Source organism: Cololabis saira, chromosome 14, assembly GCF_033807715.1.
Source record: "Cololabis saira isolate AMF1-May2022 chromosome 14, fColSai1.1, whole genome shotgun sequence".
Lineage (NCBI taxonomy): Eukaryota > Metazoa > Chordata > Actinopteri > Beloniformes > Belonidae > Cololabis > Cololabis saira.
This window is the reverse complement of record NC_084600.1, coordinates 2,624,338-2,768,516: the sequence shown is the minus strand read 5'-3', so window position 1 is coordinate 2,768,516 and position 144,179 is coordinate 2,624,338. Positions and strand designations below refer to the sequence as shown.

The 144,179-nt window shown below is 42.3% G+C and overlaps 2 protein-coding genes across 6 annotated transcripts; one reads left to right on the top strand and one right to left on the bottom strand.

The window, feature by feature from the left end:
• The first annotated feature begins 23,996 nt into the window (after positions 1-23,996).
• On the top strand, positions 23,997-51,149 carry LOC133459460 (sodium- and chloride-dependent GABA transporter 2-like). Its single transcript, XM_061739406.1, has 14 exons — positions 23,997-24,341; positions 24,441-24,575; positions 29,448-29,588; positions 32,488-32,566; positions 32,817-32,949; positions 37,911-38,045; positions 38,148-38,251; positions 38,974-39,098; positions 39,929-40,041; positions 40,594-40,731; positions 42,604-42,706; positions 45,551-45,651; positions 46,423-46,593; positions 49,270-51,149. The coding sequence occupies exons 1-14, from the start codon at positions 24,152-24,154 to the stop codon at positions 49,438-49,440; spliced, it is 1,839 nt and encodes a 612-aa protein (XP_061595390.1). The 5' UTR covers positions 23,997-24,151; the 3' UTR covers positions 49,441-51,149.
• LOC133459461 (prolyl 4-hydroxylase subunit alpha-2-like) lies at positions 50,421-102,500 on the bottom strand. Of its 5 annotated transcripts, none has more exons than XM_061739408.1 (16): positions 102,361-102,500; positions 92,694-92,792; positions 85,736-85,832; positions 84,373-84,524; positions 80,073-80,210; positions 76,596-76,835; positions 67,026-67,222; positions 65,848-66,024; positions 62,909-62,979; positions 62,404-62,503; positions 60,799-60,852; positions 59,612-59,635; positions 59,452-59,517; positions 56,656-56,724; positions 56,310-56,406; positions 50,421-51,502 (listed from the first exon to the last, which is right to left on the bottom strand). In XM_061739408.1, the coding sequence occupies exons 2-16, from the start codon at positions 92,770-92,772 to the stop codon at positions 51,432-51,434; spliced, it is 1,632 nt and encodes a 543-aa protein (XP_061595392.1). In that variant the 5' UTR covers positions 92,773-92,792; positions 102,361-102,500; the 3' UTR covers positions 50,421-51,431. The 5 variants fall into 5 exon arrangements, 4 of the variants coding, with proteins under 4 accessions (XP_061595392.1, XP_061595391.1, XP_061595394.1 ...); XM_061739407.1 differs by having other exon boundaries at positions 92,694-92,789; positions 102,361-102,494; XM_061739410.1 differs by lacking the exon at positions 59,452-59,517 and having other exon boundaries at positions 59,576-59,635; positions 92,694-92,789; positions 102,361-102,494.
• Between the last annotated feature and the right edge of the window lie 41,679 nt (positions 102,501-144,179).

Below are 144,179 nucleotides of genomic sequence, written 5' to 3'. Positions count from 1 at the left end.
ACACTAAGGTACGAGGACGACAGCTTGATCTGTTCCTCACACATGCAGACTAGCAGCGCTGAGCCTATTAAGTCACTCATTTATAAACTCGTTCCAAAGGTCAATAAGACCAAGATTATAAAATAGTACATAATAGTAATAATTCCAGTTCAAACGTTGTTACCCTGTGAATTAAATCTTCCAGAAATATTCAGATAAGTGTAAGAGAAGAAAAGAATTTCAGGTTGAAAAAAAGTGATATTACACAAAAAAGGGGAGTATTTTGTAAATATTATTTATACATTTTTTTTATACATATATTATTTATTTATACGTAATAATTCATTGACTGGTTTGGTTTTCATACCTTAGAGTGAGTAAGGTGATGGCTGCTCAAACACCGAGCTGTCTGGTCAGGGGGCTCATGGTTTCACTGCCTTCAGCTGCCATGCAGGTTCAGAATGACAGAGCCATAACTGGTGAGGTCAGAGTCACACAATGTGGGAACATCAAGTGATGAATTTCACACATAGTTTTCCGCTTTGTAGCTGTGAGAACATGTCTCGGCGAGCATGGTCACAGGTCACATCATTTATGTTGCTCTAAAGTCTGCGTATATTTCTCCCTTGTGTAAGCTGTCCTACACAATAAGATGCTGCATTCATGATCGCGAAGAGAATTTCAGAATTAGATTTTGTTTGACCACAGCAACATTTTCCTTTTTGCTTCAGTGCAATTTACATTTGCTTTGGTACTGAAAAATGTCTGTCCATGATAGATATTTTATCAAAATTTGTGTTATTGGACAGAGATAGCGATTCTGCTGGTGCTCACAGGTGTTTCTGAGCTCAAATACATAATCATGCGATGATGCGATGCTGCCCGAGAGCCCAAAAATCATGAGCATCTGCCTGTTCCTTTGTGCAAACAGATGTCTTTTAATAAAATTATGTAGTATAGATGATGAGATATTCAAGGGCTTCACTATCTTTAGGAACATTAATATGAGACTGTTTCACAACTTGTAGCCAGTTTTTTGCAGTTTGGTGGCCCTCTGCTCATCTTAAGATCCTTTTTTATACCCACTTATGTCACTGAACTGTCGAAGTTGACATAATTAGTTGCAAAATGTTACAGTGTTTGTTTTTAGTACTACTAAAATTTCTTCTTTTGTTCATGTCTAAACTTTTTTGAGTCGTGTTGCTGCCATCCAAATGACTTAATATGATATGACATTGTAATACGTCTCATATCGTATGTTTTATTTTCAATAAAATATGGGTTCTATGTTTTGTAAGTCATTTCCATCTTTTTCTATTTTCAGTACACACAATAGACAGTGATGATGAGCATGAAATGTGTTATGTATTGGTGTCCATCTAAGGTTGTATTTACCAAAATATAAGTAAAAATAGTAAAATATCAGTTTTTATTTGTTTTTGTCTTCTTTTCTGTGCGTGAAACCTTAGAACTGAAAGAATGTGCACCCTCTGTTTCACTTACACAGATAAATATAATATACTGGAAACAGTCAGGAAAGAAAAGAAGAAAACTGCAGCAAAGACATTGAACTGGGGTGAGGCATGTGCAGCTTGAAATGCATTGATAACAACGTGAGATTTTTCTATTTTTATGGGGGAGGGAGAGGTCCATCAGTGTTCTCGGTCTCACTTGGTTCTTTTTGCTTTAGGATGCAGCTCATGCAGCTGCATCCTTATTATTGTCCTGATTTGTGATCTATATTATAAATATAACTAAACTCCCTGTTGCTGGGGTCTTCTACCAGAGAACTTCTCTATGGCTGATGCTGGACACGCTGATTGGTCGTCCTCGAGACGCCAGGGTAAAGACGTGGATCCAAAACGCACCGGGAGGAAAAGAGAGACAGAGGTTCGGGGTTCCACCGCTTTTATCCACCGGGGATGCGCTGACGCCATCAGCGCCCGCGGACAGTCCACTGTAAAATCCCTGATCACAGATCAGATCTCGGTGAAGCGCCACCTCAGGCACCGCCTTTCCTTGACACCTCCCGGACTACAAACCCGCTGGGCTTTGTAGTCTTCTGGAAACTTCATCCGCCAACCTGTCATCCGTTCGAGTGGTGTCATCGCAACCAAGCGATGCGGCATGGACCTGACGACCATCTGATCTAGCATATGGACAATAGTTCAAAGGGGGCTGTCATGACATTTAAGACCAAATGTGTGATCCTGTCCGAACCAACCGACCGGGCTTACTGGCGCCAGGGCTTACTTCCCTGGTCTTGCTGTCCGTTTGGGGGGCGAGTCTGGTGATGAGGTTGATAACCTCGTCGCCTTCGAGCTCTAAGTGGCTGTTCTTACCTCGTTGGATCCCCAGCACCCAAGGGCTGCTCTCAGGTACCTTCGCGGGACGCGCTCTAGCTTCCCAGGCGAGTTGGGCATACCTTCTGATCTCCTGCATCGGTAAGTTCCTAGTTTTACAATACAAGGTTACAAAATACCTTATGCTTTCGTGAAGGTTGAGGAGGAACAGGGACTTACAGTAAATGCATGCTCCTCCACTAACCCTGGCATGCTGAACCCCTGGAATTAGGCAGCTCGGATTCGCCAGTAGTATTCCCTTAGCGGTTCGGACTTCTTTTGTGTGATTGCAAAAGCACCTAAGGTGGCGGAAGCCTGATCAGAGTACTTCTCCCGCAGCGCCCAACAGAGAGCTGAATAACGATCGCTTGTTCCGGGGGGAAGGGTCTCAAGGAATACATGAACGCTCCTGGAAGTAGTCTTCCAGATTAGTTTCATTTTCTCCCGGGAAGTTGCTCCCGGAAGGTCAAGCAGGCACCATTCAACCTCCCGCAAATAGTCATCAATGTTAGATTCTTTACTATGGGGGTTCTATGTCTCTCGCCAGAGACTCTATTTGACGCGTGCAGAGACTGTGCCTGTAAATCGGAGCTTCTCAATCGTTCTCATCATCTGAGCTTTCCCAGTGATGGCGTTCCCCGTAATGTGGGAAGGGGCGTTCTCTCCGGTAGGGCGGAGAAGGGGTCCTCGGCCGTGGGCCAAGGTTAACAGGCCTTTCAAGCTCTCAACCTCTCTCTGCAAATCACAGTTTGCCAGCCTCTCTTCCTCATATTTTTGTCGCCACTCGTTAAGTCTATCCCCGTGTTCCGCAGCCTGCAGTTCTGCCTTAGGAGGGCCAAATGGCCCAAAACGTCGTCCTTCTCATTAACCTTTGGTCACCTCCGCTGGCTCTGCGTCCAATGCGATGAGTCTTCTGACCTTAATACACCACACAACAGTTCACAATCCAGACACCAGTGTTTCACTTGAAAATCTGCCAAGAGATTAACACTCAGTAACGAAGTAAGCTCACGCTATCACCCAGAAACTAGGCCGACAACAAACCATGAGACCGGGCAAACTCTAATATATGACTGAGAGACGTTGGGGTATTGGTTACCAAAAAAGAAATTGAGATAACCTAAGTAGAAGCAAAAATAAAATAAAAAAAATGAATAAAGTTAATTAAAAAAGGGAAGTCTTTAAAGGAGCATGAGGCTCCTTTTTGAGAAATGAGACTCATTAGCGCCACCCTTCGCCACAACGGCCGTCGGGGGTACTGCAGCCAACAGCGAAGCCGGCACGGGAGAACGGGGAGAACGCGCATGCAGCGTCATTTGACGTCACATCCGCAGGACAGCGCGGGAAACTCCGGTCACAATTGCAGCACATTTTGCAGCACACAGCCTATTCAAGGCAACGGACAGATACGCTAGAGGGCTCATTCTTTTTGGTTTGGAACGCTTCATCTGACATTATTACTAGAAAACTTAAAACGTATATGAATTTTTTTCATAAATCCTGCCTCAATCCTGCCTCATGTTTAAATAAACAAATTAAATTAAAGATTCAACTTAATAAAACACAGTAGAAATTAATAAAAAAAAAGATTAATAAATAAAATAGAGTAATAAAAATAAAAGTTCAAATTAATAGAATTAAAGAACTTAATAAAGCAAACCAACCATTAACTTTAGCGAAGCAAGGTTGCAACTAAAACATCCATCCATCCATTTTCCGCCGCTTATCCGGAACCGGGTCGCGGGGGCAGCAGTCTCAGCAGAGATGCCCAGACTTCCTTCACCCCAGACACGTCCTCCAGCTCTTCCGGGGGGGAGTCCGAGACGTTCCCAGGCCAGCAGAGAGACATAGTGGGACTGATTGGGTAACATATTGCGTCACGCATCGCGTCACTTCCTGGTGTTGCGTTCTGTTGCCGTTTCAACTCTCGTACATTTTTCTCTTCCGCAACTTTCATTGTCACCAATCACCGATACATTTTCTATCTGTTAGCCTCTGTTAGCCTCTTAGCATGACCTCCCCTTCTCCCACCGTTTCACCTCTTTGCTGCTCAGTGTGTGAAATGTTTAGCTATTCCTCTGCCTCCTTTAGCGAAGACGGTAAGTGCTTGGAGTGTAGTTTAGGTCCGGTTCCGCCAACTAAACCATAGTCCGATAAACTCGTCAGCTAGCCAGGCTAAGTTATCGACGAACCGGCCTGTAGCAGCTGCTGGTAGCCGCTCCCATGCAGCTCCCGAGCAGCTGGCCAGTCAGGGCGGCTGGGTGACTGTTCGGAGGAAGCGTAGTCCTAAAAGGCGCACGGAACACCACCACTCACTTCATGTGTCTAACCAATTTTCCCCACTCAGCGACACACCCGTTGAGAAGTCGACCCTGCTGATTGGCAACTCCATAGTCAGGCATGTGAGGCCGACTTCAGCGACCATAGTTAGGTGCATCCCGAGGGCCAGAGCAGGCGACATTGAAGCAAATTTGAAGCTGCTGGCAAAGAGTAATCGTAAATTTGGTAAAGTTATCATCAATGTCGGAGCTAACGACTCCCGTCTTCGCCAGTCGGAAGTCACTAAGATGAATATTGTCTCGGTGTGTAACTACGCCAAAAGTATGTTGGACTCCGTAGGTTTCTCTGATCCCCTCCCCAATCTGACCAGTGATGACAGGTTTGAATGCTCTCGCTCCGTCGCTGGCTGTCGCAGCGGTGTTCAGAAAACGATGTGGCCTTCATTGACAATTGGGAGACGTTCTGGGGAAAGCTCGGTCTGATTAGAAGACACGGCATTCATCCCACCCGGGTTGGTGCTGCTCTTGTCTCTAGTAATTTGGCCAGTTTTATTAGACACTCCCCCTGACAATGCAGGGTCCAGGCCAGGATGCAGAGCTGCAGTTTTACACACTTCTCTGCTGCTTCTCGAGGACCAATGCCTGCCAATAAAACTGTAGGATTGCACTATGTAATTGGCGACTCTAAAACTGTAGGATTACATGATGTAATTGGTGACTCTAACCAGGTGCCTAGCAAAATAGAAGTGGTTGCAGTTCCCCGCCCTCCAAAAGTTCACCAGGTGCGGCATTATAGAGGCATTAACCAAAATAACCTTGTAAAAATTAAAACCAATGCACATTTGGTACCAATAAGAGACCGAAAAATTAGATGCGGACTACTAAATATACGATCGTTAAGCTCCAAGTCTCTGTTAGTAAACGATATAATTACAGAGAGCACAAGTGATATTTTCTGTTTAACAGAAACATGGCTACTGGAGGAAGAGTATGTTAATTTGAATGAATCAACTTCGCCCGGCTACTTTAATCATCACATTCCTAGAAGCACGGGCCGAGGCGGAGGAGTCGCAGCAATTTATAATTCCAGTCTTCAAACAAAAACTGAACCTAAGTGCAATTATAATACATTTGAAAGCCTCACGCTTAGTCTGAAATTTCCAAGCTGGAAATCAGAGAAGCCAGTTTTGTTAGTGCTAGTGTACCAGCCCCCTGCTGGTGCTTATCTAGAGTTTCTGTCTGAATTTTCAGATTTCCTATCTGGATTATTGATCAGTACAGATAAATTCATCATAGTGGGTGACTTTAATATTCATATGGATGTTGAAAGCGATAATTGATTAAATTAGCTTTCAATTCTCTTCTAGAATCAATGGGTATCTCACAAAAAGTGGACAAACTGACGCACTGTTTTAATCATACTCTGGATCTCGTTCTCACCTACGGTGTTGAAACTGATAATCTGTTGATGTCACCTGTAAACTCCCTTTTATCCGACCATTATTTAATAACGTTTGAATTTAATATTGTCGATGTTGAAGTGAAAAACAGGAGGTATTACTTTAGCAGATGTTTGTCTGATGAAGCTATTGCTAAATTTAGGGTGGCCATTGTTCTTCTTACGACCGTGGAAAATAGTGAAGTAGTCAAAGCCAGTGACCTGGGTTCTGCCTCTGCAGATGTTGATTTCCTTGTTAGTAACAGGGCTGATTTGTTGCATTCAGCTTTAGATGAAGTTGCTCCTTTGAAAAGGAGGGTTTTTAGCCACAGGAGCTTAACTCCCTGGTATAATTCAGATATCCACATGTTGAAACAAAACATGCGTAAAATGGAAAGGAAGTGGTACTCTTGTAAGTCTGTAGACTCTTATCGTGAATGGAAAGATATTCTAATAGTATATAAAAAAGCCATTTGCAAAGCCAGAACAGCTTATTATTCAACGTTGATAGAGGATAACAAAAGTAACCCACGTTTTCTGTGTAGCCAGGCTGACAAAGACTCACAACTCTGTGGAGCCGTGCATTCCTGCAGCTCTCAGTAGTGAAAACTTTATGAGCTTCTTTAACAGTAAAATCACGAGAATTAGAGAAGAAATCAACCAGCCGGTTGTGGGCGTTTCTTCAGCTTTAGCGACTTCCCTAAGCTCTGACTTGACTCTAGACTGTTTTGATCCTATAGACCTCCCTGAGCTGACCTCACTCGTCAATAGAGCTAAGTCAACCACATGTATGTTAGACCCCATCCCGACTCGACTATTCAAAAATTTTTTTTTTTTCTCTTGTTGGTGTGACAATACTGGACCAAATTAACCTATCCCTAAACTTAGGATATGTACCACAGGTTTTCAAAGTTGCAGTAATTAAACCTTTATTTAAAAAACCTTCTCTTGACCCAGACACCTTAGCTAATTATAGACCAATTTCCAACCTTCCATTTGTATCTAAAATTCTGGAAAAGGCAGTTTCAAGCCAGTTATGTGACTATTTGTATAGAAATGATCTGTTTGAAGTCTTTCAGTCAGGGTTCAGAATGCATCATAGCACAGAGACAGCACTGGTTCGAGTCACGAATGACCTTCTTATGGCCTCAGATAAGGGATTAGTGTCCATACTGGTTCTACTGGACCTCAGATAAGGGATTAGTGTCCATACTGGTTCTGCTGGACCTCAGTGCTGCTTTTGAAACTGTAGATCATGGCATTTTACTGCACAGGTTAGAGCATGTTGATGGGATTAAAGGGGCAGCTCTACGTTGGTTTAAAGGAGCCGTCTGTAAGAAATGGCCAAAACTGGTACTGCAGTCACTTTCAAAATATTGTTGAGCGGCGTGTACCCTCCCCCTCCTCCCCCCGACCAGAGGTTGCCAGGTAGGCTGCAGAATGCATTAGGAACGTAGGCTGCCATGGCTGCGATAATTAGAGCCGAGCTGGCAACCCGGATGCCGAAACAATACTGACTTCGTGATTGGGAGATAGGTGGAGGGTGGAGCTTCAGGCCAAAACAAAAAATGACAACATGAACATCAGTTGAGGGCTGCAACTCCTCTTTTTAAACTGGAATATCCTGGCTTGAGTGCTGTTGTCAGTGACATAAGTATTTGAAATTAACATGATTTTTAAATGTCTGTTGACATATCGGGGTCATTTTATGATTAGTTTTATTATTGCTCTTACATACAGCTCCTTTAAATCATATCTATCTGACAGGCTCCAGTTTGTTCATGTACATGAAGTTTCTTCAGAACAGTCGAGGGTCTGTTATGGTGTTCCGCAGGGTTCAGTGCTAGGGCCAATCTTGTTCAGTTTATACATGCAGCCATTGGGAAGTATAATGTATGCATGATATGCAACTCTATTTGTCTATGAAGTCGGATGAAACAGAACCGTTAGTTAAACTTCAGGCATATCTTAGGGATCTTTCTTGCTTCTAAATTCAGATAAAACAGAGGTTATCATTCTTGGTCCAGAGCATTTTAGGAAGGGATTAGATGGTGTTGCGATGGCTTCCAGTGCAACTGTGAGAAACCTTGGTGTTGTTTTTGATCAGCATTTGTCTTTTAAACCATATGTTAATCAGGTTTGTAAAATAGCATTTTTCCATCTCCGTAATATTGCAATGATTAGGAAAATCTTCTCGCAGAGTGATGCAGAAAAATAAGTTCATGCGTTTGTATCTTCTAGACTAGATTACTGTAATGTGTTATTAGCAGGATTCCAAGTAATTTGCTGAATAGGCTCCAGCTGATCCAAAATGCAGCAGTGCGAGTGCTGACAGGAATCGCCAGGAGAGACCACGTTTCTCCAGTATTAGCGTCCATTGGTTACCCGTAAAATTCAGAATCCAATTTAAAATTGTATTATTTGCGTATAAAGCCCAAAACGGCTCAGCTCCGCATTATTTGCACGACCTGTTAGTGCCTTATGTTCCTAGCAGAGCTCTGCGTTCTCGGAGTGCAGGTTTACTCGTAGTTCCTAGAGTATCCAAATGTAGATTTGGAGGGCGGGCGTTCTGCTATCAGGCACCATTACTATGGAACCAACTTCCAATCTGGGTTAAGGAGGCTGATACCACCTCCACCTTTAAAACTAAAGTTAAAACCTTTCTGTTTAGTAAGGCCTATAGTTAGTGTTTAGTAAACCTCTAGCTGGTGTTGGTAAATCTCTAGGTAGTGTAAACTCTAGTGTGTTAGAGTCAGTAGTCATAGTTGCAGCTATAGAACAAGACTATAAAAGTTAGTCTCAAATATAGCTCTGCAGTACATATGCTACTATAGGCCTAGGCTGCAGGGGGGCACCTACATGATCCACTGGGTGGTGCCTCTCACCTTTCTTCTCCTCTCCTCTTCCCTTCCTCTCTTCTCCATCTCCATTTTTATTTATTATAAGTATCTCATAGCCATCATTTTTGTCCATCGCTCCTGTAGTTTCTTGTGCTGGCCCCCCTTTTTTCTCTTTTTTCTCTTTTGTACATGGGGCAGCATCCTCTGCTGGTGGCGAAGAGCATCTCTGAATGCACTACACCAGAACCTGCAGCATAGGAGTGAGAGAGGCAGGGTAACGGCCCGGTCAGGCGGGGGAGAGATTTGTCCGTCAAGACACCTCTCCCTGACCCTACCCCTTCTCAACCTTTCCCCGACCCTGCACCTAACCTGGGGCTTGCTGATTGGGCCGGAGCTTCGGGAGCTGCGTGCTGGCCTGTGTCCCCACCCCCGGTCATCCCGTTGCTGCTTCCACCTGCCTGCCGTGTGCTGCTGACGTCCCCGAACCCCCAAGTCTTGCCCTCGGTAGGAGGGTCCCTGGGAGCCTGGTCCTGCTCAAGGTTTCTTCCCTCCTAAAGGGGAGTTTTTCCTTGCCACTGTTTGGCTTAAGGCTTTTCTCCCACTATGGGAGTTTTTACCTGCCATTGTTTATGTAATAATTGCTCGGGGGTCATGTTCTGGGTCTCTGGAAAGCAAATGGAGAACTTTTGTTGTATTAGACACTATATAAATAAAACTGAATTGAATTGTCTCTCCAGCTTGCCCTGGGTCTTCCCTGGGGTCTCCTCCCGGTGGGACATGCCTGGAACACCTCCCTAGGGAGGCGTCCAGGAGGATCCGATACAGATGCCCAAGCCACCTCAGCTGACTCCTCTCAATGTGAAGGCGCAGCGGCTCGACTCCGAGCTCCTCCCGGGTGACCGAACTCCTCACCCAATCTCTAAGGGAGCGTCCAGCCACCCTGCGGAGGAAACTCATCTCGGCCGCTTGTATCCGCGATCTTGTCCTTTCGGTCACTACCCAAAGTTCATGACCATAGGTGAGGGTAGGTGCGTAGATTGACCGGTAAATCGAGAGCTTCGCCTTTCGACTCAGCTCCTTTACCATGACGGTCCGGTACATCGACCGCATAACTGCGGACGCTGCACCGATCGGTCTGTCAATTTCCCGCTCCATCGTTCCCTCACTCGTGAACAAGACCCCGAGATACTTGAACTCTTCCACCTGAGGAAGGACTTCTCCACCCACCCGGAGAAGGCACGCCACCCTTTCCCGGTGGAGAACCATGGCCTCGGTCTTGGAGGTGCTGATTCTCATCCCTGCCGCGTCGCACTCTGCCTCAAACCGCCCCAGCACATGCTGAAGGTCCCGGTCCGATGAAGCCAACAGGACAACATCATCCGCAAAAAGCAGAGATGAAATCCTGTGGTTCCCAAACCGGATCCCCTCTGGCCCCTGGCTACGCCTAGAAATCCTGTCCATAAAAATTATGAACAGGACCGGTGACAAAGGGCAGCCCTGCCGGAGGCCAACATGCACTGGGAACAAGTCTGACCTACTGCCGGCTATGTGAACCAAACTCCTGCTCAGATCATACAGAGACCGGACAGCCCTTAGCAGAGAGCCCCGGACCCCATACTCACTGACCCCCCACAGAATGGCACGAGGGACACGGTCAAATGCCTTCTCCAGATCCACAAAACACATGTAGACTGGTTGGGCAAATTCCCATGAACCCTCAAGCACCCTGCGGAGGGTGTAGAGCTGGTCCAGTGTTCCGCAACGGGGACGAATACCGCATTGCAACTAAAACAGAAAATGTTAAAATAACTATAGAAAACCAAGATATTACTGAGACAGGTGAAGAAAAAATAATTTTTTACTTTTTCGATGTTCGATATTCTACACAGATTTGACACAAAGCTGGTAAATATTCAGGGCCTCACACGGACCGGTGGGAGAGGTCGTAGGCGCGCCACAGTAATATACGAACAAAATAACAGTAAACACAAATCAACGTTAACCGCTTTAAACTAATTAACTGCCAAGACACAAGCCTCACGTCTCCCTGGTTCTGATTCTGGCGGTGTCGGCGGCGTCCTGAGGGTTTTGGGAGCTTCTCGGTTCAGTTCGGGTCCACCGGATGCTGATTACGCTTCTGCCGGTGGTTCAGTCTGAGCGGCCTCCCGGTTCCTCTCTCCTTCTAACTCTGAAACGAAAAGGACATGGGTGCAGCGTGAAGCAGCCGGGCGATCCCCCGTGGTCAACGGAACCGATCACGCCGCTTCACGCTTCACACCGGTTCACTTCGTCGGAACGTGCGGGCTCTCGTCTTATCGCTGGTGGGCGCGTGTGCCTCACGGACTCAGGTGGCTGATGCTCTGCGTCTGATGCTGGACACGCTGATTGGTCGTCCTCGAGACGCCACGGTTCCTTGTGCAAAGAGAAAGTTCGAAGCGGGAGAAGGAGTTAGAGAGGCAGAGAATCGGGAGCGCGCAGCGCTCCGTGGCAACAGCTGATCTTACGCTCCGCAGGTAAACCTGATCCAGAGCGCCCCCCCCCCCAGCTTTGAAGAAAATGGAAAGACGTGGATCCAAAACGCATGCAGAAGAAAAGAGAAACAGAGGTCCGGGGTCCCACCGCTTTTAACCACCGGGGATGCGCTGATGTCATCAGCGCCTGCGGACTGTCCACTGTAAAATCCCTGATCACAGATCAGATCTCGGTGAAGCGCCACCTCAGGCACCGCCTTTCCTTGACACCTCCCGGACTACAAACCCGCTGGGCTTTGAAGTCTTCTCTTTCATTTCCCATGCCAAGCGGCCGGTGAATGAAACTCGATGCTGGTCTCAGACTGAGGCTTTAAAGTCGAATTTCACATAGGCTAATCAGTAATAAGTTCATAAAAGTTCATAATCACAGGACGGTGGCCCAACATTTCATACAAATGTATTTTGTAGAGATGAAATTCATTAGATGAAGAAAAATCTGTACTTACAATGAGGTTTTTCAGTTAGTTCTTTGGAGGTAGGATTGTTTAAAATGAGTAAGTCCTTTTTAATTTTGGAATTTTGTCATTTTAAACTAATAAAAAAAGTAATTGTTTGGCTGATGCATTCAGTAAGGTTAGACCAGCCCTATAATGGAAGAATAAACTGGTACTATGATAACAGACAAGGTTATGTTGTATATGTAACCTTGTGACAAGATCACCAACAGTAAGAAGCAGTCAGTCAGCTGAGGTAAATATAAAAATAATTATTTTATTACAAAATCAAAGTAATGACAGAGAAAGGATCATACCAAAAAAACAACATTTTGCAACACAACAAAAGAAAGGAGACAAACTAGATATTTAGATACCGATAATGACCAGATCTCTAAAGTGCAATAGTGCTTTGAGGTTCCCAGACTCACTAGGTTCAGTAAACATCACAGTGATTATCACAAGGTGCACAAGCTTGGTCTGAATAGACTACAGTGGACTGGAGCAGCCGACTGGCTCCACGACTCCTGCGGACACAAAGACCCACTTATACCGTTTGCCAGGGATGCATATGCATAAATACACCACTGGCCTGGTGCACACTCACCTCAATACGGTGTACTAGTTTACACACACGATTCACACTGGGAAACAGGACCTCGGTCTGGCTTCCTACTGTTTGACCAAAAGATATCAAAGCATCAACTCTGAATCGGTGTCATAAATAACACACTGAAACAAGGAAAACAGCTTAACAATAAAACAAAACAGAAACCTTCACATTAATGAGTAGTACCTGCTCAACACCGGCTCATGCGTACCAACAACTACCCCGTCAGTAAGACTGCACGACTGACAACAGTGACACAACGCTGCTGCACCCAACGCCACAAGGTGAAAATGTTTGTTTCCTCGACCCCGCCCGGTGTCACAGGTATTTATGCCCTGCCTCAAACACCTGGCCAATGGAAATGTTCCACCTGCCCACACATACCCCCCCCCAAAGAAAAATCAGTGTCCACACTGGTCACAGCTAACCCTACCCTTCCCCCCTGCGGATAGACGATCTAGGCCAATTAAAAGGGTTTGAATGCATGCCTGCAGTGCTGCGCTTTGCCCGTCTCATGGCCAAGGGAGGGGAATCTCTTCTTTCCATCTCGGCTGCCTGTTCCCAGTGATCCTCGTGCCGCTCCACCTGTACTGCACTTAACTCACCCTCTTCATCCAGGGCTTCAATTATGATACTCCCTGGACTAGAATCTTTATCACAGCTGTCTCCATCTTGCTCTTGCATCGGCCTAACTTCCATCTCAATTATTCCTGGGGCACAAAGTCAAAGCTCCCCTCTGTTGACATTCTTGGGGGCCCGCGACCCATCCACTGGAACGACTGTGTAGACTGATCCATTAGGACTCAACTGACTCACAATTTGGTGGGGAGTGGGAAGCCAGTGATCCTGGATCTTATTCCTACCAGCTACCTGTCGGTTCTGAACATAAACCAGCTGTCCTGGGCGCAACTGCGCATCCTTGGTGGGTGGTCCTTGATACCGCCGCCTCGTCTCAGCGGCTCTCCTCATGCGCTTCCCAGCCTGATCATACGCCACTTGAAGACCCTCTTGGTGACCCAGCACCCACTCCCCAACTCCCCCAGCACACAGCTCTTCCCTTCTTCCCAGAGAAAGATCTAAAGGTGTGCAGGGTGCCCTCCCAAACAGGAGAAAGTAAGGGGAGTATCCAGTGCTCTGATGCTCTGTGGTGTTTTACGCATATACCACCTCTGGGAGATACTCTGCCGACCTCCTTTTCTTTGTTGGAGGTAGAGCACGTAACAGATCATGGAGAGTTCGATTGAATCTCTCGCATTGTCCGTTCCCCTGGGGGTGGTAGGGAGTTGTTCTACTCTTCCGCATTCCATACAATTTACAGAGTGACTGCACCACCTCCACCTCAAAGCATCTGCCTTGGTCTGAGTGCAACCGGGCGGACACGCCATAAGGTTGAATCCACCCCTTAACCAGGCACTTTGCCACTGTGGTGGCCCACTGATCCCGAATTGGCATAGCTATTGTAAACTTGGAAAACGCGTGTGTTAAAATTAAGACATTATCTCTCCCATCCGAGGAGGGTTCCAACACTGTGAAGTCCATGGCCACCAATTCCAAAGGTTGAGATGCCAACAAGCTGCCCATAGATGTCACAACCTTGGGTTGGGGCACCTTAGAAACAATGCATCTCTCGCATGTCTCACAAAACGTATCAACGTCTTTGTACATTCCTGGCCAATAATGGCGTCTCCTCGCCAACTTGAAGGTTCGCTCATCCCTTGGTGGCCATGCCCCCCCATGCATCTGGCTCAGCGCCTCCCCCTGTAATGCTCGAGGCAAGATCAGCTGTCTCTGGGGGCCCTCCCCTGGATTCTCTCGTCGGCGATACAGCAGCCCCTCATCCTCCACTATCCTCTCCCATTGCCGCAACAGCTCTAATGTCCCTGGTGACTCTTTCAGCCGCTCCTCATGACTGGGTTTCTCCGCTCTGCCCCAGTACCTGAGAAATGCAGTAATCTCAGGGTCAGCCTGTTGTAATCTGGCCAGAGACTGTGCACTATAGAGTGGAAAACTGGTCGTAGATTCACCCTGGGCAGTGGGCTCCGTGGTTTGTTAATCACACACCATATGCTGGGGGCCGAGTCAGGCTGAGCGTTCATTCAAGGGAGGTTCCTCCTCCTCCTCGGAGACAGGCTCCAAGTACTGTCTTGAAAGTGCATCCGCTGCTGTATTCTGTCGGCCAGGGCAGTACACTATGTCATAGTCAAACCGAGCCAACTCTGAGACCCACCGTTGCTCCACCGCTCCCAGTTTCGCAGTTTGCAGATGGCTAAGAGGATTGTTATCAGTCAGGATCGTGAACTTCTTGCCAATACAATACTCTCAAAATTTGTCCGTAACTGCCCACTTGAGGCCTAGCAATTCCAACTTCATGGCACTGTAATTCTCCATGTTCCTCTCTGCCCCCTGGAGTCCCCTGCTTGCAAATGCTACAGGCCTCATTTGCCCATCAACCTCCTGAGACAAGATGGCTCCCAGCCCTTGATGGCTGGCATCTATCTCCAGGGTGAAGGGCTTGGAAAAGTCTGCATATGCCAAAAGCGGGGCAGATACCAGCCTCTGTTTGAGGGTTTGAAAGGCTGTTTCACACATAGGGCTCCAGTGTTTGAGGAACAAGTGTGCCGGCAGGGGCTGTCGCTGCTGGCCTTTCTTGAATGAGTTCAAGGCAGAGAGGGCATAGAGGGGGGCAACAATGCTTGCGAAGTTCCTCACAAACCTTCGATAGAAGCTTGCAAATCGAAGGAATGACCTCAGCTCAGCCTCACAACGAGCGCTTCTCCACTCGGCCACTGCTCTAACTTTCTCTGGGTCAGTTTCCACACCCTGCCCTGAAATTATGTGACCCAGATAGGCCACTTTGGATTGGAAGAAGGAACATTTACTGAGCTTCACCCTCAGGTTGTACTGCTCGAACCGTGAGAGGACCAGATCTAGCCATTGCAGGTGTTGTTCAAATGTTGATGAAAAAACAACAACATCGTCCAGGTAGAGCAGCAAGGCTTGGAACCATTGGTCCCCCAAGATGCGCTCCATAAGCCGCTGAAAAGTCCCTGGAGCATTACACAACCCGAACGGCATTCTATTGAATTCAAACAGCCCGAATGGTGTACAGAATGCTGTCTTCTGTCTATCTTTTTCTGCCACCTCCACCTGGTTATATCCACTGGCCAAATGTAGCGTAGAGAACCACCTTGCACCACTGAGGGAGTCCAGGGATTCTTCGATGCGCGGAAGTGGATATGCTCCCTTCTGAGTCTTTGCATTCAATTGTCGATAATCAACACACAGACGAATTGACCCATCTTTCTTTCGAACAATCACCAGGGAAAAAGAGTATGGGCTACTGCTGTCCCTTATCACCCCCTGCTCCAACAGCCTCTTAATATGATTTTTCACCTCCTCATACTGGCTAGGGGGGATTCTACGATATTTCTCACACACAGGTACCTCATCCCTCACGGGGATTTCGTGTTGAATAAGGTTGTGCACCCCAATTCACTTTCAGAACAAGCAAACACATGTGAGTGTTTATGCAAAAGCTGTCTAGCTTGTTCTGCCTGACCATCCGAAAGCCCTGGAAAGCACAATGCAGCTATCTCTGGGGGCACCTGTCAAACCCCTGAAGCTACCTGTTGCTCCCTAATCATGACTCGTTCTTGCTGGGGTCCCACCCGCTCAAAACATACTGAAATGCCTTCCACAGCTATGACCTCCGCAGGCTGCAGTGAAGCCAAATGCGAATAAGCTTTCAACATAATGTCAGTGCTTCCTGCATTGATAACTGGGACAGCTAGATGGCCATGACTAACCTCAACACAGGCACTGGAAACCACTAAGCCCCCCTCCTCGAAACCCAACGGCTCGACCAACATGGAAGTCCCACGGGTGAACTTGTTACTGGGTGTGGACGCTGGGACAAAGCACATTGAACCTGCAGGAACTAGGGTGGGGGAGGAAACAGAAATATAACTCCTACCCTCACTTTCAAAATACTTAGAGAAATAACAGGCAGAAAACAGGTGAATCATTCAGTTGCGGCTACAAGCACCAAGATTGGCACACATACTCCTTAGGGTTTGCTTATTTGATAAAACCATTGTGCCAAAAAAAAAAAAAAGATGGCAGTCTTTTTTCAAGATGGCCGCCATCGACTATACAGTAATATTGCATTTTGCAACCAAATCCCATAGACATTTCCTATTTGAATGATCTTGGTGTCAAATCATAACCTTTCCACTATGTAGAATCTAAATTTGGACCCATGGACTTACACTTTGGCTTCCTTGTACCATATATCAGTCCCAGAATCCTAATATTCTACAAAATTTGAGTTTTTTTTGCTGTCAATGGAACTGGTGATCCTCTTGTTGATCCCATCTTTCAGAGAAGCCAACCTCTTCCTGTACTGTAAGTCACTGGAAGAGCTGATACCGTACTTCTTTGCAAACAACAATGTTCACTTTGCACGGTGGCTTCCGATCCATTACAGAGATATGGTGACCCTAGGACAGAAGCATCCTCAGCTGGCTCAGGAGTTCCAGAATGGAAACTTTGTTGTACATAAATCGAGCTGAAGGTTCTCAGCAATGGCTATTGATCAAGCTCACGAGCAGGCCAATGCTGTCATCAAGGCAGACGGGGGTGCAATTGGCGTGACTGAAGATCCATCAGCACTGAGAAGATGGATGATAGCTGGTCCTGAAGTCAGCCACTTGGTTTCACAGTATGAGGCAGCATGTGGGGACAAAGAGGGTACTAAACACACCAGCCATCATGAGGAGACAGAACGAGAACAAAGAAGGTTCCTTAAGAATGTAGAAAAGCTCACACAAACCATGACAAATATGGGAAATCCTTTCCAGGAGGAGAAGCAGGATCTGCTTTCGCTTGATACAAAGGATATTGCTCACCCCACTGCCGCCAGGCTGATTGGCACACACCTTGAGAAAGGCAAGGTCCATTTCCAGAAGTTTATGAAGGGACTGGAGTGGAAGGAAAATCCACCTTCTATGAAACAATCAAGGAGAATAGGCTTTACTTCTTTCGACAGGTACCAGACACTGTTGATGCTTCAAAGCAAAAAGTGCTGAAGGCAGACTGTCAACTGTTCTCCAAGCTGTTTATATCATGCCAGAGCAGAGCGTGTGACTTGAATGAGTTCTTCAGTCATGAGAACCAGTTACATCCTGCTGCCCTCAGTGATGTTGGAAAACTCCACACTTGTCAGAAATCCCACCTCACTACCATTCTTGAGAGCCAAGTTACAATCCCAGAGGCAGAACCATACGCCAACACCATCATCATGGATGGTGCAGCGTTGGTGAACAGTCTGCCCCCTAGGAGTTCAAAGACATGCGAAGAGTATGCAATGCTCGATGTTCTTCCTACAAGGAAGCCATACTCTACCAAGTACAAGAGAACAGACATTGTGTTTGATGTTTACCGGCCATGTAGTCTGAAAGCTGAAACTAGATCAAAGCGAGGACATGGGGTGAGACGCAGGGTGACAGGTTTGGGCAAAATTCCCTCAAAATGGCAAAACTTTCTGAGAGAAAATGACAACAAAGCCAAGCTATTCAACTTTCTAGCTGATAAGATAGCATGTGTGGCCACACCAAATGTGATAATTGTTACCAAGGAAGAAGATGCTATCAGTAACAGCACTATCAATCTGGTTGGGGTTGCACCATGCAGTCACGAAGAAGCCGACACACGGATCTTTGTGCATGCCAGCATGCCACAGAAGCAGGCAGCAAGGACATCATGATCAAAGCCAACGACACAGATGTTGTCGTCATCCCAGTCAGTGTTCTGCAGGCACTTCAGGAGCTCGGTCTTCAGCAGTTGTGGGTTGCCTTTGGCCAAAGACAAGATCTGAAATGGATTCCTGTTCATGACCTGTGTTGCACTCTTGCAGAAAAGAGCAAAGGGATGCTATTCTTCCATGCCTTCACTGGCTGCGATGTTGTTTCAGCATTCCATGGCAAAGGGAAGAAGTCTGCTTGGCAAATTTGGAATGTTTGTGATGAGGCTTCCAGTGTCTTCAGTAAACTCAGCCATTACCCACTTGTAGTGGACGATGAAGATCTAAATACCTTGGAGAAGTTCTTGGTCATGATGTATGACAGATCCAGCACAGCTGAAGGCGTCAATGATGCAAGGTTGGACATGTTTGCTCGGAAGCAGAGGCCGTACGAATCAGCACTGGAGCAACATGTGAAGCGTGCTTCCTACCAAGCGGCCTGCATCTGGAGTCAGTCAACATTATGTCAACCAGACACACAGACTCCTGAAAACTGGGGTTGGACCAAGAAAGGAGATCTGTGGCAGATTGTTTGGACAGAGCATCTACCCATCGCAGAGAGTTGCCAGCAGCTGACCAAATGTGGATGCAAGTCGGAATGCTGCAGTCGATGCAAATGCTACCACTTTGGTCTGACCTGTACAGCATTGTGTAGCTGAAGGTGCGAGGTTTGGAAGAGGTTATCCTACTGCCTAAATGTATAAAAGACAAAAAAAAAAAAATCCTGCCTCGAAGTGATCATCACCTTATCGTGGTGGGGCAGTTTGAGTGTCTCCATGACCCCTAGAGCTATGTTGGCACGAGTCTTGTACTCCTGGCAGGGTTACCTAAGTCGAACAGGTCAAAGGGTAGAGACTAGACAAAGAGTGATCCCACGGCGCCATGAATCATGCATTTTAGTATGATACTTACACACTGAGTCATACGTACCGAGTCATACATAATATGAACAATGAATGAATCCCTCCCCCACACACACACACACACGACCTCTAACAATACTAAGCTATACACTACCATCAATTTTACCGGGATCAAACATAACAAAAAACCTATATTTTGGCAGAATATTAGGATTCTGGGACTGATATATGGTACAAGGAAGCCAATGAGTAAGTCCATGGGGCCAAATTTAGATTCTACATAGTGAAAATGTTATGATTTGACACCAAGATCATTCCAATAGGACAACTCTATTGGGTTTTTATTGTGAAATGCAATATTACTGTATATTTGATGGCGGCCATCTTGAAAAAAGGCTGCCTTCTTGGTTTTTTTTTGGCACAATGGTTTTATCAAAAGAGCAACCCCTAAGGACTATGTGTGCCAATTCTGGTGCTTGTAGCAGCAACTGAACGATTATTCCTGTTATTTCTCTAACTAAAAGATACTGCCTGCTCGTTAAGGCACGCTGCAAAGGCATATTCCCAGCCCGTACCAAACACAGAGGGCGGCAGTGGGCCAGACTTTTTACCACATAGCACAAGTTCAAAACACATCTTAATCACATTCATACCAATTAAGCCAGGCACTCTTTGCTTGCGCTCTTGTGCTATGTCCCCAACTGGATCTTTTACCACCACTATACCTCGGCTTGGTATAGTCCTGCCCAGCGCCACAGCCTCAATGTCGGTCTCAACATACCCAATGTATGGAATGTCCAACCCCTGAGCCGCACTCAAATGCAACCAGCCACAGTCATCTAGCCCCCTTCCCAATATTGGTTTCAAATGTTGGTAAAAAAAACTTGCAGTGACAGAGGAGATATTTGACCCCGTATCCAACAAACATTGAAACTTCACACCCCCAACGGAGATCTCCACAATGGGGCTTTTTCCCACTAAACATTCATAAACCCGAGGATCAACATTAGCTAATGAGCCCAATTGTGCCCCACCTGTGGTTTGGCTCTCCACCGCAGGGGGCACTAGTTTCCCGCCTGCTCAGATATCAGGACAGCCCCATCACTCACCTGGGGGGTTGTCAGAGCAACCTGACAGCACTGACTACCACTGTCTCGTGCATTACCACAATACCGGGCGATATGACCAACCTTCTGGCAGTTGAAACAGATAGGCTGGCCAGCGAAATCAAATCTAGGCTCCCTTCTCCGACTAGGTGCCGGCCGCGATCCTGACATCTGAAAATTAGCTACTTTCTGCGACAGATCATTTATCAAAGTTTGTTGTTGCTGCAACATACTTAGAACCTTGGTCAGAGTTGGATCGGTTTTCACCTCCACTGCAGCTACCACAGCACCTGAACGCCCTACTACAGCTCCGGCCTCGCACAAATCCATGGTTGCCCTCTGTCGTCCTGCCCCGAATCTGGCTTCCTCCTCCCACTGAAAAGCTTCCTTGCGAAGATCAAAGAAAGATATAGTAGGCTGTTATCTAATTACTTTTTTAAGCTCCATGCTGAGACTAATATCGCACACATTCTCAGCAAATTGATCACGCAGAGCAAACCCCCCCGCCCATGCCTCACTATCATCACAATGGCTAATTTCCTCCATAATAGCCATCAACGCATGAGAATATTTGCGCACCGACTCACCCTGCTTTTGCCTTCTCTCAAAGAATTGTTTTTGTAATATAATAAGTGATGAGGGCTGCCCATACATCTCCCTCAGGATCTCCAACACCAGGTCAGGATCCGAGCTTACTGCTTGAAGTCGGTACTTCAGCTCCCGCCTGGCTTCCCCACCCAGTTGTTCATAAATAAAGGCTGCCTTTTCAACACAAGTAAAGCGGCGATAACTCAGAGTGGCATTCAACTCATCTAACCAGTCGTAAAATGCAGAACTTGTACCACCGGTGAAAATGGTACATTTCTTTTCTTTGGGCAGATATACAATACGCTCTGTGCGACTCAAAGATACAACCTCTCTCCCCTGCTGCCTGCCCCCTAAGAGCATCCTCCTTAGCCGTTAACTCTTCTCTTAGGGTGTCATTAGCATCCTTTAGCTTAGCAATGGTGTCCTTATCCAGCTGTGCTCTGGATTTAAGGGCATTTACCGTCTGTTGTAACTCATCGGCCATGGTTACTCAAGCAGACAGACAGTTATTACAACTTTTACATTTTAAAAAGCTGGAGACTTCTGTGGTGGCTGGCCTTGCTTCTCCTGCTGTGATCGCTCCAACTCTAGCACTGCTCCAGTCCACTTGCACCTCAACTACACCCTCACCCCAAGCACTACGCAATACCAAGCTTGTCTCCTTAACACTGACTGCTGTACTGTGTTAGATAAATCCTGCCAACAACGCCAAATTGTAACCTTGTGACAAGATCACCAACAGTAAGAAGCAGTCAGTCAGCTAGGGTAAATATAAAAATAATGATTTTATTACAAAATCAAAGTAATGACAGAGTAAGGATCATACCAAAAAAAAAAAAAATTTTGCAACACAACAAAAGAAAGGAGACAAACTAGATATTTAGATACCGATAATGACCAGATCTCTAAAGTGCAATAGTGCTTTGAGGTTCCCAGACTCACTAGGTTCAGTAAACATCACAGTGATTATCACAAGGTGCACAAGCTTGGTCTGAATAGACTACAGTGGACTGGAGCAGCCGACTGGCTCCACGACTCCTGCAGACACAAAGACCCGCTTAAATATATACCGTTTGCCAGGGATGCATATACATAAATACACCACTGGCCTGGTGAACACTCACCTCAATACGGTGTACTAGTTTACACACACGATTCACACTGGGAAACAGGACCTCGGTCTGGCTTCCTACTGTTTGACCAAAACATATCAAAGCATCAACTCTGAATCGGTGTCATAAATAACACACTGAAACAAGGAAAACAGCTTAACAATAAAACAAAACAGAAACCTTCACATTAAAAAGTAGTACCTGCTCAACACCGGCTCATGCGTACCAGCAACTACCCCGTCAGTGAAACTGCACGGCTGACAACAGTGACACAACGCTGCTGCACCCAACGCCACAAGGTGAAAATGTTTGTTTCCTCGACCCCGCCCGGTGTCACAGGTATTTATGCCCTGCCTCAAACACCTGGCCAATGGAAATGTTCCACCTGCCCACATATAGAAACATTACATGTTTACGGGTTCTTGTACTTCTGCTTTCATACTCAAGATGATGTTTAATATGCCAATCTTGGGGCTTCAGTATGCAAATCCATTTACATACAGGTATTGACATGTTATATGCATTATGTCTGCATATATGTCAGTGACACCCGCCGTGATACATGCGTCCCACAGACTAATCCAACCCCTAACCTGCAGGCCTTCCTCAGGCTAAAACTCACACCTGAGTAATTGATGACCTGGTGCTGCCAGACATTATGCCTTTGTGGATTGATCATCAGCTCTGTAAAAGCAAACATTTTGGCCGGAAGCTGGCCTAGAGGGGATACAGAAAATGTGTACGTAAAGAAGCTTTGAAGACAGAAAAACATATATCACCATTCACAAGTGCAAAATGGGAAACAAAGCCATCAGGAAACACCAACCAAAACTGGTATAAGCAGGTCGGACGTTTGAGGAAATGGGGAATTGGAATTGGCAAATAAAATTTCAGTTATTTCTAAACCATGAAATGCTCAGACAAATACAAAAGAACCCCATGAGCAACATTTTAGACACTACAGGCATTACTGAGCATGGTAAATGTCAAAGTTCATGACAGCACAATTGGAAGAAGATGGAACAAGTATTTCTCTTGACAGGGAACAACATTATTATATGATAGAAATAATTGAGGTTTGCAAAACTGCATCTGAACAGACTATAAGACTTCTAATTTTTTTTCCTCTGGAATGATGAAACCATTGTGGAGAAATTTGCCTTAATGTCCAGTTGTTTGGTCCACAGTAAAGACAACATTTGAGCAGAAAAACTTACATGCTTTGTGCAGGCTTAATTTCTGGGCATCTTGATAGTCATTGAATCGACCACCAACTCCTCTAAAGTACTATAGATGCAAATAAAATGCCACCTGTCTGTCATTTAAAGCTTGGATGAGTTTTTAGAGCAGGGCAATGATCAGAAGCCTGCCAATGAATCAACATCACAATGACTGGAAAGTAAGAGTCAATGATATTGGATGGCTAAATGGCCCAAGAGAAATGCTGTGACTGGACTTTAAGAGAGCTGTGCAAAAGAAAATGCCCAACATGTTCATATAACTGATGCAATATTGTACAGAAGAACTAATGAAGTGATAGAGGAAACAACCACTTCAATGGTTGTTGTTAAAGGTGGACAAGTTACTGAGTCATGCAAACTGAATCTGGGTTAGTACTGCCCACATCTTTTCTTCCTTCTTTTTCTTTTGGCTTAATTTAATTTAATTTTTTTAAAGATAAAATGGCTTGAGAAACAAATGTATGTGTTGCTTGCCTAATTTTGCCTAGTACTAACACAACAAAATAGTATTTTTTATTTTGTTTTTAACACAAATAAAATAAAAGACATAGGAAGGGATAGCCCACTGGGTTTTTCACATGACAGTACTTAGCTACAGCATGACCAAAAGGAATATGTTCATCCTTAGGATTAATGTCAATTCAATATAGTTCAAGATATTCCCACTGGGTGTTAAAAAAAACCCAGCATGTTCTTCTGCAGGTTGAAGAAATAGGCGTAGCTGCTACTGTACTCCACCAGACACTTTTGCACCCTCCCCTAACTCCATCAATGAGCACATGTGTAACTCCAAGACCCGAGTTAAAGTTTCAAAACTACACAGTCCACATTAATCCGAGCTGGCAGAGCTGCAGTCGTTTCTCTGCAGTCTCCGCGCGTAATCCTCCAGTTCCACACTCCGCTTTGCGCTGCGCTCGGTGCGCGTCGGATGTTCTACCCAAGCGCGCATCTGTTCTCCTAGATAAAATAAGATTAAGAGCCAGAAGAGATGCCCTCCACAGAAAAGAATGGCAGCACAACAATTACTGTGCCCAACGGGTTCCCACATACGGCCAAAGAGGCGGAGGGACGGGGACACTGGGCGAGCAAGACGGAGTTCATCCTCACGGTGATGGGAGCGGTGATCGGCCCCGGGAACGTGTGGAGGTTTCCGTACCTGTGCTACCGGAACGGCGGGGGTGAGTGACGGCTGCTCTCACCTTCTTTACAAGTCCTCTACTGTTCCACCCATTCATGCATTTATCTTCTTTTTTGCATTCATTTTCTTCTGCTCCCAGGTGTGTTTTTCATCCCATACATCTTGTTCATATTCACCTGCGGACTCCCGCTGTTCTTCCTGGAGACTGCGATGGGCCAGTACACCAGCCAGGGAGGGATTACGTGCTGGAGAAAGATCTGTCCGCTCTTTCAAGGTAATACTTTTCTCTATCTTTTTTCAACACAGGTGAAGGGCGTTTTAATGCATTGCTGCTAAGTGTCATATCTGGTCCGCTTGTTTTTTTATTTCCAGATAACAATTGCATGAAGCTCTGCACAAGGATACTGTTCTAAAAAAACTTTTCTGATATTTTTTGGTCTAAAAAGCATTTTTGCCTACTTTTAGGCAAGGCAAGGCAAATTTATTTATATAGCACAATTCAACACAAGGTAATTCAAAGTGCTTTACATTGACATTAAAAGCGGCAAGACATAATAACAAATAGGTAAGAATAAGAAAAGAAGTAAAATAATAAAAAGCACAAGCTGTTAAAAAAAAATAAAAAAAAATAAGGGCGGTAGAGTACAGCAGGTTTAGAGTGAAATGCAATACATAATTGTATATAGTTATTTATTATTTTCATTTACTAAGAGAATAAGTATCACTTTAAAAAATTGTTACTTAAAATCTTATAAAAATCAAGTTTTAAACATCCCGGCAAAAAATTCTTTGTGAAAATAAACCAGGATTTCAAAAGATAAAAAAAGGAATCAATAACAATGAAATAAGTGTAAGGTTCAACTTACACTTATTTAAGTTATGTAAAAACACTGCTCAGAAGTTTTTATTATGATAACTACCTGTACATCAAATGCAAAATAAGTGGCTGAGGTGGCAAATAATTAATTCAGAACAATGAATGAGTGAATGAGTCAGTGAATAACAGTGATGTGGACAATGACTGATCAAAAGAGTACCTGAAGGAAAAATAATAACCAAGTTCCTATAGTCCGTGTTGTTGTTGTTGTAATTGTTGGAGTATTATTTCCTATGGGGAAATAAAACCTGGTCCTATTCAGATTCATATTTCTGAGGTCTTGGTTAAGATGTGAGAAAATCGTTCGAGTGAAGCCTAAACTGGTTAAATCTGAGTGAAGTTGAGGGTTAGGATAAAGTCGCCCTCAGTAGAAAAAAAAAAAAGGAATGCAGGTTTCTGTGTCCAAATGAATGTACCTTTTTGCCTTGACAAGTGCATTCCTGATATAAGCCCTGACCCTGTTGGGACCGGTCCTCATCTAGGCCAAACCAGGGATGGACTGGGAAACTGTTTCAGGCCAGGAGTCAGTCATGTAACCAGGACACCTTGGCCTTGCCCACACGTGCACACACGCACACAGTTTTTGGCTGATTTAAAACAAAATGCACTCCAATATAAGAATAATAGCCACTAAAACACTCACCCTAATGTCACATGGACATTTTCAGGCCAGGACTCAACTGTGGAGGTGTTGACCCACCAAATATTTTGAAGCAAAATATGAAATAGACTGTCATTACAATGTAAAAAAAAAAACCAGGTTGGGATATACAGTAACTTTACTGCTGTATTTGTGATGGTACTACTTTAATAGAAGAGAATAAAGGTTTTATATAATAAGTAGTGTCAAGGTTAGAGCTATACATAAATAGCCATGTCAACTGCCTCAGTGGCACATCGTCATACTAATGAACCCCAACCTGCAGTAAATCCAAGGTTTCATGTTTGTGCTGGGATACATAACAGCAAGTCAGAAACAGACAGAACAATTCAACAACACAATTGCTTAATAGAATAATGCTGTAGCGCAGAAAACTATTATTACAAATGAGAGCCATTTATGCCAAAACGCCGTGTCTGCTGGTGTTCATATGTCTGCAACTTTTGCATGTTGTTGCTCTACTGTAGAAATGCTGCTGTAGCTTCTGCCAATTGCTCTGCAATTTCTCCTGAAGGAGCAGCAGGACTGGTGTCATCACCATCACCAGCAGCAGGACTGGTGTCATCACCATCACCACCTTTGAATAGCAAACATGTGCTTACAGTGATTTTTCATGCAAAGTTCATACAGGAAGATAGTGTAGCCTATGTCTCACTTGATTTGGCCTTGTATTCATGCACATAATAATGGAATGATTATATTTGTTGCACAAATAAATTATTTCAAAATCAGTAAATAGTAATTATAATAAAGTGTCTTGTAAATCAGTAATTTTAAAATATCAATCCTTATTTTAATTTCAAGGCCAGGACTTATAGGCTACATATTTACACTGTGTAGCCTGAAAGTGTACTGCAACTTACTTGCAGACGCATCTTTGCTGGGGGGGGGGGCCTGATGGAATAAATCAATCAATTGTTGGCATTTGGCCGTGTCATCCTCCAGCGCCTTTTTTTTCTTCTCTCTCTCCCTCTCGGCGCCACCTTTTCTCTTTATTTACCCGGCTGGGTGTCACACACACGCACGCACGCACGCACGCACGCACGCACGCACGCACGCACGCACGCACGCACGCACGCACGCACGCACGCACGCACAGACACACACACACACACACACACACACACACACACACACACACACACACACACACACACACACTTTCCTCCACACGCTGTCTGTTTGGCTGATTGGACTGTTGGGGCGGGTGTTAATCAAAACAAACCAACCATCTTGCCCTCTCCACATGCTACTGGCCTGAGTGGCCTCTGATTGGCCTGGCCTGGCTCTAGTTTAGAAAAAAAGTCAGATAGAGACAGAGAGAGAGAGCAGGCCAATCCTAGACCGGCAGATGGGGAATCCTCCCGGTTCTCCCTATGGCCAGTTCAGGCCTGGTTCTATCTATGGCCAGTCCAGGCCTGGTTCTATCTATGGCCAGTCCAGGCCTGGTTCTATCTATGGCCATAGATAGAACCAGGCCTGGACTGGCCATAGGGAGAACCGGGCCTGGACTGGCCATAGATAGAACCAGGCCTGGACTAGCCATAGGGAGAACCAGGACCGGACTGGCCATAGGGAGAACCAGGCCCGGACTGGCCATAGATAGAACCAGGCCCGGACTGGCCATAGATAGAACCAGGCCTGGACTGGCCATAGATAGAACCAGGCCTGGACTGGCCATAGATAGAACCAGGCCTGGACTGGCCATAGGGAGAACCGGGCCTGGACTGGCCATAGATAGAACCAGGCCTGGACTAGCCATAGGGAGAACCAGGACCGGACTGGCCATAGGGAGAACCGGGCCCAGACTGGCCATAGGGAGAACCAGGCCCGGACTGGCCATAGGGAGAACCAGGCCTGGACTGGCCATAGATACATAGCCAGTCCAGGCCTGGTTCTATCTATGGCCATTCCAGGCCTGGTTCTATCTATGGCTAGTCCAGGCCTGGTTCTATCTATGGCCAGTCCAGGCCTAGTTCTCCCTATGGCCAGTCCAGGCCTGGTTCTCCCTATGGCCAGTCCAGGCCTGGTTCTATCTATGGCCAGTCCAGGCCTGGTTCTATCTATAGCCAGTCCAGGCCTGGTTCTATCTATGGCCAGTCCAGGCCTAGTTTTCCCTATGGCCAGTCCGGGCCTGGTTCTCCCTATGGCCAGTCCAGGCCTGGTTCTATCTATGGCCAGTCCAGGCCTGGTTCTATCTATGGCTAGTCCAGGCCTGGTTCTATCTATGGCCAGTCCAGGCCTAGTTCTCCCTATGGCCAGTCCGGGCCTGGTTCTCCCTATGGCCAGTCCAGGCCTGGTTCTATCTATGGCCAGTCCAGGCCTGGTTCTATCTATGGCCAGTCCAGGCCTGGTTCTATCTATGGCCAGTATGGGCCTGGTTCTATCTATGGCCAGTCCGGGCCTGGTTCTCCCTATGGCCAGTCCGGGCCTGGTTCTCCCTATGGCCAGTCCGGGCCTGGTTCTCCCTATGGCCAGTCCGGACCCGGTTCTCCCTATGGCCAGTCCGGGCCCGGTTCTCCCTATGGCCAGTCCGGGCCCGGTTCTCCCTATGGCCAGTCCGGGCCTGGTTCTCCCTATGGCCAGTCCGGGCCTGGTTCTCCCTATGGCCAGTATGGGCCTGGTTCTCCCTATGGCCAGTCCGGGCCTGGTTCTCCCTATGGCCAGTCCGGGCCTGGGCCAAAGCCTGGTCTGGTTGGCTTGAAATTAAAGGTAAACTCAATTGGTCGCAGGTGAGAGTTTGTCTGTCCACATTGGCTCAAAAGTCCGTTATGACCTAGAAGCTGGAGCATGTTTAAGTGGTGTTGTCCAAAAAAACAAAGAATAACTTAAAAGTGGCCTCTAGCACATTCCACAAACCTTTGTTACAGGGTAACTAAGAGCAAGTAGGACATCAAAGAATGGTTTTCTTCAAACATGTGATGTGGACATCTGACGGTGTCAGAAACGAGCAGATGATCTCCATATTATCAAATGTTTAAAAATGTTTTACAAAGAAAGAACGGGAAAAAAATAAATAAAAAGAATAAAATATCTTGGCTTCAAATTTTTGCAAATAAATAAATAAATAAAGATTTTAAGGAAATCTAAGAATCACTGGCTCATTAAAATGAATTAATTACCATAGAATACATATAATGCAGCTAAGAAAAGTAAAACACATATTGAGAGAATCACTTCTCACTTATCATTGTTGAGCTGATATTTTTAAATATCAGCTCCAATTTTGTTTAAAGACTCATTTAGTTCTTGCTGTCACTCATTCCTGGTGTTGTTGTTATTGTTGTTGTTGTTGTTGTTGTTGCCCCAACATTGCAATGGAAAACATTTTGACTAATCAACACTATAACATACTTTTACATCAGAATGATTAGTTTCAGTTATGGAAGCACATTAATTGTACATTAATTTTGCAACAAGCACATTTAAATTTTAGAAACGTACCATTTTACCCATGAGGTTGCACGGTTGGTTTTAATCAGAAATGCTGTTGGTGCCGTGATTTTAGTTATCATCATCTAAGTGCCCTGGGTGAATAATATTGCTATGAAATAAGGAGATACTTCAATGCACTGCTGTCATTCTTTGAATATTTTTCTTGTTTTCAGGCATGGGCTACGCCAGCCACTTGATCATCTTGGTCAGCGGAACCTCTTACGTCATGATCCTCGCGTGGTCGTTCTTCTACATGTTCTCATCCTTCAGTTCAGAACTGCCTTGGGCCTCTTGCGGGAACTACTGGAACACAGGTACTTTCTTGTGAGCCAGTGTGTGCAGTATCATAATGTCTATGGACAATGGTCAATGAGCTGAAGTGCCAACTATCATGCTTTAAACGTTGCTATATGGAGCTAGAACAGTCTCATAATTCGCAAATGCACACACCGTTTCACAAATGCACACACCGTTTCACAAATGCACACACCGATTCACAAATGCACACACCGTTTCACAAATGCCTTGGCAGGACTTGGAGCTCTCCAGTCTCCCGACGGCTCTGGTTGAACGGCCCGACAAACCATCTCCGATTGCGCTGTTTTCTTTACAGAGATCACAAGAAAAGCAGAGCAGTGATCTCCTCTCGATCCCGTGTTGCTGTCTTGTTTATTTATCTTTATTCCACCAATTCGAAATATTGAATCACTTTTCTAAGCGAACGAGGCAAACGCAGTTCAAACAGCAGGTGTATCCGCCCCTTTAATCTGATCCCCCACGTGGGGTGCGCTCTTATGATTGGCTGAAACAATGGAAGACATCCGATTGGTTGCAGATCCTTCTGTGTTAAAAAAAACGTATTTGTGGATCAAGTCACGTCAGGGGAGTCTCAAAAGTCTGTTGTGCAACTCATAGGTAGCTTGGCTGTCCAGTTATCAAGGCTAATGATAATTCTATTAAAGAATTATTAATAATTAATAAAGTTGACTATTTATCAAATTGTATTATCAAAAATGATAATTCTCGTAGGGGCACCACCGCCGGGGCCTTACTCCGGTGGAATTCGATAACTAAAACAGCAGAAAATCAGTCTCATATGATTTTTGAATTATCCTGCAGAACAGCAAATCTTACAGAATAACAGTGAAGGCGTGATGTCCGAACACTAGGCTCTGCTTAAACAAATCAATCTGTGACCAAATCTTGCATGAAATAACACAACCACTCATAAAGAAATCAATCAGAGTTTATTTACATACGGGTATCAAAAGAGATGTAAATAAGTACCCGAATAAATCTGATGGCACACGACATTATTATAAAACCATTAACTAACAAGAAAAACAACAATCAATAAAATGAAACATAAACGTTAAATGCATGGAATGAAAACAAAAAAAGAAATCAAGCAATAATAACGAAGATACAGAACATCTACAGTTCAAACGGGGCTCTTGTGGTCTTTTAAAGATGGACGCGCCCTCTGGGCCACGTGCAATCGGACCGGATGGCGAACGCAGCATTTAAAACGTGCCTACGGCAGAAAACAACGACTACCAAATAATCAAACATGATAATGATAACAATGATGATGTAATCTCAGCTCTGAACACAGATTTAGCTCCGTAACACTCTTAAGTTACTGATAACCCAGGTCTCACAATCTCACACACAGTTCTGAACACTCTTAAATCCTACTGATCACTGCTACGCGGGCTCACGTCTCCTCTGGGATCCGGAATCGGGTGCCTGCGGGTTTGTCGACTGGGTCCGCGGTCCTGCTGGGGTTTCGCAGTCAGGCTATCGCGTCCCGTCCCTTCCCCTGAAACGGATTAGACAGCGGCGGGGCCGCCTCGTGCCGGGCCGTGGTTCCGGACCAAAACGGAGGCTCACACGCATTCCTAGGCGCGGCGGGGGGACCGGTCTCTCCTTGCCGTGCTTCCCTCTCTGCGCCGGTCGCCGACGCGCGGCCGTCCGGGCCCCGGGAGAGCTCACGCCGGGCGAGACGCCGGCCGTCCGTCCCCGATCCCTGCGCCAGTTCGCAGACAGGGGCTCGGAGCGGGGAGGGGGGGTTCAGTCAGAGAACTCAATCGCAGCTGTGTCCCGATCTGGTTGCCGGGAGCGCGTGGGCGTCGGAAGCTTGGATCTGTGAACTTAAAGAGGAACAGAGTTTAGTGAGAAATCGGAGCCTCCCGGGGGACCGCGGCTTCAACGGCCGGACCCCGCAGGGCCCGGTCCGGTGCGGGCCTCCTGCCTCCCCCCAGCCCGGGGGGAGAGAGAGGAGATGTGATGCTTTGGCCTGCGCCGATGAGATGAAGTTGAGAAGAGAGCTGATGGGGGCGGCTCCGTGCGCCGCGGCTTCAACGGGCTGCAGGTCCAACGGAGCGGCCCGATGGGGCCTTACACCTCCCCCCAGCCGGGGGGAGAAAGGGAGATGGGATCTTGGCCCAGAGCCAAACGATCCAGCTCGGATGAGAGGGTGATCGGAAGAGAGAGAAAAAGAAGCAGCGGCAGGGGTTTTGATCCTACGCGCGCTGCAGTGACGTCATCGGTGCCTCATTGCGATTGGATGCGCGCGCTTGTAGGCGCCACCCCCCCCCCGCAAGGCATGCTGGGGGTTGTAGTTCAGGCAACGGCGCCATTTTATGAGGCACATTAAAGCGGAAAAGGGGGGTTCAAAGAAGCAGTACCATTTTGAGGTCTGGTTTTGGGCTCCGCTGCATCCGGCTCCCCCCCAGGGGGTGTCGTAAAACCCCAAGGAAGTCTGTTTTCCCTGGCAGAAACCCTGCTGGGTCCTTGTTTTGATCTCCGGCCATGCAGTGGGGGTCGTAAACGGACTATCTCGACCCAGGCCGAGATAACCAGGAGTTAGCAGCAGGGGGTCGCAGGACTTCAGGAAGAAGGGGCAAAGTCTGGTTTTACAGGTCCTCATAATCACCAAAATGTTCATACATTTTATAAGTTCAGATGGGCATATGGGCGGGCACAACAAGTCACACGCAAATCCAACGCAGCTCACAGACAAAAAAACGTTTGTAAATCAGGTTATATTTGTGTGTACATCAAAAAAATGTTCTGTGCATTTGGAAAACTTGTCCTGTGCATTTGTGAAACGGTGTGTGCATTTGCGAATTATGAGACTGTTCTAGCTCCATATTGCTACTCCTAAGATGAGCCTTTTTACATTGATTCTGTTTTATTTACTGATACTAGACTCATGCTTCGACAACCAACTGAATCTGAGCTTGGACATGAGACGGAACACCACTCTTCCAGTTGTGGAGTTCTGGCAGTAAGCATAAACTCACACTAGTCTAACTGACTGCTTTTCTTCTTCTCTTCCTTCTATTTCCTCAACCTTTCCTCATCTCCTTAGATTCCCTCTTGCCTCCCATCACCCTCACTTAAATTGAGCCTACTTCCCATCTTTGCACCTTGCTTCCTGTCACTCATTCACCTTCTCATGCTGACGTCAAACAGTGTTCCTCTACCATAATTCATTCATGATCTCCGCCCGTCCACTGCTCTCCACCTTTGACCAGACGTCGTGTTTTAAACATCTCTGGTGGCATCCACGAATTGGGCAGCCTGAGGTGGGAACTGGTCCTGTGTCTCATCCTGAGCTGGGTCATCTGCTACTTTTGCATCTGGAAGGGAATCAAGTCAACGGGAAAGGTGAGATCCTTAAATACTGAACATTTTCAAATGTTTTACGCAAGTATCAAAAAACAGAATGCAGTTCTGAAGAAAGGGAAAAAAAAGACCAGAAGAGAGAGCATTGTATAAAAGTACTTAGGTGCATTAAAGGGATGTTGCAAATTGTTGCTTACATTAACTCCATGTGGTGGGATATGCTCATTTTGAAGAATCTTTATTAGGGCCCGAGCACTGACAGTGCGAAGGCCCTATTGTATCTGTAGGAATTTTTTTTCTCGTTTTTTTCCTTCTTCCGATGAAATTAGGGCCTTTTTATCCCCCTAAACGTGCCCCAAAAGTCACCAAATTTTGCAAGCAAGCCAGGCCTGACGAAAAATGTGATATTTAATGGTTTGCATTAATGGGCGTGGCCTAATGGCTCAACAGCGCCCCCTAGAAAACTTTGTGCCTCAAGCCCCACAATACGGTTTGACGTACATGCACGAAAATCGGTACACACCTGTATCATGTCGCAACTTAAAGAAAAGTCTCTTTGCGCCATGGCCGAAACCACACAGGAAGTCGGCCATTTTGAATTAATCGTGTAATTTTGGCGCAATTTATGCCATTCCTTCGGCCGCTTCTTCGCCCGAACCGTAACGTGCTCCCAGGTGTGTTTTACATCAAAATGTGCGTCTCGATCCTGCGACGATGCGCATTACTTTTCTCAGTCAAAAGCGTTACCGTGGCGACGCTAGATGCCAAAAAGCGCCCCCCTACTTCAGTAGATTTAACTAACTGTTAAGGAAGAGGATTCCCCGCCATCCCCTGTGCCAATTCACCACCCGGGCCAAGTTCTCTGTCTTTTGCTGTACAGCTCTCGTTACACACTGTTACACCGAGACAGAAAATGCCCTTTACTGTAGCCCTGCAGAAGTTTGACAGGAGCAGAAGGGAGAGTCCAGCACATTTCAGCTTTCTGAGGAAGAAGACTCTTTGTTGAGCCTTCTTCACCAGGTGGACTTTATTCAGGGGTGCCTAGGACCTTGATGTTCTTTGATTTGCTCTGTCCTCCTGGACATCCTGTAATCTATTATGACCTCCTTGGTCTTACTTGTTGGTGTCCAGACTATGACTGTTGTTTGAGCACCACTGAGTTAAGGTGCTGGATTTCCTGTCTGTAGTGGGTCTCATCTTATGAGACCTGCCATGATGGTATCATCTGCAAATTTCGCAACCGCGTTTGCGGAGGAGATGGCAGAACAGAGGAGAGTAAAGAGGGCTGGGCCAAGCACGCAGCCCTGTGGTACACCGGTGCTCAGGACCGTGCTATCCTCCATTCAACATTCAGCCTGTTGGTGAGGAAGTCTCTGATCCAGTGACACAGTGAGGAAGACAGTGAAGCTTTAATATCCAAAAGGAAGCTGCACTCACATTATTTTGCTAGGGAATTGCAGCTCTTTGTTCTTGACATGTATGGGAGGTGCGTTAGCCGTAGGGAGTGATGGAAGACACAGCTCTGAGACAGAGGCTTTTCCAGTCTGTTGTAGTTTTATGCCTTTATTTCTCCCCCAACATGTATCCAGGGTTTGAGTGCGCCTAATGTCACTGAGGCTTTTGGAACAGATGCATCGCAGAGTAGGACGAGTGGATCTGAGGATCTTTTTTTAACTATCACTTCACCCAGTTCAGTGTGAACAAGTAAATTAGAGCAAAAAAAGCACAAGAAGGTCTTTACAGCCATATTACCATGAAATATCTACATGAAAAGGGCTTCTTCGAAAGGTTTTTCACTTGGCTGGGGGACTTATGAAAGCATAAGAGCTTCTTTGTCATTTTCAAGAATTTTAGGTCATTGCTGCCTGGATTTGTGGAAGTCTGGAGAGATGTTGCTTATTTTTGTGGTTTTAATGATTTTCTCTCTCTTGCACTGTTCTGTGTTGTGTCTTTGAAGCCGTAAAAGACGAGTGTCTCATCAGCATTCTTCACAAAAAAAACACACGGGCACACACGGTACATATTACAGATACGTAAAGGTAAGAAAAAATGTGCATTTGCTCTACATCCATCATGTGTTGGCTGTCGCAATTCTATAATTCATACAACATAAATGAGAGTATAAACTGGTGTACAAAACCACAGATTTAAATTTTGACCTTTAGTGAAATATTCAGTTGTTTTTAAAACGTTTAATTCTGATACTTTAATCAATTTAATACAGATTGCTCAACAAAAAGCATGAAAAGAAAAACAAAGAAAATTTTATTTGAGGCCAAAATTTAGTTTTTAAATATTCTATTGTATTTTTCTTAGTCTAATCTCTTTCTTATAAGATTGAAATTAAAAGTGTTAGTACCCGTGGACTCACGTACGCCCCCTACAGGGCGGCAGAGTATTGTCTGCCTCACCCTGGGCCTTTTTCACTGCGGTTTTATTTCCCATCAGCAAAACTAAATATGTCACTAACAAACATTAAACTTTAATGATTAAAGACATTAGCCAGACTGTGTAAAATCAGGTCAAATAAACGTATCTGCAAACTTTATATTGGTGACATGCAGAGATAAAGCAACTAGCACGCGCCAATCGCATGTATCAGCCCAATTTGTGATGGATTGTCCAATCAGAGGCTCGGCTCGTTGCTGCTGCACCTCACGTTTCAGTTTGAACAGGAAATAGGCAAATTCAGCAATTTTGACTATAAAAGAATAGAATACATAAAATGCAGCTAAGAAAGGTAGAACACGTATAACTAAGAGCAAGAGATTAATTTCAATTCAATTCAAGTCTTTATTGCGAACATGGTAACAGTATAAAGTAAAAGGACTTGCTTGAACATACTTAAACAATGAATGCACTTTTTTTGTTGTGGCAGTGGCAGCAGACTTGACATGTTCAAAAAGGAGTGGGAAGAAGTAAAAAACGTATGAACTCTTACCCCATGAAGTCAATAATATGTTTTAAGATGGACCCTTGTTAGATATCAAACATTTTACAGAAATTAAAAGTAAGAATTTTACACAGTATACATGTATATTGTGGTATACATGAGAATAAAAGATACCTGAGTGATTATCATGATGTGCAGTTATATGCCGCTGAATATAAACACTATTTACCCTGAGTTCTATGGAGGATTTTTTGTTCCAAAATTAAATAAATAAATACATCATTAATTAATTAAAATGGGAATGAAATATATCATTAATTAATTAAATGTGTCATTAATTAATTAAAATTAGAATGAAATGTGTCATTAATTAATTAAAATACAATTCATTTTAAGTAAAAATATATATTTATTATTTCAGCATTTAATTAATTAATGACACATTTAATTAATGATTTCGTGTTGCGTGTGAATCATGAAATGTAAAACTGCATTTAATTAATTAATGACACGTTTAATTAATGATTTTGTGTTGCTGAATCATGAAATGTGAATGTAAAATCGATCTAAAATCGATTTTTCTACTTATTTTAAGTGAAAATTTATTTGAAACAGGTGTAAATTGTCAAATAAGTTATTTTTCTGGTGATGACTCTAAATGTTGAAATAGCAGTAAAACCACATTCATTGATGAAATGACATAAGGGATGGAAAGGGGGGATGGCAGTTTTACAGGGGGGATGATTTGGACCGTTTTTATTTCAGGGGGGGATGACATCCCCCCTCACCCCCCTCAACTCCAGTACTGTGTACAGGAGTTAGATTTTCTGAGTGGAAGACCTCGGGAAGATAGGTAGACGACAGTGGACAATAATGCAGGTTAGGTGTCCTCCGTGACCAACAGCACTCGGAACATGAACAGCCCAGAGCTTTTTTATTAATTATTTGATATAAGGAGCTGGAATAACATCACAGCCCTGTGTCACTTGTAATCGCACTGAGGTGAAAGGATCATGGTAGACGCTGGAATGTTTGAGCTGCACCAGTTGTCATGGCCTAAAAGACTTTTTGTACCAGCAGGCGCTCTTAAACTGTATTAGTCCAATCTCATGTCACACCGTCGTGCGAGGTTTTGCCTGTTTCTGACCTAGAATGTAACCACTCGGAACTGATTAGAAATTTGTGTTTTAAAAAAACAATGGCTGAGGTAGATTAGCAGGAAAAAAGAAAGCACTGGGAGACATTAAGGAGAATTTGTGTTATTGCAAAGGTTTTACCTCCAGGACTAAAACATTACCTGGACTGGTTTGGCAACAGAAATGTCTCCGCTCAAATCCTGTCTAGTCTCTGGCTGCTGCGGTCTGAAACTAGTGGGGGTCCAAGGAAATAACAACTCACGGTGAATTTGATAGAAGCAGCTCATCTCAAAATTGGGGCTCATAACGAAAAGATGGGAAAAAAATAATTATAGAAAAAAAAGACACTTGCTGGAACATCTTGCAGATAATGAATGTGTGTAAAAAAAAGTACATTGAGTGGAGGTAAGGCTGGGCAGAGGTTCACCAGTCTGCAAAAAACTGTCTTTACAAATTGTGAAGCAATTTTCACTGATTTTCTGTAGAAAATTGTGAAGATTTCGACTCTCGTTGTCTTCGTTTCGTAATATCAGCAAATGTTTCAGAGAATTCGAAGAAATCCCTGTGCTCAAGGAAGAGGGCTGAAGATCCATGATCTCCGGGCCCTCAGGAAATATTGCATTTAATACAAGCAGGATTGTGTTATCGAAACCTCTGCATGAGGTCAGGAACTGTTCCAGTTCCCAGAAATCCCTGTCTGAGAACGGTTGCTATTACCAGATCCAGCTTTAAGCTGTGTCACACGAAGAAGAAATCTAATGTGAGGCTGATCCAGGAATCCTCTCTGGCCCAAAACTCAGACAGACAAATCCAAACTTGAAATCCTTTGAAACTTTTTTTGTAATTTCGTAAAATAGAAGAAAAAGTTTCGAGAGAAAGCTGGTGTAAAATAAGAGCAGATGAAGATTTTAGCGTGATAGCCTTCAAAATCTATAAAATACAATGAGTCTTATTTCTTTTCCTTTTCCTCTCAGGCAGCGTACTTCACGGCCACCTTCCCTTTCGTTATTTTGATTATTTTGCTCATACGTGGTGTTACCCTGCCGGGGGCAATAGATGGAATCATCTACTACCTTTACCCTGATATCTCTCGCCTCGCAGATCCCCAGGTGAGAAATCTCAGTCCCTGATTAAACCACATCTGCTTCATCTGCTCACGTAGATGTTCATACAAACGGACGCATGTACACATCTATGCTGAAACCTTGCAGGTGTGGATGGACGCCGGCACTCAGATCTTCTTCTCGTATGCCATCGGTCTTGGTTTTCTCACCTCGCTTGGGAGTTACAACACTTACAACAACAACTGTTACAGGTAGATCTGCGTGCAATTCAATGCTGCCACAATGAAAATAAATGTCTTCAGATGGAAATATAAAGTCCTACAAAATCAAAACAGTCAAAACATTCAAGCATGATCAAATTCTACAATTGATCATGCTACAATTTCCCAGCTTGGGATAAATAAAGAATATATCTATCTATCGTATTTTCTGGACTATAAGCTGCACCTGCATATAAGCCGCATCCGCTCTATTTAAAAAAAAAGATATGCAAGCCGCAGATATTTATGTTGTTAGATTAGATATTTACTACATGTACAGAAGGATTTTGAACTGTAAATGATGTACATGTTTGTACCTAAATAGATCCTTTCTTAACAGTGTCCTTTAACACGTCAGCAACTTTGCTGATTAAAACGGGACAAAACCAAGAGAAAATAACCAGTATTTATTTATCTTTTTATCTGTTTGAAATCTGCTTCTACCTACTTCTATCTGCTAAAGAAGAAGTAGCGTATTTGCGTTTATTTTGTCTTAGTTTTGATTCTAATTCCGGTTAGAGCGCCCCGAGTGGTGGATGAAAAATCCACAGAATAGCTGCACCTTTGTATAAGCTGCATGGTTGAAAAACTATGAAAAAAGTAGCGGCTTATAGTCCAGAAAATACTGTATTCTACCCTGCCTGGTTTTTAAACAAGGCAGATAGTTTTGCTGGCTGGTGGCAGGGTTTGCATCCATGGTTTGTTTCTTTCAGAGACTGCTTCTACCTGTGTCTGCTGAACAGCGGCACCAGCATCGTGGCGGGCTTCGCCATCTTCTCTGTCCTGGGTTTCATGACGTATGAACAAGGCGTGGATATCTCTGAAGTGGCAGAATCAGGCAAGCATGTCACAGTTAGTCACCGGTTATAGTCCAAATTTGTCTTTTAATGAGGTTTAACAGGTTACTGCATGCATTGTTGATGATGATGATGAAGTAGTTTTTTTGGTCGATCAGTTTCCATTGATGAATACATTGCATTTCCTTTCCTTTTGTAGGAAAGAAATAATAAAAAAAATAAGTAAGGAACAGAAAAATCAAGTAAAAAAACAAACAGAAGACAGATCTCAGAAAAACAACTAACAGATTAACAGATAAAGTAAATAATCAATACTTAGAGGAAACAAAAACAATCTCTAGAAGAGTGAAAACAAAAGGAAACCGAAGACCAATCATTACATTTTTTGGTATATAGATATTATTATTACAACAACAATGTATGTATATATATATATATATATATATATATATATATTCTTTTTTTTTTTTTTTTTTTTTTTTTTGTGATATAATGTTGTTCGTTCCATGCTAGTCTACTGTACCACATACATATATTATTTGGGGTTTAGTCTTGTAGATAAGGAGCTGAGTCCCACTTGATTCTTGTCGATTAAATTTACCCCTAATTTTCATCTTCACTTATTTTTGCCACTCACAGTCAGATATGCAATAATGAATCATTTTTCATAATAAATAAATAATGTAGAAAAATAGCATAACTGTTCTGGTCATTTATTTAACGAAGCTTTTATTTATTTACTCCGAAGACCCGTGAGAACCTCCTACAATATTTTAAGTTGTTTTTTATCAAATATTTCAAAAGTACATATCTACTGTATTACGGCCCTTTATGTTTAACATATAGAGCCATATTTTAATTGTGACTGTAGGCCCAGGGCTGGCGTTCATGGTCTACCCCCGAGCCGTAGCCATGATGCCCGTGCCGCAGGTGTGGTCCGTTTGCTTCTTCCTCATGATCATTCTGCTCGGACTGGACAGTCAGGTACCAACACAGTCTCAATGAATAAATGAATTAATTAATGAATTCATTAATTAACGAATGATTGAAAATCACATGTGTTAATATTCATTGCAAAAGCATTACTGGGTAAACTACCGCTGTACATATCCAATTTATTAAAATATTACTCTAGTAGCTGTAACACTAGATCATCAGAGAAAATTCTCCTCATGGTCCCAAACACTCGAACAGAGTTGGTAAATCGACCTTTTCCTTTTATGCACCGCAAGCTTGGAATGAGCTACAACACTTACTCAACTTGAAATATTTACCCTCTATTAACATGTTCAAACATATGTTAAAATCAGTTTTCACAGAACAATGTAATTGTTTTTAATCAAGTGTCATTATTTGTCATGAATTATTTTTTTTATGTTTGTTTGTTTCTTGTTTTGATGTTTTTTCTGCTGCCATCTTGACCAGGACTCCCTGGCAGAAGAGATATTGTATCTCAATGGGACTTTCCTGGATAAATAAAGGATAAATAAAAAATAAAAATTGACTTTCTATCTTCTATCAACTGCTTCCTTCTAGTTTGTTGGCATGGAGTGCGTGATGACATCCCTGGTTGATCATTTCCCCGCTACCCTGCAAAAAGGATACAGACGTGAGCTCGTTCTGCTCGCCATCTGTTCCTGCTGCTGCTTGATGGGACTCCCCTTCGTCACGGAGGTTTGTATATCTCACAAACCAAGCTCAACAAAAAGCTAAATTGGTTGTTTTCCTTGCCCTGAATTATACATCTCATAGTCTATAACAATCATTGCTTCAGTGCTCTGACCGTGCAATGTAGGTGGAAGCAAGTGTTTGCAGCTATTGAGGAAGTGCTTCTTCTATTGTGATCTATATCACTGTGAATGCTTGTGAAGGCTGCACAACAAAAAAAGAACCTGTTTCTGAAGCAGGTTCAGACATAATCTGAGGTCAAGTCCACTGGTAGAAGATACAAAGTCACTGATAGTGTAACCTGCCGTGCAACAAGTGCATGAAAGACCAAAGTACGAGCAAACTTAAGAGTCTGCATGTACTTGTCAAGCGGTGCCTTCACAGATGTCCAAGCTACCGATGCATTGTGGAGCAGAAACACCTGATCATATATGATCAGTCATACGGTCTAAATGTACCTGGGCAAAGAGAAGGCAAGGGGGATGTTGCTGTATATTGGGTTTATACATTTATTTCTTTGCATGGCACAGTTTTAAGTCATGGGAGCATACAGATGTTAAACAACAAAGGCCCCAGAACGGAACCTTGGGGAACTCCACATGTTATTTTTGTTAGCTCAGATCTGTATATGTATATATATATATATATATATATATATATATATATATATATATATATATATATATATAGCTAATTTCTCTGTCTTTTAAAATGGATTTGAATTTACCCAAGGATACAAGATCAACCAATTTCAAGTCCTCCTGCGCATCATTCCAGGTTGACGGGGCAGAAAACTGGAACGCCTTTTTACCCAGTTCAGTTCTGGCTCTCGGGACCTGCATTTGAATAAAGTTCTGTGAGCACAGGCCGTAATGACTGACGTTTCTACACATGTGCACGCACAAATATGTAGGGAAACGTCCCAAAATGGATTTATAAATAAAAGTCAGCCAGTGGGAGAGTCTACGGACAGAAAAAGAATGGCAATTGGCAGCAGCAACAAAAAACAGTGATGTACCTGATAGCTGCAACCGGTGATAAAACGCAAAGCACAATGATACACGGTATCTAATTTCTTTAAATACTGGGTATAGGATATAGGTCAAATCTGTAGTTACCTAAAGACACAAAATAGACCCTGTCTTTTAGATAGGACTCTAACCAGATAAGTCCTGTGCCAGAAAGTCCCACTCAACACAGTAGCGATGGTCACTACAGCCTGACTCTCAGGACGGGAGAGTCTTCTTTCATGTGGATGCGCGGCATAATGATAAATCTTTTTTGATCTTTTTTCCTCATTCATTAAGTCATCTAGAGGAAGATTGAAATGATTTAATAGACTAACTTTCAAACATTGTTTTATTGATGCATTTTATCAAAGGAGGATAGACCTAATGACATTGGAGCTGCTTGAACTGCTGAAATCATGTGTCTATCACAGGCAGATTACTGCAAACGACTGCACACTGGTTTGCAGACAGAGCTGGCTTTTGAAAGGACTCAAAATGTCCTTATTTGGCATTAATTAAATAAAAGCTTTAATCCAGTGATTTAACGGCATGATTCATTAAAAGCAAAACGTAGTTTGGTAGATTTACTTGTGTTAAACTGTTGACAGTTTGGTCGTTTCCACCATTGGGAGAGCTTCTTTTTTTGTTTTTTATTTGGCATTTATTCTTCTAAACACACAAGAACCCTTCAGGTCAGGTGAAATCTAAATCTAAAGTGCAACCGCATGAACAAATACCCCTGAAATGCTTCACAAACCTCTAGTACTGTACGGTATACATCGTACACTATTGGACTCTCACACACCTGACGTTTATGTTGAGGCTGAAAGAAATGAACCATCACTGTCATTTCTGTCCTCACTTTCAGGGGGGGATATACATCCTGCAGCTGTTTGACCATCACGTCTGCAGCGGCAGCACCCTGCTGCTCCTCTCCTTCTGCCAGTCCATCAGTATCGGCTGGGTCTACGGTAAGTCGTGGACAAATGTTAGGCAGGGGAGACCCTCCTGCCGAAAGCCAGACTGGGGGAGTCGGGGACGTCAGCACACAGCAGGCAGGTGGAAGCAGCAGCGGGATGACCAGAGGGGAGTGGGGGGCCGCAGGCAGGTGGAAGCAGGAGCGGGATGCCCAGAGGGGGGTGGGGGACCGCAGGCAGGTGGAAGCAGCAGCGGGATGCCCAGAGGGGAGTGGGGGGCCGCAGGCAGGTGGAAGCAGCAGCGGGATGCCCAGAGGGGGAGGGGCCGCAGGCAGGTGGAAGCAGGGTTTGGGGGGAGAAAGAGAAGAAAGAAAAAAATTCTGATCCGTTGGACGAGGGCAAAGAGAAACACAAACAAGAGGAGACGATACAGCGGAGGGGGAACGTTGATGGAGAAGGTGTCATCCTGGAGTTATCTCAGACGCCCACCCACTCTCATCCCAGTCATCCTCCCCATCTCTCCCCATGACCACATGAAGGGGCTTTGCACTGCTGCTCCCAAAATGACCCCGGGCCTCCTACCTTGTCGTTCTTAATACACTAAAACTAGCTGTTCTAAATGTCAGGTATTTGGCAGGAGAAGCTTTGATGTTCTTAACAGAAACTTGGCTACATCAGGATAATCCCACAGCAGTTAGAAAGAACATCCTCCCAGCCACAGGCTCACGAGTGAACCTGGACAGGACCAGCAAGGAGGAGTAGCTGCCGTTTAGTGACTCTTTTCAATGTCAGCAAATGTCTTATGACATCTATGCTTCAGTTGAATGTGTGGCTCTTCAGTGGAAATCCCATCCCGTGTGTTGTTTCTCAACGTCTACAGACCACCTAAGTACCACGCAACCTCCTTTGATGGTTTTACTGGTCTGCTGTCTGTCGTCTGTGTTGATTTTGATTTAAATGAAGACAAAACAGAGATAATAGTGTTTGGAGCCAAGGAAGAAAGATTAAACATCAGCACTCAGCTTCAAGTAGTAAGGCTAAAAACAAATAGCCAAGCCAGAAATCAGGGAGTTGTTCTGGACTCAGACCTGAATGATAACAGCCACATTAAGACAGTAGTGAAGTTAACCTGTTTTCACCTAAGGAACATACTGTATCGAGGGTCATAGGACTGGTGTCTCAGCAGGATTTAGAAAAACCACATAATCCAGTTCTTAGATCTTTACTCTGGCTTCCTGTCTGTCACAGAATAGATGTTATAATCCTGCTGTCGGTTAATAAATCTCTGAATGGTCTCGGGCCAAAATACATCTCTGATCTCCATTCTGAACCAACCAGAAACCTCAGGTCATCCGGGTCACGCCTACAGTACTTTCTGTACTCAGCGCTAGAGCCAAATACGGTGAGGCAGCGTTCAGCTTTTATGCTCCTCACCCGTGGAACAAACTCCCAGAATGCACCAGGGCTGCTGAAACTCTCAATTGCTTTAAGTCAATGTTGAAAACCTTTTTATTTACTGCTGCATTTCAGAAATCTACCACAATGCACTGTAAGCTTTATTTCTTGCTTATAATTAGGGCCCGAGCACTACAGTGCGAAGGCCCTATTGTATCTGTAGGAAATGTTTTTGTTTTTGTTTTTATCCTCATTTTTCTTCCGACCAAAGGAGGGCCTTTTTTTCCCCTAAACGTGCCCCAAAAGTCACCAAATTTTGCACGCAAGCCAGGCCTGGTGAAAAATTTGATATTTAATGGTTTACATTAATGGGCGTGGCAAAATGGCTCAACAGCGCCCCCTAGAAAACTTTGTGCCTCAAGCCCCACAATATGGTTTGACGTACAGGCACGAAAATCGCTAAACACCTGTATCATGTCGCAACTTAAAGAAGAGTCTCTTGGCGCCATGGCCAAAACCCAACAGGAAGTCGGCCATTTTGAATTAATCGTGTAATTTTGTCGCAATTTATGCCGCTTCTTCGCCCGAACCGTAACGTGCACCCAGGTGTGTTATACATCAAAATGTGCGTCTCCATCCTGCGACGATGCTTGATACTTTTCTCAGTCAAAAGCGTTACCGTGGCGACGATAGACGCCAAAAAGCGCACCCCCCCCCCTTCATCTGATTGGTCCATATTTGATAGTTCCTACTTTCTGACATAACTTTTGAATGGTTTGACAGAAAGAGTCGTGGGTGGTGTCATCGGACTTGGTATTGAGTACTTGACCTTCATTGGCCTGAATTAGCCCCGCCCCTTCTTCTGATTGGTCGATATTTGATAAATCCTATTTTCTGCCATAACTTTTGAATGGTTTGAGAGAGTCGTGGGTGGTTTCATCGGACTCGGTTTTGAGTCCTTGACCATAATTGGTGCAAATTAGCCCCGCCGCTTCTTCTGATTGGTCAATATTTGATAGTTCCTATTTTCTGCCCTAACTTTTGAATGGTGTGACATAAAGACTCGTGGGTGGTGTCATCGGACTTAGTTTTGAGTCCTTGACTTTTAGTTCATCGCTGCTTGCAGCTTTAATTAGTTTTATTCTTTTTAATTTATGTCTGTCATTAATTAAACTTCTATTGCAATTTTTCAAATGTTTTTATGTAAAGCACTTTGAATTGTCTTGTGTTTGAAATGTGCTACACAAGTTAATGTGCCTTTTCTTACTATTCTGATAGTTATTCAGTCAAATTGTTCCTATGTTCCTTTTGAGATTTTATGTTGAGCTCCTTTTTTTACTATATTTTCCAATGCCGCTTTGGATGTTGTCGTGCATCTTTGAGTATTACTGTTGGACAATGGAAAGTTGTTTGCAGGAGAATAGCTGATGAAACTTTCCATAAACCAGCAAGCGGCCTGATTAACCCAACATTCCCTGACTTCTGCCCTTTCTTTCCCAACAGGCGCTGACCGTTTTTACGCCAACATCGCAGACATGATTGGTTATCGGCCATTTCCATTTATGAAGTACTGCTGGCGTTACATCACTCCCTTCATGTGCTTTGTAAGCAAAACCGATCATGTGTTCTGTTGTTTCCTTTATACAAGTTCAGGGAAGGACCATCCTTAGAAAGAATTCTGCTTTACTTTTGATCATAACAGGCAAGATAGAGGTTATATCATTACCAGATTGTTAGGGTCCAATCAATGTCCACGGTGTGAATCACGGTGGTGAGATTATTAAATGTGTCAGATTACACTCAGGTCAATGAAAATGGTGCACATTTTGTAATACAGTTATGCTAGTTCCCGGTTTTCCTCTGAAAGAGAAAATTGAAACTTTCCAAATTGAAATTGCACACAAAATATTTCAAAGTGTCTCAGGCGTATTAATACGACGGAGTATTAGGGCCAAACTAAGACAAAAGAAATTGGAAATTACCAGAATAAAGTTGTAAAATTACGAGAATAAAGTCATAGCCTAATGTTACGAGAATAAAGTCATAGTCTAATGTTACGAGAATAAAGTCATAATACTACGAGAATAGTCGTAATATTACGACTTTATTCTCGCAATATGACTTTAATCTTGTCATTTTACGACTTTATTCTGGTAATATTACGACTTTATTCTCGTAATTTCCAATTTTTTTTTTGTCTTAGTTTGGCCCTCATACTCCGTCGTATATTAACATTCATAAAAAGATGAAAATCTTTTATTTATATGGAAAAAATGATAATGTTCCTGAGAAGTTTTTTCTTTTAATTTGTTTAGCAGTTCTATCTAGTATGTTTGAGATGAAAAATGAATCCATGTTGTGTCATCTCATCTTAGGGAACCTTCGTCTTCTCCATCGTCAGATACTCCCCACTGAAGTTCAGTAACACCTACGTTTATCCACACTGGGCCAACATTGTGGGTTGGTTCATCGCCACAACCTCCCTCTCACTCATCCCTCTGTTTGTGTTATTCAAAATAACGCAAGGCCAAGGCAGTCTTCGACAGGTGAGCGCCAGCCTTTTGGTCTTTCCCGGCTCTTCTCTGTTTCTGTGTGAAAAAAGTGTCATTTTTTCATTAAAAAAAATATATATATAGATGTAAAACTTTAATTTATACATATATAAGGGGTTACTTTGTTTGCCTTGGCAAAATAAAAAAATGATGACAAAAGAGAGATGCACGAGTGAAGAACCAGAACCCCTGTAATTACAGGACTGTCTCAGAAAATTAGAATATTGTGATAAAGTCCTTTATTTTCTGTAATGCAAAAATGTCATACATTCTGGATTCATTACAAATCAACTGAAATATTGCAAGCCTTTTATTATTTTAATATTGCTGATCATGGCTTACAGCTTAAGAAAACTCAAATATCCTATCTCAAAAAATTAGAATATTCTGGGAATCTTAATCTTAAACTGTAAACCATGATCAGCAATATTAAAATAATAAAAGGCTTGCAATATTTCAGTTGATTTGTAATGAATCCAGAATGTACAACATTTTAATTTTTTTAATTGCATTAAAGAAAATAAATAACTTTATCACAATATTCTGAGACAGTCCTGTACAATCTTGTCCAGAATAATCCTCCTCCATTGGAGCAGATTTCCAGGAAACACCAAAAATGTTTTATTGGAAAATATTTGGTGGTTTTCAATTTTCATTGAAAGCCTAACACATCAGTCTTTTATTGTTGACCATAAAACGACCGTAAAACCAAACCCTTTTCGAGGAATGGCAGTTTTTGGCACTTTGACACTAGTTTTATTCTTCTGCCTCCAGACTTTTTGCTTGAACTCATCACATTGCGCTCAGTGTTGCAGGAACTTTTCTCCAGATCTTGTTCGTACAAAAAACACTCGTCAATCCAAGGGTTGTGAAAAGTGTTTTAAGAGCTGTTAATTGTAACCAACGTAAACATGTCAAATCAAATCAAATCAAATTGATTTTATTGTCATTGAGTCAGCAGCCTGACAAATGTTTTCCAGTATGCCTGTCCAAGAGAATAAAAAAGAGACAATAAATGACAACATAGGACATGGGTAGACAGGTGCTGAGGCCGCTGCCCGTAACGACTTCATCATTAGCTGAGAAAGGATGATATTGGGGAGGAGGAGGGGGAAAAAATGTATTGGTTAAATAAATGCTCTCCTTTAAATAGTACTTTGTAAGTAGACATGATTATCAAAGAACACTTTTTTAAGGTGTCAAAATAAAGCATTTCAGGTCTGCTTTGTACATTTTGATATATGTCATAGTTTTGTGTTTCTGCTGGTCTTCTATTTGATACCTTTATTTTGTTATTTCACTTCTACCACTAAGAACTGAATAACACATTTTTAGGGCGCGAGCACTGACAGTGCGAAGGTCCTATTGTATTTGTAGGACATTTTTTTTTTCTCTTTTTTCTCGTTTTTTTTTATTTTTCTGACGAAATGAGGGCCTTTTTTCCCCCTAAACACACCCCAAAAGTCACCAAATTTTGCACCAAGCCAGGCCTGGCGAAAAATTAGATATTTAATGGTTTGCATTAATGGGCGTGGCCTAATGGCTCAACAGCGCCCCCTAGAAACTTTGTGCCTCAAGCCCCACAATACAGTTTGACGTACATGCACGAAAATCGGTACACACCTGTATCATGTCGCAACTTAAAGAAAAGTCTCTTGGCGCCATGGCCGAAACCGAACAGGAAGTCGGCCATTTTCACACTACACTACATTAGTGACCTAATTACACTGAGGAGTGTTGATCGTTATGGACTACGCTCTAATGATCATTTATTGCTTTCTGTTCCATGTGTGCGCACAGAGCAAGGAAAAAGAGCATTCACATACTCTGCCCCTTATACATGGAACAAACTTCAAAAGGATCTAAAAATAACAGAACTTATTCCACTGAGTGATTTTAAGTCCAGAATGAGTGCACTTGAGACAGCATCTCTGATTTGTAACCGTTTTAAATGATTTCCATTTTTTGTTTCATTTGATTTTAATATTTCACATCATACCTCTGTAAAATTTTAATATCTGAAATCTTGTGCTGCCTCTTGGCCAGGAGACCCTTGAAAAAGAGATTTTTAATCTCAATGGGTTTCTTTTCCTGGTTAAATAAAGGTTAAATTAAAAAAAAAATTGAATTAATCGTGTAATTTTGGCGCAACTTATGCCATTTCTTCGGCCGTTAATGCGGCCCGAACCGTAACGTGCACCCAGGTGTGTTATACATCAAAATGTGTGTCTACATTCTGCGACGATGCACATTACTTTTCTCAGTCAAAAGCGTTACTGTGGCGACGATAGACACCGAGAAGCGCGCCCCCCCTTCATCTGATTGGTCCATATTTGATAGTTCCTATTTTCTGCCATAACTTTTGAATGGCTTGACATAAAGACTCGTGGGTGGTGTCATCGGACTTAGTTTTGAGTCCTTGACCATAATTGGTGAAAATTGCACGCGAGACGGCCCGTTCATCGCTGCTTGCAGCTTTAATTTTTGGTTTATATCTCTAAAGTGCAGTCCCTGAATGATATTGTACCTCTTGTAAACATGCGAGGGAGAGACACATTCCTAACATACAGATGCGTAAGAGTCAAGTCAACCTGAATAGGCTTTAAAACTGGATGAATGAATGAATCCGTTCATTGAATTTGACTTGACCTCTTCCTTTTCTTTGCTCAGCGTCTTTTCTTGCTCTGCCAGCCTGTGGACGACCTGGACCAAGTGTACCCACCTCTTCCTCTGGAGGCCAACGGGACTCGCCAAGTGGAGCTGTTGTCTTCAACCCAGATCGGAGAATTCACTGAGTTAAAGCAAACAATCTACACGGCTAATAGGTGTATTGAAAAATAACACGAGATGATCTGAGCTCACAGTCAGTGAAATCAAAGAATAATTGTTTCATGTGACATAAATGTCCCGAGTCTGCAGAAATGACCTTCCTTTCTCAACAAAAATCTTTGGAAACTCTTACTGTCTTAGTGCCTATATTCATGGTGTTTAACCTCAAGGACCGTCTTAGCTGTATATATTATATTTAATGAAATATCCTTTTTGAATTCATCAACATACCATAGGAAACTAAATGAAAAACTGAGATGAATGAGGAAAAACAAAGCGGTGTTTGAAGCAGACGACAGTAAACCCTCCCCACAGACACCGAGGAACGCTTTAGGGTTCACACTCACACTTTTGTTGAAACATGATGTAAATAACGTCTCACCTTCATCCTCCCACAATGCCCCCAAGCAAGTCAGTTCTTGGAAAGAAATAATTGCACTTTACCCTGTCGTTACTAAGTGACATTTCTCTCCGAGGCGTCTGCCACGTGCAAGCCTTGGATATCCACAGATCCCAGTTGTCACGTACTGTAGGATCAGTCAAGCGTTCCCAGGTCGATCCCCGACGTGTCCGGGCCCATCATCAATTATTCACCATGGGTATGAAGAATATTTACAGGCGCTAAGATTACACAAAATGCCACCTTTGGAATAACCTAACCTGACGTATCGTTTTTAAACCTGCCCTTTCTAAGAAAGATAGGCAGATGTGGTAACACATCCTGGGGGAATTCACCTCTACCAGCCTAACTCTAACCACCACTTTATGCCTTATATATTGTAATATATATAACACACATTTCACTTTTAACTTTTGTATGTATGTATGGCTGTACTTGTTTTAATTTGAAGAACACGTTTGACACCATTGAATTTGTTCCATTTATAGACGAGACTTGGCTCTTCTGATCATTAATTACTAACCAGTAATGTCTCTGAATTAACAATTGAGAAAAAGAAACTAAGAGAAAGAGTGAAGGAAGACACAGTGCATTTTAATAAAAGGCATGTTTATTGGCTTTTTGATTGCCATCTTCGGGAATCAGGGTATGACAGTGTAATAATTTAGAAACTATATAAATAAAAACATAGACATGGGTTTCTGCAGGGTTCAAAAGAGTAATCATTGTTTGTGTGGAAAATAAAAAAAGAACGGTGTTAATGATGAATTAAACGAAGCTGCATGGTAAGTTAGGATGTTTTGAAAAAGAAAGAAAGATCTATTTCATGACCAAAGAAACAAGCCCTTATTCACATTCACTTTCAGAGGTAATAGTTAGCACGTGTGACATTTAAAATACATTTGGAATGTGCTACAAAATCTACAGTTATGTCTTAACGTCTGTGTCGGGGACCAAACTTTTTTTTTTTTTTTTTAAATTAAAAACTATGGCTTTCTCTGTACTCAACTGCTGTTTTTTTAATGTATATAAATGGGACTTGATGAAAATGATGCTTTTTTTTGTTAGCAAATGTACAAATGCATTCAAAGTACATAATACTTATCACTACTGATGAACACATCAAATTGAACGGTTAGGACTTTGGGTTGTCTTTTATCTGATAAAATCCTCCCAATAAGCTCAAAGTGAAGAGCAGGAAGAGAACAACCGCAGGGGGATTGCTGTCGCCTTTGTGGTTTGTTTTTTTAAATTGGTGGTGGTCTTAAAACTTTTGAAGTGAATGTTGAATTCATGACAATAAAAACATGTTTACGCAAAAAAAAAAGAAGAATGGTTTTCATTTCATTCTACCTCATTTGAATTCAATTTCCTTTTAAGTTTTCTTTCCGTTCATATTTTGCCATGAATCTATTCAATAAGGTAGTGAAGAAGGTGGGGGGGGGGGGGACTCTAGCTTCCTGGGAAAACCTTTTGTTAACTGTGCAGATGAGTTCAAGGAGGAAACACTTTGAAAGTCTTGGTTGTGTTGCTTAACTGCCAGAATCAAGGCACTTGGGAGTGTGTGTGTGTGTGTGTGTGTGTGTGTGTGTGTGTAACGGCTTCAGTCCACTTCTGTGAGACCACACGGTCTCCTGAACTCTTGTCCTCGCTCATGAATCCACTTGTTTGACACTGTTAAGACAGAAAAATATAAATAAACAACAAATAAACACACATATTACAAAAAACTATACCGTATTTTCTGGACTATAAGCAGCTACTTTTTTCATAGGTTTTGAACCGTGCAGCTTATACAAAGGTGCGGCTATTCTGTGGATTTTTCTTCCACCACTCGGGGCGCTCTAACCGGAATTAGAATAAAAACTAAGACAAAATAAATGCAAAGAAGAATATGCTACTTCATCTTTAGCAGATAGAAGTAGGTAGAAGCAGATTTCAAACAGATAAATAGATAAATAAATACTGGTTATTTTCTCTTGGTTCTGTCCAGTTTTAATCAGCAAAGTTGCTGCCGTGTTAAAAGACACTGGTAGGAAAGATCTATTTAGGTACAAACATGTACATCATTTTCAGTTCTAAATGGTTCTGTACATGTAGTAAATATCTAATCTAACATAAATATTTGCGGCTTGCATATCTTTTTTCTTTTAAATAGAGCGGATGCGGCTTATATACAGGTGCGGCTTGTAATCCAGAAAATACGGTATATATATATATATATATATATATATATACACATACACTAGGGCTGTCAAAGTTAACGTGTTAATAACGCGTTAACTCTTAACGGCGACTTTTTTTTAACACACGATTAACGTGCAGGATAAAAGAAAAAAAAAAGAACGGTGCTCTTCAAAATAAAAGCATAAAAATAAAACGTAAAATGACAGAAGTACAAGCTCATATCGCTGCACTCAGGGCAGAGTGCTGCGCTATAAATTTGTAGATCTGCTATTTTTCAGCTGGTGGTGCGTGTAAATGGCAGCAGATTACGTGCAGAGGGAATTAAGCACTTCTGTCATTTTACGTTTTATTTGTATGCTTTTATTTTGAAGAGCACCGATCTTCCTCTGTTACTTCCGCTTTCGACGAAGCTTAAAGGAGCCGTCTGTAAGAAATGTCCAAAAGTGGTACTGCAGTCACTTTCAAAATATTGTTGAGCTGCGTGTACCCTCCCCCTCCTCCCCCCGACCAGAGGTTGCCAGGTAGGCTGCAGAATGCAGCAGGAACGTAGGCTGCCATGGCTGCCATAATTAGAGCCGAGCTGGCAACCCGGATGCCGAAACAATACTGACTTGGTGATTGGGAGATAGGTGGAGGGTGGAGCTTCAGAAACAATACTGACTTGGTGATTGGGAGATAGGTGGAGGGTGGAGCTTCAGAAACAATACTGACTTGGTGATTGGGAGACAAGTGGAGGGTGGAGCTTCAGAAACAATACTGACTTGGTGATTGGGAGATAGGTGGAGGGTGGAGCTTCAGAAACAATACTGACTTGGTGATTGGGAGATAGGTGGAGGGTGGAGCTTCAGAAACAATACTGACTTGGTGATTGGGAGATAGGTGGAGGGTGGAGCTTCAGAAACAATACTGACTTGGTGATTGGGAGATAGGTGGAGGGTGGAGCTTCAGAAACAATACTGACTTGGTGATTGGGAGATAGGTGGAGGGTGGGGCTTCAGAAACAATACTGACTTGGTGATTGGGAGATAGGTGGAGGGTGGAGCTTCAGAAACAATACTGACTTGGTGATTGGGAGATAGGTGGAGGGTGGAGCTTCAGAAACAATACTGACTTGGTGATTGGGAGATAGGTGGAGGGTGGAGCTTCAGAAACAATACTGACTTGGTGATTGGGAGATAGATGGAGGGTGAATCTTCAGAAACAATACTGACTTGGTGATTGGGAGATAGGTGGAGGGTGGAGCTTCAGGCCAAAACAAAAAATGACAACATAAACATCAGTTGAGGGCTGCAACTCCTCTTTTTAAACTGGAATACCCTGGCTTGAGTGCTGTTGTCAGTGACATAAGTATTTGAAATGAACATGATTTTTAAATGTCTGTTGACATATCTGGGTCATTTTATGATTCGTTTTATCATTGCTCTTACATACAGCTCCTTTAACTTCCTGTTCCCGTCTGAGCGTAGCAGCATGCTAACGCTGCTCCAGAGTTGGTAAAATATGCAAGCAAATTATTAACTTGTCATAGTTTGTGTTGAAACTTATGAAAAGTTATTTTATTGTGGTTTATTGTGCTTCCCGTTCGTTAAAACAAACTGGAAAACTGTCATTATTTTAATTTAAGTAAAAACTAATTCATAACGGTTTAAAAGGTTTAATTCATGTGAAAATTTATTTTTTGAGTTTACTAAATATTCTTTATGTTGTTCAAAATGTGAACATAATTCCTCTTCATTATTCGTGGAAATAATATGTATTGTGGGATTTGTATTATTTTGTCCATGTACATATAGTTTTCACAGTGCCAGGCGAAAGGAGGAGAGAATAAAGTTGCACCATTCGAAGCTCTCTGCATCTTGTGTGATTAATCCAAGAGGGCTGCTACAGTGCGTGCACCCCTTGTGGTGCACAAAGGCCATGTAGGGGTCGTGTGACATGAAAAGGGTATTTGTATTTGTATTCTTTCACAGTTTTAACTCAAATCTTTGATTCTGTGAGGGTTTCTGGAAAAAAAATTGAGATTAAGGGTGATGGCCAAATGCAGATAATACTGGGGTCCTTGACATGCCAGTTTGAGATCTAAATATGTTGTTATATCGTTATTGAATGCACTGTATTTTTTATTTGTTGCATTGATTGACTGAATGTGCCTATATTTTCAACACTGTGCCTAGTTTTATGTTTTACACTATGCAATACGTTTTACACTGTACAATATGTTTTTATACAGAACTTTGTATTTTTTCTTTATCCTTTTGAAGAAAAAAAAAGACTTTGACAGATCACCTGTTTTGGTGTATTTGTTACAAGGTGGTGGTGGTGTGTGAGGAGGTATATGTGAGGGGGTGTATGTGAGGAGGTGTGTGTGAGGAGGTATATGTGAGGGGGTGTATGTGAGGAGGTGTGTGTGAGGAGGTATATGTGAGGGGGTGTGGTCCAACTTTCTAATTGTGGGGTAAAGGGGAGGTAATTATCAGACGTTTTAACAATTGTTAAAATCTTTATAATTATAATCTACAATTACCAGGTAATATTATGGAAACAACACACGCTTTCTTTTACAGTCCAGTTTCACTTTAATTACTGAGTAAAAGCCAGGTAAAAATGTCTGTACTTATTGGGTAAATACTTAGGAAATAGAATTACTGGGCAAGTAACTACAAGGTAAGTACCTGCCAATCACCAGGTAAAACATGGTAACTATCAGGTTAATTACAAGGTCAATAGAGTCATTTACACCCTCGGGGGTACATGCACCAATCCATTGATAATACATAAATCAATAATGAATGGGTAAATACCCGGTAGTTATCCATGAAATGTATAGTAAATACAAGGTAACTACATGGTCATTGAAGTGTAATTAGCTGGTAACTACCTCAAATATAGGTTATAATTTCCTGGTAGTTTGCAGAAAAATACTTAGTAATTACCTGATACTTACTTAGAAATAATTCATGTAATTTCAGAGTAATTACATGGTAAATTGACTGGTAGTTACCAATATTAACCTAGTAAATACCTGTTATTTCCCTCATAGTTCCCATCTAATGTCTTTGTAATTACCTAGTAATGTTTAGTTTAAACAACCAGGTATTTACCATGTTATTACCTGGTAAATACACATAATTACCTGGTACAAGAAAATACGTAATAATTACCTAGTACTTACTGGGTAAATTACCCGGTAGTTACCATGTAATTACCTTGTAAATACAAGGTACTACTAGGTAATTACAGTGTAATTACCATGGTATTACCTGGTTATTACTGTACTGTAAAAGAAAGGGTTACCGTTTTTATTTGTATATGACAGTGCTGAGTGAGTGAGATGAAGAAGTCAATTTCCCAGAGGAAACTTCCCAAAGGGATTAATAAAGTCATCTGAATATATATATATATATATATATTATATATATAAATAAAAGTATAACAGTATGGGGTTATAATCAGTGCCTTTACCAATGGTTTTTTTTACCCTCCTGTGAAGGTAGCATTAATGTAGAAAATTACGTTGAAAGCCGTTGCCACTTTCGAGACAACATTCCAGGGTGTCCATGTCATTTATCCAACATAATATAGGCTCCATTGTGCAAACATTACAACCATATGGCTGAGGAATATAAGGATATGGGTACTGGGCTGCCCTTGCCTCAGTCCTGTTCTGTCCCCACTAAAGATTCTAGGGAAAAAAATTATTCTTGCTATGATTAAGGTTTTCAGGTGTTTGTCCCAATTGTGTCCCAACAGGCCATCACCATCACATTTTGTATTACTAAATCTTTCACATATTCCCGTTTGAGGACTGCAGGTCAGGACTGCAGGTCAGGCCATCCAGTACCTGCACCGTTGTCTTCCAGGCAGCACCAGTAGTAGTTGGGGAGAATGACTTTGTAATGTTGACATTTTGAAAAGATGTCATCTTCAAAGAAGTGTATGATGCTCTGAAACACCAAAGTACTATTCTGCATTGATTCCGTCATCCCAGAAGTTTTGTCTTCATAGCCATCACAGAGCCTGGCTGTTGGGCTTGATGGTGTTCACGGTCTGGAGGGTCATTTTTGGTTTTGGTTCGGCATAAACTTAGTCAGATTCTTGTTAAAAAGATCTGCCGGGTCTACCAACATAATACACATGTCCACTATCATTTATGTTGTTGAGCTTTGATACAATTAAATCGTTTCCGGACAAGGTTCACTTGAGGCATTTTTTGTTTTGTTACACATGTTTAATCATTTTCGAATCCCTTTTTAAATGCATCACAAATCTGCATCCAGCCTCCACTTTGACTCACCCCATTTGCTCCCCACCAAGACAGGACACGCTGCATGTCTGGTTCTATAATCTCCCTCTCCGCTCCTGAAGAGGTTGTACCAGAATACTGCCGTCCCCTGTGGAAGAGAAACAAAAGTCTCAAACGACCGCAGCAGCGCTGAAGAGAGACCTGGAGCACAGCCGGAGAGATTTGTTGCAGCGTTACATTGACCAGTGTTTTTCCCAAAGGCGTTTGGTTGGTTTTGACAAATTGCCATGAGATAATGAGCGACGCCGAGGGAACTTAGCAGGCTGGAACGGCGGCACGGACACGGTCAACACAACACAAATGAACACAGGAACATACGGTGCGCTGTTCAGATCACCTTTCGAGGCCAGATTGCTGCACCAAAGTCGGGGAAAACGGTGGCACCGCCCGCCTCAACATCAGTCATCTGAGAAGAGAAATAAGAGAACATTGAGTGATTGGGACATGTTTACGGGAAATACACACACCAACGATCCTGAAGCTAGAACTACTGTCCAACAGTCCAGTTACAGTTTACACCATTGTCTGTTTGGACTAAAAAGTTTGAAAATATTCAAGTCAGTTGTGTTTTCCCACAAATTTAGTTAATATTTACACTCGTTTAATGCTTAGACCAGGGGTCGGCAACCCAAAATGTTGAAAGAGCCATATTGGACCAAAAACACAAAAAACAAATATGTCTGGAGCCGCAAAAAATCTCTTGTATCAGCCTTAGAATGAAGGCAAACGGCGAAAGGCGAAATGTCGAGAAAAAAGTTGAAATGTTGAGAAAAAAGTCGAAATGTCGAGAAAAAAAGTCGAAATGTTGAGAAAAAAGTCGAAATGTTGATAAAAAAAGTCGAAATGTCGAGGAAATAGTCAAAATTTTGAGAAAAAAGTCGAAATGTTGAGAAAAGTCGAAATTTCAAGAAAAAAGTCGAAATCTCGAGAAAAAAGTCAAAATGTTGAGATTAAAAAGGAAAGGAAAAAGGAATAAAAAAAGAGAAAAAAAGGAAAAGAAAAAAAGAAAAAAAAGGAAAAAGGAGAAAAAAAAAGAGGAAAAAAAAGTAAAAGAAGAGAAAAAAAGGTCAAACATTTTTGAAAAATCTCCAGGAGCCACTAGGGCGGCGCTAAAGAGCTGTATGCGGCTCTAGAGCCGCGGGTTGACGACCCCTGGCTTAGACAGTTGCAGCCCCAGAATTTAAGTCTAGAAAATGCATACTTGAGATGCATTGACATTCATAACTTGCACGTGCACAAAAACACACAAATTATGTTTGGTTTTTTTTTAGGGGGGGGGGGGGTTGATTTGTCCAGTTGGGAGAAGACTGTGACTGTGCTGGCTCTGCAGTTGCACTGAGAGGATTCAGCAGGAGCAGTGATGTTTCCTGCTTTACCGTTTCCAGGTTTAGCTCAGTGCACCTTTGGTCAGTGAGCGCTTCTTGGCATAACTGGGTTTGCTGTTAAATCAGTCTGTCAGATGGGATATCTTTACGAGTATTTTCTCTTTTTAAGAAAAAAAAAGGTATTCATGTAGTTTGCAGCTTGAGCCATCTTCTTGAAACCTTCTCACGATCTCTTTCGCTCAATACACGCGTCAATCATTTAGCGGCACCTTCTCCTAACCACAGGCTCTTGCCAGTAATCATACCCTGCCAGTTGCACTGATTGATTTCAAACATTATATTGTAGTACTGTATGTGAGAGATTTGAGATTTTCTCGCCCGGACTGTTAGGTGTCCTATCAGTCTGTGTGCAAGGTGCTAATTAAAGTGTCAGTCCATGTCAGTAATCATTAGTCATGATTTCAGGGAAAGCGGGTGACTGGTTGCGCGTTACGTGGTTTCTCCTGCTGAACAACTGAAGTCTAGACTAAAAATAATAGTGTCTGGTCAGCAGCACAACTCCATAACTTTAATGATGCTGGCTTTTGAATTAAGAACATGGCAATTTCCCTCATCGCCATAGAAGATGTAGCGTTAATGCGTTAAAATAATAATTATTATAGAATAAAATAATCCCTTATTGAATCGAGATTCATTGTAAAATGAAAATCTTTTCTCAATATATATTTATATACGTAGGTGGGTAGTAACGAGTTACATTTACTCCGTTACATTTACTTGAGTAAGTTTTGGGAAATGTTGTACTTTTAGGAGTAGTTTTGAATCACTATACTTTTTACTTTTACTTGAGTAGATTTGTGAAGAAGAAACTGTTTCTCTTACTCCGCTACATTAGGCTACGTTGAGCTGTTACTTTTCTTTTATCCCTTTTATCCACGTACGCGTCAATCTCATGACATCACTGGGTGATTCTTTGGGAAAAATGTTTGTTTTTGCATGTTTTGTCACATTTACACAGACTCAAACACACACAGAGTTTCTATGAGTTCATGGGCTTGTTCTATTTCTGGTTAAAAAAGAAGTACAAAGGCTTGACATTTTGTGCTACTTGTGCTTAATTTATTATTTTATTCTGTTATTATTTTATTATTTATTAAAGTACTTGAATTTACTTTAAGATTATTTTAATTTAAGCTATTTTTTATTAATTTTAATTTATTTTATTATTTTATTGATTTAATTTGCCTGAAGATGATTATTTTGAACTTTTGTCTGTTTGAATAGTTGTGTTAAAAAAATAAATCAGACGTTACTCAACAGTTACTCAGTACTTGAGTAGTTTTTTCACCAAGTACTTTTTTACTTTTACTCAAGTAATTATTTGGATGAATACTTTTTACTTCTACTTGAGTCATATTATTCTGAAGTAACAGTACTTTTACTTTAGTACAATTTTAGGCTCCTCTACCAGCTCTGCTTATATACTAATGATTTTAATTAAAATAACTACAAAATAAAAGTTGACTTCCTTATCAGCAAGTTTAAGGGGAAATTAGTGCAAACGTCTTCACCATAAGCACTGGAAGTGATTGCTGGGAAAACAAATTCCTCAAGACATCAAGGTGATGTTTAGATTTTAATGACAAAACCATAACGTCACATTGGAGTTAGTCAATCAGTCCGGGTCCAGAGTTGAACCGGAGCTCATGCTTACGGTCACCCAGCCACAACAAAAGAATGGAAAGCGGGTTTTCAACCCGCAACCACCACCGGCCGTCAATCAGCGGGGACCGGACACACATACTTACGTAATTTAAAAAAGTTGCCACGCGATTTCCAGTGCCTAATCTTTTGAAAGCATCAGGCTCATCTTTCTATGAAGATAAAATTAGAGTGAAAGTACACGGTGAAAACAGCCCGAACATTACTTACGTAGTTAAGGTAGGTAGCAAGTCTATTTCCATCGACCTTGAGGTTGCTGTCAAAAGGACGCTGCAACAGACGTTTAGATGTTTAACCAATCACCAAAAAGACTCACATTTGGAGCCTGCCACTGAGGCCTCAAACTACACTAAAGTCCCGCTGCTCTGTACTAAGATAAAGCCCCCACCACCCCCCCCCGAGACCCCTCAACAAGTGTTTCACAAACAAGCTATATCTTTTAAAGAACATAACTCACTTCACATGAAAGGTAAAAAGAATTAAAAATAATTCGAAGACTTTTGTACAATAACCAATGTACTCATTAGGGCTGGGCGATATGGACCAAAAGTCATATCTCGATATTTTCTAGCTGAATGGCGATACTCGATATATATCGATATTTTTTCTGTGCCATAATTGGGGTTTCCCCCAAAGCATTATAGCATAGCATCTCTGTTAGCTTCATTTTTTTCTGAGGCAAACCCTTAAAAAAACAGTCAGTTTTAATACAAAGCCTCGTGCCAAATGTCACACAGGTTCCTTTATTAACAGAGGTCTGCACAATATGAAAATGTATAAAACAAATGAAATAAAAATAAACTGCCTGCATATATAGAATAAAAATGCTTCTTGAATAAAATAAAACAAATATCCCTTTCCTGCATAACAATTAAATTAAAATACACTGTGCAATTAATACAATGTAGACAGTAACAGGCAGACTTTTCCACTGAGGTGACAGTTGTGCAAATAACAAAACATTCGTGCAAATCTCAAATAAAACATTCAAGTCAATTTGTCACAAAATAAGCTATATCAAAATCATAATTATTATTTTTTTTTTTTAATAATCGATATAAACGATATTGTCTCGTACCATATCGCGTTTGAAAATATATCGATATACATTAAAATCTCGATATATCGCCCAGCCCTGGTACTCAGCCCTAGTTAAACTGTGAGGACAGACTAAGCAGGATCCTTCTAAAAATACTAGCTGGATTACTTAGTAATTCTCCTGTTTCTGGTTATTCTGTATTTATTTTACAGGAGCTTAAAAACCATCACTCGCCAATAACAGTACTATCAAAAATAAAGCAATCGGTTCAGAACATCTCTTCACTGTTAAAAAGGTGCAAAATGCAAGATTAGGGAAGAAAAAAATTGGGGCCGATACCCAAGACAAAGTTGCACCACATGAAAAATAAAAAAAGAAAAAGAAGGGAACTCACCCTTGAGAAGTCAAAATGTGGCTCGTACTGTCCGCCAACTCCGTAGTTTGCCACCTGGTCAGCCATAAACAATGCAAGGCATTTAGAAGAGGGAATGATTTTTCATGTTGCCTTGTTTATGATTTCACCCCGTGTAGATAAACTAAGACTTGATCCATTAAATCCATTGAATTTCAAAGTCTCCATATCATCCAATTAAAGTGTTACCAACCTGGTGCGATGCTGCTACACGCCTCAGTATCCCTGGATTCATATTCTTGTGTTTGTCATATAACTGGTTTTCAATCAGATTTAAAAGTCTAATATTTAATTAGACTTTTATCAAACTTATTTGCTATAAAATGACTTCTGCAAATGAACTTAACACATGGTGCAGATAAAACTGATCTAATTCAACAGAGGCGATTCCTCGAATGCTCAGCTCTTCCTCTGTGGATGTTGCTCGTTTTCCTTCACGGTTGGACGGTGTCTCGGTAAGAGTGGGATTTCAGTCTAAGGTGCCAGAATAACCATATCCTGTTAAGCAATGGTCATAATAGTATACTGAGGTGTGTAGAATTGATGGGCTCGGACCAATCCAGGCGTCCTGGTGAGGGGTTGTGACTTTCCTTCAGCCCAAAATGTTGATTTTGGCACCACCGTTATCTAATCTTTAACTTCCTACGAATGCATCCAGCCAGATTTTTTATTTTTTTTCCTTTTTCATTTGTGAGTGGTGTCGTTTGAGTGTCTGAGATCTCCACTGACACAAACACGAGTTCAGGCCAGCACCAGTTTCAGAGGTGGTAGTAACGAGTTACATTTACTCCGTTACATTTACTTGAGTAAGTTTTGGGAAATTTTGTACTTTTAGGAGTAGTTTTGAATCACTGTACTTTTTACTTTTACTTGAGTAAACTGTGTGTGTGTGTGTGTGTGTGTGTGTGTGTGTGTGTGTGTGTGTGTGTGTGTGTGTGTGTGTGTGTGTGTGTGTGTGTGTGTGTGTGTGTGTGTGTGTGTGTGTGTGTGTGTGTGTTTGTGTGTGTGTGTGTGTGTGTGTGTGTGTGGTGTTTCAAAAGAGATTTGCCGTTAGACATTGTTTTATCCTGTTATGAAAAATGTGATGTTTAAGAAATATATGTTTGAAAAATCTATGTTTGAAAAAAATATAATACAGAACTGGACGCTGATTAACGAGCATCGTGTCTGTTTCACACATTTTTTTATTGTTATTATTTTATTTATTTTATTAAAGTACTTGAATGTACTTTAATTTAATTTGCCTGAAGATGATTATTTTGTACTTTTGTCTGTTTGAATGGTTGTGTTAAAAAAATAAATCAGACGTAACTCAACAGTTACTCAGTACTTGGGCAGTTTTTTCACCAAGTACTGTTTTACTTTTACTCAAGTAATTATTTGGATGACTACTTTTTACTTCTACTTGAGTCATATTGTTCTGAAGTAACAGTACTTTTACTTGAGTACAATTTTTGGCTCCTCTACCAGCTCTGACCAGTTTCTTCAGGACACTTGCAGACTGAACTTGTGGGAAGGTTTGACCACGTGGACACGAGCGCCCGCTACTTCATATCTAATGTTTGATAAAACATTAAGCTGCGTTACCTGTAGTAACTCTGCAGTCTGTACTGTGAGGCCGGTGATGTCTTCTATTCTCTGATTAACTGTTTTGATAACGGGGCCGTCCTCTTCTTCCAACCACGCACTGAGGAAACAGGCGACCTTTAAACACACACTTCAAAGTCTACACATATCTCACTTGGTCATATTTACACTTGTAACAGGTTTTTCCTTTTTAATTAAAACGCTAACTTGCACTGATATTTAAAGAGTATTATGTACATCCACAAAAATACACTTTTCTTCAAGTACACAAGTTTCAGGACATTTGTTTAGGGCAGAATTTGAGAATTCGGGGCATCTTTTAAGGAAAAAGAGTTAAAAAAAAATGCTCCTCGTGGTTCAGAGTAATTGAATAAACAAAAGCAATGCTCAAAGGATTCTACAACAATTGTGAATGGCATTAATAATAAAAAGATAAAGATATATAATTACACGGCTAAAAGACAGAAGAAGAAAACCCAAGGCACGTTTCCACTGAGTGACTTGCCTTTTTGATACTCTGTAGTTGGCTGTGGTCAACACTCCTGTTTTCGGGTCACGGACAGTCGCTCTCGCAAGCTTTGAAAGAGAAATAAAAACACATACATTACACAGTTTATTCACTCCGTTTCCACCGTGTCTTTTTGTGCACCAACACTCATTAATATCACATGTGCCACATCTGCAAAGCTAATCCGTCCACGCAGATTCAGAAACCAGGGGCCGGATTCACCAATATGTTCTTAAGAACCATCTTAAGAAATGTCTTAAGATCTAAAATGAAGAAGTTCATAAGAAAGTTCTTACGTGCAATTCCTCAATATTTTCTTAAGAACCGTCTTAAGAACTCTCATTTCTTACGAATTTCTTATTTTTCCTACTTAAGAACTTCTTAAAATATGGCTGTATCCGAAATGGCATACTAAGTACTACATGCTACATACTGCATCAGTATGTACTGTATACTGCATACTAAATGAAGGATTCAGTAGCCGCTCCAGCAGACCGTTCACACAGCAGTAGCAGCCAAGTATCCCAAAATTATATTATATCATTATTATTATTCATTTCATTCTATTCAGTCGATGCACCTGCAGCGAGACTTCACTACACTGATGCATCGCTCCACAATATTGCGGGTCTTTGTTTGTGCAAATGTGTTGAAAAAGGTGATATTAGAGTCTTACCTTTTCACAGAAGAAATTTTAAGACAGGTCAAGGTCGTCTTAAAGTTAAGAAAAAAGTCAAGAACAAATTTGAGAACTTTTATTTCAACAATACCATTTATTCTTAAGTTTTTTCTTAAGAAGAAACTTAAGAAGAAAGTTGAGAAAATACTTAAGAACTTTTTTGGAGAATACGACTTCTTCTCTTTTTTCTTCTAAGACTGAACTTAAGAAAAAAATGACACTTAAGAAGATTTTTATTCTTAAGAATGTTTTGTGAATCCGGCCCCTGCTTTTTAACATCCAGAATGCAACAATGTTGTTTTTAAGTGTGTCTGCAACAAAAAGACACAAAACGTCCATGTCAAGAATGACTTCATGGGCAACTCGCTGTTTGCTAGACCAAGCTGTAATAATTAAACCATAACTGCAGGGTTGAGTTGAAATTATCGCAGACAAAAGGGCTGTAATTGCAGCTGGCTAGTGGCAGACAGACCTGTATCTATAAAAGTGACTCATGTAAAGTGCAACTACAAACAACTGACGCTCACGCTATGTGATAAAACAACACATTCCGTTGAAAAAAAAAAAAAGAAATCACTGATGAAAATTGGAGAGAAAACAAGAGTCCGGCATGTGTCATCCCAACCCTGACTTTCCTCTCTTCCAGCTTCTTCCTCCGACGCGGGACGGAGCTTTGAGGCAGGGAAGAGCATGTTGTTTTATTTTTAAAGTTATCCTTAAGCAAAGAAAAAAAAACTAACTTCACATATGTCGTTGGAGGTGTCAGGTTGGCTCCCTGTTGACGGAATTATTTGACATTTTCTCTATGGAGCTTGCGATGTTTTACGGCAACCTCTCGTCCTTCAGCGTGTCCCGGTCACTAACATAAACTAACTATTTCACAATCCCTACGTGCGCGACACATACGGATCCATATGCAGTACTGGAGTTGAGGGGGGATGAGAGGGGATAGCATCCCTCCTGAAATAAAAACGGTCCAAATCATCCCCCCTGTAAAACTGCCATCCCCACAATTTTCACCTGTTTCAAGTAAATTTTCACTTGAAATAAGTAGAAAAATGGGACAAGATTGATCTGCTCATTACAAGCAAAAAAAAATCTTGTTCCACTGGCAGATTTTTCTACTTATTTTAAGTGAAAATCTATTTGAAACAGGTGGAGATTTTTTCCAGTGATGAGTCTTGTTTTAAGTGTAATGAGATTTTTTTACTAAAATGAGACATTTTAACTAGAAATAGGACAAATATTCTTGTTAAGATTTTGAGTTTTTGCAGTGATCCATTTTACTTATCCTGTGAAGGACAGAGTCATATTGATAAGTTCAGAAAAGTGTCACTGCTATTATTTGTAATATATTATATTATTTTTTACAACTCCAGTACTGTCCATACGGTGCCAAAATCAGGTGTTGATGTAACATTTATACATAAGACGCTGTTAAGCAACGCCAGCCTTGCTTCCAGCAGTCTGCAGAGCCGTTGGAGGTGGTAACTACATACACTGAGAGAGCAATTAAATTCAGCTCTGAGCAATTCCTAGAATCTGGAAAGATTCTAGGAAAACTAGTGCCAGATGTAATATGTTCACACTTCCCTACTCTCTGAGTGGTTGAGCCGGTATTTGGGCACACACATCACACGTTGATTGATGTTATGGGGCTTTTTTTTTTTTTTTTTTTTTTTTTTTAAATCGTCGTTGTATTAACTATTTATTATCCATTATTGCTTTTATTTGTATCTGTACAGAGTTTGTATTTTATTGTGTTTATGGTGTCTGTGTTCTGCTTTTATCTGTACGATGACCTTGAGTGTCACGGAAGGCGCATATAAATGACATGTACTATTATGATTATTATTATTATGATTATTATTATTATTATTATTATTATTATTATTATTATTATTATAATTACTGGAAAGGTATGTCGTGAAAAAGTTAGTAGCCGCTCTTTTAATTCAATTTTAGGTTTAAGAAGAATAATCTGATCGAGGCCGGTTTACTGGGCAAATAAAACCTCCAACGTACAATAACCTAACTTCTAGTCCCATTATATAAAAATAAAGACAAAAAGGAGAAAAAAAGTATCTTCTTCCTGTTATCATATTATGTTAGAGGGTTAGTTGTGTGGATGCTTATCAGCATGAACCGCTGTGCAGATCTCCATCAACACTTTTGTGGTCTGGAGTATTCAGGTGTGAGATAACACATTACCAAAAGGGAAAAACATAAGTATAAGCATTAGTATTGTTAGTCTCACCCGAGGTTTTGCCAGCTCTTTAATCTTCTCAATCTCCTCGTGGGACAGGACGTCCAGGTAGCGCACGATGCGAGGGCTGTCCCACTCGTCCTCCTGCTTTATGGGCCTCAGCAGGAGACGAGGGTTCCGTCCACCGTCGTGGTAACGGCAGGACAGACGGCTCCGTCTCGCTTCAGTCTGGTTACGCAAGAATCACAAACAAACTACTTGTAACATCTGACATCTTGAGAGGTCCTAATGTCCTATTTAACCGTTTCTCCACTCTTACTTTTGGTATAACTTATAAGCAGTACTCGAGTTGTAAAAAGAAATCAGGGGGGATGGTGGATTTTATCATATGGGGACAGATGATTTGTGCTGATTACAAATAATATAATATATTACAAATAATAGCAGTGACCAAAACAGCTGCAGAAATACTGCAGGAATGACATAGCAGCAGTTAAATGCAGCCTTCTGTAAGCTTTAAATATCCACTGGGCTTACATCAAATACATCAAAACACAACAATAAAAAACACTTTCTGAACTTATCAATATGACTCTGTCCTTCACAGGATAAGTAACATGATCACTGCAAAAACTCAAAATCTTAACAAGAATATTTGTCTTATTTCTAGTTAAAATGTCTCATTTTAGTAAAAAAATCAAAAAAAAAAAAATCTGCCAGTGGAACAAGATTTTTTTGCTTGTAATAAGAAGATAAATCTTGTCCCACTGGCAGATTTTTCTACTTATTTCAAGTGAAAATTTACTTGAAACAGGTGAAAATTGTCAAATAAGTTATTTTTCTGGTGTTATTTTTCTGGTGATGACTCTAAATTTTGAAATAGCAGTAAAACCACATTCATTGATGAAATGACATCAGGGATGGAAAGGAGGGATGGCAGTTTTACAGGGGGGATGATTTGGACCGTTTTTATTTCAGGGGGGATGCCGTCCCCCCTCAACTCCAGTACTGCTTATAAGTGTGATGATCCTGCTAAGGATGACATCTCTCAACACGTCTCTACACACACCAAACAACACAATCTAAAGATGAACTGATTTCATTTCTAGGGAATTTCTTTGATTACATTGCCCATGAGGTAAAATGTTTCATCTGTCTCTCTGTTACAGGTCTTCTTATGAAAGCCAAAGTTTTTCTTGGCGTGCCTTGATGTTGGTTGCACCTCTCACCATTTTGATGCCCTCCCCCCTGCAGAGAGCCTCGTAGATGTCCCTCTCCGGGAGGTGGTCCTTGGGCCGGCTGTAGGTGCCCAGCTGGATGGGCTCCTCGGAGGCCGGCTGGTAGTCCTGGTCCATCTCCTGCAGCTGCTTGGACAGCAGGTGCTCGAAATACCGCAGGTTTCCTCCGGCCCGCTGGTGAGCCGCGTCTGTCGGGGGGAAAAGGAAAGAGGTTTGTCAGCGTCTCGCCAGAGAGAAGCCTGTATGTCCCTTAAATGTTTTGATCTCAAAACAATGCATTTATTGTACAGTAAATAATTACCACTTTTTAATTACTGAAAGACTTTAATATTTGAAGGTATGATAAAGTTCTGCTGATCAGTACAGAAGACCAATAAAACTGCTGCCACACCGTAGTTTTTCCTCCAGTGTCGTAACGCGTTAACATCTGTGCTGCTAAAGAAGCTCTACAAAACCCTGTTTTAATATAAAGTTGTTAAGATAAATAAAATAGAATTGAAGACCAACAGTATAAATATTTCTAACACAAAGATTCAAACACACCACAAACTTTTACTGTTTTCAGTTTTCTGAATACTTCATCCGCTGCTGGTGCTCTTTTGTTTCTTCCCTGTCGTTGCACAGTAGTTACCATCAAAGGTTTGGAAAGAGAACAAGTACGTCCTCTAGTGGAGATTATGGGACATACACAGAATGTTCATTGAGAAGTATCAACAGCAGCATCGTGCACTCAAGCTCTCAGACAAAAACAAGGCCTCAGATCTTAATGCTCTTGTTACTAACATGGCTTATTCAAAGTTATCATTAAAGGCCAGAGGCCTCATTTATAAAGCTTGCGTGTGCACAAAACATGTCTCATTCATCCCGAAGCACAGCAGAAACAGGCTGCAGGAGCCGCTGCGCATGCTCAGCAGGCTCATTTATATGCAAATACAGTCATTAACTACTTTGCATTGACCATTTATGGTATAATGTAGGCGTGTAGAGGGCGGAGTATGAGGCGAATTCACGTGCGCAACCTCCCAGCTGGACTGTGATTTATAAAGAGAACATTACGTGCAAGTGTGCGTGCACACAGTTTTATAAATCAGGATTTTTTTGTGCGAACGCCATTTTCGGCTTTTGAGTATGAATCCTACGCACTCTTTTATAAATGAGGCCACAGGTGATCTTCATGGTGGATGGATGGATGGATGACACTGACAAGAAAAACAAATACTAGAATAAAAAAAAGAGCAAACAAAAGCACAAGTGCACGCCCGGGTAGTTCTGAGCAGAACCGCCCCCTCCGTAATCACCACAGCTCCCGCTCCCCTCCCAGTGCACAGTTATGAAGGTCAATGGCTCGGTGGACAAAGGAGCTTTTATTTCCGCTGGTTCTGGTCCGGAGGAGCAGCCTGCTGCTGATCCAGCTTCTCTGCGCTGACGGCATCATTATCATTCATTCATAATTTATTTACGGTGTGCCTTGCTGTATCTGAGGGGGTGTGGTTTTTTTGAGACTGTAAATGTGATGATCCCCCACAAAATCACATGTCACAATCACTATATCTGATTGGATGTTAAGACTATGCTTTGCTGCTATTTGCTTGCTAAATGATTTGCTAAATTTGCTGATTTGCTAATGGCTGGTACTTTTATAGACTGTACAGGACTGTCTCAGAAAATTATAATATTGTGATAATGTTCTTTATTTTCTTTAATGCAATTAAAAAAACAAAAATGTCATACATTCTGGATTCATTACAAATCAACTGAAATATTGCAAGACTTTTATTATTTTAATATTGCTGATTATGGCTTACAGTTTAAGATTAAGATTCCCAGAATATTCAAATTTTTTGAGATAGGATATTTGAGTTTTCTTAAACTGTAAGCCATGATCAGCAATATTAAAATAATAAAAGGCTTGCAATATTTCAGTTGATTTGTAATGAATCCAGAATGTATGACATTTTTGTTTTTTTTTAATTGCATTACAGAAAATCACAATATTACAATTTTCTGAGACAGTCCTGTATGTTGTCTATGTAAATCTTTTTGTGATGTTTGTTAGTGTATTTCTGAACTGTATTTTTATTTTTATCATATTATTTTTATTGTTTCATTGATCGGACCCCAGGAAGAGTAGTTGATGTAAACTACATCAGCTAATGGGGATCCAAATCAAATCAAATCAAATCATGATGGTTAGTAGTGTCTGAAGTCTCTTCTCTGCTCCGTCACAAGAGGGCTCAGCTTCAGTCTGACCACAGAGCCCGCTGGCCTGATCACCTCAGTCCTTCTTGGGTGTCCTGCCCCCCCAACACACCACAGCTACCACTGACTGGAAAAACATCTGCAGAAGTGTTGTACAGATGTTAAACAACTGCAGCCTCCTCAGGAAGTGCAGGCTGCCCTGCTCCCTCCTGTGGTCTGTGTTGTGAGACCGGTCCAGAGTCCGGGTACTTGTAGGTTCCTACACCCTCAACTTCAGCTCCTCCAATCAGAGCTGGTCATGGTCGTGGCCTGGTCTTCCCAAAGTCTTTAGAAAAACATACATGTTCTTAAAACAGTCCATGAAACACTCTCAAGGCGAGATTTTATGTGGCGCCCCGCTCCATCTATTTACGTAAGCATACAAAAGAAGTGGAGTAGCATTGTTCACCATTGTCTCTAATGATAGATAACATGTACCGTAATTTCGCGACCATTCGGCGCACCGTGTGGAAAGGCGCACCCTCATTTTTGTGTGTCATTTTTAGATTTAAAACATACATATGGCGCACCGACCCAAAAGGCGCAGTCTACAGAGCAGAGCTGCACACACGCGTGCCGCAAAACACGCCGGCCGGAAAACACACACACCCGCTGCAGAACGCACACACATGCAGAACGCACACACAAGCACACAAGCGCTTATTTAAAAAATAGAGCGGGAGCAAAACCTCTGTTTCTGCATTAAAGAGCTCCACTAATTCAGCTGCGCCAGTCCGAATTTCCTCGGTGTCAGTCACTTTCTGCACAACAGTAAATAAACTTTTCATACCCCGTTGTGCGGATCCTCCACCGCGCAGAGCCCGTCTCTCCCCAGCGGGGTGGAGCAGCGCGCGTCACAGCGGCTTTAACCGGGAATGTGACCTGTTCGGACCGGCTGGGACCGAAGCCACCCACCTGTATGTGAGCAAGGGCTCCCGGGGAAAGACCAGCGGCCTTTCGGCCGGATCTGCCCCGGGGATGGTGCGCCCTGGCCCGGCAAACCCGCGGCGGGAGCCTGGCGGCTCCTGAGCGCATCCTCTGCATCTTGGTTACCGGAGATCAAACCGACAGATTTGCCTGAAAATCTCGCAGGGTGAAGTTGGTCCGACCTGGGACAGACCCCTGAAATCCCTGCTCCTAAAGCGGGTGGGAACCAGGAGAATTTGATCTGATCCAGCTTCGGGAACCTGGAAGTCGGGTTGCAGCAGCGCGCGTCACAGCGGCTTTAACCGGGAATGTGACCTGTTCGGACCGGCCGACACCGAAGCCACCCACCTGTATGTGAGCAAGGGCTCCCGGGGAAAGACCAGCGGCATTTCGGCCGGATCTGCCCCGGGGATGGTGCGCCCTGGCCCGGCAAACCCGCGGCGGGAGCCTGGCGGCTCCTGAGCGCATCCTCTGCATCTACCGGAGATCAAACCGACAGATTTGCCTGAAAATCTCGCAGGGTGAAGTTGGTCCGACCTGGGACAGACCCCTGAAATCCCTGCTCCTAAAGCGGGTGGGAACCAGGAGAATTTGATCTGATCCCGCTTTGGGAACCTGGAAGTCGGGTTGCAGCAGTGCGCGTCGATCACCCACCGCTCCAAACTTTCCTCCAAGTCCGGCCATCTCGCCTTGTGTCCGCGGAAGCTCAGCTGCGTTTTCTTCACCTGCCGCAGTTCGTTTTCCAGCTTCCTCCACTTGCGAACCATTGATTCATTAACTTTATATTCTCTTGCGGCTGCTCGATTCCCATGTTCCGCCGCGTAGCTGATCGCCTTCAGTTTAAACTGTGCTTCATAAGCGTGTCTCTTTGCCATCTTCAGCGTTGTTAAGACAACAATGTTCTGCGTGAAGCACATACCTGTCCCTTTATACACCCCCCCCCCCTTCCCCCTCAATCACGTCCGCAAACCATGGGTGCTTCACACCCCCCACCTTCCCCCTTTAACGTCTGTGGCTGGTGTCATTCACGTCCGCAGACCACGGGTGCTTCACACCCCCCCCCTTCCCCCTTGTCTGTGGATGGTCTCCTTCACGTCCGCAGCTCCCCCGGGGCTTCACCCAAAGCATAGATATGGCGCACCGTTTCATAAGGCGACCGGCACATTTAAAAAAAAAAAAAAAAAAAAAAAGGGCGCCTTATGGTCGCGAAATTACGGTACCCCAATTACAGGCTTGACAAATTACTAATTATTTAAAAAAAACTAAATCTGTAATACAATATAAAAACCCTTACCACAAATAAAAATCCTGTAAATAAGTGAATAAATAATAATAATTTACAAATACAACATATTTAAATAACCACACAGTCTACAGACAATAACTTTATTAATTTACACCATGCAATAACTATTTACAAAAACACACACACACACACACACACACCTGACCTCTAGTGGTGATTTCTATTACTGCAGCCACTAGAGTTGTATTTGTCTGATACTTTTACTTGACCCGATATCATTTGTAGTAATACTATAATTTTAGTAATATTAATAGGGGATTGCTTGATCTTTGAATCTAATTTAGCTATTCCATTTCAAGAACTGATAATGAAAAGTTTTAATATAATAATTATTATTTTAATCACTATATTGCAGGTGATTTTGAGGCGCCCCCTGGAGGCCACTGCGCCCTTAGCGTTTGCTTCTATTGCTTAAAGGAGCATGAGGCAGGATTGAGGCAGGATTTATGAAAAAAATTCGTATACGTTTTACGTTTTCTAGTAATAATGTCAGATGAAGCGTTCCAAACCAAAAAGAATGAGCCCTCTAGTGTATCTCTCCTTTGCCTTGAACAGGCTGTGTGCTGCAAAATGTGCTGCAATTCAGGCCCAAATTTCCCGCGCTGTCCTGTGGATGTGACGTCACATGACGCTGCATGCACGTTCTCCCCGTTCTCCCGTGCCGGCTTCACTGTTGGCTGCAGTACCCCCGACGGCCGTCGTGGCGAGGGGTGGCGCTAGAGAGTCTCATTTCTTAAAAGGAGCCTCATGCTCCTTTAATGGTCAAGCCGGCGATGATCACAGTGAAGGAGCATGAAATAACAGGAAAACATTTTTAAACTAGCCATTTCCTCACTTCTTCCTGTAATTAAGAGCAACTTTGAAGCGCCTGAGAAAGTTTTCCGATATAACTGTTCAAAGCTAGAAAAGCAGATGAAAACATCAGTATCGCTGTTTAAAAACAACAACCTTTGAAGCATCAGCAGTGCTGGATTGTTGTACTGAGCTGTTATAACTGCAGAAGCAGGATGTTCATACGAACTGTCCTGCTGCTCATTACACATGATCAGACGTCTGCAAATTAACATCCAACTAAAAAGTCTGGTGGGGGCCTCCTGCTCGCTTCCCTGACGCCCCGGTCTGACCTCACCCCTCATTGCAAAACATAAATGACCAATTCTAACTCTAATAATTATGTCTGGCATTATCATGATATATTGTTTCATATTATTATATTAAGTTATGAAATCTCTTGGGATGTTAAACTATAGTATTATATTGTTATATATAATAGTATGGTGATATAATTTCGTTATATGTTATAATATTTTATACAAATTATGTTATATTAGGATATTACTATATTTATTATGCTATATTTATATGATATCATGCTACACCACTCTATATGATAATTATCTATTTGTTCACTCTTGAATCAATATTCTCAATTTATGTACCTATTTTCATCACCTTATTCACACTCAAACACGGCACGCACACACACACACACACACGCACACACACACACACACACACACACACACACACACACACACACACGCAGTCTTTTGTCATCGTTTGCACTGTATGTTAATAAATAAAATTTAAAAAAAAAACAAAAAAAAACATCCAACTAAAAAGAAAATACAGACTTAACAGCACACAAAAACATGCACTTTGACAAATGTGCTGAGCAGAGAGGTGTAGTGCAGGACTGAAACAATAAACATAAATAGATACAGTTCGTACTATGCTTTATTAAACCGCTTTAATCAGAAATATGTCCAGTATGGCAGCCTTCCAGTAACTGAGCTGTTCATGTACCGAGGTGTGAGTTATGTGTTAATAACAGAATAATTTCCTTTCAGTCCTTTTCTTGCTTTTGCTTTGGGCTCATTCTCATCTAACAGCCTGCTGGTTCGTGTACATTCCCAATATTGCTTTTCGTGCCACTTACACCCAATTATCTGCATATTTCATCCTCTGACACGGCGGGTGTCATGTTTGATGAGAATGATACATATTTTCAGCTTGAAACTCTACTCCAGAGCTCCTTTAAACAAGCGACAAATCTTTTGGTTGCATAATATTCAGACATTGTTTTTGTTTTTTTAGATGAAAATGATAAAATGTGCAGCCAACCATGAGCAGACTTAGCTTAAGACCTGGCTGGCTCCCTCCGCAGATAACTAACATTCTTCTCCGATTCTTTGGCACGGCCGGTGCATAAGCTGAGAGGGAAATGGGGTTATCTGCGTGCCTGAGCTGTTACACGGACATTTCTAACGTTCACTTCGCTTCCTTTTGTTGCGACTTGACGGTGCAAAGTAGGTCTGCGGCCGCGCTGCCCTGGTACGCTTGGGCTGACATGTAAACAAGGACGCCACACTTAAAATACGGCCTGCAGCTGTCGGCGGGACCCTTGGTGCAGAAATAACAGTTTGAAACCATAAGCCCTTGCTTGCGACGGCCAACACCCTGGACTGTGGGCAGCACAGAGCAGCAGTCAGAGGAGACGGGAAGCACAAACATCCCATTAATCACATCCCAGAAAAGATCTGTGGCCGGACTGGTTGGTGGACTAGTTAGTGTCTGTGTGCATTAGAGCATTTGAGACTGTTTTCTTCATCCCGCTCCCGCTGAATTTCTGACCATTACCACCCGCAACGTCTGGGACTATGTTTACTAGGCCTGTGTTGAAAAGATTGATTCTCCGATTTTAAATCGATTCTCATATTATTTCCTAAAAATCGATTAATATGTATAAAGATCGATTTAAAAAAAAAAAAAGGTTTTTTTTTTTTCATCATTACAACTTTTGGTACTTTTTTGTTTATGCCCAAAAAAGGAATATTTTGTTGGACATGAGAATAACTGGTGCCATGTTTTTGCCTTTAAATATGTTTAAAGAGTAGCTGAGAGTTTTCAGCTATAATTGCATAAATTGTCTATATTTCTTTGCTTTATATACTGTCTTGGGGTTACATTTGCATAAATGTTAAAAACCAAATTCTCATAAATGGGGAAAAAATAAAAGCGATTTCTTTCGTCCTCTGTTTTTTCCTCCCTGGATCTGTTTGATATTTCTGCCCCACGATGTTTCTGAAAGCAGTTCTATCAGCATTCTGGGAGCTGATTGGTCCTTACAGCATCATCAGCTGCAATACTTGCTGTTGAATCTCAATATGATACTACTATTAATATGTTGCATAACTAGACAGTTATATAATTCATGCAACAACTGAAAAAACAGTTTTATTAACAGTAACCCAAATCAATATCGGATCGAATCAAAGTGTGATAATCGTTTACATGCAGTCAAAATTCGGGTTATTGCTAATATTCCGGTTACTGAAACATTCTGAATATTCCGTTTACATGGTAATTAATCATTCAGGATATCTGGATCAAACCAGCGACGCGCGGAGAACATCATGACGCAATTACCGTCATTTCCGCTTCTTCTTCCTCTATCCAAATTCAAAACAAATGCTGCTTCGCGCAACTTTTGGCTCACCTTCTTAAATCTCGCTATCCCCGTACTTTCTACCGTCTACAAATGCAGAAATGTTCATGTCCTTCATTACATTTGTGAAGTGATTAGTCTCCTCCTGGTCTTGTGTTCATCCGTGTTTATAAGAACTTCCTGGACTCAAAAGACCAGGATTCCTTGTGAACAGAGCATGTGCAGGAAACAAATTTGTGTTCCGTTTGATGGGGATATTCTGTTTGACGTTTACATGACCAAATATTCAGGTTTTAAAAGGAGTAACCCAGGGGTCATATTCAGGTTTTTAAAAACCTGAATATGAGCAAATTCGGGTTATTCAAAAGGGGTAATTGGTGTTTACATGGTCGTGCAAATTCGGGTTATTGCCAATATTCGGGTTTTAAAAGGGTTATTGATGCTCCCGCAAAACTCGCCTTTTGCGCACGCATCAATTATGTGATTGTGGTTACAGCAACAAGAGTAGGTTGTGAGTGGCTCAAATAACACTAATAAATAACATAAAATAAACAATGTTAATGAATGAAACGAATTACTGTAATTTAACAAATGAATCGCTTCGCCATTACATACAGTATCTGTGGAGGAAGAGAATCCCCCGTCTCTCTTCCAAGATGCGCCACAGACACTAAATGCAGTTTCTCCCGATATCTGACTGGCCTTGCTTTGTCTTTGTTTTGTAAAGACCTTGTTTGGGGTTCTTTTCCATGTCATTGATTTCCATCTGGTCGCTAGTTTACATCCCGATCAGGTGTGTGCGAACCGTGCGACCGCACGGGCCTCGCGCCCCAAGGGCCTCGCGCTATGGGCCGTTTTTTTTTCGTTTCTTTTCCTTCTTTCCCTTATAAATATCAACAGTCACGTTCCATTACAGACCTAAATGTGTACTAGTCTGTGCATATCAATAAATATATGTGCAATGATGTGCTTGCTGACTGATGTCTCTGCGCAGCTGCGTGTCTGTTGTTCAATACAACTGCGTCAGACCAAGCGCAGACACAAGCTAGTCTGATCCAGATGGGTGGAGTTGGAACAAACTGTCACACAATGTCGAGAGAATGAGACAGAATCAGGAAATTTCCATCAGGGAATGAAAAAAGAAAAAAAACTAAAGAAAATGGAAGAGTTTAATGCCTCTCTGAAAGGCTCGTTTGATAAATTTGTTACAAAAATCACCGATCCGACCGGGTCTCAAGCAGCTGTGGGGCCCCGCGTCGAGGCAAGAGATGATGATGAGGCAGGGGAAGGTATCCAGTATTTTGCTAATTGGAGAGTTAAAATTGCGCATATTGACACACGATCCGACCCGAAAAACCCAAAAATTTTGTGCGCGCGAGGGCCCCACCCCAGCCATTTCGCACAGGGCCTCGCAAATCTCCCAGACGGCTCTGATCCCGATCCTGCAGTGGTTTTTTTGGCCGCCCGCTCCCGCCCGCAGCAAAATTCAAACCGCCCGCTCCCGCCAGATTTGCGTTGGGTCCTCTAGTGTGCATCACAGGCAACAAAACTCCTCCTCAAGTAAGATCTAATCCTGCTGTTCCACTTAAATTTGTTGATTAAACATATTCAAGGACTAATGTAAATACTGTATGGTACGTACCGATGGCTACCAGCCGCCGTGTCAGCTCAATGGCCCGAGGCAGATCTCCCATCTGGTACACGGAGTAGCTGAGATAATCCAGGATATCTGCCTTGGACACCACGGCGTCCTCCCCGTCGTCCAGCTGCTTCAGGGACTGCTGGAACCACAGCACGGCGTGGTAGTAGTCGGCCTCGTTGTAGGCCGTCTTTCCCATGTCGAAGCAGTCGTCCACCGACAGGACGGCGTTGGAGTGCACACCTGCACACATTCAAATACACTTTTAATCATCAATGAATAAAAATAAAAGGACATGAAGGATTTTTACTAAACGTTCCTTCAGTTAGGAAAAGTTGGAAATTGCAGCAAAATCATTTCCTTTAAATAGACAAACCACAGCAGAGGGTAAAATGACATCATGCCACTACAACTGCCAGGGAACGTGTAGCGCATGATCGTCCCATGTTACTCTGCTCAGATCAACCAAGACCTCAGAGAGAACAACAATGCATCAAACTGTCAGGGACTTTTTCTTACTGTTAGATAAGACAATAACTATAAGACAGACTTCAAACAGGGTTAAAAAAAAGATACGTTTCCACTAGTTTTTATTTTCAAGAACACATTAAAGTTTGGATGAAAACCGCTTCATTAAAGCTGGGCAGACACTGTGCGATTGTCGGCTCGTTTTGAACCGATTTTCCAGTCGCGCGACTATTTTTTGGATCGGGCCAGATTTCAACCCAACCGTTGGTCGTGCCTCGTGCAGTATACGTGGGGTAACGACGAGAGAGTAACACCTCACGATGAGAGATTAACACCTCCCGACGAGCTCCCGATCAAGAAAATCAAACATGTTTGAAATCCTGGTCACTCCTTGTGAAGGAATTGCACAGTTGAAGCAGCTACGACGCGATTGGACTCATCCTTTCACAGAGAGCATGCACAATCTCTGATGTCACGTCAAAAACTATTATTTGTAGTTTAAAGTGTTGCAAATTCACATTACAAATCATGTTTTAATAGCAGAAAAAAAAGGCTGCATTGCCCAGCCAATTCCTTGTCCAATCAACGTGGTCTCAGCAGGAGAGACCACATCTCTCCAGTGTTAGCGTCGCTTCATTGGCTACCTGTAAAATTCAGAATCCAATTTAAAATTTTATTACTTGCATATAAAGCCCAAAACGGCTTAGCTCCGCATTATTTGCAAGACCTGATAGTGCCTTATGTTCCTGGCAGAGCTCTCCGTTCTCGGAGTGCCGGTTTACTCGTAGTTCCTAGAGTATCTAAATGTAGATTTGGAGGGCGGACGTTCTGCTATCCGGCACCATTACTTTGGAACCAACTTCCAATCTGGGTTAAGGAGGCTGACACCACCTCCACCTTTAAAACTAAACTTAAAACCTTTCTGTTTAGTAAAGCCTATAGTTAGTGTTTAGTTAACCTCTAGCTGGTGTTGGTAAATCTCTAGGTAGTGTAAACTCTAGTGTGTTAGAGTCAGTAGTCATAGTTGCAGCTATGGAACAAGACTATAATAGTTAGTCTCAAATATAGCTTTGCGGTAGATATGCTGCTATAGGCCTATGCTGCAGGGGGGCACCGACATGATCCGCTGGGCGGTGCCTCTCACCCTTCTTCTCCTCTCCTTTTCCCTTTCTCTCTTCTCCATTTCCATTTTTATTTATTATAAATATCTCATAGCTATCATTTTTGTCCATTGTTCCTGTAGTCTCTTGTGCTGGCCCCCCTTTTTTCTCTTTTGTGCATGTTTGCAGGCCGGAGCCCCCACCCCCCCCCCACCCCATCCCTGGTCATCCCGCTGCTGCTTCCACCTGCCTATGTGGATGTCTGCTGTGTGCTGCCGATGCCCCCCTCCCCCCCTCTGATCATCCCGTTGCTGCTTCCCCCTGCCTGCTGTGTGCTGTTGACGTCCCCGACCCCCAGTCTAGCCCTCGGCAGACTGGATCGACTGTTTGGCTTAAGGCTTTTCTCCCACTAGGGGAGTTTTTACCTGCCATTGTTTATGTAATAATTGCTCGGGCTTCATGTTCTGGGTCTCTGGAAAGCGTCTAGAGATAACATCTGTTGTATTAGACGCTATATAAATAAAATTGAATTGAATTGAATCAATCACAACGTTGTCTAATCTTTTTTCATTTATCGCCACACAGAATGGCACAAATTGCTAAAGGCTGATTTATGGTTCCGCGTTAGAGCTTCGGGTCGTACAGTGTGACACCATAAATCAATGGGCTGTGAACTTTTGAACTCATCTAGTCGTGTAGTTTGAGATGGGGCTGAATCAAACAATTTAAAATATCGCAGTGTATGCCCAGCTTTAGTTCAGTGTTCCTTGACCCAGGTCCAGCATGTTTTAGATGTTTCCTGCTCTAAATCACCTGATTCAGAAGAGTTTATCACCGTCAGCATCTGTTAATGACCCTTTCACTGGCCCTCGTGGACCTGGATTAGTGAACACTTACTTAGTCAATATATAAATTACAGCAAAATGCACCAAAAGAGCAATATTTGAAGCATCATTGAGTTTTAGGGCTGGGCGATATATCGAGATTTTAATATATATCGATATATTTTCAAACACGATATGGTACGAGACAATATCGTTTATATCGATTTAAAAAAAAAAAAAAAAAAAAAAAAAAAAATTAATGATTTTGATATAGCTTATTTTGTGACAAATTGACTTGAATGTTTTATTTGAGATTTGCACAAATGTTTTGTTATTTGCACAACTGTCAACCTCAGTGGAAAAGTCTGCCTGTTACTGTCTACATTGTATTAATTGCACAGTGTATTTTAATTTAATTGTTATGCAGGAAAGGGATATTTGTTTTATTTTATTCAAGAAGCATTTTTATTCTATATATGCAGGCAATTTATTTTTATTTCATTTGTTTTATACATTTTGATATTGTGCAGACCTCTGTTAATAAAGGTACCTGTGTGACATTTGGCACGAGGTTTTGTATTAAAACTGACTGTTTTTTTAAGGGTTTGCCTCAGAAAAAAATGAAGCTAACAGAGATGCTATGCTATAACGCTTTGGGGGAAACCCCAATTAAGGCACAGAAAAAATATCGAGATATATATCGAGTATCGCCATTTAGCTAGAAAATATCGAGATATGACTTTTGGTCCATATCGCCCAGCCCTATTGAGTTTATGTGTTTGTTTTCCTTTAGACTCTCATCCTGGTCGTCTCTTGCAGCAACTTCACCACGTTATGATACTTCAAAACCACAGTACACAGTACTGAGTATGTACTTATTATAACCACATGCAGGGTGTTATAACTGTTTAGTAAATATATGTTTCCTGGAAGCAATGCTTATCTGTTAAATACATTTAAATAATCAAATATGTTTTTAACACTTTATGAGTTCAGTTGGTCCAACTGCCCTTTTTTTTTTTTTTTTCTAACAGAAACATGACAGAATATATGTTAGGGGATCCGGAGCACACTTCTTTCTTGGTTACCTGGCAGCATTCCCTTGGAAAATGCTTCAGAATCCAGTTGGTACGTGTCCTGAAGACGCATCAGCGCCTTGGCGGCCCCGGTCTGGTCCTCCACATCTGGGAAGTACTGTCTGTGCACGGTCATGTTGGAGATGAACCCTGAATGCATTTAATGTGCAGGGGAAAAAGGAAGAAAAAAAAAGCTTTACATGGGAATGATTACTGATCCACCACAGGATGGCAGCAGGCACATTAATGTTCACCTTTGTAATGTTTACAGTGATTTACAGTAACGGTAAACTCATGGAACTACAGTATATCCTAATCATTCAATTGCTAAGTTCTTAAATGATTAAAAGTCAGTTTGGCTTTGTCCCAACGTACAAAGTAGTAAATGTGCCACAGACACGGTGGGAGCACCAGAGCCTAACTCCACTGACTGATTTGTAATGATTTATTTGGTTTATGATTAACACTACACCATCTATGAAAAATCCTTCTTTTCCTTCTCAATATTGACACAGAATTGCTGCCCCACCTATTGTAAAAGAAATCTAAACAAAACCACTATCATGTCAATAAATAAGTCGTTTAATTTTTTTGCTCATTGTTTGTTAACATCTGGAGGACAAAGTGCAGCATTATCATTGCTCCGAGTTACCATAGATACAGATGTGGAGAAAAGAGCATCCGTCACTTATTCCATGTTTAACACAAATCAAACTTTTGATTCAAAATAATATTTTACCAAATAAATGAAGAGGTGACTGATGTTCCCTAAACTTAGGCCCAATCCCAATACTCCCCCTACTTTCTTTCACTAGCCCTACTTTCTACCACTACCCCTAAAAAAGAAGGGACAGATTTTAGGGCACTTCCCAAATCTTCCCAGGGTTCTGTCCCAATACTCCCACTACTCCTACTTTCAGCACCACCCCTAATCAGGAAGCTGAGAGCCAAAAGCTGTTTTACTTTCCACTGTAGCGCTGTTAATATGCCACTTTATTAAGTTTTAATATTTTTTCCAGGCGTAAAAGTAACCGTTAAGATCCCCAACCTGGGCTCAGTTTATCCAAATAACGCCTGTTAAGAAATTTGCTCCGAAAATGTATGATATTTATGAGATTTATGGTTTCGCGTTAAATCGACGTAGAGCCTACGGCGTAGGGTACGTAGCGTAGCGTAGCGCCGCGTAACCTACGCCGTAGGATCTGCGTTGGTGTAACGCGGAACCATAAATCAGCCTTTATTCTGGCGAGGTTTGAAAAAGACTTCGCAACAACGGGCAAGCGAGTGATTATGTACATTCACTGAGTGAATATTATGAAAGTAAAATATATATTTCTCGCTAGAAATGTAATCAAAACGCATTTTTATGCAGAAACTAACTCAAAATATTGATTTTATTCACTAAAAAATAAGAAATGTCCGCCATGTTTTTTTTTTTTTAATCAGGCCGCAAATGACGACGAAAAGCATTCTGGGAAATTTTTCTGTCCCTAGATCAGCTAGTCAGCATCGGAAAACACTCGATCCGTATGGACAGATTCATAGCCACTACACTAGTTTTCTCCACTACCCCTAGGTGGAAAGAGGAATTGGGACACCACTACCCTCACGGGAACACGCAAAATTTAGGGGTAGGGATGAAAACTAGGGGTAGTGGGGGGATTGGGACAGAGCCTTAATCTTAAATTCCACAACTTTCAGTAGCATTTAACTCCAACAAGAAACCTGTGTAGCTCTCCATGAGACGTTTGGGCCTACTCGTCCTGATCAAGTCTCTGCTTTGAAAGGCGCTTTTTCCCCACAACTTTTCAACCAAGGTTCAATCAGAATTAAGATTTGAGCCCAGAGTGGACCATTTCATATTCAAGTGCTTTCTCATCAGCCGTTGTCGGAGGCCTCGTCCAACATTCTTTGTTAACTTTTTTTCCTTTTCTGAAGCATTTAAGCCAAGTGGAGTTCTGACAAGTACAGACAAATATGTCCAATCTGTTTCCCAATATCCTGACTAATATCCTGGCGCTTTCTCATGTGCTCCTTTATAATAAGCTACAATCAGTCCTCTTAAACCGAATCAATAAGTGAACCGACAGAAAATGTGTTGAAAGCGTTTGTTTTTAGGTTGCGAGTTGTTAGACGAAAGGCGAAGTGAATCTGGGTCGTTTCATGTACCATATGCTCAGGTTAAGCCAACAGCTCCACAGACCTGAGGGAACTGGACTGAGACCAACAGTACCAGTATCATTTACAGTCACCATAAGGTTGGGTTTTGATATTTATTGAGGGAGAATGTCATGAGTTTATTGGCAGGACAGGACAGACATATGGAAGTGAAGCAGCCTGTGCCGTTAGAAAGTGGTACATGTGGACGTCGACAACTGGCTGCTGTAGGATTGGCAAATGCCCGACATCTTAAACCGGGCAGACACTGTGCGATTGTCGGCTCGTTTTGAACCGATTTTCCACTCGGGCCGGATTTCAACATTGGTCGTGCCTCGTGCAGTAAACGTGGGGTAACGACGAGAGAGTAACGCCTCACGACGAGAGATTAACGCCTCACGACGAGAGAGTAACGCCTCACGACGAGAGATTAACACCTCACGACGAGAGATTAACGCCTCACGACGAGAGATTAACGCCTCACGACGAGAGATTAACACCTCACGACGAGAGATTAACACCTCACGACGAGAGATTAACACCTCACGACGAGAGATTAACGCCTCACGACGATAGATTAACGCCTCACAACGAGAGATTAATGCCTCACGACGAGAGATTAACGCCTCACGACGAGAGATTAACACCTCACTACGAGAGATTAACACCTCACTACGAGAGATTAACACCTCACTACGAGAGATTAACACCTCACTACGAGAGATTAACACTGGTCATCGATCTAGTTCCTTTTTATACTAAAAAGGGGGGTGTTCTTTACACCTGAATCTCATTGGAGGAGCCAGTTACGGGAAAGACACCTTAACGTGTTACTTCCAACTGTCATTTCCTTTCCCTGGGGTGTCAAGCCTAGGTCACAGGTGAGATCCCCCAAAGCTAAGCGTCTGCTTTTCCCCACCGTCTCCTCTCCAACAATGCTATGTGTATTGTATTTAACCTCTAATCTGATCTTGTCTACCCGAATCACCAGAGGGGTTTGGCTCCGTGTCTTAATCAATACGAGATTACTTTGAATATGAAGAGACCATAAATCGTGGGCTGTGAACTTTTGAACTCAGCGATCTAGTCGTGCAGATTGAGATGGGACTGAATCAAACGATTTAAAATATCGCACAGTGTATGCCCAGCTTAAAACAGCGCAACACCGGCCTCTCTTTAGTCAGCGTTTCTCTATTCCAGTCTCTGTACTCCAACTCAAACCCATGGCCACGTAGACGGATTCATCTTTGGGACACTGATGCTGTTAATCTTCTCCACACAGATATGGGCCTCTGTTTTAACACGCATGCACTCTCTAAGTGAGAACACGGCCAAAATATGCAGGGATGGGGAACATCTGCCGCTGAAACATGACAGGGTCTGTTTCCAATCTTCTCACGGGGGAGTGGAGCCTTTGACCAGAGCTGCAGGGAAGAAATATTCTAAATCTTACATCCAGTCGGCTCACGGCCCCTCTGGACTTCTAACTTGCTGCTCAATCTATAATTAACCACATATCAAATGTAGTAAACAGATCAGTGTTAATGAGCCAGGAAAAACTGGCTTTTACTGGATGCAAATTTGACATAAAGTGATAGGATAACACGTCTAATTTGGTTCCAAATACACTCAAAATGCAAAAGAAAGCATAGAAATAAGGGTTAGGGAACCAGCCTGGATTAAAACTAAGCACATCCCCTGGCGTAGTTATATTAGTGAGTGAGTATCACATGCAGACAGACATCCTGCAGACAGAGAAAGTAGACTTGTTGTTGCAGGAAATCTCAACAGATCTATTTCTGGATCAAGTATCAAGTGATACCCTTGAAGTTATGTTTATGCAAATGAAACCAAAAGCCTCTTCCATTATCTGAATGCAGGGTGGGAAGAGAACGTGATCGCACACAAGACCATAACAATATGGCTCTGTCCAGAGTCAGACTAGTGCATTTTCCTTCCAAAACGTGACACGTTTGTCACAGCCGGGTGTGCACACGACTCCTGCAAAATCCACGGCGATGGAACAGAGTTTGATCTGTTGCGGACGCCGTTTCAGTTTACAAACAGTAGAAGTGGTTGTGTAATGCAGAGGGGCGAAGCTCACAGCCTTCAGGAAAGATGGAATTTCAGAGGCTCTCGTTACTTTCTTCCTTACCATCGGAGGGATTCTGCAGCACCAGGGTCTCCAGCTCAGACCACTCCGTGTTCAGTCTCTTCATCAGCTTGTAGGCGTTGACGGGGTGAGCCAGGTAACCCTCCGGGTCAGAGGTGGACACCCGGGTCAGACTGTCCAGCCTGCTGGCCCAGCTAAACGCAAACACAACGTACTGAGTCTACAGAAGCATGCACACACTTGGATCACTTTAGCTACAAAATGAATTGATATGTTTTGCATCATATCTTAACCAGAGATCATTTTAAATCAGAAAGTGACCAGTAATTGCAACTAACAATCAATATAAGTGGCTTTCAAATAGGGGTGTAACGATACACTAATCTCACGATACGATACGATAGCTGTATTTTTTTTAACAACCTTGAATTAGGAATATATGACTGGAAAAAATGGTCTTTTATTTGAAAGACACAAAATACAAAACAATACTGTGCGTTTGCTCTATTGTTACAGTTTGTAATTGTGAGGAACCAGAGCGGCCTCCCCACGTACAAGGGGACAAGGCAAAACTGGACCTGGGTGATGAGGTGTAAAAAAAAAAAAACCTTGCAGAGCGTAGAATGCCAAAAAATAAGGCTTTTTATTTTGTGTAAAAAAACAGACATACAGGCGGAAGGCAAAATCCGTATTCTGAAAAAAAAGCACAATGGGGCATAGCCTCTCAACAAGCGAGAGGTTGATTGGACACAGGTGTGCCACAATCAGCAGAACCAGGCACACCTGTGTGCTGCTCCCCCGCAGACCACGCCCAATCCTCCACTCTGCCACACACATTAAAAAAAAGTCCAGTGATGGTGAGAAGGGGAGGGGTTGCTCACTTTCTCACAGTAACGCTTTATAACTATTTAAGTTTTAAAGAGAAAGCCAGGCCAACCATTTTCCACAAACTGAACTAAAAGTAAATGTCAGGTTTGCATTATGCATCTTCAGTTTCAAACAAGTACAAATATTTTGCCACAAACTGAATAGTTTCTCTCATGTATGATTTGACTTTTTTCTTTTCCACAAATGTAACAACTAAAATTAGTTTGGTCCACGGGTCGAGGCGCAGTCAGCACCAATACACAGCGGGTTACTAGTCAACACAATATAGGCTATTAATATTAATAACCCAATATCGCGATACAGTTTGTCACCTCCAGGACACGTATCGTGACGTTTTTGTATCGCGAAATTTCGTGGCACGACATATTGTTACACCCATACTTACAAAGTACATTCCTGTCTAATGTAGTAGGTAGTAGTAGAGTAGCATAGGCTTACAAATTGACATACTCCAACAAAAACATTTATATTATGAGACCAAAGTTGGAGTTTTGCAGTAACAAGACTGAAAATGTACCTTTTGACGGCAGCAAGCTTGGACTCCTCAGCTTTGATGTATTCCCTCAGGGACTGGACCAGCTCCTTCTCTGTGTACAGCAAGTCTGTCATCTGACCTGCAAACGCAGAGAAAACACCAGTCAAAGGCGTCACAAGATTTCAACGTTTTCTTGTACGACTGGCCACGGCGGTGCGTGACGTGCAGATGTCAGGGGTGCAACGGATCATCGTTGATCCGTGATCCGTTTGGAACAATATCTTCGGTTTGGCACAACCGCGATCCACAAATTGATTTTATTATATTCCCTGTCAAATATGATGAAGGAAAGAGGTTGGTGGATAAAACTGTGCGGTTTGTTTGCTTTAAGTTGATTTTATATATTTCAATTTAATAACTTAAAAGCGTTAATAAATGAAGACAAAACTTGTCTTTTTTTTTGCAGATCTGAGAAACGATCCGATCCATGAGCTTTTTCATCCATTGCACCCCTCGCAGATTTAGATTCTCCAGAGGGAATTATCATCTTTACTTCTTATGAATGTTTCTCCTGGTTTCTAAGGTTTATCATGGTAGCACAGCTTGTCCAACGCTGAGCTGAAATCAACTCTCAGCCCCCAACTGTGGAACTTCAATAATATACAATTACTACACAAACTGAAGATAGGCATCAATGTTTGAAGGATTGGTTAGTCTAGTGTCCTTCGTAAACACTTGCAAGGCGGTAATCAGCAACTTGGGAGGTTCCAACCCAGTACTGACAGCAGTGAAACACTTAAATGGGATGATAAAACATTTTCATTACTGTGATTAAGCCACCTCTTAAAATAAACCTGCTGGGCAAAATGACGCAGGAAATAAAACTACTCTGAAACAGCTGTTATCATCTCAAAAAAAAGTCAGCGCACAAAAAAAGTATATTCTCTGGAGTATGTTTTGTCAATTAAAGTGTCACAGCAATTTTACTGTACAAAAAGTTAAAAAAGGTATGAAAAGGAGACGTGTCTCCATTACTGGAGTTAAATTCAGGAATGATGCCAACATATATTTAAAAACATGTCATTCTCTTTTGTTTTCTAAGAAAATGGTTTGTAAAGATATTTTTGAACCTTATAAGTGCAGTTGACTATCTGTTAATGTTTCTTTGCTTTTCTGTTGTTTCTTTGCCTTTTGTTGTTTCTTTGCTTTTCTATTCTCTTTTTGGTTTTCTGGAGGTCGGTAGCCACAAAAAGAAAGTTGGTAACAAAGGATAAGCTTTTATAAGCAGTTTGCTTCAGCCTATGCCTTTTCAGTCATTGTTCAACACATGATTATTGGTTTTGTGTGAAATGTTGATGCTGTGCACAATGTTTTTTGGTGTTCATTCATTCATTCATGCATTTACATTAAACTCATCCACAGGAATAACTTCTTCACATTCTTAGTCCTAGTGGTTGGACTTCGTCAGGGCTGCCCTTGATTCTGCTTCACAGATTCTGTTCAGAACTTTCTCAAGTCTGTTGAGGTGCAGATATCTCAGGTGGATCTATGTTCCTGCTCTCACCTGTGCTCACACTCTGTGGGGAGTGACAGAAAGCATGAAACTACAAATGCGTGTCTGAAACGAGAGCCCCCTGCAGGGCTGGACCCTCTTACAGGCATGCTGGGAATGAGAAGTTCAGCTATCTGCAGAGACGAGAGGCTTAACTGTTTCTCCACCACCCAGAGGTGTCACGATGTGGGGGTTTATTTTGGTTCCCGTTTTATTTTGAAAGCCTGCGTCCTTGTGTTTTAAGCTGGGCATACACTTTGCGATATTTTAAATGGTTTGATTCAGCCCCATCTCAAACTGCATGACTGGATCGCTGAGTTGAAAAGTTCACAGCCCACGATTTATGGTCTCACACTGTACGCCCCGATGCTCTGATGCTCCGTCTGCTCACACTATACGTTAAATCGACGCCGTAGGCTCTGCTTTGGTGTAACACGGAACCATAAATCAGCCTTTAGCAATTTGTGCCATTCTGTGTGGCGATAAATGAAAAAAGATTAGACAACGTCGTGATTGGACAAGGAATTGGCTGAGCAGACGTGGGAAATGCGGTCTTTTTTTTTTCTGCTATTAAAACATGTTTTGTAATGTGAATTTGCAACACTTTAAACTACAAATAATAGTTGTTGACGTGACATCAGAGATTGCACATGCTCTCTGTGAAAGGATGAGGCCAATCGGTTCAACTGTGCGATTCCTTCACAAGGAGCGACCAGAGGGGTATTCCAGGAAGCAGGTTCAACAAATTCGGAGTTTAAACCTGAACTCCGAATTGACTTAACCTGAGATAGGAAAGTCGGAGTTTTCGGTTCCAGAACAGCTGATATGAGTTAGTTCAATCAACTCTGAGTTTGTTAAGCTCGAGTTAAAAAGCCATCATCAGTAGAGCCCTGATACAACGATTCACCATGGCAACCGGCGACAACAAAAGAGTGACATACCTTTTCTTTTTTTTTTTTTTTTACTTTATTTAACATTTCAATTTACAAAATCCCTTTGAGGAAATATTAGTTTGCATCTGAAGATCCACACACTTCACACCACTGGAGTTAGAAGTGTTAATACGTGCGTATGGCGAGTATGAGAGCATATTTCAGAAAAAAAACACGAAACACGAGGAGAAAATTGGCGTGGGAGAAAGTTGCTGCAATCAATGTGTAAGTTTGAATGCAGTATTGAATGAAATGTTATTGTCATTTAGATCAGGGGCAGCCGCCACACCTCAGCTTCAGGGGAAAATGTAAATGTTTTCTTTTATTTATTTTATACATTTATGGAATTACTGTGTGTCTATTTGTATTGATTTATTCTATTACTTCATACATATAAAATAACTACAAATGCATATCAGAACAACATGATGGATTTCACTAGGTAATAGCTTTCCCAACACTTGTACCCCCCTCATATCTTGTGATGTCCCAGCGTCCCTGACGACAGTGGTCGCTATCAATCTGGTTTTTAGCTCTGCAGTGTTACTAACTTACAAAAATGAAAAGGAAGCAGACAACCATGCAATTAAAAAAATAAAAGAAAGAAGGCAAGTGATGGGTCCAATGTTGCCCCAGTCAGGCTATTAACGAGGCTGTTAGCCACTGATGGATTAATTATGCAAGTTAGTTTTAAGGTAAGATATCAAATCACCCTACCCTCTTAAAAATCTGTTTAAGGGAAATATTTGACTTTTTTTTTACTCTCTCTCTCTTTCTCTCTTCTGCTCCCCCCCTCTCCTTTTTGCATTTGGACTTTAACTGTTTGAAGTTAAACTGGGATGTCCCTGTGATATTGTTGCACTGACATAGTGAATAAAGTGAACCGAATGAGTTAAATTGTGTTTGTTAGATACGCTTTTTCTGCTCTAACTCTGCCGCTTGCTGTCCGTGGTGCAGAAAACGGTTGTGTATTGCGTAAAGGCCCATTGGCTGAATTGACGCCACTGAGTGAGGAGACAGAGAGAAACTCAGGCTTTATTGAAGTAAACCTGCTAGCGAGCAGGTTAGGTTCAGAGGCTCAGTTGCCGTAGTAACTGACTCAGAGTTTGAGTTAACTCGCTTTCTGGAACTGAAAACTCCGGATTTCCCTCATCTCAGGCTTAACAAACTCAGACTTTTCACTAAACCCGCTTCCTGGAATACCCCGCAGGATTTCAAACACGTTTGATTTTCTTGCGAGCACACGAGTTCGGGAGTCCGATCGGGAGTCCAATCGGGTCGTAGCTGCTTCAACTGTGCGATTCCTTCACTAGGAGCGACCAGGATTTCAAAACACGTTTGATTTTCTTGCGAGCACACGATTTGTGATTGGGAGCTCGTCGTGAGGTGTTAATCTCTCGTCGTTACCCCGCGTTTACTGCACGAGGCACGACCAACGGTTGGGTCGAAATCCGGCCCGATCCAAAAAATAGTCGCACGACTGGAAAATCGGTTCAAAACGAGCCGATAATCGCACAGTGTCTGCCCAGCTTAAGTTATAAGTTTGACTACTCTAGTTCCCATCTGCCCTGATTGTTTGCGCCTGTGTCTCTTCAGTCCTGTTTGGATATCTTATCTTGTCTTGTCTTGTCTTTCTCTTCCTCCTTCCGGTCCGTACTCTGTTCAGTTTCCTCGGGTTCTTTGCTCCTCTGTATGTGGGATTCTGGGTTTATCTTGAGTTCAGATTTTTGTTCCTTTTGGTTATATTTGCGGCGTCCCTGCCTAGCAGTGCTTTTTATTTAAATAAATTACTTTTTCTATTCCACCTGACGCCTCCTCCCTTACATTTGGGTTCTGCTACAATCTCTGAATGGTGACGAGAGGAGCCCATTTGGAAGGGGTTCGGGCCTCAAGTTGGGAAATCTCAAACAGAAAATCTTTTAATTGAAACACACACACACACACACACACACACACACACACACACACACACACACACACACACACACACACACACACACACACACACACACACACACACACACACACACACACACACACACACACACACACACACACACACACACACACACACACACACACACACACACACACACACACACACACACACACACACACACACACACACACACACACACACACACACACACACACACACACACACACACACACACACACACACTCCTGAACAATCATACTCTGTAGTGCAAGGACCACGTTTCCAAGCTTTCGTGTTACAAAACTTCAGAAATGATCAACTACCAGTTAGCGTGACTTCAGTCAGACAGATTTATTGTACATGTTCATTTAAAAGCTCTAAGCTCTTTTGCCTGCAGGTCCTCAGTAGTATTCAGACTAAAAACAAAGCTGCACAGAACGTAATAAATCCATTGTTCATATTTTCAACCTCTGGGTTACAGTCGGTAGATTTTGGATGTCCCACCTTAACCATGGTAGTTTAAGAAAGAGCACATGGTAACAACTTAGGGCTGGGCGACATGGCCTTTTATGTCCCTTTTGCACTAGTACCACCTCAGCTCGGTTCTACCCGTTTTGCCCTTTCGCACTAGGGCTGAGACGGGTAGAGCCGCTCCAAGCCGATACTTTTTTCTGTAACCATTCTAGCGAGGTTCTATAGACGAATCCGGCGACCGGTTTGTGTGCGCCGCCATCTTGCGGCGGCGCCATCGCTGCGGTGGCAGGTGTCAAACATTTACCAAAGCAGCTGCCAAACACTAAACAAGGTAGTAAGACGGTGGTTCTGCAGAACTGCGGCAGTAAATCCTCATCGGAGCTTCATTCTTTAGAAGTGATTTCATATGAACCCAAACCGTTAATAATCATTATTTTCTCCATATACCGCTCCCTGGCTTCCTTGTTTAAGGTATCCAGGTAAATTCCAGTTCCTTTCCAGCAGTTTAACATCTTTTTTTGCGTTCCGTCTGTTCACTTGGTGAAACAGAAAAGTAGTTTTGACAGTCCGTCCCGTCTTCATTCACTATCGAAACAAATGCACGTGACGGGACAGGAGTTTTCCGATGATACAAATACATTAAGAGAGCCTGGCAGGGAGCGGAGTAATAGATCCATACGTATATATGTCTATGGGCTGGAGCGGAGGAGCGGAGCCGCCACCGCAGTAATGGCGGCCGCTCGACTTCCGGGTTTCGCCGGATTCGTCTATACAGGGCTGAGCAGGGACTATTTCCGACGTCACCACCCTCCGCGCCAGTGATTGGTCGGGGGGCGGGGCCGTCATCACCCTCCGCGCCAGTGATTGGTCGGGGGGCGGGGCCGTCATCACCCTCCGTGCCACTGATTGGTCGGGGGGCGGGGCCGTCAAACGTTTGAATCAGGAAGCGGGAGTCAGAGCGAGGCGACTCGCAGCGATTTTATTATAAAGAGCAAAACGTCTGTTTGGTGATCCAACTCTGAGGTGCAGATGTTCATAAACCTGGTGGCTGTCGAGAAAAAATTAAAAAAAGGGATGTAGACGGGCTGTTTTTTTCTCAGCCGCTCGCGGCTCCAGCTGATTTCTCATCTGCGCCGACACAAACAAAGGTGTTGCGCAATCGAGTATGTCACAGCAGCTTCACCCCACCCCCCCCCCCCACTTCTCCCCTGGCTGTGCAAAAACACACGGGTGGAGCCGCGTCGAGCCGCGCCGAGCCGAGCCGGGCTGAAGCGAGACTAGTGGAAAAGTGCCATTATTAATATCTCGATATTTTTAGGCCATGTCACGATACACGATATATATCTCGGTATTTTGCCTTAGCCTTGAATTGACACTTTGATGCCTACAATCACACCAGTATGATGATTTTATATGTCTACATTTAAAAACATTCTTGTTCATACTGCATTAATATATGCTAATTTTAAACTTTCATGCAAAAAGGGGGAAATCACAACTTAGTCAAACGCACGTGACTGACTATGTAAGTAGGTGTGCTTGTTTTATGTCTCTAAGAAGGAGAGACGAGATGAGAAAGAGTGAGAAAAGTCTGTAATTTAATGCCCGCGGCTAAAAGCAAACGCATGACAACGTATACTTGAATATTCACAATATAGTAGTTTTGTACATCGCACAGAGTAGAAGCCGCGATACATTGAGTATATTCGATATATTGCCCAGCCCTAACACAACTGTCACTAAAGTCAAGCAGTCCAAAGGTTGGACAAAAGAAAATGTAATTTTTTTTACACTATAGTTACTATCATAAAGTACTCTTTAAGATTATTAAGTAGAAACAACTGCTAATTTTTCCTTATGAGGCAATATTAACCCCTCGCTTCAAAACAGTGCAGCATTAATATCAAAAGCAGATGACTTATAAATGTTTCAGTGAATAAAAGTGTCAGATTCATGACTGTAATAAATTTCCATTGCCTTTGACAAAAGCGCCTTTCCTTTCTTGCCACATTTATTACCATGACTCCCCGTTTATTACCATGACTCCATAACAAAACAAATACAGCCCGAAAAGAAAAGGGGAAAAAAAGGCATGAAACGCACCAATGGAGGTGAAGATCTCTGCGCGTGTGGTCCGGCAGCAGAGCAGCGTACAGGTGAGTAACAGCAGCCACTTCCCCATCCTGTCCCGTCCTCAACCTGCTGGGACAAACCGCCACACTTAGTTATTTAAAGGTTTAGTTATCAGGGACAATGCACATTAATAATACATTTAAACGCATGTAACATATGCCAGAATTAGCCAAAAAGGCTATTTTGCATCTGCTGTCCCTGGACTGGTGTAAAATAGTCAACCTAAAAGAAAGATTATTAAGATATAATCAATAAAACATTTCCAAATAAGAAGGCTACATCAGAATAAAGATTAAAAGGTAATACTAAGCTAAAATACAGTTCATACACTTCATATCCCCATGAGATGGAAACGACTTGTGTGTCCTACATGCTGTTGTTTTTCTCGACAGTCTTTTGTAGTCATGTTATTTCAAACATTGGCCTCTTTAAATGATGACACTGTATTTCCATGCTCAAGTGAAAAAAAAAGGAGTCTGACATGATATTTTAAACTCCAGCACATTTCCGATGAGTGAGTCACGACCGGCCGCTGTGGCCGGTTCATATTAAGAACCAAACGGAGGAAGGAAAAAAAACTAATGGTAAAGCTTTGAAGGTCTCAAGAGAAAAAAGCATCGTGTATGTTTCTGATTCTGTCGTTTCACCGTGCACGTGGTTCATCGACAGTAAGTTCAGTTCTAGTTCAATTTTTCTTTTTTATGACTTCAATCTGCCCACCAGATGAGAAAGATGTTCAGAATAAAACTGACATCAGCTCTTAAACCAGTTCTGACAGAAAATGTTCAAAAAAAACCCCACACCCAAATATACAGGACTGTTTCAGAAAATTAGAATTATGATTTTCTGTAATGCAATTACAAAAACAAAAATGTCATACATTCTGGATTAATTACAAATTAACTGAAATATTGCAAGCCTTTTATTATTTTAATATTGCTGATCATGGCTTACAGCTTAAGAAAACTCAAATATCCTATCTCAAAAAATTAGAATATTCTGGGAATCTTAAACTGTAAACCATAATCAGCAATATTAAAATAATAAAAGGCCTGCAATATTTCAGTTGATTAGTAATGAATCCAGAATGTATGACATTTTTTTTTTTTTTTTTTTTTTTTTTTTTTTTTTTTTTTAAATTGCATTACAGAAAATAAAGAACTTTATCACAATATTCTAATTTTCTGAGACAGTCCTGTAAACCTCATTCCAAATACAACGCATTTGATTTTTAATAAACAATTAAGGTGAATTTGACAAATATAATTTATTTTGAGTACAAAAATAAGGTTGGTAGAGGTTTATTCTAGTCATCATGTTGTCGGCGTTATCCGCTCACGCCCCGGGATCAAGAGCAGCTTGTTTTGTTAAAGTGAAGCTGTTTCACTTTCTCCTCTAACTCTTCTTCACCACAACCCTCGCTGATGACTGTTTACTGTTCCTGTGTGAAGCCTGAACACACATACACACTCGTACAACCACACAAAAGCATGGACACACACATACTTGTGTCTGCAGCACCGTATAATCAGAGATGAACAGAGAGGCTGCAGCAGGAAACTGTCATTTTGACTGTCAGAAAATCCAGTTATGATTGGAAATAAGAAGAAGGTGGGACAACGTTTGACCAAATATTAAATGCTATGCAATATATTGCCACTGACAATGAACGTGTGAATCCGTTGTGACATGAACATAGATTGAAATTTAGCGTATTTGCCTTACAAATGCATCATTTCAGTTGCGGGAAAGAAAAGAAAAATCCAGGCTTCTTGTCACAAGGAAATTCACACAAACAGTCTGCAGTACTGGAGAAGGAATGTAAAATGCAAGGTGAGCTTTAACGATCTTTGTGGAAAAACTCTTTTTTTTAACCATTTTGCTCTTTAACGTGCACAATTATAGTTATAACAGCGCACCACAGTAGCTGGGAGTTTAGTGCCAATAAATCAGACATTTCACAACACAACTGAACCAGACTGGATTTAAGCTTTATAAACTGTATGTGAACAAAACTGTACCAACTTGCACAAGTCCATGAATTTATAATGAAATACAGATATAATGTTTAACAAACAGAGCAATTAATTTGCATATTTCATGTTCAATGCAACAATGAGTTAAAATTATTTTTTTTCCTGCATTAAGTTGATGACATTCATTTGTCAGGCTTCATGTAATGTTATATTTCAATCTGACAGAAAAGCTCTACTTTACAGTCAAACTATATAAAGAACAAGAAGAAAAAGGCATGGTCCTTTTTCTATGGTACATTTATTTTAAGTAATACTAATTTAGCTTTTAGCATGTTATTCCCCACTTATGGGTAAATTAATGAGCACCAGCCCAGATAATTATTCCCAGAGTCCAAACCTGCACATTAAATGACCAAACGGCCCTCCTTGTAATTTACAGCCAGTGGGGTTGTTCAGCTCAAACAGAGTTGTGCCTGTTGATGCAAGCTGTAACAGCCGTGCCACATTCCTGGACCAGAATCCCTTTCCATTTACTACCCAGTGTTCCTGGATACTGACCCTTCGTTGGCATTTATGAAAACTGTGAGGGTGTAAATGGACAGCTGTATTTCTAACTCCTTTCTTTATTATTTCTTTTCATACGGTGTAAAAAAATATGTGTAAGATGATAAACATGCTGCGAAAAACAGTATGACTGACCTCACATATTGGTTTATAATTGGAGCAAAACAGTTTGTGTGACACCTACTTAATTAAGGTTAAGTTCGCCCAGATTTTGTGTTTCTTTGGAAAAGTGGGGAGGGAAAGGAGAACTAAAAGGAAGACGCTCTGGCGATTGAGGTCAGGAATCCGGGATCCAAGAACACGGCCGATGTTCCCGAAGAGTAAATGTTTATCCGTAGTCAATTTCAACATCTGCAGCAAACCCGGCGAGAACAACCTGGCCGCTCCAAACAACAGCTGTCCTCAGTTCCTGCTCTGGAAACTGGGAGGACTGTCAAAGTAAATCCTATTAGATTAATCGATTTGTCAAGATAAAGTTTATGAAAACAGTTAAATAGATCCTTATCTTGGGTTTTTAGTCTGAAATGTTTAAAAGAAGAAATGCAAACAAGAGTAACTCAAAAAAGAAGCAAGAGAATGACAATCCTGTGTTTCAACATGCACAAGATCTCAACCAAACCTTTTTTAACATTTAGGTTCATGTTCACCATCATCTCTACAGAACATCAGGTCTAAGATAAAGCTGAACAGTTAGAAGAAGATAAAGCAGAGTAAGATAAAGGGAAGAGACATCAAGGATGACATCAATTCTCTTGCAACTAGTTGAGATTCAGCAAAATACACAAACTAACCCTTTTAACTCTCTGCAAAAGGTGTCACAAATAGGGCTGGGGATCGATTCCATTGTCAAGAATCGATTCGATTCCGATTATTAAGATTCAGAATCGATTATCAAGATTCGATTCCGATATTTATTTGGGTTAGTGTTATTAAAACTGTTTTTTGAGCTGTTGCATGAATTATATGACTGTAGTTATGCAACATATGAATACTAGTATTATATTGAGATTCAGCAGCAAGTATATAATGATGATGCTAATGATGCTGTAAGAACCAATCAGCTCCCAGAATGCTGATAGAACTGCTTTCAGAAACATCGTGTGGGGCAGAATTATCAAACAGATCCAGGGAGGAAACAGAGACGGATGAAATTGGTTTTATTTTTTCCCACATTCCGTTTTTATTTGTTCCATTTTCGGTCTATTTTGGTTTTTAATTTTTGAGCATTTGGTTTTTAGCATTTTTTGCAAATGTAACCCCAAGACAGTATATAAAGTAATGAAATATAGACAATTTATGTAATTATAACCTAACACTTTAATGTTTTCATACCTTTAAACATATTTAAAGGCAAAAACATGGCACCAGTTATTCTCGTGTCCAACAAAACCTTCCTTTTTTGGGGATAAACAAAAAAATAACCAAAAGTTGTAATGTTATGATGAAAAAAAAAATACATAAATAAAAAATAAAAAAAAATCTATCTTTAGACATATGAATCGATTTTTAGGAATTAATATGAGAATCGATTTAGAATTGGAAAATCGATTTTTTCAACACAGGCCTTATCACAAAGCTGCAAAACTGACTGTATAACCCTGAGTTATCGTGGTGTCATCAGCATCTTGGAAGTTCACTTCATGTCTGTACTTTGGCTGGGACGCTGATGAAACCAGTCGGGACTAGAGAAGAGTATAATGATTTGTTTTTTAAGAGATGTGCATGCCAGAAAAGCTCGCAGGTTGCCAGCTTCTTTCACACCGAGCCGCCTGTAAACACAAATGTTGGTGGTAAACACGCTCTGCTGGCTGATGGTTATCTGTAAAATGGACTGGCATGCAGAAATATCTGTGAATTATCATGCATACTCACATTGCATGTGCAGTCATACACACATATATCACACGATATAAAAGCAAACATGTTCAGACAGTCTCTGACGCTCACTTTTAAAACATTGATCTCAACACAAGCTAATTCAGATCCAAACTTGTCTTCACTGATGCTTCGTGGGTTTTTGATTGGAACTGTGGTTGAGGAAACAAAAATGCTCCTGAGTTTGTTTTTCTTTTTTTTTTAAACCACAGCTTTTTTTCGATTGCAAATCTGCTCCTGTTTGTGTGGTTTTAAATATGTTTGGTTTTGCTCAACAACTAGTAAATCAAACAAAAGTAATATCACAACTACTTGTAGTAATTAAGTTCACGTCCCCAGAAACTAGCACACATTTACTTTCACTTCCACTAAACGTCATGTGAGAGTTTAATAAAGATTTCAGTGCTATGACCCAAAATTGGCACGTATCTTGCACAAACGGCACGATAATAACTCACATTTCCCTCTGAGACTGTGAAAGGAAGTGAGTATTTCATGACAAAGCTCATAAAGCTCCACAAACAGAACAGAATTAGGGCCGTGATATGCAGGTCTTGTGGGTTAAACGTTAGATTTATTATTAAGTCAGAATGTCGTAACATGCAAAAGCAAATCTCTGCAGCAAAGTTGCTCATCTCCACCTATAAGGGAAATTAGCTCATCGTTTACAGGGTGCCACTTAAAGTATTAACTTACAGGCTAAAAGCTGCCGTACGCATTGGTACCCGTGTTATTGTGTATAAGTCACGGCAGGGAATCACTTATCTCTGCACACAACTTTACATCCTGGGGTTGTGTGTTCAGTGACATTTTGAGCCATTAGCAAAGACTGAACAAAGCCCACTGGTTTTATTCTGAAGCTTATAATCCTGGAAATAATCGTTTCAAACCCAACAACATAGTCCCTGGAGTCATGAACTGAAACTGGTCAGCAGAAATTGTATCTGTAAATGCTTTTACAAGCGCTTCCCTTTTTTTAACCTCAAGTTTTTCACCACTTTTTTCCCCCCTGATATTTACCCAACCTCAGATTTGAGTGGAGGAACTGTTCATCAGGGTGATTGGTTGGTGGTGGCTGTAGCTCCGAGCGGAGGAATTAAATCTACCGGCTGGATTCCCACGTCCTCCTGTTTGTTTGATAAAGCGTCCTTAGGCATGAAATGGAAACCCACGCTTCCCACACCATCTTTCTTACTCGTAAGGTGTACCGTATTTTCTGGACTATAAGCCGCTACTTTTTCCATAGGTTTTCAACCATGCAGCTTATTCAAAGGTGCAGCTATTCTGTGGATTTTTCTTCCACTGCTCGGGGCGCTCTAACCGGAATTAGAATCAAAACTAAGACAAAATAAATGCAAAGAAGAATACTAGAGCTGGGTATCATCACTGACCTCCCGATACGATACGATTCCGATACACTAGGTCCCAAGACGATACGATTTCCGATACGATACGATATCGATATTCTGGTTACAATAAGGGAATAACATGATCCTTCCACGCGCCACGTCCGGCCAGAGAAGCCCCACCCTGCCTGGTGAAAAGAAGCAGCCTGCTCACTCCTCAAGTAAGGAGGAGACTTGAGCTCAGTGCAGGGCCTCCCGGGGTTGGTAGATGGAACAATGCCCAGGACTGACTTAGGTAGGAGCACTGCGTGATAAAATGGGGGGGAAAAAAAATCGGGATTAAAAAAAATATATATATATATATATATATTTTTTTTTTTTTTTTTTCAAATCGATACTTGGATTTATGTATCGATAATCGTTCCTACACATGCATATCGATAAAATATCGATATATCGATATTTTTAACCCACTCCTAAAGAATACACTACTTCTTCTTTAGCAGATAGAAGTAGGTAGAAGCAGATTTCAAACAGATGAACAAATAAATAAATACCGGTTATTTTCTCTTGGTTCTGTCCCATTTTAATCAGCAAAGTTGCTGCCGTGTTAAAAGACTGTTAGGAAAGGATCTATTTAGGTACAAACATGTACATCATTTACAGTTCAAAATCCTTCTGTACATGTAGTAAATATTTAATCTAACAACATAAATATCTGCGGCTTGGATATCTTTTTTTTTTTAATAGAGCGGATGCGGCTTATATGCAGGCGAGGCTTGTATATCTTTTTTTTATTTTTTTTTTTTAAATAGAGCAGATGCGGCTTATAGTCCAGAAAATACGGTAGTCTTCTAAATTAATGTGACCTTAGTTGATCGTTTCTGCCCGCCCCGGAAAGCTTTTCAAGGAAACTCGCTTCCTTATTTACTTTTCCTTCAGTATGTTAAAAAAGATTTATGAAAATAAAAAAGGAAAGGAGTCATTCTCTCCCACAGACGAGCGTGTCCCTGAACTATTCAGAACTCTTCCATGACACCACCGGCCTTTTCAGTGTTACTCATCCACACAAATGTGATGCTGATCAACCAAACATCCCTCCCAGACTTGCTTAAAGAGACAAAGACCGCTTTCAGACAAAAGAGGACAAGGTGTGATGTCTTTGTGAGAACATGTTTAGTTTTCATTTTCCCCTCAGTATTAAAACATGTAAATCAATTCTCAAGCCCTACCGTGAAACCAAAGGAACCCAGAAGTCTTAAGGGTTTGTTTTCCACTCTGCTATTATTATCATTGATACCAAAATCTACATTAGTATTTTTTTTTAATTCATTGTATTTGTTTAAATCAGAGGTTTATAATCCAGGTGCCATAAAGTAAAAAACCCTGCTGTGTTTCTGGATCAGCCTGTACATTTAGAACAGGTGTTTTCACTAACAACCTAGTATTTGAGGAGCTGCTTTAGTATTTGGTTTTTACTTTATGGCACCTGGATTATACACCTCTGGTTTAAAGGGGACATATTATGAAAAACATGTTTTTTCTTGCTTTAACATATATAAAGTGGTCTCCCCTCAGCCTGCCAACTCAGAGAAGGAGGAAAGCAACCAAATTCTGCAGTGTCTGTACAGCCGCCCGGATGAGCCGCCCAGTGTGATGTGGATCTACGAGCCAATAAGATTCTGCTCCCGTCGTTATGTAACCAAAATGCAAACCACGCCCACAACTATAAAACCGTGTAACTGCACGCGAGCGTCCGACTATCACGTAGCACTGCGTGACATGGGACGCTCTCTGTCCATCTCCCTCCAGCAGCTGCCACTTTATTAAGGTTTTTGTAGTGAAATGAGAAGGAATCATAGAGATAACTTCTCATTTCAACTAACTGGATCAGCCGTTCCTCATCCATGACTGTTTCCTACAGCGCTTTCAACCGGCTTTCAACGCGAGTGACAGGAAGAAAATAGAAGCAGGGCGTCCGACAAATGTTTAGCTCAAAGCGGCGCGTCGCGCTGCGGCCAGTTAGGACAGTCCAATAGAAAATAAAGCAGTGGAATTGATTTTGTTGCTGACGCTCGCATCGCATGCATGACACGGTGTAAAGGCTGATTTATGGTTCCGCGTTACACCAACGCAGAGCCTACAGCGTAGGGCCTGCGTTGGTGTAACGCGGAACCATAATTCAGGCTTAACTCCACCGGCCGGAGCTTCCGCCATTTTTTCGTAGCGGTGTATCGCGTCATTCAGGCAGCCAATCAGCACAGAGCCTCATTATCATAGCCCCGCCCACTCAGAATCCTGCATAGATAATGAGGTTAGAAACGGTAAACATAAAGACATGGCCCAGAGGCTGAATTTCTGATTTATATAGAAAAAACAATCAAAAGCTTGTTTTTAAGACATTCAAGGCCTGTTTAAAATATACATTAAATGCCATAATAAGTCTCCTTTAAATCAAGCACAACTTTGGCTCTTTGTTTTAAATGGCCTCATTGTTTTACGACACAACTTTTCAAATGTAATTATATCTGTAAATCTAGATTAGCATTATTTTTATCAGGTCCATTTTGTTAGTATTTGGTGAAAGAAAAAATGTTTGTTTTGCTTCTTAATTGTATTGTTTTGTGAGAAACTGGCTGATGGACGGAGTTTCTTGGCTCTGGATGAAACTTTTCATCTCCAACTTACAGGGTTCCTACACATTTTTCAAGGTCAAATTCAAGCATTTTTCAAGCACTTTCAAGGGTCATTTTCAAAATCTTCAAGCACCTTATCGCTAGGGTAAAATATCTACAGGAACATATACACTCATACTTATTTTTACTTCACTTTTTATCACAATTATGTACATTGTATCGTGCTGTAAACATCTAGTTATGTTTCATCTTACTGATTTTATTTCTCCTTGTAATAACTAAACTATACAGTCTGATCCCCAATTGTGTGAAAGACACAGAGTTATAATTTCAAGCACTTAAAACTAAAATTCAAGCACTTTTTAGGCCTTGAAAACACAACATTGAAATTCAAGCACTTTCAAGGATTTCCAGCCCCCGTAGGAAACCCAGTCATTGATACCAAAATCTAGATTAGTATTTTTTTTTAATTCATTTTATTTGTTTAAATCTTTTTATCAGGTCCATTTTGTTAGTATTTGGTGAAAAAAACGTTTGTTTTGTTTCTTAATTGTATTGTTTTGTGAGAAACTGACTGATAGACGGAGTTTCTTGGCTCTGGATGAAACTTTTCATCTCCAACATATTAAAGGCTGATTTATGGTTCTGCGTTACACCAACGCAGACCCTACGGCGTAGGCACTGCGTCGATGTAACGCAGAACCATAAATCAGCGTTTTTAGGTCGTAGCTTCCCCCGTGACGTCACTCAGACAGTCGCTTCTAGAAATTCCCTGAAAGTCCTCTCTTCTTTCGGGAATGTTCCGCGTGTTTTCATGCACAAAGCCTTGAAGTTACTGTGCTAAACTGAACAAACATTGCCTAATTTATCACTTTTTATACGAATGAGTGTAAAAATGTAAAAAACAAATACAGTCTGAGATGCGGGCTTTCACAAAGTCGCGCAAACTTTTGAAAACTTTGAACACGGAGAGAGCCGACGACTTCCCCCCGTGGTCCAGGCTCACAACCCGGGACGGTGCTCACGGGTTGTGAGCCTGGACCACGGGGGGAGTCGTCGGCTCTGACAAAACGGCATATATTTGGCCTATATTTTCATATATTTGGCCTTTTCTGCCGTCCTGGGAATACACTCCTGCTGTTGTGTTGACAAGCATCCCGGCGTGTGAGAGGAGCACGCGGCTGCGGGGATGGGAGTGAGTGAGTCCGGGGTAAAGACCAGCGGGACGGCGTCAGCTTACCTTTAGACCAGTGTCGCTCACAGGAGACTGTCCCAGTTTAGTCTGTGCAGGAAAATCCACTTGTCACCCCGGCGTTGAGCGGCTCACAGAGGGGTTGTAAGCGCTGCCACGTACGAGACCCACTGCAGGGCTGGCCGTAAAACCCAGAGTAGACGCGCAGGCGCATTCTTGGTCAAGACTAGACCTCCTTTTCCCTTTTTTTACTCTGTTGCATTCCCGTGCACCTCGTAAACTACAGCTTTCAATGTGAAAAAGTCGAATACGCCATAAAATTAGGTACATTTCAAGTCAAGTCGATTCAAATTTTATTTACTATGGCAAAAATAGAAAAGGTGTTCTACAGGGCTCAGTCATTGGACCTGTTTTGTTCACTATTTATATAAATAATATTGTTTCCTCTGTAGCTGGCTGTAGCATTCATCTGTATGCTGATGACACTATTTTTTACTGCATCTCAGATACCCCAGAATCTGCTATAACATTTCTCCAGCACTCTTTTGCTGATCTTGAAATTGCACTCAATAATCTCAAATTGGTTTTAAATGCAGAAACATCTCAATTTATGTTTTTCTCCAGATCCAAAAATAAAGATTTGAATAATTGCACCATTACTAGTAAAAATGGCAGTTTTATTGAAAGAGTTATTGTTTATAAATACCTTGGTATTTATATTGATGAAAATGTATCTTTTTTTAAATATCATATTTCAAATCTGGCACGTAAACTGAGCAGTAGTACCAGTTATAGTACCAGTAGTACCAGTTATGTACCAGTAGTACCAGTTATAGTACCAGTAGTACCAGTTATGTACCAGTAGTACCAGTTATAGTACCAGTAGTACCAGTAGTACCAGTAGTACCAGTTATAGTACCAGTAGTACCAGTAGTACCAGTAGTACCAGTTATAGTACCAGTAGTACCAGTTATAGTACCAGTAGTACCAGTTATGGTACCAGTAGTACCAGTTATGGTACCAGTAGTTCCAGTTATAGTACCAGTAGTACCAGTTATAGTACCAGTAGTACCAGTTATAGTACCAGTAGTACCAGTTATGGTACCAGTAGTACCAGTAGTTCCAGTTACAGTACCAGTAGTACCAGTTATGGTACCAGTAGTTCCAGTTATAGTACCAGTAGTACCAGTTACAGTACCAGTAGTACCAGTTATAATACCAGTAGTACCAGTTATAGTACCAGTAGTACCAGTTATAGTACCAGTAGTACCAGTTACAGTACCAGTAGTACCAGTTATAATACCAGTAGTACCAGTTATAGTACCAGTAGTACCAGTTACAGTACCAGTAGTACCAGTTATAATACCAGTAGTACCAGTTATAGTACCAGTAGTACCAGTTACAGTACCAGTAGTACCAGTTATAGTACCAGTAGTACCAGTAGTACCAGTTATAGTACCAGTAGTACCAGTTATAGTACCAGTAGTACCAGTTATAGTACCAGTAGTACCAGTTATAGTACCAGTAGTACCAGTTATGGTACCAGTAGTACCAGTTATGGTACCAGTAGTTCCAGTTATAGTACCAGTAGTACCAGTTATAGTACCAGTAGTACCAGTTATAGTACCAGTAGTACCAGTTATGGTACCAGTAGTTCCAGTTATAGTACCAGTAGTACCAGTTACAGTACCAGTAGTACCAGTTATAATACCAGTAGTACCAGTTATAGTACCAGTAGTACCAGTTATAGTACCAGTAGTACCAGTTATGGTACCAGTAGTTCCAGTTATAGTACCAGTAGTACCAGTTACAGTACCAGTAGTACCAGTTATAATACCAGTAGTACCAGTTATAGTACCAGTAGTACCAGTTATGGTACCAGTAGTTCCAGTTATAATACCAGTAGTACCAGTTATGGTACCAGTAGTTCCAGTTATAATACCAGTAGTACCAGTTATGGTACCAGTAGTTCCAGTTATAGTACCAGTAGTACCAGTTATAGTACCAGTAGTACCAGTTATAGTACCAGTAGTACCAGTTATGGTACCAGTAGTACCAGTAGTTCCAGTTACAGTACCAGTAGTACCAGTTATGGTACCAGTAGTTCCAGTTATAGTACCAGTAGTACCAGTTACAGTACCAGTAGTACCAGTTATAATACCAGTAGTACCAGTTATAGTACCAGTAGTACCAGTTATAGTACCAGTAGTACCAGTTATAATACCAGTAGTACCAGTTATAGTACCAGTAGTACCAGTTACAGTACCAGTAGTACCAGTTATAATACCAGTAGTACCAGTTATAGTACCAGTAGTACCAGTTACAGTACCAGTAGTACCAGTTATAGTACCAGTAGTACCAGTAGTACCAGTTATAGTACCAGTAGTACCAGTTATAGTACCAGTAGTACCAGTTATAGTACCAGTAGTACCAGTTATAGTACCAGTAGTACCAGTTATGGTACCAGTAGTACCAGTTATGGTACCAGTAGTTCCAGTTATAGTACCAGTAGTACCAGTTATAGTACCAGTAGTACCAGTTATAGTACCAGTAGTACCAGTTATGGTACCAGTAGTTCCAGTTATAGTACCTGTAGCGACGAGGCCACAAATCAACAATAACTCAGTTACTTGCTCTTAACTTAAACTTAAACAAGGACTTAAACCTTAAACTAAATAGCTGCTGCTGCCTGGCGTCCTCTATGGACTTAAGGAATATTAGTGGATACCCAGTTAAAGGGACTAAAGTGAATGGGGAGGGCAAGGGTTAAACAATAATTACCAATTTAATATCACACAAAATATATACAAATTCCAAATAGATAATTTCTTATTATTAGTGCAACAGAAACAACACACAAATTGATTTATCTAATCTAAACCTTATGTAAATATACAATGCCGAATTAACCCTATTTAATCCTATTCTAATGTCGACATGTTGCCCGGGGGTGGAGCTCTGTGTGATGGAGATGACAGCGAGTCCCGAACACAGACGGGAGGGGTGAGCAGGGGGAGGGGCGTCCGAGCCCCGCTGCTGTTCAGACGGAGGGGAGGGTGGAGAGGTCCGCGGTCCTGCGGGATGAGAAGGGGGCGTGACGGGCTGATGAAGGCAGTCGGCAGGCAGGTGGTCCGGTCCTCAGGACAGGGGAACTTTCCCAGATTGTCCGACGTCGGGGTTTCAGCCGTGAGCAGGAAGGATGCGTTAGCATGAGCTAACGCGGCTAACTGGCTGACTAGTCTAACTTACTAGTCAGCAAACTCCGACCAAACTACTGTACATGAGACAGTACAATCTTCAGGAGGTATCCTCCTCTTTAGAGATAAGCAACGTTACTTATCTCAATATAAAGTTACAACTTAAAGGACCGACGCTCAACACGACGTCAACTCCTCTCATCAGCTGTTCTCACTCTCAGCTGTTTTTGCTCTCAACTGCCGATGCGCGCTCCCGCGGGCTCCCGTTGGAACCAAACAGACCGTTAACGCTCTCCCAGCGTGCACGCACACACACACACACACACACAATACAGTACATGCTGTCACGTTCTCTACAATCACACAACACAGTACCGCAGCATAACATAAAATGCAACATAAAACCTATGTAATGCATTAACGTAACTTTTCCATGCAGAAAACATAAACCAAATATAACAAATAAACTAATAATATAAAAATACGATTTTACAGGGGCTGACTCTGGCTGGGCTTCAATACAGCCGCCCCATAATTCGCTTTTTGCGTAATTATAATAAACTTAAACTAGAAGCCAGTTAGAGTCAAGTCAGGGTGAGAAACAGTCAAGGTTCTCTGGCCGCCCCATAAGTCAGGGAGGGGGGTCAAGGTCAGCACTAGAGTCAGGGAAGGCAGGGAGCTCAATAAGCTTGGCTACAGGTCGGGTGTAGGTTCGGCCCTGGTCGGTGACGTTGATCAACTGTGACCCGATGCTTGGCGCCCAGAACGATGGGGTGCTTCGGATCCTCTGCCAGGTCCAAGGCTCGCCGTAGGTGGCCTCCAACTCGGATGAGACCCTTCTCGTCGAGTTCTGGGGCGAGGGTCAGGAGTCGGCTGTCCGCGGGGAGAGGCTTTCTGATTTGGAGGCACTCCAAATCTTCGGGGAAAGGGTCCCTTTGAGCTCGCTTCAGGACCAGAAGCTCGGCCTCAGCGAAGTTTTCGGCGCTGAGGTCCAACGAGTCGGCGTGCTCAGGGTGGTGCCAAAGGAACGTCCTTTTCTGCAGTTCCTCAATTCTCTTACAGTCATCCATCTTGGGACCCTCGGTGGGTTTATCCTCACACAATCCGCAGAAGAGTGACTTCTTCAGCTCAGTCTCAGTCTTCTTGCTGATCTTGAAGGAGCCGGAGGCCCCGGTCCCCTTGGTCTGGACCAGGGTCCCTTTGGTCACCAGGCTCTTGATGGCTGTGTTGACGCGGGCTTTGTCCTTGTCCATGTCGTATCCTCCGCCGGCCATAGTTTTCTTGATGGCGGCGGCGGACTCGCCACTGCGCTCCTTGGATGCGGCCACGGCCTTCACGATGAGGTCCGTCACGCCGGGGCCGGCCTTCTTCGGCTTGGACACCTTCTTCTTGGCGGCTTTGGCCGGAGCCAGGGCTGGAGCTACTTCGGCCATGTTGCTTCTCCTCGTCTGTTCGAGGAGGGAAATGGCGTACTTGTCTTCCTTTGATTTGACCACCTGTCTCTCATTTTTGAAAGGCATCACGTCGAGTTGCCAGGGCCGCTCCACATGGCTTAGGAGGGCGTCGTTGCTGGTGGTCATTTTACTGTAGAAGCAGCTGCTCTGAGTTAGACTATTGACCTGGGAAGGGATGGGCCCTTGAAGCGTCCAGCCAAGTCTTGTCTCGATCGCTACTGGGCAGCCTCTGGGCCCCCGGTAGATTGCACCGATTGGGGTGATGAGGTCAGCGTTATCTGAGCCGATCAGGAGGGTCGGGGTCACTCCGCTGACTGGTGGCAAGGGTAGGTTCTTAAGGTAAGCGAACCTCTCCCGTAGCTGCTGGACAGGGTAGTCGTACTGGCCGAGCCCGATGTGCTTGCTGGTGAAGACGCTCTCAACGGAGTAGCGCTTGTCGGGCTGGTGCGCGGGCGTGATCTGGAACGTGACTCGCTGGCCATCGATGGTTTTCAAGTCTCTCCTGATGGTGCGCAGCATGAGCGTCTCCTCTTCACCCTGAAGGCCAAGCTGTTTTGCGGCAGAGGCAAGGAGCAAAGTTCTCTCCGAACCATCGTCCAGTACAGCGTATGTGTCCAGCATCTTGTTACCGCAGCGAAGGTGGACCCTGACTATTTTCAACATGACTTTGGCGCTTCCACTATTTGCCGGGTCTATATAGTAGTTGCCGGTCGTTGGTGATGCGGCAGAGTTAGCTGCTGGTTTTGATGCGGTCTGCGCTTTAAATGCAGCCGTCCCGCCATTGTCTCTGAGGTTGACCTCGTGTAGGACTCGCAGATGAATGGACCCACACTCGTCACACCTCTTCTTGAGAGTGCAGTCTGCAGCTTTGTGTGTGTCGCGCGCACACCTCCAACACCTGCGGTTAGTCTGTATCCAATCCTTCTTCTCCTGAAGGTTCATCCTTTTAAAGCTCTCACAGCTGTGGAGCCAGTGCTCCTCTTTACAGTAGGGGCACCCGGGCTTCCCTTTGCCGTTGACAGGGGCGGTGCCTTTCTGCTTACTGGACTTGGACTCGCTCCTGGAGTCGTCCGTCTGGAGCATTACTGTAGTGGCCCGTGCTTCGCCCCAACCCCTCTTGCCTCCATCTTTCAGGTTGTGCTCGCCCTTGAAGGTGGGGTCTAGCCCCAGGCACCGGACCTCCTTCCTGAGAAAGTTCGATAGGTCGATGAGGGAGAGGTCCGGTTGGTGAAGGGAGCTCCGGAGGTGTCGGAAGCGCTCCTGGCGGAACTTAGGGAGCTTTGCCAGGATGCGCTCCACATTGGAACCAGAGTGGAGTTCATGGAGCCCTCTCTCGTGCTGGGCCTGCAACATCCCCACCAGGGACTGCACCCTGACCGACAGACTGTCTAGGGCCCAGTCGTCCTTAACTGGGGGGAGCTTCTCTATTTCACCCAGCTCATGCAAGATGAAGTCCCACGGCCGCCCGTAACGATCGTCCAGGGCGGCCAGTGCTGCGGTGTAAGGCAGAGTGGAGTGGGCGTATGCCAGCACCATGCTGTGAGCACAGGGGGCCTTAACGTGTTTGAGCAGCAGAGCGTACTTGAACTTTTCGTCATGTGCCTCGGTTAGGAGGATCTCCAGGCACATCCTTAGCTCCAGATACTGGGCTCGGTCCTCCTTTGTGAAATCCGGAAATGTGACCTCCTCCACGTAGAGGTTGGTTCGTCGGTGGAGGATGGTCGGCTGTGTCTCTGAAGGTGGGTGAATCGGTGGAGCCCGGTTCTCTTGTTGAGTGGGAGCTGGAGATGCCCGCTGGATCTTGGGCTGCAGTAGAGAAGCTGGTAGGGGCTCCCTTGCTCTCTGGCTGGGTGGTGGGGGGAGCTGATATGAGTAGGAGGGGGCATGATAGTCCGGATGATCCACCACTGGATGACTGGGAACATCAGGGAGAGAGACCATTTTCGGAGCCTCCTCTTTATCAGCTAACTCGGCCAGTCTATCATGCAGGAGGACGGCCATTTCTCTTGGCTGCTCCTTGATGGCGGACCGTCGATCTCTGCCGTCCGAACGTATTACGCTCTGGCGATCTGGAGAGTGCTGTCTTGAACTGCGACATGATGATCTCCGCGAGGATCTGGCGGAAGATCTAGGGGTATGGTTCTGAATTACGTTGGCTAACACCGCCATAGTCTGGGCCTGTTGCTCCATGAGCCTTGATTGTTGCTCAACTTGCCTCTTGAGCAGGTCCATCACCTCACTTTTCTCTGATGCGTTGGAGCACATGGAGGTGCAGCTGGTAGCTGGAGACAGCGGCCTGTGTTTCCTGCCCTGTCTGTCAGGCTGTCCAGTCTCAGGGAGGTCAGCTTCAGCTGGGTTGGTTAACTGCGTCAGGTTGGTAGTCATAGCCTGATCTAAATTATGACTAGGCTCGGTAGGTGCTGAACTATAGTCAGGTGGGGGCGCTATGTCACCCTTAGGGGGCCAGTCAGTTACAAAGTCAGCTAAGTAACCAGGGGGGCCTACATTTCTCTTTGAACGTACCACTGGGGGAGGGGGGCTATCTGCTGAAGGGTATCCACCGCTAGCCATGGCAGTAGTAGCAGCGCTATTCATCCGGCTCGAAGGACCAAATTGTAGCGACGAGGCCACAAATCAACAATAACTCAGTTACTTGCTCTTAACTTAAACTTAAACAAGGACTTAAACCTTAAACTAAATAGCTGCTGCTGCCTGGCGTCCTCTATGGACTTAAGGAATATTAGTGGATACCCAGTTAAAGGGACTAAAGTGAATGGGGAGGGCAAGGGTTAAACAATAATTACCAATTTAATATCACACAAAATATATACAAATTCCAAATAGATAATTTCTTATTATTAGTGCAACAGAAACAACACACAAATTGATTTATCTAATCTAAACCTTATGTAAATATACAATGCCGAATTAACCCTATTTAATCCTATTCTAATGTCGACATGTTGCCCGGGGGTGGAGCTCTGTGTGATGGAGATGACAGCGAGTCCCGAACACAGACGGGAGGGGTGAGCAAGGGGAGGGGCGTCCGAGCCCCGCTGCTGTTCAGACGGAGGGGAGGGTGGAGAGGTCCGCGGTCCTGCGGGATGAGAAGGGGGCGTGACGGGCTGATGAAGGCAGTCGGCAGGCAGGTGGTCCGGTCCTCAGGACAGGGGAACTTTCCCAGATTGTCCGACGTCGGGGTTTCAGCCGTGAGCAGGAAGGATGCGTTAGCATGAGCTAACGCGGCTAACTGGCTGACTAGTCTAACTTACTAGTCAGCAAACTCCGACCAAACTACTGTACATGAGACAGTACAATCTTCAGGAGGTATCCTCCTCTTTAGAGATAAGCAACGTTACTTATCTCAATATAAAGTTACAACTTAAAGGACCGACGCTCAACACGACGTCAACTCCTCTCATCAGCTGTTCTCACTCTCAGCTGTTTTTGCTCTCAACTGCCGATGCGCGCTCCCGCGGGCTCCCGTTGGAACCAAACAGACCGTTAACGCTCTCCCAGCGTGCACGCACACACACACAGACACACACAATACAGTACATGCTGTCACGTTCTCTACAATCACACAACACAGTACCGCAGCATAACATAAAATGCAACATAAAACCTATGTAATGCATTAACGTAACTTTTCCATGCAGAAAACATAAACCAAATATAACAAATAAACTAATAATATAAAAATACGATTTTACAGGGGCTGACTCTGGCTGGGCTTCAATACAGTACCAGTAGTACCAGTTACAGTACCAGTAGTACCAGTTATAATACCAGTAGTACCAGTTATAGTACCAGTAGTACCAGTTATAGTACCAGTAGTACCAGTTATGGTACCAGTAGTTCCAGTTATAGTACCAGTAGTACCAGTTATGGTACCAGTAGTTCCAGTTATAATACCAGTAGTACCAGTTATGGTACCAGTAGTACCAGTTATAATACCAGTAGTACCAGTTATGGTACCAGTAGTACCAGTTATAATACCAGTAGTACCAGTTATGGTACCAGTAGTACCAGAGTCTGGGGGCCACAGCGAAGGCTCTGTCCCTCCTGGTTTTAAGCTGGTCCTGGGCACTTCCAATAACAGTTGGTCTGACCGGAGTGCTCTAGATGGATGTGGTGGTGGAGAATATCAGACAGGAATGTGGGGGCCAGGCCGTGGAGGGATTTGTAAACGGTCAGGAGAAGTTTGAAATCAATCCGGTAGCGGATGGGAGCCAGTGGGGAGATGCAAGGACCGGGGTCATGTGATCTCGCTTCTTAGTACAAGTGAGGAGTCGAGCGGCTGAGTTTTGAACTAACTGCAGGCGTCGGAGTTGAGATTGGTGGATGCCGGTGTATCGGGTCTTGCAGTAGTCCAGTTGAGAAGTGGCGAGAGCATGGATGACTCTCTCCAGATCGCTGGCAGCTCGGCTTTGGCCTTGGCCATAGTTCTCAGGTGGAAAAAGCTTTTACGAACTACTGCACTGACCTGCTGCTCAAACTTAAAGGCACTGTCAGAAATCACCATTTGTCTGACAGTGATTTGAAAGGCTACTGCTACTTTTTTGTCATTCTATTAGATTATGTCCTTTATTCATCCCCCAGTGGAGAAATTTGTGTTGTGCAGCAGCAGTACACGTAACACACATATGCAGCGAAAGAAGGATGAAAAAAGTAAAAAATATATCATTACTTCTGTCATTTAGCAGACACTTTTATCCAAAGCGACTTACATTTGAGACACACACACCATGGAGGAATTAGGGTTAAGGCCTTGCTCAGGGGCCCAAGGTGGTTCATCTTGGTTGCCATTCCGGGACTTGAACCCAAGCCCACCTCTATAGCCACCAGACTATCACCCCCAATGATTACAGAATATAAACAGTAAATACAGTGGAATAGGGGAGTTTTTTCTTGCAACTGTTTGGTTTAAGGTTTTTCTCCCACTAGGGGAGTTTTTATTGTTTATATTATGTTTATGTAATAATTGCTCGGGAGTTTATGTTCTGAGTCTCTGAAAAGCAACTTCTTTTATAATAGACGCTATATAAATAAAATTAAATTGAAAATTCAATTGAATAAAAATAAAAGTAGTGCAGTACGAGAAGAAAAAAAAATTGGTCAAGAGACTTTCTTTTCCTTTTTTCTCTGTTGCATTCGGGTGCACCTCGTAAACTACAGCTTTCACTGTAAAAAGTCAAATAAACCATAAAATTAGAATGAATCCTTACAAACACCAGGAAACTGGACCACATTACACCGGTCATGAAATCACTACACTGGCTTCCAGTGAGTCAAAGGATAGAGTTTAAAATCTTACTGCTGGTCTACAAAGACCTGAATGGTCTTGGACCAAAATACATGCTGGATCTGTTAGTTCCTATGAAGCTCCCAGACCCCTGAGCTTCATCTGGATCTGTTAGTTCCTATGAAGCTCCCAGACCCCTGAGCTTCATCTGGATCTGTTAGTTCCTATGAAGCTCCCAGACCCCTGAGCTTCATCTGGATCTGTTAGTTCCTATGAAGCTCCCAGACCCCTGAGGTTCATCTGGATCTGGTTTGTTGTGGTTCCAGAACCAGAACCAAGCAAGGTGAGGCAGCGTTCAGTTATTCTGCTCCTCACCGGTGGAACAAACTTCCTGTAGACCTGAGGTCTCAAATCAGGATAAAAACATTACTTTTTACTGAATTAAATACTTACCTGCTGTACTCTACTGCCCTTACTTTTTAATAACTTGTGCTTTTTATTATTCTACCTCTTTTCTTATAATTTTTTTTCATTTTATTTGTTATTTACTGTTTGAGGTAGGCTACTGCTAATTCTTTGTCATTCTATTAGAGCAGATTAGAGTAGGTTAGATTAGATTAGATTAGATTAGTCCTTTATTCATCCCTAAATGGGGAAATTCACATTGTGCAGCAGCAGTACACACAACCCACGCATGCAGTGAAAGAAGGATGAAAAAAGTAAAAAATATATAATTACAAAATATAAACAGTATATACAGTGGAATAAAAATAAAAGTAGTGCAGTGTGAGAAGGAAAAAAAACAGTGCAAAAAAAAGCAGGTAGGATGTGTATGAGGTATAAAGATATTTATATTTCGTGTTACTTTATACTTTTTACAACACGTTGTTACACTACTTTTAAAAAACTAAACTTCCGCACAGATTTTTCTAAAGTCATTCTGTTATATCTGTTTTGGAAATACTTCATGTCTCACCACATGTGGAAAAACCATTTGAGTTGGGCCAGCTGTACTAGGATGTCCAGCTTTCCAAATCTGTCCAATAAAACTACAAGATGATGTTTCTATTTTAATACAACAGCAATGATCCAAAATTATGAATAATATGAAAGACCTGCTTATCATTATGGTGAAACATGCTTAACCTCCTAAGAACCTATTTATGTCACTTCTGCCCCCCGTAAGCACAAGTAAATATTATGATAAAGACATTTATTGCTGCTTTTGACCGTTGTGTCTTATTTTACTAACATTAAATCAGACATGCACATAATACTGTTTGCTGTCATTCAGTGGACATGGTGCTACTGTATGTTGTCCGTAGCTGCTAATACAGTCTAGAGCGTTGTTATAAAATAGTATTGGCTTGCAGCAGGAGCTGTTAAATACAGGTTCATATTCTGACTTGCAGCTGGAGCATGTTGTAGATTCATTTGCACTCTGAAGTTGGAATTTCCCAGTTCCAAGTCAGAGGTCTCAACTGGAACGCCGCCTGAAATCAGAATTGCATCCTGAAAAGTCAGAGAAACCTCATCAACCCAGACTTCAGACTTTAACATGGCTGCTAAATGAATCATCAAATGAGAGACCAATATCACCACTTATAACAGATGTGCCTCTTATTCTTTTATTTATTTCACATCAAACCAGACATATACATAGTAGTCTTTGCTTTATTTTCAGTGAACATGTTGCAGCTATGCTGTTTGGCTGTTCTAAATACCAAGTATAGAGCTGTTTCAATTCAGTATGTATATATATATATATATATATATATATATATATATACACACACACACATACAACATATAGCATCAGGTACAGAAGGAATTTCTCCCTGGACATTACCGTCTTTTAGGAAGTTTACGGTAATGTAATCCATGCAAGCCGTCACGTTTGCAGTTTGGCCTGCAGGCCTGACTTTATGTATGGACTGAGCAGACTAACAAAGAAGGAGAAAAATGGCTTTTTAATTACCTGCCTGAGGTTTCTGTCTCCTGTGTCTGCACCATACACCCCCTTGATGTGTGTACCGTGTGTCTGCTCTAAAACAACCAATGGGCGACAGGCGACAGCACCACCATAAATAAGATTTGATTGAGTATAATTAAAGCTGGGATGATTACAAGCTAAGAAATGACTTGCTTTGGTGTAACAATTTCCCTTACACGTGGAAAGCTTGCTGTAGACTACTTTAGTCCTCACTTGTATCTGTACACTGAATGTGATGTATTTTGTTTAATAATATACAAGAGAACAGATTTATTTACATGTTTTATGTTTTTGACTTTTCCCAGAGAAACTTTTTTAAATCATATTTATTACTTCAATACATATTCATCCATCAATCTTCTCAACCACTTCATTTAAGGTCCTGGGGAGAGCTGTGTGCCTAACCTGTTTCCAAAATATTTGCTCTTTAAGCACATGTATGTGTTTTACATTCCTGCATAAATATAGTTATTATAGTGTGCTAACCAAACATCGATCTTCATTTACAACTGCATTTATACAGTACAGTGGGGCAAAAAAGTATTTAGTCAGACACCAGTTGTGCAAGTTCTCCCACTTAAAAAGATAAGATATACCTGTAATTTTCATCACAGGTATATCTAAACTATGAGGGACAAAATGAAAAAGTAAAAATCCAGAAAATCACATTGTCTGATTTTTAAAGAATGTATTTGCAAATTATAGTGGAAAATAAGTATTTGGTCAACAACAAAAGTTCTTCTCAATATTTTGTTAAACACCCTTTGTTGGCAATGACAGAGGTCAAACGTTTCCTGTAAGTCTCCACAAGGTTTTAACACTGTCGCTGGTATTTTGGTCCGTTCCTCCACGCAGATCTGCTCTAGAGCAGTGATGTTTTGGGGCTGTCGCTGGGCAACACAGACTTTCAACTCCCTCCAAAGATTTTCTATGGGGTTGAGATCTGGAGACTGGCTAGGCCACTCCAGGACCTTGAAATGTTTCTTATGAAGCCACTCCTTCGTTGCCGGGGCAATGTGTTTGTATCATTGTCCTGCCGAAAGACCCAGCCACGTTTCATCTTCAATGTCCTGCTGATGGAAGGAGGTTTTCACTCTAAATCTCACCATACATGGCCCCATTCATTCTTTCCCTTACACGGATCAGTCGTCCTGGTCCCTTTGCAGAAAAACATCCCCAAAGCATGATGGTAAATGACATGTTTGATGACGTGGGAGAGGGCTTTGGTAGATCCCTATTTGTGGATGACGGAGCAGTGTGGAAGAGAGGGCGCAATATCGAGTACTTGATGAGAGAGATGCAGAGAGCTCTGGATAAGATGCAGGGTTGAGCAGACAAGTGGGGCTTCAGGCTGTCGGTAGCTAAATCTAATTATGTGATATTTGGCAGGAAAAAAGACTGTTGGCAGGCTGGGGCTTGGGCTTTATGGAGAACAACTGGTGAGGGTTAAGGTCTGTAAATTTTTAGGGGTATGGATGGATGTGAGGCTGACATATAGAGTACATGTGGAAAAAATGGGTGTTAGGTGTGAAAAGGTCATTAACATCATGAGATGCCTAACCGGCTGTAATTGGGGAGCAGACAGAAGCCAAATGCTGATGATCTACAGGGCCATGGTGAGATCAGTATTTGATTATGGGTGTCTAGCATATGGGTCGGCGGCTAAGACAACACTGGCTAAGCTGGACGTGGTGCAAGCTAGAGCCCTGAGAGTATGTACAGGTGCATTCCGGACGACGCCAACCTCTGCACTGCTGGAGGAGACAGGGGAGGCCCCTCTGAGACTGCGGCAAAATAAATTAGCACTTAACTATTGGGTTAAGTTGAAGGGGTTTTCATCAGCTCTCCCGTCAAAGGATTTACTGAACGAGTGTTGGGAGTTTGAGGAGGGGCAAACAAGGCTCAATAGGGGCAGTTATATGGAGTCCGTTAGGGGCTATGCAGAGGAGCTGGGATTAAGGGGAATGTGTATAACGCCCAAAATATGCTGGCCACCTGTCCCGCGGTGGTTGTGGGCTGAGGCAGACGTGGACAGGACGGTGAGAGAGATAATACGTGAGGGGGAGATTGGAAATGTGGTGGAAGGGGTGGAGAGACACCTTGAGGGTAGGTGGAGTGGGTATATTAAAATTTACACAGATGGTTCAAGGTTCACCCACACACTAAAAAAGTGGGATTTGGAATGTATGTCCCTCATGTTCACATCTGCCAAAGCAGGAGGCTACCAGATGGGATTTCCATCTTTACTGCAGAGCTGGTAGCATTACTGTGGGAACTGTGGTGGGTGGAGGAAGGGGGGTTGGAGCATGTGGTGCTGTGCACTGATTCAATGTCGGCCGTGATGGCGTGCGGGGGAGCAGAGGGGGCAGAGCTAGAGCGGGCATTGTTGGGGAAATTTTAATGACTAGAGAGGAGGGGGGCTAGCATTGGGTTCGTGTGGGTACCTGCACATGTAGGGGTTGAGGGAAATGAGAGGGCAGATCAGGCAGCAAAGGAAAGTTTGGGCAAGGATGAGGTGGATGTGGGAGTGCCATTTGGAAAGATGGAGTGTAGGAGCATTATTTATGAAAAACTCCAGAGTCAATGGCAACAGGAGTGGGAGGGAGATAGTAGAGGGAGGAAGCTATATAACATCCAACCATCAGTGCAGCCTAGTGCAAGAGTGACCATGCAAAGAGTGGATGACATCAAGATGACACGGCTTAGGCTGGGGCATTGTGCTCCGGCAAGTGGGCTAGTATTGGTGGGGAAGCATCCTGACGGCAAGTGTCAGAGTTACGGAGCACTGGAATCTGTCATGCATGTAATGATGCACTGTCCAACTTATGCTGAGCAAAGAAGGGAACTATTTTTAGCATAATCAGAGATGGGTTTTAAGAGCTTTTCTCTCCCAAATATGCTGGGTAAAGGGCTGGAGCAGAGAGAGGCTGCTGAGGAGGTAGTTCACTTTCTTAGATCTACAGGCCTGTATTGTAGAATATAGACCAGAGCTGTAATGACACAAAGAAACCAGTGCGAAGCAGCAATGCACTAAACCATGCCTAGTCTGCAGGAAATCTAAAGAAGAAGAAGAACATAAACAATCCCATTGTTACAGTCCGGTTAGCCGCTAGTCGCTCCCAGGCTGCACACTCACCCGGGGAGCCGCGGGGCAGCTCAACATCTTCCCCTAGAGTCACTAACCAGTAACTACAACAACAATGAAGTGATATCGGTGCGTGGGATCGGAGAATTTTTGCCAGAATGAGTACGAGTAGGCTATATGAGAGCAGTATCTGCCCCGATACCGATACCAGTATCGGTATCCAGTATCGGTATCGGGGCATCCCTAGTCTGGACATGTACTGGCTTCAGCAGGGGGAACGTCTGGCACTGCAGGATCTGAGTCCCTGGTGGCGTAGTGTGTTACTGATGGTACTTTTGTTACTTTGGTCCCAGCTCTTTGCAGGTCATTCACTAGGTCCCCGTGTGGTTCTGGGATCTTTACTCACCGTTCTTGTGATCATTTTCACCCCACGGGGAGAGAGCTTGCGTGAAGCCCCAGATGGAGGGAGATTATCAGTGGTCTTGTATGTCTTCCATTTTCTAATAATTGCTCCCACAGTTGATTTCTTCACAGCAAGCTGTTACCTATTGCAGATGCAGTTTTCCCAGCCTGGTGCAGGTCTACAATTTAGTTTCTCACGTCCTTTGACAGCTCTTTGGTGTTGGCCATCGTGGAGTTTGGAGTGGGACTGTTTGAGGTTGTGGACAGGTGTCTTTTATACTGATAACCAGTTAAAACAGCTGCATTAATACAGGTATTATCTCTCCTTCCTTTTTTCCCCATAATTAATGGGTATATGTACTAGGTGACTGCATGTATATGACTTTATAATATGTATGAGCAGTTACAGATATTTGTATGTATATTACGTATATATCATTTATATACACAATATTGCCAAAAGTATTCGCTACCCATCCAAATAATGGGAATCAGGTGTTCGAATCACTTCCACGGCCACAGGTGTGTAAAATCAAGCGCTGAGGCATGTAGACTGTTTTGCCAACTATTTGTGCAAGAATGGGTCGCTATTAGGAGCTCAGTGAATTCCAGTGTGGAACTGTGATAGGATGTCACCTGTGTAACAAATCCAGTCGTGAAATTTCGTCACTCCTAAATATTCCACAGTCAGCTGTATTATAAGAACATGGAAGTGTTTGGGAACGACAGCAACTCAGGGTTAGGCCACGTAAACTGACTTGGTCAGCAGATGCTGAGGCCCATAGTGCTAAGAGGCCGCAAACTTTCTACAGAGTCAAACATTACAGACCCCCAAACGTCACGTGGCCTTCAGATTATCTCAGTAACAATGAGAGCTTCATGGAACGGGTTTCCATGGCCGAGCATCTGCATCCAAGCCATACATCACCAAGTGCAATGAAAAGCGTGGGATGCAGTGGTGTAAGCAACACCGCCCCTGGACTCTAGAGCAGTGGAGACACTTCTCCGTCTGGCAATGTGATGGACGAGTCTGGGTTTGGCGGTTGCCAGGACAACGGTACTTGTCTGACTGCATTGTGCCAAGTGTACAGTTCGGAGGAGGGGGGGGGGGGTTATGGTGTGGGGTTGTTTTTCAGGAGCTGAGCTTGGCCTCTTAGTTCCAGTGAAAGGAACTCTGAATGCTTCAGCAGACCAAGAGATGTTGGACAGTTTCATGTTCCCAGCTTTGTGGGAACAGTTTGGAGCTTCCTGACCCAACATGACTGCATGAAGCAAGGTGCATAAAGAGTCCTGACTGGCCTGCACAGAGCCCTGACATCAACCCGATAGAACTCGTCCAACATCAGTGACCTCACAAATGCGCTTCTGGAAGAATGGTCAAAAATTCCCATAAACACACTCCTAAACCTTGTGGACGATGGAGGACCAAAAGTGACTTAATTAGAAATAAAAGCAGAAACATATATTTTTTGTTTTGCCTTTTCCTTATACTTGCATTCCTTGTTTTTACATTCCCTCGTGTCCTCTTTTTACTTTACGCAATTGAGGAGGGGGCACTTCTTGGTCCAGCTCCTCTGCTATTGGTCAATAAACAGGAAGGAGCAGGATCGGGCCAAAATTGTTGGCAGAATGTTTTTGTTCTTTTTCTATTTTGTTCTTTTTCTCTAGGGTCCAATTAAATATGGCAGACTGTCAAGAGGGCTGGTGAAGGAAACACACACACACACAGCCATGCACACACACTAAAAAACCCCTCTGTTGCAAGATTGAAATGCGTATATATGTATGTGGCTTTTGGGTTTTACCAAACGAGTGTGGCACATTTTACAAGTTGCTTTTTTAATTTACATAAATGGTGTAAGATCTTTGCTTTCTTAATACTCATTCATCTGTGATGCTGCAAGTGCTGGAGTTGAAGCAGCAGGTGTCACTGTGGCTCAAACCATGTTCGTCCAAAACCCTCTGAATGCGACTGACTGTTAGAGATATGGCATACATAACAGCATCAGAGGACATTGTTCTTTATTATCAAATCAAATCAAACTTTATTTATAAAGCACGTTTCATGCATAGAATGCAGCACAAAGTGCTTTACATAAAACCCAGACAGCCAGACAGACACAAGCACACCCCAATTCACCCAAATTATCATATGATGTGTAATATTATGAACTGGATTTTTGCACATCATTTACTTTTCAAATGTGAATTTACTCGAGAACTGACTATCTCTGCACTGATTGCTCCAGGGCTGGATAAATGTTCCTGCATGTCCCTCATTACTCATTACTGATGACAAGTAGAAGCAGAATGTATTGAATACATGAGGTGCACACACGCCTCTAATTTGTGTAGCATCATTATGTTATTCATTTAATCCTCAGAAATTGGTTGACTTGTCTCAGAGCAATTTTTGTTCAGACTTGCGTGACAAAGACTTATTAAATGAATAATGAGCTTTAGTGTTTGAACGTTACATGTAAAACTTTACTGTCGAGCTGATCAAAGACAACCATTAAACAGACAAAGTGCACCAAAGTATTTGACCTCTTGTCCTTTTCATTATCCAATTAATTTATTAAAATCTTATTTGGGTTTACTATGTTTTAGAGGACAGAGTCTTGTAAACATATTACAATCATAAATCATGTAAAAATCCCGAGTTTATGGTGCTCTTCAGCAGCTCTTGAGATGTGTCCATCCCTCAGAATATTTAAAAACTTTATGGGCACGCAGCTGATAGTCAGTTGCCTTACAAAGAGTAGGTCCTGGGTTCCATTCTCACCAGGGACGCTGAGTGGGTGCTGAGTGGGTGCTGAGGGTGTGTTTACTTCCCCATGACTTCAGCACCCACACCCTGGGTGGGGTTGGTGAAAGGGCCTTCTGTGTGGAGTTCCAATCTGGGTTAAGGAGGCTGACACCACCTCCACCTTTAAAACTAAACTTAAAACCTTTCTGTTTAGTAAAGCCTATAGTTAGTGTTTAGTAAACCTCTAGCTGATGTTGGTAAATCTCTAGGTAGTGTAAACTCTAGTGTGTTAGAGTCAGTAGTCATAGTTGCATCTATAGAACAAGACTATAATAGTTAGTCTCAAATATAGCTTCGCGGTAGATATGCAGGGTGGCTGGACGCTCCCTTAGAGATAGGGTGAGGAGTTCGGTCACCCGGGAGGAGCTCGGAGTCGAGTCGCTGCTCCTTCACATTGAGAGGAGTCAGCTGAGGTGGCTTGGGCATCTGTACCGGATCCTCCTGGACGCCTCCCTAGGGAGGTGTTCCAGGCATGTCCCTCCTCCCTAGGGAGGTGTTCCAGGCATGTCCCTCCTCCCTAGGGAGGTGTTCCAGGCATGTCCCTCCTCCCTAGGGAGGTGTTCCAGGCATGTCCCTCCTCCCTAGGGAGGTGTTCCAGGCATGTCCCTCCGGGAGGAGACCCCGGGGAAGACCCAGGTCACGCTGGAGAGACTATGTCTCTCGGTTGGCCTGGGAACGCCTCGGACTCTGGAAGAGAGACCCGGAAGAGCTGGAGGAAGTGTCTGGGGTGAAGGAAGTCTGGGCATCCCTGCTGAGGCTGCTGCCCCCGCGACCCGGGAACGGATAAGCGGAAGAAGTGGAGTGAGAATGAGTGGGTAGAAATGCTGCTATAGGCCTATGCTGCAGGGGGGCACCGACATGATCTGCTGGGCGGTGCCTCTCGCCCTTCTTCTCCTCTCCTCTTCCCTTCCTCTCTTCTCCATTTCCATTTTATTTTAAGTATCTCATAGCCATCATTTTTGTCCATCGTTCCTGTAGTTTCTTGTGCTGGCCCCCTTTTTTCTCTTTTGTGCATGTTTGCAGGCCGGAGCTTCAGGAGCTGCATGCTGGCCTGCAGAGAAACCCCACCCTGCCTGGTGAAAAGAAGCTGCTCACTCCTCAAGTAAGGAGGAGACTTGAGCTCAGTGCAGGACCCCCCCGGGGTTGGTAGAGGGAAAGCAATGTCCAGGACTGTCACTTAGGCAGAGCACTGGGTGATAAAAATGGGAAAAAATCTGGGATAAAAATATATTTTTTTTAAAAGGGAACTTTATATGTATGTTGAAATAGAGGTAGTTCCACGTGTTTTGATTACGTTTTGTCTTAAATATCAAAATGTTGGGAAGACCTGCCTCTTTGTCTTCATAATACAGGATGACATGCTGCATTGCATGCTGTATAATTTACACTGACATTTTGAGAGACATAATTTTGAAAATATAACGAAATTATCTAATATATGTGGCTTTTGGGTATATTAAAAAAAAACAAAAAACAAAATGACCAAAATAACTAAATTCGAACACTGACTTGGATGGTTTTCAGGCCCTACACCTCTCTAGATGTGGGTCTGAAAGGCTGCTTGAGTATACAGGACTGTCTCAGAAAATTAGAATATTGTGATAAAGTTCTTTATTTTCTGTAATGCAGTTAAAAAAACAAAAATGTCACACATTCTGGATTCATTACAAATCAACTGAAATATTGCAAGCGTTTTATTATTTTAATATTGCTGATTATGGTTTACAGTTTAAGATTAAGATTCCCAGAATATTCTAATTTTTTGAGATAGGATATTTGAGTTTTCTTAAGCTGTAAGCCATGATCAGCAATATTAAAATAATAAAAGGCTTGCAATATTTCAGTTGATTTGTAATGAATCCAGAATGTATGACATTTTTGCATTACAGAAAATAAAGGACTTTATCACAATATTCTAATTTTCTGAGACAGTCCTGTAGTACCTGGAATAAATGTGTGTTTCTCAGCCCTCATCGCTGCCCTGCATGATTTAAATGTGTCCGTTTCAACACACCTGGCTCAAATGACTGGGTCAGTAGCAAACTTGTGCAGAACATGATGACAAGCTGATGGTGATCAGTTCAGCTGGATCAGCTGTGTTGGAGCAGAGAAACTTCTAAAACACGCGGGGCAGAAGCTCCAGCAGACAAGGACTGAATTACAGGGTTCATAGCTGCACAACTCACAAATGTCCACCAAGTGTCAGCAGTACTTCATCAACAAAAGCTGTTTTCACCCTCAGAAAGAAAATGCATGTTTATCTTTAACAGAGCTCTCATGGATCCTCTTTGACATCCAGAATGTTACATTTATCGCTGGGCATTTGTTTATGAAGCAGTTTTAATCAAACACACACAGGTTGGACGGTATGTGTCGGCACTTAAAAAACATTTGAGACAAAGTGAAAAGTTCCTTTTCCTGTTGATTCATCATTGTTGTTTTGTTGTTTCTTTGTTGTTCTGGTGAATTTCATTTCTTCACGCTTCAGGAATCCCTTCTCAGTGACAACCAGTTACTTTTTTATAGGGGGAGGGACGGCGGCGTCCATGAAAAGAAACAGGAGTGCCCTGCGCACGCAGCCGGTGCTTTTGTCAACAAGTGTGTCAAGAATGGATAGTTGGTGGAAGACCCAGGGGCAAGACTTACAGGAGGAAGCAGACTGATGTGAACATAAAAGCACTTTATTATAATACACACAGGAAGCAAACGTCAAGGCCGTGAGGTTGCAGGTAATCCTGCATTCTGAAGACAAAGAGGCCGGTCTTTACAAGGCACGCAGTACAGAGTAATGCATCAGAACAGAGAAAAACAAAGACGAGGATCTGGCACCGAGCAAAGGAAACCTAAGAGAGTAAATACATGTTGAATAACGCGATGCGGGTGGCGATCAGTGACAAAGCCCAGAGCCCAGACTGGAGAGAATGCGTGAGAGAAGCAAATTCTACAAAATAAAACAGGAAGCAACAAACAGAGTGCAGAAGAAAAACAGATCACACAACCAAACCGAGCCAAAATGACAGACAGATTAAGGAGCTAAGGAACTAAGGGGGGGAATACTGGTAAAACACAGAGACGTGTCAAAACCTTTCAAAACAAACAGAACCAGCAGAAAAACAGAAAAAATATCAGAACCCATAAAACAAAACAAATCAAGTGTCACTCCAAATAAAAGTATTAAAACAGGAACGATCCCGATCGCACTCCAACTGTTATACAGTTTCCTTTCAACCCTGGTACTGTCTTCGGGTCAAAATGACCCAATTCTCCTGTTCCTTCTTTCCTCCTGCTCTCTCCTTCCTGTCTCCTCCTTCCTCTTTTCTTCCTTCTTCACTTCCTTCCTTCCTTCCTTCCTTCCTTCCTTCCTTCCTTCCTTCCTTCCTTCCTTCCTTCCTTCCTTCCTTCCTTCCTTCCTTCCTTCCTTCCTTCCTTCCTTCCTTTTCTCCTTTCCTTCCTTCCTTCCTTCCTTCCTTCCTTCCTTCCTTCCTTCCTTCCTTCCTTCCTTTTTCTCCCATCCTCCCTTCCTTATTTTCTCCCTTCCTTATTTTCTCCCTTCCTTCCTTCCTTCCTTCTTTCTTTTCATTCTTCCTTCCTTCCTTCCTTCCTTCCTTCCTTCCTTCCTTCCTTCCTTCCTTCCTTCTTTCTTTTCATTCTCCCTTCCTTCCTTCCTTCCTTCCTTCCTTCCTTCCTTCCTTCCTTCCTTCCTTCCTTCCTTCCTTCCTTCCTTCCTTCCTTCCTTCCTTCCTTCCTTCCTTTTCTTCTATCCTCCCTTCCTTATTTTCTCCCTTCCTTATTTTCTCCCCTTCCTTCCTTCCTTCCTTCCTTCCTTCCTTCTCTTCCTTCCTTCCTTCCTTCCTTCCTTCCTTCCTTCCTTCCTTCCTTCCTTCCTTCCTTCCTTCCTTCCTTCTTTTCATTCTTCCTTCCTTCCTTCCTTCCTTCCTTCCTTCCTTCCTTCCTTCCTTCCTTCCTTCCTTCCTTCCTTCCTTCCTTCCTTCCTTCCTTTCTTCCTTCCTTCTTTCCTTCCTTCCTTCCTTCCTTCCTTCCTTCCTTCCTTTCCTTCCTTCCTTCCTTCCTTCCTTCCTTCCTTCCTTCCTTCCTTCCTTCCTTCCTTCCTTCCTTCATTCCTTCCTTCCTTCTTTTCATTCTTCCTTCCTTCCTTCTTTTCATTCTTCCTTCCTTCTGTCCTCCCTTCTTCTCTTCCTCCTTCCTTGACCCAAAGACAGCACAAGGGTTAAGAACAACTTCTATTCACAACACTGAAGATAGAAAACACATTGAGAGCGAATCGGAGTTTCTTTTGGCACTTGGGCTTCAGTATCAGCACTGGCGAATGCTAAATGGGCCAGATGTGTCTCAACGTTCACACACTGGGGCCAAATCTGGATTCTGGCGTTTGCTGAATGAACGAGCTGTGGTTCAGTTTTTATAAGATAGTTTCGTCATGGGATATGGAAAAATGTAGCGAGGGGCCAAGTGTCGCCCAAAGAAAATCAAGAGCCGGGCCGTGTCTGGTGGACGTGTGGGCCCCGTTTAGACTCTCACACTCTCCACGAGTCAACGACCAACCTGAGCCAAAAAGAGAAAAAAAAAAAATATTGAACAAGCACAAATGTGCCGTTGGCCTCAAAGGACCTCCCTTTTCTTTACTTAACCGAAACATATTTCACTCGTGTAGGTTGTAATAGTTCAAGCATAACAAGCCTTCAGGTAATTTTCATACCTGAGCAGAAGCTATGCACGAAAAAATAAAGGCCTCCGAAACTGTGATTAACTGATTACAAGACGGAAACTGAATGTCTGGCATGTCACGCATCCCCACTGCACAGAAACCCATCGGGGGAGTAATAGACTAATAAAGGTACGGTATCGGGGAATGTGCTGACTTTATTAATAGATTCTTCAAGCCACATCAGCGCTCAAAGTCTGTTTTCTAGCTCGCTTCTGGAATAGGATCCATCATGTCTTGGAGTGTCACATGATGACAAAATTACTACAGAAAACCACAGATTTACTTCCACCTATGCATTTAGTTGAGGTTAAAGCTTTCCAGATGTTTCGAGCGCCCTTTCAAGTTAAGTTCATCCTGTATTTGTCTGTTCAGCTGTACACCGGGGGGGGGGGGGGGTCACAAGGTAAGAAATGCCCTGATGTTCCACAGAGACCATTTTTTAAAAAGGACACACACGCACAGATGGTACAACACACACATGTCCTCTCGTGATTGGAGGTGAACACACACACACACACACACACACACACACACACACACACACACACACACACACACACACACACACACACACGGCCAGGTTTGGGTTTCAGCCGCTTTAATCAAACCTCATCAGCAGAGATTTAACCCTTGTGCTGTCTTCAGGTCAAGGAAGAAGGGAGGGAAGAAGGAAGGAAGAAAAGAAGGAAGGAAGGAAGAAGGAAGGAAGGGAGGAAAGAAGGAAGGAATGGAGAAAAGAAGGGAGAAAAGAAGGAAGGAAGGAAGGAAGGCAGGAAGGAAGGAAGGAAGGAAGGAAGGAAGGAAGGAAGGAAGGAAGGAAGGAAGGAAGGAAGGAAGGAAGGAAGGAAGGAAGGAAGGAAGGAAGGAAGGGAGAAAAGAAGGAAGGAAGGAAAGAAGGGAGAAAAGAAGGAAGGAAGGAAAAGAGAAAACAAGGAAATAACGTACAAGGGGGAAAAGAAGGAAGGGAGGAAAGAAGGAAGGAAGGAAGGAAAGGAGAAAAGAGGAAGGGAGAAGGAAGGAGAGAGCAGGAGGAAAGAAGGAAGGAAGGAAGGGAAGAAGGAAGGAAGAAAAGAAGGAAGGAAGGAAGGAAGAAAGAAGGAAGGAATGGAGAAAAGAAGGGAGAAAAGAAGGAAGGAAGGAAAGAAGAAAGGAAGGGAGAAAAGAAGGAAGGGAGGGAGAAAATAAGGAATGAAGGAAGGAAGGAAGGAAGGAAGGAAGGAAGGAAGGAAGGAAGGAAGGAAGGAAGGAAGGAAGGAAGGAAGGAAGGAAGGAAGGAAGGAAGGAAGGAAGGAAGGAAGGAAGGAAGGAAGGAAGGAAGGAAGGGAGAAAAGAAGGAAGGAAGGAAAGAAGGAAGGAAGGAAAGAAGGAAGGAAGGAAAGGAGAAAACAAGGAAATAACGTACGAGGGGGGGAAAGAAGGAAGGAAAGGAGGAAAGAAAGAAAGAAGGAAGGAAGGGAGAAAAGAGGAAGGGAGAAGAAAGGAGAGAGTATAAGGTCATTTTGACCCAAACACAGCACCAGGGTTAAGGTTTGACAGGAGTCCAGACGCGGCAGCTCTTCTTCCATCCGTGCTGGTGGGCGTTTAAACAACGCTTTAAGGCACAGAAAAAACAATTAATTGTGTGTTTCTTTCTGGTTCAGTGAGTCCTATAAGGTAATGATGCAGAATAACGAGGACGGACTAAAGAGAGGAAGCATTCCCACGACTGTTCCCAGTTCCACTCTCTGTGTCTGGTCGATCAGGTAAAGGCAGGATTTTGTTTCAACCATAGGGAGGCAACATTAAAAGGAAATTCATTCCATTTTTTCTTGGCACACGTTTGTTGTGTTGTGAATCCATATCAAGATACTGAAGGACAAAGTATTGTTCACAACGCACTCGTGTTACATATTTCTTTGCATGGGGTTTTTGTAATGAATCCCTGACAATAGTTCCTGCAGGCTCGAGGTCTCAGATAGGTGATATTTGGCACTGCATACTTTTAGAGATCACACAATCAAGCAAAGTTAACTTCACTCGCAGACTGTGAATCCATCCGCTTCTTCTACTGGCTTATTCTGTTCAAGGTTACAAGAGTCTCGTCTGTGTGAGAGTTACACCCAGGTCACGAAGTGTCAAAGGCAGAAAGACACGGATAAAACACGCCCCAGTCACCAGTCCAGCCGCCTTCAGCTCTCTGTGAAGACAGAGGCCGTATTTAGCCCCAGAGTGGATCAGCTCATCTGAGCAAAACATTTCAAATGCTTATCCTTTCCCATCTTTGGTGGGAAAGAATGGAAATGAAGTGCTGTGAGCAGTGCTTTAAGTGGGCCGGTACGGAGCGGTACGCAGTACCGGCACTTCTAAATTGTACCCATCAGCGTACCGGAAATTATTTACTGTGTGCGGTGCGTACCGGTACTGTTCTTCCCAGATTCCCCATCAGTCAGTAACTCCCCCCCGATCTCCCCAAAGTCTACAGGTTGGATTTGTTGATTAAGGTGTTTTGATGCTCAAAGCTTGCCGTACAGACGTAAAGATAAAGTAAAGGCGCGCTTGGCCAACCCGAGGCTCGCGAGCCGCATGCAGCTCTTTGGCCGGTGTCATGCGGCTCTTGCAACTTTATTTGATAGGTGCAGTGAAAGACAGACTCGTAGGAAGTGGGTGCAAAATATGCCGCGACTGGAATCGAACCTGCATTTGCTGTACGCAAGTCACCTGCTCATCCCGTTGAGCTATACGGGCGCGCCGTGGTTGTGACGGAAATAACTTGGAGCGACAAAATGCACGGCCAAACGGAAATATGAAGGTAAACACAGGAGGTTTTTAACAGAGTGGGAGAGTTAAATATATATATATATATATATATATATATATATATATATATATATATATATATATATATATATATATATATATATACGGTATATATATATATACAAATTTACAGGGGGAGAGTACCGGCACTTATTTTTTCCCACTTAAAGCACTGGCTGTGAGCAAAAAGGGCTTAATTTGAATCAAAACGATGCTATATTCCAAAACGTTGCCACTATGGAAGCTTATTTATGTATTTATTTTATTTATTTATTTAACGGTTTAGTTATCAGGGACAATGCACATTAATAATACATTTAAACAAATGTAAAATTTGCCAGAATTAGCCAAAAAGGCTATTTTGCATCTGCTGTCCCTGTACTGGTGTAAAATAGTCATCCTAAAAGAAAAATTATTAAGATATAATCAATACAACATTTCCAAATAAGAAGGCTACATCAGAATAAAGATTAAAAGGTAAGAGACTAAGTTAAAATACATACACACACGGGTTAACATAAGCTCAACAACAGACAATTGCTACAAACGAAGACAGAAACAACATGAAGCAGCAACAGTAACATCAACATTAATAACACAAGACACAGTAACACACTAACAAGACAAAAACAAACAACAAACACACTTATGGCCCTTTTTGCACTAGTCCCGCTTCTCCTCGGTTCTACCCGCCACGGCCCCGTTTTGCGCTTTCGCACTAGGGCTGAGACGGGCAGAGCCGCTCCAAGCCGATACTTTTTCTGTAACCATTCTGGCGAGGTTCTATCCGGGCTGAGCCGGGACTATGGCTGCTTTCACACCTGTCCCGTTTTAAGTAGTTGTTCCGATACAGGGAACGTTTCCCCCTCAAGATCGGAACATTTTGGTATATGTGAACACAGCAATCGCGCTCTGAAACGGTACAAAACAAGCGTTCCGAGATCACCTAGGAGAGGTGGTCTCGGAACGATTCCAATCGAGACCTGAAACGGTTCATTTTTTTAATTTGGAGTGAGAACATAATCCACACAGCAACCGATACAACGCCATTCATTCATTGTGTGTGTGCTGCCGCGGCGCAAGGAGAGGAGTCGGTGCAACTTCCACCTCCTTCTCTCCTATTGGACGTGCCGGGATGTCTTCCCACTTCCCAGCACGGCACAAATTAAACATTGTTTGAAATTAAACAATGTTCAATTCGGGCAGGGTTTGCGCAGCCCAAACCCGGCTGCAGCAGGCGGCCTCTCGTCCGCTGCCGGGCTCCGCTCTGCGCCGAGCGCACATAAATGAATGGGTAAAGCCTGATTTATGGTTCCGCGTTAAATCGACGCAGAGCCTACGCCATACTCTATGCCGTAGGCTCTGCGTTGGTGTAACGCAGAACCATAAATCAGCCAAAGCCAACGGCTGGAGTCTGCGCTGCGCTGAAAGGGGCGTGTTGTTTATCCCGGGGTGCGGAAGAGGAAACTCCTTCCGCGTTCATTTGACCAATCAGAGAGCAGCTGGTTAGCGCATGGAATTTGTTATCAGCTTTGAAACGGTACAGATGTTTGCCTTGTGAACACAAACTCCACGAACGAGAAACGGAACAACTGTATCGGTTCAGCCCCTGAATCGGAACAAAACAAACGGGCCACAGGTGTGAAAGCACCCTATTTCTGGCGTCATGACCCTCCGTGCCACTGATTGGTCGGGGGGCGGGGCCGTCAGACGTTTGAATCAGGAAGTGGGAGTCAGCGCGAGAGCGACCCGCGGCTCGCGGCAATTTTATTATAAAGCACAAAACGTCTGTTTGGTGATCCAACTCTGAGGTGCAGATGTTCATAAACCTGGTGTCTGAGGAGAGAATTAAAAAAGCGATGTAGACGGGCTGTTTTACTCTCAGCCGCTCGCGGCTCCAGCTGATTTCTCATCAGCGCCGACATGAACAAAGCGGTTGCGCAATCGAGTACGTCACAGCCGCTTCACCCCAACCTGCCCACTTCTCACCTGGCTGTGGAAAAACAAACGGGGACAAAACAGGTAGAGGCGTGACGAGCCGAGTCGGGCCGAGTAAGTCCTAGTGCAAAAGGGCCATAACAGGCCAAAAACAAACAAGACAAAAGCACTAAACACAGAATAAAACGCCAAGCTAAATCTAATGGATGAATTACCAAAAAAAGAAGTAAACAAAAAGTAAATGCATTGTAGCAGGCAAGACGTGAGCTCTTTTGGGTGAAAATCCTGCATTCAACCTAAATCGGTTTCACTTCCCCTTGTTATTTTGTAGAAAAAGAGAAGAGAAAGAAAAATAAGCTTCACAGCCATGTTTTACAAAAGCTCCGGCGTGCACATGTGAAACTCTCAACCTGTGGGTCAAATATGGCCCGTCAACTTATTTTGTTTGGTACACGAGAGCATGCAAAGTCTCCTGACTTGACACGTTTATGCAGCAGAAAAACATGGCCTACATTTCAATTTTGTTATCTCAAACGAAGCCATTTCCTTCAACAATTTTGTATTTAGCCAAGCCATTATTTGTCTGTCGGGCCCATTTAGGACATAAATGGGCTGAGAAATTGGGTCCCGTCCTCGTGAATTGCTCCTTTGCCCCAGGAGAATTGCTTGCAGTGGTTACACTCAGGTTCTTGAGAGGTGAATGTCTTATCTAGGTCCCACTTGGGTCAAACAAATAAAGAAATGCAAGTGGGCATTTCATACGGGGCCCCAATAATCAGCCATATTATGTATATATATATATATATATATATCTGAGATGGCCCCACGTACAAACGTCCGCTGGGTGAGTGTCGGGCAGAGCTGGGTAGTAATGAGTTACATTTACTCCGTTACATTTACTTGAGTAAGTTTTGGGAAATGTTGTACTTTTAGGAGTAGTTTTGAATCACTATACTCTTTACTTTTACTTGAGTAGATTTGTGAAGAAGAAACTGTTCCTCTTACTCCGCTACATTAGGCTACGTTGAGCTGTTACTTTTCTTTTATCCCTTTTATCCGCGTACGCGTCAATCTCATGACATCACTGGGTGATTCTTTGGGAAAAATGTTTGTTTTTGCATGTTTTGTCACATTTACACAGACTCAAACACACACAGAGTTTCTATGAGTTCATGTTTGTTCTAGTTCTGCCTGGTTAAAAAAGAAAAGTACAAAGGCTTGAAATATTGTGCTACTTGTGCTTAATTTATTTTTTTATTCTGTTATTATTTTATTTATTTTATTATTTATTAAAGTACCTGAATTTACTTTAAGATTATTTTAATTTAAGCTATTTTTTATTTTTTTATTCATTTTAATTTATTTTATTATTTTATTGATTTAATTTGCCTGATGATGATTATTTTGTACTTTTGTCTGTTTGAATGGTTGTGTTAAAAAAATAAATCAGACGTTACTCAACAGTTACTCAGTACTTGAGTAGTTTTTCAGTACTTTTTTACTTTTACTCAAATAATTATTTGGATGACTACTTTTTACTTCTACTTGAGTCATATTATTCTGAAGTAACAGTACTTTTACTTGAGTACAATTTTTGGCTCCTCTACCAGCTCTGGTGTTGGGTTTGGAGCAAAATATGTCCAAGAACATTTAAAGACTGATGTGAAGTTAAAAAAACAAAACAAAAGGAAAACACAAACGTGTCTAATTAAGAAAGACAAGCCAGAATGTTTTGTTTATTTTTAGACAAGTGTAGTAGCCAAATGTTGGAGCTTTGACACCAAGGCAGGAGCCAAGACTGATAGTCTGGGCACTCATGGGAAATCCGTCCACAAGCGCTTGATAAGGCGTCCGGTTACGTGGTGTTTTCATTCGTTATTAATGAAAACACGGGACAACACTGATGCAGCGCATATGCTCTTCTTTTTTAGCGGCCTGAAGGCAGATTTTTTTGTTAAAGTCAGTAACTTATTTCTTTTGTTACAGTTTTTTCTGAATCCTGAAGCACATTTTTTGCAACATTGGCTATTTTTGCTAAACTCTACACACAAATGAGAAAACCTTTCACCAAATTATCAAAACGTTATAGTTCTCTTGTAAAAGCAAACACAGTTTGATTAACTCTTCACACCTTAGTAAAAATGGTGTTTTCATATCAGACAGTAAACACATGCCATCATTTACTAAGCACATAATGTGCCAACTACACACTGATGGTATGAATACAAAACACATCTGGCTTTTTTATTTTTCTGTTCACAAGGTGGCTAGGTCAGTTTGAGGTCATACTTTTGTCATAGTTCTGTAAACACATAGGGATCCAAACTTCAAGTATTGGTGTTTATTCACACTCGTCAAAACAAAGACACAGCACAGAACACAAAATAATGCATTCACAAAAAAAAGACAATCAGCCTACATCATGCCGTCTCTCTGGGCCCGGCCACGAAATCTCATCCACATGGCATGCGATGTCCTCCAGTCCAAGGCACCGGGGAAAATACCTCCTTGCATGCCGTATCCAGGCCTGACATGATGCCTGCTCAATATCTCCACATGCCTCCTCCATTGCTTGTAAAAGGGCTGCGTGTTGATGGGGAAGGCGGTCGTGGACTTTCCAGCGCCGGGCAGAAAAGAACTCTTCAATTGGATTTACAGTAAGAATGGAGAGTATGGGGGGAGGTTGAGTGCCATGAAGAGTGGGTGATCAGTAAACCAGTTGCGGACCAAAGCAGCCCTATGGAAACTAACATTGTCCCATATGATGACATATCAGGTCTGCTCTGGCCCTTCTTCTTCCCCCTCCTCGTCCTCCTCTTGCTGCTCCTTGTCCTCTTCCTCTAACTTCCTCTAAACCTCTCGCTTCTTCACCTCCACGTCCTCTTCCTCCAACTCCTCTGATAATTACTCTTCTTGCTCCTTCCATTGTACTCCACACAGGCAGCTTACCTGTGGCTTATTCATAGTGCTTACGCTGATTGCAAAGTGAACTAATTCTCTAAAATTGTTTTCACATGTGAAAGTGTGCCAGACAGTTGGCAAAATAGTGTAAATAATAGCCATACATGTGTATAATTTTGCTAGGAGTGTTTTGGAAATTTGGCAATTGAGTGTAAGCAGTGAATTGTGCCTACAGTTTTGAAAAGTGTGTGTTACAAAATTACAAACTGAGTGCAAAGCAGTATTTGTGCTTTTAGTTTGGCTAACTCAGTGAGTGGTTTTGCTATGTGTGTTAATAGTTTTAGAAATTGTGCTACAAGAACATAATTAGCGCCTAAGCTTTCAGAAAAAACTGTAATAGCTACATGCAAAGACAAATATGATAAAAAAAATCTGATTAAAAAGTAGCTACCTTTTAACAACCCTTACCGCCGCTACATAACTATTTATACAATGGCTAGGTTGCTGTGAGTGATGCAGATCCAGTTTACAAGCTGTATCAAAGAGTTAAATAAGAAATTAATTAGAGAAATGGAAACCATGTTTTTTGAATTAAGAAATAAATATTTGAGGAAGGGAAGATGGAGGGAAGAAGGAAGGAAGAAAAGAAGGAAGGAAGGAAGGGAGAAATGAAGAAAGAAGGAAGGAAGGAAGGAATGGAGAAAAGAAGGAAGGAAGGAAAGAAGGAAGGAAAGAAGGGAGAAAAGAAGGAAGGGAGGGAGAAAATAAGGAAGGAAGGAAAGAAGAGAGGAAAGAAGGAAGGAAGGGAAAAAAGAAGGAAGGAAGGAAGGAAGGAAGGAAGGAAGGAAGGAAGGAAGGAAGGAAGGAAGGAAGGAAGGAAGGAAGGAAGGAAGAAAAGAGGAAGGGAAGAGGAAGGAGAGAGCAGGAGGAAGGAGAGCGCAGGAGGAAGGAGGGAAGGAAGGAAGGAAGGAAGGAAGGAAGGAAGGAAGGAAGGAAGGAAGGAAGGAAGGAAGGAAGGAAGGAAGGAAGGAAGGAAGGAAGGAAAGAGGAAGTGAAGAAGGAAGGAGAGAGCAGGAGGAAGGGAGAAAGGAAGGAAGGAAGGAAGGAAGGAAGGAAGGAAGGAAGGAAGGAAGGAAGGAAGGAAGGAAGGAAGGAAGGAAGGAAGGAAGGAAGGAAGGAAGGAAGGAAGGAAGGAAGGAAGGAAGGAAGGAAGGAAGGAAGGAAGGAAGGAAGGAAGGACTATTTATACAATGGCTAGGTTGCTGTGAGTGATGCAGATCCAGTTTACAAGCTGTATCAAAGATTGTTAAATAAGAAATTAATTAGAGAAATGGAAACCATGTTTTTGGAATTAAAGGTATTGTGACATCATTTTTAAAATGCTTTTAACACTATTAAAAGTCTTGGCCAACATCCCTCAAATGTGTCTAAAAGGGTGTAACAAGAAAAACTTAACTCTAGTACTCCATTCCTGGCTTTTTATTACAGTCTTTTTTTGCGCCGTGAAAAACGCTTCCTTTCCCCCCTTTCCTGTCAATCATTGCTCCGCTCCTCCTCCATACCTCCTCCTCCAACCAACTGCTACAAACTTCTGCCCGCGTCTCCACACACACGCGCGCACACCGACCACAAACACCCACACACAGCCCAGACAGGGCGACTACAGCCCGGGGATGAAGTCCGTGCGCACACCGAACCGGACTTCTAACAGCGGCGTCGGAGAGTTAAGCCGGGAGCGACAGGCGAAGCATGCACAGAAAAGCAGTCCACCGCAAACAATCATAAAAATAAAGGCATGCAAAGCAACAGAGTCCCCTTATCTTAAGTCCAGTCAGTGGCCGCGGGTCTTCTTAGCAGTTTTCCTCCGGTGATGAGAAGAGAAGAGGCTCTAAACAGCTCCGTGTTAAGCCTGATTTATGGTTCCGCGTTAAATCGACGCAGAGCCTACGCCGTAGGGTTCAGCGTACTGTGCGCGTCGCCGCGTAACCCTACGCCGTAGGCTCTACGTCGGTGTAACGCGGAACCATAAATCAGCCTTTATGGTGCGCTGGAGAGGAGCGGAGACAGGGAGCTGGGTGGAGGGGGCGGTGATTTAGCGGGCCGTTACGTAACGGCCCGCCAGCAAACCACATGCGCCGTTTTTACATAGTTATGCGGCAAATCCCAGAAAGCACACAATACACTGAATGTTAAAAGTTCGTTGTTTTTTGGGTGTAATTGATGTCAAGACACCCAACAAAACACAAAAAATCAAGAAAAATGTGTTTTTCATGTCACAATCCCTTTAAGAAAGAAATATTTGAAGGAACGCAGAAGAAATACCAAGCGCCAAAAATAAGAAAAATCTGAGGAAATTCAGTAAACTTCAGAAACCTTGAGTAACAGCAAGAAGTTTGAATAACTCCGACTTCTATAAAGTAACAAATAAAAAGATGGAAACATGTGAAAAAAGGGGTGGGATAGGAGTTGGACCTGAGAAGATTTAAACAGCCACCCCCAGGAGTTAAGAAACAGAGGAATGGCTCAGTCAAGTCAACAGAAATTGTAAAAAGAAAAACCTTTTCATTCCACATTTGCTGCTTTTCTTCTGCAACCCTTTCACCCTCCGTCCCTGGTGTGTGTACTGTACCAGCATGTGAGTACACGTGTGTTTGTGAGTGATTGTGCGGAAGCCCCTGTGTTCACACACACCTAAAGACGCCTGTCACTGCAGCATTATGGACCCATTTAGGTTATCAGTGAGTTACTGCTGCACCAATATTGACACGGCTGCTCTTAGTGACGGAGCAGGTCAAAGCCCAACGTGGTGGTGAATTTAAGCAACAAATAAAAGGACACGTGCGCTCAGGTCAGCCTGTAACTATGGAAGAGTATTAGGGCCATGCAGGAGAAAAAATATTTGAGAGGGGAAGATTTTTTTTTATTGTGCACTTCGAGAAAAAAGTCGAAATGTCGGGAAAAAAGTTGAAATGATGAGAAAAAAGTTGAAATGTCGAGATTAATGTTGAAATACAATTTCGAGAAAAAAGTCGAAATGTTGAGAAAAAAGTCGAAATGATGAGAAAAAAGTCGAAATGTTGAGATTAATGTTGAAGCACAATTTCGAGAAAAAAGTCAATGTCGAGAAAAAAGTCGAAATGATGAGAAAAAAGTCGAAATGTTGAGATTAATGTTGAAGCACAATTTCGAGAAAAAAGTCAAAATGTCGAGAAAAAAGTCGAAATGATGAGAAAAAAGTCGAAATGTCGAGAAAAAAGTCGAAATGATGAGAAAAAAGTCGAAATGATGAGAAAAAAGTCGAAATGTCGAGAAAAAAGTCGAAATGATGAGAAAAAAGTCGAAATGATGAGAAAAAAGTCGAAATGTTGAGAAAAAAGTCGAAATGATGAGAAAAAAGTCGAAATGTCGAGATTAATGTTGAGGCACAATTTCGAGAAAAAAGTCGAAATGTCGAGAAAAAGTCAAAATTTCGTGAATAAAGTTGAAATGTTGAGAAAAAAGGTGAAATTTTGACTTTATTCTTGAAATTGTATTTCAACATTAATCTCGACATTTCGACTTTTTTTCTCGACATTTCGACATTTCCACTTTTTTCTCGAAGTGCACAATAAAAAAAAGATCTTCCCCTCTCAAATATTTTTTCTCCTTACTGGCCCTAATACTCTTCCGTACTGTAACCCTCCTGGGATCTAGACATTTTTTTTTTTAAGCTCAGGATATTTTCTTAACAAATCCTCCCCTGGTGATCCATGTGACACAATATGAATGTGTTTCTCTGACAACTGTCTCGGGTCAAACCGTCACTTATCATCTGTAACTACACCACCTTATTATTTAGTGCTATTTTCCAGCCTAAAGTGGAAAAAAAAAAGATAAATGATAACTTGGAAAGGCTCCAGCTGACCCCCATGACCCTGAATAAGATTAATTGGGTATAGAAAATGGATGGATGGGCAGATGAAATTAAAATATTTGGGATTTCCCCACTTTTTAGAATCAATTTTCCCCTTCTGCTGCTGCTGAGAGACTTCTCGGTCCGGGATCAGTGACGAGGTCAACTCCATCTATGCATCGTGTGTCATAATCTGCTGACACCGAAACCGACACACACTTCTCTCCACAAACCGGCGCCAAGTTGGTTTATAAGACAAACAAAACAGCTGTTTCTCTGGGGGGAGGCCGGCCGAGCACAAGGAGCTCTGCAAACACGAGCCTGGACCCGGGGTCTCCAGGGTCTCAGGGGACCGGCCCTCTCGGTCCGCCGAGCTGGTTGTGGACCTCTTACCGCACAAGGCATGGAAACCTCCATCCTGTCTGCTTTTTCAGAGGTTCCCACAGCAATAAAATACACAAACGAGAGAGGCAGATCCAGAGATGACGGCGGGCCCAGGTCTCTCCTTTCTCTCTTGTACTCGCGATGAGAAATGGCTGGTGCTCTCTGACCTAGTTGGTCGCGTTGCTTCGCTGACGTATCAGTGTTGGACATGTTTAGTTTAGTTTATTTCAGTCATGACATCACAAAAAAAGAATAAAAATAAGACAAACATCAAAATAGCTTTTACAAAGTTAAGAATAAAATAAAAATGACAACAAGGAAACGAATACACTGTTCAAAGAAAACATTACAAAAAAGTTTCCAATATACAAATAACATCTAGACCGAAAAAGGTGTAGACTGAAGCAAAGCTTATTCATTGCCTACCCTCAAAAAGATTATTTAAAGTAATGAAATAAAAGCAAGAAGTTAGAGATAAGACTGCCAGTAAAACAAATTGCCTCCATGGGGATAACAAAGATTCCTCAAGAAATAAGAAAGAAAAAAATGATGCAGTCTACATGTTTCCTTCACCCTTAAATAATCAAATCAAATCACCAATTAAATGAATACCCAAATCAACATAGTAAGCATCACCACTCATTCATTTGATATAGAGAAATCATCCTTCTTTTCAATTTAAAAAAAAAAATAAGGTTAAGGTTCTACATGATTTCAAATCCATCTCCAACTTACTCCATCCATCCACCGCTGCACATGTGCATTATTACTACTGTATGTGTATTTAGTGGTAATAGTAATAACCAGGTAATACCATGGTAATTACACTGTAATTACCTAGTAGTACCTTGTATTTACAAGGTAATTACATGGTAATTATGTGTATTTACCATGTAATAACATGGTAAATACCTGGTTGTTTAAACTAAACATTACTAGGTAATTAAAAAGACATTAGATGGGAACTATGAGGGAAATTACAGGTATTTACTAGGTTAATATTGGTAACTACCAGTCAATTTACCATGGAATTACTCTGAAATTACATGAATTATTTCTAAGTAAGTACCAGGTAATTACTAAGTATTTTTCTGCAAACTACCAGGGAATTAGAACCTATATTTGAGGTAGTTACCAGCTAATTACACTTCAATGACCATGTAGTTACCTTGTATTTACTATACATTTCATGGATAACTACCGGGTATTTACCCATTCATTATTGATTTATGTATTATCAATGGATTGGTGCATGTACCCCCGAGGGTGTAAATGACTCTATTGACCTTGTAATTAACCCGATAGTTACCATGTTTTACCTGGCAATTGGCAGGTACTTACCTTGTAGTTACTTGCCCAGTAATTCTATTTCCTAAGTATTTACCCAATAAGTACAGACATTTTTACCTGGCTTTTACTCGGTAATTAAAGTGAAACTGGACTGTAAAAGAAAGCGTGTGTTGTTTCCATAATATTACCTGGTACTTCCTCATTAAGTACAGAAATAATTACCTGATATTTACCCATTAATTAAAGGAGCTGTATGTAAGAGCAATAATAAAACGAATCATAAAATGACCCCGATATGTCAACAGACATTTAAAAATCATGTTCATTTCAAATACTTATGTCACTGACAACAGCACTCAAGCCAGGATATTCCAGTTTAAAAAGAGGAGTTGCAGCCCTCAACTGATGTTTATGTTGTCATTTTTTGTTTTGGCCTGAAGCTCCACCCTCCACCTATCTCCCAATCACCAAGTCAGTATTGTTTCTGAAGCTCCACCCTCCACCTATCTCCCAATCACCAAGTCAGTATTGTTTCTGAAGCTCCACCCTCCACCTATCTCCCAATCACCAAGTCAGTATTGTTTCTGAAGCTCCACCCTCCACCTATCTCCCAATCACCAAGTCAGTATTGTTTCTGAAGCTCCACCCTCCACCTATCTCCCAATTACCAAGTCAGTATTGTTTCTGAAGCTCCACCCTCCACCTATCTCCCAATCACCAAGTCAGTAATTTTTCGGCATCCGGGTTGCCAGCTCGGCTCTAATTATCGCAGCAGCCGCTACGAACGTGTTGGATGAAAAAATGTCTAGCTTTCCAAAAACTACATTATTACTTTGCAAAAGATCTTTCATAAAGCATTAAATACAGAAAATAAACTAACTGTGTAGGACTCGTCGCTTGCCATGGCAGCCTACGTTCCTGCTGCATTCTGCAGCCTACCTGGCAACCTCTGGTCGGGGGGAGGAGGGGGAGGGTACACGCCGCTCAACAATATTTTGAAAGTGACTGCAGTACCAGTTTTGGACATTTCTTACAGACGGCTCCTTTAAAGTGAAACTGGACTGTAAAAGAAAGCGTGTGTTGTTTCCATAATATTACTGGTTATTACTGTACTGTAAAAGAAAGGGTTACCTATTTAGTTTATTTCATTTTGTGCGTCTGCACAGTTTGTAAGCGTTATATCCTCAGAGCAGTGCCGTGTAAGTCCGTCTCAGTTATCCACATCTATACCACTGAACCTGGCTCTCTTTTCAAGGGCTTTATGATCAGTCAGATCTTCTGTGCAGTCTAAATTATGACTCTAGTAAATCAACATAAAACATCATTTTGTGTGACCCTAGATTTTGCAGTGCTGCTGTCTGTCACATTACCCTGACGTGTGGACTTTGTTCTCATTGGGGAAAGCGTGGTTGAGCGCTAACAGCGCAGGAAAGTAGAGCAAAAATACACTCCCACAGACATGTGCTGGAGCGATCTGAGAGTCCGGGGAGAAATGGCAGCTTTTCAAAGAGGAACGAGAGAAAGAGACAGCAGGGCCCCAGGTTCTCTTCCCACTTTACAGAGATCCTTTCAGTGCAAAGGCTGGTGCCTTTTAAAAGCAGCGAGACTGATCTCCTGGAGGAAGACTGTGCCAGATAGTGAAAGAAAGAAACTGTGCCAATCAGATATTACAGTGTAGATTCAATAAGTCATATTATAGGTACTTTCCTCTTGTCTAATCCTGGGGATTTTAATAAATCAAAACAAAACTGAAAATACTGTCTGTCTGAGCTCTTTTTTTTCTCTTCTTCATTGTAAAAATGTAAAACATTCCCAGCAGACACCACTGAGGCCAGAAGAACTACCTAAACTAGCAATAATAAACCCAGAAACTTCAGCTGCTGACAGGATTGGTTTTTATACGAATACTAAATAGGCTTTTCATTTATCTCTGCCACACTGCAAAAACTCAAAATCTTACCAGGAGTGTTTGTCTTATTTCTAGTTAAAATGTCTCATTTTTAGTCAAAAAATCTCATTACACTTAAAACAAGAGTCATCACCAGAAAAAAAAATTGTTATTTGACAATTTTCACCTTTTTCAAGTAAATTTTCACTTAAAATAAGTAGAAAAATCTGCCAGTGGGACAAGATTTATCTTCTTATTACAAGAAAAAAAATCTTGTTCCACTGGCAGATTTTTCTACTTATTTTAAGTGAAAATCTACTTGAAACAGGTGAAAATTGTTGTTTTTTTCCAGTGATGAGTCTTGTTTTAAGTTTAATGAGATTTTCTTTTTTTACTAAAAATGAGACATTTTAACTAGAAATAAGACAAATATTCTTGTTAAGATTTAGAGTTTTTGCAGTGCATCGCTGGGTATACAGAGAGGTGATAAATTATACCGGGATAAAACAAAGACATGAGCACTTGCCACAACACTAAGGGGATCTAGGGTCCCAGTTTTGCGGCAGGAAATCCATTTTGAAAATAGTCACCACCGCCGTCATAAAGACAATCAAATGTGTCACAATAATTTGAAGGACAAGAAGAACACATACTAAAGAAAGACTTTTCTAAATGAACAAACAAACACCAACAACAAGAACTGCAAAACTGAAATCCAATGGGCCCAATACACAAATCTAAACAGAAAAAAAAACAATCAGAATCACAACGAATCTGTGGGTGCTGAGTGCGTGTTAAGTTCCCCCATGAATTCAGCACCCACACCCTGGGTGGGTTTGGAGAAAGGACCTTTCTGTGTGGAGTTTGCATGTTCACACTGCCCCCTCTGGCCAGAATAACGTGATCCTTCCAAGCGCTACGTCCGGCCAGAGAAACCCCACCCTGTCTGGTGAAAAGAGCCTGCTCACTCCTCAAGTAAGGAGGAGACCTGAGCTCAGTGCCCAGGACTGACTTAGTACGGAAGAGCATTAGGGCCAGGCAGGAGAAAAAATATTTGAGAGGGGAAGATTTTTTTTCATTATGCACTTCGAGAAAAAAGTTGAAATGTTGAGAAAAAAGTCAAAATGTTGAGAAAAAAGGCAAAATTTTGACTTTATTCTTGAAATTGTATTTCAACTTTTTTTCTCGACATTTCGACTTCTTTTCTCGAAGTACACAATAAAAAAAAATCTTCCCCTCTCAAATAATTTTTCTCCTGCCTGGCCCTAATACTCTTCCGTACTGTAACCCTCCTGGGATCTAGACATTTTCTTTTTTTTTAAACTCAGGATATTTTTTTAACCGGTCCTCCCCTGGTGATCCATGTGACACAATATGAATGTGTTTCTCTGACAACTGTCTTGGGTCAAACTGTCACTTATCATCTGTAACTACACCGACTTATTATTTAGTGCTATTTTTCAGCCTAAAGTGGAAAAAAAAAGATAAATGATAACTTGGAGAGGCTCCAGCTGACCCCCATGACCCTGAATAAGATTAATTGGGTATAGAGAATGCATGGATGGGCAGATGAAATTAAAATATTAATAATTAATTTTTATTATTTATTAATTTTTATTAATTACAAAGTACAATTTCGAGAAAAAAGTCGAAATTTCGTGAATAAAGTCGAAGTTTTTCCTTTTTTCTCAACATTTCAACTTTATTCACCAAATTTGGAAATTTTTCTTGAAATTATATTTCAACATTATTCTTGACATTTCGACTTTTTTCTCGCCATTTCGACTTTTTTCTCAACATTTCGACTTTTTCCTAGAAGTGCATAATGAAAAAAAAAGTTCCTCCTCTAAAATATTATCTTTTATTTTTTCCTGCCTGGCCCTAATACTCTTCTGTAGACTTAGGTAGGAGCACTGGGTGAAAACAAATGGGGAAAAAGAAAAATCTGGATAAATATAAAAAGAAAAAGCAGCAGGTAAAAGAAAGCAGTTGTTTTTGAAACTACATGTTGCAATTACGCTGTAGCAAACACGATGTAGTGCATACTAATCCGGCAGTTATTTTTCTTGCATCTTATGCCATTTAAAACCGTTAAAACAACTATGCAATAAGCACAACCGGTAGCTGGTCATGTGATCTCTGACTTACATTCCAGTATGGGTTATAGTTATAGGCTGGTCAATGTTGCCTGGAAGTTGCAAACCATCACATGCTGCAGATGGTGAAACTCCTCTGGTGCTGCATACCGTCTTCTATATTTTAGCAAAATCATTACTCAGTAGTAGGATAGTATACGGTTTCATAAAAGAGACAGTGAAAGGAAATCTCCAGGAAGAACAGTTTTCCACCCCCCGACCATTTCTGGTAAAGCTGCACAGACTTGTGGAATCAACACCAGAAAGCTCCAAAAACGGTCCTGTGGCACACGCTGGCCCAACACCTCGCAATTTCTGTTGCTTTTTCCTGTAATTTGTCCCCGCTCGCTACGTGTGACGAACCTTAGCAATCTAAAAACTTTTGGAAAAAGTCTTTTTGAAAATGAAGTTAACTTGATATGATCTGTTCTTGGAACTGGTGCAGTGAAAACATGTTGCTGCTCTTGGCAGGTGGGGATCCACCGCAAAACCAAAGTCATCGGACCCATTTGAGCAGTGTGACTGACAAAATGCTGACTTATTTAATTAATGGAAACAAATTCTGTGCACTTTTTGTGGAAGGAAAAGAAGAAGAGCTGCTAGACTTTTAAAGTTTTGCAAGAAGCTTGTTGTTGTCTCAAAATGGGATTGTGGAGTAGTGAAAAATGTTAAATAATCACATTTAACAATCCTGATTTAGTTAAAATATCAAGCTATGTGTGATCACCATCTCAAACATTTCTCTGAAAGGATTCCAGTTGTGTCAAAGATTCAATTCTCAAGCGTCTTACCTTTAAAGGGTATCATGTTTTTACTAATACAATATAAGTCTGGCCGTTTTCTTGATCTACCATGAAAATATCACCAATAAAAGTTCTGTGAATGTATCTGGATTTTGTGCAAACTTCATTGCTTTTTCACGGAGCCAAACACTTGTCTGATATATAAATCAGTCAAACTCTAAACACGTGCCATAAAGCGTTTGTCTCACAGTGGGATGAACCCGATGACTGACCCTGGCGGGAGTATGCAGGACCAAAGGGAAGCAACATGCGATAGCCTGGAAGGCTTTGTGCAGAGGGGGTTTAACTCTCCCTCTTTTAGCTTCTCTAAAGCCACTAAAGTCCCTGGAGCTCCCCAGGAGGCTGTAAACAGATTCTAAGAGCATTCTTCAGGGATGTCTCAGAATTGCTCAGCTCCCCTCATCCACATAATGCACAGACACACATGAACATAGTGCTGACATGGACACGCCACACACACATGCAAAATGAAGCCCATAAAATGTGCAAGGGAAGTGCTGTACAAGTATGCAAAAAAGGCAATTATTAGGTTTTCAACATGCTATGTTTTTGTATTAAAAGCTTCAATGATTTTCTCTTATTATATTGATCTTAAAATGGGTCTGGATAGGTATCAGAGCTGGGTAGAGTAGCCAAAAATTGTACTCAAGTAAAAGTACTGTTACTTCAGAATAATATGACTCAAGTAGAAGTAAAAAGTAGTCATCCAAATAATTACTTGAGTAAAAGTAAAAAAGTACTTGGTGGAAAAACTACTCAAGTACTGAGTAACTGTTGAGTAAGGTCTGATTTATTTTTTTTAACACAACCATTCAAACAGACAAAAGTACAAAATAATCATCTTCAGGCAAATTAAATCAATAAGATAATAAAATACATTAAAATGAATACAAATTCATATTAAAATAAGCTTAAAGTAAATTCAAGTA

What these genes read in the sequence shown, in the direction of transcription:
- LOC133459460 (XM_061739406.1), top strand. Translation starts at nt 24,152, where the DNA reads ATGCCCTCCACAGAAAAGAATGGCAGCACAACAATTACTGTGCCCAAC. An exon ending in GAATCAAGTCAACGGGAAAG is followed by an intron (nt 32,950 to 37,910) that starts GTGAGATCCTTA and finishes TTTTCCTCTCAG; the next exon opens with GCAGCGTACTTCACGGCCAC. An exon ending in TCACTCCCTTCATGTGCTTT is followed by an intron (nt 45,652 to 46,422) that starts GTAAGCAAAACC and finishes ATCTCATCTTAG; the next exon opens with GGAACCTTCGTCTTCTCCAT.
- LOC133459461 (XM_061739408.1), bottom strand. Translation starts at nt 92,772, where the DNA reads ATGGGGAAGTGGCTGCTGTTACTCACCTGTACGCTGCTCTGCTGCCGG. An exon ending in AAGAGCTGGCAAAACCTCGG is followed by an intron (nt 62,980 to 65,847) that starts GTGAGACTAACA and finishes TCTCTTTCAAAG; the next exon opens with CTTGCGAGAGCGACTGTCCG. An exon ending in CTTGGTGGGGAGCAAATGGG is followed by an intron (nt 51,503 to 56,309) that starts GTGAGTCAAAGT and finishes CTGTCTTAACAG; the next exon opens with TGTCAAACAAGTGGATTCAT.